At 42.6% G+C, this 109,267-nt stretch overlaps 2 protein-coding genes, 2 non-coding genes and 1 pseudogene across 7 annotated transcripts; 3 read left to right on the forward strand and 2 right to left on the reverse strand.

Annotated features, from left to right (window-relative positions):
• The first annotated feature begins 21,759 nt into the window (after positions 1-21,759).
• LOC106583360 (nucleolar protein 56-like) lies at positions 21,760-31,171 on the forward strand (annotated as a pseudogene).
• On the forward strand, positions 30,086-30,152 carry LOC123729741 (small nucleolar RNA SNORD57). The gene has a single exon (XR_006761448.1). It is a non-coding gene; the product is annotated as a small nucleolar RNA SNORD57 (small nucleolar RNA).
• Positions 30,369-30,500, forward strand: LOC123729742 (small nucleolar RNA SNORA42/SNORA80 family). Its single transcript, XR_006761449.1, has one exon. It is a non-coding gene; the product is annotated as a small nucleolar RNA SNORA42/SNORA80 family (small nucleolar RNA).
• Positions 31,172-37,135: 5,964 nt separating the features above from the next.
• LOC106583427 (ubiquitin-associated protein 2) lies at positions 37,136-76,736 on the reverse strand. 3 transcript variants are annotated; one of them, XM_014167578.2, is made up of 27 exons: positions 76,637-76,736; positions 74,956-75,093; positions 74,699-74,776; positions 74,092-74,202; positions 63,873-64,038; positions 61,496-61,579; positions 61,285-61,351; positions 61,073-61,170; positions 60,722-60,774; positions 60,366-60,436; positions 59,751-59,901; positions 59,283-59,574; positions 58,613-58,878; positions 53,450-53,637; positions 52,861-53,134; positions 52,510-52,546; positions 52,243-52,411; positions 50,538-50,586; positions 50,045-50,438; positions 49,828-49,919; positions 41,346-41,396; positions 41,153-41,243; positions 40,602-40,970; positions 40,389-40,493; positions 38,688-38,758; positions 38,255-38,437; positions 37,136-37,891 (listed from the first exon to the last, which is right to left on the reverse strand). In XM_014167578.2, the coding sequence occupies exons 2-27, from the start codon at positions 75,049-75,051 to the stop codon at positions 37,796-37,798; spliced, it is 3,702 nt and encodes a 1,233-aa protein (XP_014023053.1). In that variant the 5' UTR covers positions 75,052-75,093; positions 76,637-76,736; the 3' UTR covers positions 37,136-37,795. The 3 variants fall into 3 exon arrangements, with proteins under 3 accessions (XP_014023053.1, XP_014023050.1, XP_014023051.1); XM_014167575.2 differs by having other exon boundaries at positions 61,445-61,579; XM_014167576.2 differs by lacking the exon at positions 76,637-76,736 and adding an exon at positions 76,042-76,065 and having other exon boundaries at positions 61,445-61,579.
• Positions 76,737-76,984: 248 nt separating this feature from the next.
• Positions 76,985-95,283, reverse strand: LOC106583426 (DDB1- and CUL4-associated factor 12). 2 transcript variants are annotated; one of them, XM_014167573.2, is made up of 10 exons: positions 94,829-95,283; positions 87,875-88,165; positions 87,410-87,685; positions 87,231-87,291; positions 86,902-87,095; positions 86,708-86,773; positions 82,980-83,142; positions 82,808-82,819; positions 81,937-82,115; positions 76,985-79,408 (listed from the first exon to the last, which is right to left on the reverse strand). In XM_014167573.2, the coding sequence occupies exons 1-10, from the start codon at positions 94,892-94,894 to the stop codon at positions 79,250-79,252; spliced, it is 1,467 nt and encodes a 488-aa protein (XP_014023048.1). In that variant the 5' UTR covers positions 94,895-95,283; the 3' UTR covers positions 76,985-79,249. The 2 variants fall into 2 exon arrangements, with proteins under 2 accessions (XP_014023048.1, XP_014023049.1); XM_014167574.2 differs by lacking the exon at positions 82,808-82,819.
• Positions 95,284-109,267: the final 13,984 nt, after the last annotated feature.

Below are 109,267 nucleotides of genomic sequence, written 5' to 3' on the forward strand. Positions count from 1 at the left end.
ATCTGTAGGTAATCCAGGATCATTGAGGGTATCGAGATAAATTTAAGTAGCTATGGAATAAGACAGCAGACGGAGAAGTCCTCCCCTACACTGCTGAGACCTTGATGGGTTGGAAGTAGCAGGAGGAGAGCATAAGCAAGGAAGAGAAGATAAAAGGGACACAGAAGAATTAGATAACAGTTAGTGAGTGGAGACCAGCATAGTTAAATTATAAACAGGTGAGGACAGAAATAATACTGGGACAGACAGAAAAGACATAATAAGAATAGAAGATAGGAAGAGAATTTAGTTTGGTTTGCTTAGCTTTAGGATATTAATTCATGGAGAGATTATCGGCTCCATAGGCATGTATTTTAGTTTTGATTTTAAGTTATGTTTGGTCAAATTCGCTAGGAAAAGATATTATAATTTTGTTGAAAGTAGTTGTTAAATCTTAAAGAAGATAAGACACTTGACAGAGAATTGTTACAGGGTAGCTAAGGATTAATGCCCAAGGGAGAATTGGACATGTGGAAAATAGGGGGCAATCCTACAAGAGAAGGGCTGACATAAGGATAATTTACTAACCTTACCAAAGACACTGTTTAGATATGCAGCAAAATTGATACATGGCTTGAGCCATGTATAAATAGGGGGAGTATGGTAGAGAGTATGGTAGAGCAGCTGATAGAACAGGTTAGGATAATTACTTAAACAAGGATAATTACTTAAACAAAAACATTTTTGTAGAATATCCATTCCAACATTTGGAAATGGACTTAGTGAACTATTCCGATTTGAGGGGAAGAAGGGGTGTTTAACAATAATAGATAAGTATAGCAAATGGGTAGAAGCGTTCCCAACTTACATGGTGGACATGATTATGGTAACAGAAAAAATTGAGGTCAAGATATTATCCCTAGAGTTGGTTTACTGGGATCTATCTCTTTAAATGATGGATGACATTTTAGCTAATCAGGTAGAGCCTATATATGCCAGAGTTAGGGAGAATAGAGATACCAGAACAGATAGACATAGAAGTTGAAGTAATACTAACAGAACACATGAGAAGACTGTTTGTTAACCAAACCTGTATGTCCAAGAATTTGTGTCCAACAGGTGAATTACAGGAGAAGGTGATTCACTCAATTCAACCAGGAGACTGGGTGTGGATCCAGTCCCTGAGGAGAAAAAGCTGGAAGCAGCCCCGTGGGGAGGGCCCATACCAGGTTCTGTTAAACCATTGCCTTTGCCATTAGAAAAGCTGAGAGAGTCACTTGGGTCCACGTTATCCACTGCAAGAAGGTATGTACACATATGAGCACTGCTGATCACACACAGAGTTAGGAGAAGAACCGAGTACCAACAGGGTCCGGGGGTTACCTCCTTAACCTCTCACATCTAGACGTTCCGCTAGCGGAACACCTGCTCCAATATCCAATGATAGGCGTGGCGCGAATTACAAATTCCTCAAAAATACAAAAACTTCAATTTTTCAAACATATGACTATTTCACAGCATTTTAAAGACAAGACTCTCCTTTATCTAACCACACTGTCCGATTTCAAAAAGGCTTTACAGCGAAAGCAAAACATTAGATTATGTCAGCAGAGTACCAAGCCAGAAATAATCAGACACCCATTTTTCAAGGTAGCATATAATGTCACAAAAAACAAAACCACAGCTAAATGCAGCACTAACCTTTGATGATCTTCATCAGATGACAACCCTAAGACATTATGTTATACAATGCATGCATGTTTTGTTCAATCAAGTTCATATTTATATCAAAAACCAGCTTTTTACATTAGCATGTGACGTTCAGAACTAGCATACCCCCGCAAACATCCGGTGAATTTACTAAATTACTCACGATAAACGTTCACAAAAAACATAACAATTATTTTAAGAATTATAGATACATTACTCCTCTATGCACTCGATATGTCCGATTTTAAAATAGCTTTTCGGATGAAGCACATTTTGCAATATTCTAAGTACATAGCCCGGCATCACAGGGCTAGTTATTTAGACACCCATGCAGTTTCAGCCTTCACCAAAATCACATTTCCTATAAGAAAAATGTTCTTACCTTTCTTGTTCTTCGTCAGAATGCAGTCCCAGGACTTCTTCTTCAATAACAAATGTAGGTTTGGTCCCAAATAATCCATCATTATATCCAAACAGGGACGTTTTGTTCGTGAGTTCTAGACACTATCAGAATGGTAATCCACAGTCACGAGCATAGCGCATGGCGCATGGCGTGACAAAAAATGTCTAAATATTCCATTACCGTACTTCGAAGCATGTCAACCGCTGTTTAAAACCAATTTTTATGCCATTTATCTCGTAGAAAAGCGATAATATTCCGACCGGGAATCTGCAATAAACTAAACAGCCGAATTAAAATACTCCACGGGGGCTAATCGCGCACGCGCCTCACTCCATTGTCACCTAATGGGACACTTGAATAAGATGATAATCTGTTTCAGCCTGAGGCTGCCTCGTCAACCTTCATGATTTTCCCACGTCCTGAGAGCCTATTGGAGCCCTGGGAATTGTCACGTTACAGCTAAGATCCTTACTTTTCAATAAACAGATGCAAGACGCACGACTCCTTGTCAGACAGGCCACTTCCTGCATGAAACCTTGTCAGGTTTTTGCCTGCCATAGGAGTTCTGTTATACTCACAGACACCATTCAAACAGTTTTAGAAACTTTAGGGTGTTTTCTATCCAAACCTGAACAATAATATGCATATTCTAGCTTCTGAGTTGGTGTAGGAGGCAGTTAAAAATGGGCACATATATTTTCCAAAATTCTCAATACTGCCCCTAGCCCAAAAAGGTTAACACTACATTATTTTGGTGGTTGACAATAAATAAAAATGTGGAAGAGATTATTGACATCTTTTATAATCAACAGAGATTCATGAATGAAACCGGGGATGCAGTAAAGAGGTTCTCTGACCAATTATCTGCCACCTCCCTCATGACCTGGTAAAATAGACTGAATCTCGATATGTTACTGGCAAAAGAGGATGGTGTAGGTAGAATGATTAGGTTCATCACTGCACGTACATTCCTGATGACACATCTCATGTTTGGGAAAATGGAAAAGTGTTGTAAGAACTGTATTATGGGCTGCTTTCACCTGTATGAGTGTGTTTGCATTGTGTGGTTGTTGTTTGGTCCCTTGTGCGAGAGGTCTCATTTCCAGAACTCTAGAGAGATCGATAACGGAGCAGATGGTGAGATACGGACCGAGTCAAAGTTCAGACCAGTGGGACGACAAATACCTACCGCCGAGCCTGGTGGAGGATTCATTCAATTACGAGGAGCCCATGTTAGATGAGACCATCTTTAGAGTTTCCTGAATTAGTTTGATTTTGTGTGAAATTTCTGAATCCAATAAAAATAGATGTGTTATAATGTATGTGAAATATTTAGCCAATCGGGTGGATGTAATGAAAGGTTTGACTAAAAGATTTCACTCAGAAACCTTATAACCTGTTGAAATGTATTCGAAATACAGCTATAATAATGGGTTAAAAACTATATTCCAATACTGTGTGAGTAAGACACTGTTACCAGAATGAGCAGGGCAGAGTTGATAAGAAGACCTTGGGAAAGGAACAGGAGAAGAAGACTCCCTAAGTTAGGGAGAGTAGCAACGACCTGGGAATGGCTTAGTGGGCAGAAGATTAGAAGACAGGTGGCAAGGTTGATAAGGAATGTATGTGTACTGTGGGAAAAATACAGCCACCTAAAGATGGGTTGAGTTCTTTACTGATGTGTGTGTGTGTGTGTTAATATAGAAGGATATATTATAACCAACAGAGATTTGTTAACTATACTTGCACTGCACTGACAAGTATGGCTGAGCAGCTAGAGGCTACCACTAGAACCGCTAGACGAAATAGATTGGAGTTGGATATGATATTGGCTAATAATGGGGGGTGTGTAAAATGTTTGGTGAACAATGCTGTACTTTTATCCCTAATAACACTAGCCCTGATGGTAAGCATTACCAAAGCCCTAATGGGACTGGACAAGCTATCTGCTGAAATGAAGGGTGTAGCAGGGGTATACGAGGAGAATTGGCTGAATACCTTTTTTGATAAGTACACATCTATGGTGGTTACTGGATTTCTGACCCTAGTGCTTGTGTTCTTATTATTGTTGTGTTGTGTTGCCTGTATAATCCCTTGCTTGAGAAAATATCTTACAGAAGTTGTCAGAGCAACCGGAATGATGTCTTTGATGGAAGTGACCCCAGTGGATACTGAATCAACCTCTGGGCAAAGACGGGTCTGTCTGAGGACGATTCTTGGTTTACTGTTGAGGAAGTAGTCGAATAAAGCTTATCTAAAATGTACTCATATGTAATGTAGTGGCAGGTGGATGTGAAGGTTTTAAGTACTGGGACAAAAAGTCTGTCCCATCCATGTTAGGTGTAGCCACTGCCGCAGGAAGGTCTTCTTTTTATACGTTTTTTAATTAATATGTCCTGTGTACTATTTGTCTTTCCTTATGTGAAGGTTTGAAGTTCCTGGGTGGCTGGTAGTCAACCTAGTACAAGTGAGGTGTAGCCGGAAGGACTTGAGGGTTTTTTAAACTAATCATTTAATCATTAAAATGGGAATTTAAAATTGTGTTGAGTGCCACCCTAGGGGGTGTCAAAAGGGGGAATCTCAAAATTTCCCTGAAATTTTAAGAACTTATGTATTCACACCTATCAGGTGTGAAAGGGGGATTGTTAGGGTTTGACCAACTATTTGTTTGCATAACCTATATAATATAACAAAGAAGCTATACTATAATATTAAGTTAATACTCTATATGATAAGAGCATACTGCTGTGTGAGAGGAAGGGGCTCATGGGATGGTGAGTCATATGGAAAGAATGCAGATGCTGTGAATCAGGGATGTGGAAGAGCTTGTTAAAAGATAAGGGCAGGATATGGGTGAAATGTATACGCAGAGGGGTGTCGGGGTTTTAGAGAACTGTGCAGTCACAAGATAAATCGACTGCCAAAGATAATAACTATGCTTGGCAACAAAGATGCGTCTAGAGGCTGGGACCAGCCTGCACGCCAACGATAGGCTGGAGTAAGTCTAAACCACACCCAAGCCTCTACTATGACAGGCCCTCAGGGAGAGGGAACTACGTCTGTCAAGAAGTATTTAAGGAAGAACTTATGATGTCATTTTCAGTTCTCTGTCTGCCCTGCGAGGTGTTACAGGGAGCCCGTATATACGAACCATCTATTTACCATTCAAGTGTTTGCATTAATTAAAGTACAAAGAAATCAGAAGTTACTATGTGCTGACTATTTTGTTCTGATACCAGATTCGAATTGACGCGATCTGACAATACAGTAAGTGCAAATGAAGTAAGATTAGGGAGGTAAGGCAATAAATAGGCCATAGTGGCGAAATTACAATTTAGCAATTAAACACTGGAGTGATAGATGTGCAGAAGATGAATGTGCAAGTAGAGATACTGGGGTGCAAAGTATAAAAAAACAATATGAAGATGAGGTAGTTGGGAAGGCTATTTATAGATGGGCTATGTACAGGTGCAATGATCTGTAAGCTGCTCTGACAGCTGATGCTTAAAATTAGTGAGGGAGATATGAGTCTCCAGCTTCAGTGATTTTTGCAATTCGTTCCAGTCATTGGCAGCAGAGAACTGGAAGGAAAGGCGACCAAAGGAGGAGTTGGCTTTGGGGGTGACCAGTGAAATATACCTGCTGAAGCACGTGCTACGGGTGGGTGCTGCTATGGTGACCAGTGAGCTGAGATAAGGCGGGGCTTTCCCTAGCAAAGACTTATAGATGACCTGGAGCCAGTGGGTTTGCCGACGAATTTGAAGCGAGGGCCAGCCAATGAGAGCATACAGGTCGCAGTGGTGGGTAGTATATGGAGCTTTGGTGACAAAATGGATGGCACTGTGATAGACTGCATCCAATTTACTGAGTAGAGTGTTGGAGGCTATTTTGTAAATGACATCGCCTAAGTCAAGGATTGGTAGGATAGTCAGTTTTACGAGGGTATGTTTGGCAGCATGAGTGAAGGATGCTTTGTTGCAAAATAGGAAGTCAGTTGAAAAGTTACAGTAATATTTTTTTGGAATAGTAGCCAACCAATTATGGGAAACAGCAGTAGAGGTACACATAGTTGTTACGTTTTAAAAAGGTACTGAACCAGAAAAATGACTTTTCTGGTTGACCAAATATCTACAAAGAGGTTATCATTTCATGGAGTCTGTGAAGGAAGAAACCACATGGAAAAAGTGGTAAGCAAGTAAGTTCCCCAAAAAATATTTTCACCAAGTTAAATTAATGTATTGTGTTAGAGGTTTAATTTTGCTTGTATCTAAACCAAAGTATATACTTTTAAGATTGTTCTATACATCAGTTGGGGTCTCTATAAGCTTCAATATGAGGTCCTAAACCTAGAATGAAAGTGCATCCTTGTAGCTGTGTGGGATAATATAGTCAACCTTTTTGCCTTTGGGTAAGTTGAGCAAATGGCCATGGGGTATGTAGTGTCCTAGCTCTTATTACTTATTTATATAATTAGAAAGACTCCGAATACAAGGAAATTAGCTGGAGCTTCACATTTACTAAAACGAGTTAATACCAGAATAACATAGAACAAGACTGCGCGTGACCAAGGGTGCTCCATTCTTAAAGGGGATATCAGTAATTAACAGAAGATAACAGGGCAAATTGAGCCAATGGCAAGGAAATGTAAGTGTTTTCTTCCCAAGGCATTATCGCTGGGATATGAGGTAACAAAAGGGCCTAGGTTTAAGGTGCAATATACAGAAATCGCTCCGCAATTTCATGGATGCTAAAATTCTAATAGTTCGCCTAATTTCAGTGAAATGTACGTTTATGTGAATCATTGTACCATCTAAATCACTGTGAAATATCTTTTCAATAAGCAAAATATAGCATTTTCAGTTGTTTGAAGCTGGTGTACAAAACCGAAAGTAAAAGACGCTAAAATGGAACTTAAGAACGGGAAGCATTGAATAACGCACATAAAACAGATCTACCCCTTCTTAGTCTTGCTTTCAATGAGAATGACAGATCTATAAATCCCATTTCTATGTGAATTTGGTGGGGTCACCCAAAAAGTTACATATTGCAGCGTTAAATGTGTACAAAACAAGTACAAACTGTTTGTTAGGTGTTAAGCCTGTGTTAAAATATCCTTAAAATGATTAAAATACAATAAAGTGATTGTGTAGAATTGTGTTTGGGAAATAAAGACAGACATGGTTTTTAAAAGGTAGTGGTAATATTTAATTCAGTACAGAGATTTCTAGGCGACTTAACTTACCTTGTCCTGCGGATCAACATGCCCGGGGTAAATTGTGCCAAGAGACCAATTTTTTTAGACAGTCTATGTTTTAAAAACTGTCATGTTTTCAATAAATTCAGATTATTTCCAGGGATACACAACATCTTGAAATATATTTAAATATCTTTGTTAGAAAAAATACTATATTTCCCTTGACTGAGGGATTGCTCAATTTACCCCACTCTCCTCTACAATTGTATTTACCCTGTTACTGCCCCCCTATATTCCCTCCCAAACAACCACTGTTCAGACAAGCTTGTGGCATGAATGGATCTTTAAGTCTGCTACATTGAGGCACTGAGGGTAGAAGAGCATGTCGTCAACTTCTGGTCTCAGATCAGTTCAACTGCTCTAATCCTAATCTTAACCAACATGGGATGAAAAGCAAAAAACCTTATATCCATGAGGGTTGAAAGATTCTGGCAACTTTCTCAAGTTTTTAAGAAATCCTGGTTGGAGAATTGCGGAATTCCTGCTTATTCCCTCCTGATCCTGGGAATCTTCCACCCTGGAAAACTTGGAAACCTGGAGGTCTGGAAAACCCATTCTCACACATAAACCCATTCTCACTAAAACAACTGGTCCAGCTAGACTTGGGAGGAGCATGACCATTAGACGAACAGAGGGTGAGCAGAGGAGACCAGCGATGACATCCATAGAAATATACACTTGGTGAGTTATTGTTTTCTTACTTAAAAATTAAACATGTTGTTTTGATATAAATTGACTCACTAGGCTATCCTTTGTCTTTGGAAATAAGTTGTGCGCATATACTAAAATGGGTTATTGGCCAAATACTATGAAGCACTGATCACTGATGTTGACATAATGTAGTAATACCTCAATTATGTAAAGTAGTAGTGCTCCAAAACTCATAAAGTAGGAATTGTAAAGCTGTTATCTGTGATTTGAAAGACCAATTTGACCAACCTACTGACCGGTAGAATAGCAGCACTAGTTAACAAACTCTCTGTCAGGAAGGGATTTGAGCCATAGAAAACCTCAAAGTCACCAGGGTGGCAGTCGAAACTAGAACAGGAATAGGGAAACGTTGCATGACAACCTGCAGCCCACATGACAGAACCAGAAATATTTCATATTTCATGTACCTCAGAGTTGGGGTCAATTCCATTTCAATTCAATAAGTACAAGTACAATTCAATTTTAAATAATCTTCAATGCTTTTCAATAAGGAACATTTGGAATTAGGATTTGGTTTACTGTATGAATTTACTGGAATTTAAATGGAATTGGCCCCAACCCTGATGTACCCAAATCCTGTGACGTTCTTAGCATATAGGTTGTAGGGTGCACCCTGAGCATACAGTGCATTCGGAAAGTATTCAGAATCCATGACTTTTTCAACATTTTGTTACATTACAGCCTTATTCTAAAATGGAATAAATCGTTTTTTCTTCATTAATCTACACACAATGCGACATAATGACAAAGCAAAAACAGTTTTTTAGACAAAGAAAACCCTGGAAATATCAAATTTACATGAGTATTCAGACCCTTTACTCTGTACTTTGTTGAAGCACCTTAAGCAGCGATGACAGACTCGGGTTTTCTTGGGTAAGACTCCACAAGCTTGGCACACCTATATTTGGGGAGTTTCTCCCAATCTTCTCTGCAGATCCTCTCAAGCTCTGTCATGTTGGTTGGGGAGCATCGCTGCACAACTATTTTCAGGTTTCTCCAGAGATGTTCGATCGGGTTCAAGTCCGGGCTCTGGCTGGGCCACTCAAGGACATTCAGAGACTTGTCCCGAAGCCACTCCTGAATTGTCTTGTCTGTGTGCTTGTCCTGTTGGAAGGTGAACCTTTGCCCCAGTCTGAGGTCCTGAGCGCTCTGGAGCAGATTTCCATCAAGGATCTCTCTGTACTTTGCTCTGTAAATCTTTCTCTCGATCCTGACTAGTCTCCCAGTCCCTGCCGCTGAAAAACATCACCACAGCATGATGCTGCCACCACCATGCTTCACCGTAGGGATGGTGCCAGGTTTCCTCCAGATGTGACGCTTGGCATTAAGGCCAAAGAGTTGAATCTTGGTTTCATCAGACCAGAGAATTTTGTTTCTCATGGTCTGAGAGTCCTTTAGGTGCCTTTTGGCAAACTCCAAGCTGGCTGGAGTGGTTTCCATCTGGCGACTCTACCATAAAGGCCTGATTGGTGGTGCTTCCCTTCTGGAAGGTTCTCCCATTTCCACAGAGGAATTCTGGAGCTCTGTTCTTGGTCTACTCCCTGACCAAAGCCTTTCTCCCCTGATTGCTCAGTTTGGCCGGGCAGCCAGCTCTAGGAAGAGTTGTGGTAGTTTCAAACTTCTTCCATTTAAGAATGATGGAGGCCACCGTGTTCTTGGGGACCTTCAATGCTGCAGAAATTTTTTGGTACCCTTCCCCAGATCTGTGCCTTGACACAATCCTGTCTCGGAGCTCTACGGACAATTTCTTCGACCTCATGGCTTGGTTGTTGCGCTGACATGCACTGTCAACTGTGGGACCTTATATAAACAGTTGTGTGCCTTTCCAAATCATATCCAATCAATTGAATTTACCACCGGTAGACTCCAATCAAATTGTAGAAACATCTCAAGGATGATCAATGGAAACAGGATGCACCTGACCTCCATTTCAAGTCTCATAGCAAATGGTCTGAATATGTAAATAAGGTTTAAAACATTTGTAATAATTATACATTTGCAAAAAAATCTAAAAGCCTGTTTTTACTTTGTCATTATGGGGTATTGTGGGAAGATAGATGAGGAAATACATGAATTTAATAATTTTTAGAATTAGGCTGTAACGTAGCAAATTGTTGAAAAAGGGAAGGGGTCTTCATACTTTCCAAATGCACTTTTTATATGCCAGGTGAAGAGTTACAGTAATATTTTACCTGACCTACAGTATGTTACATATGATTTTCAAAGAAAACTACAGCCCTGGAGCCTATGTAACTCTCAACATTACAAAATATCAAAGGTCCGATTTTGCTCTGAAGTCAAATGTACGTCACAAGCAATGCAAAGCAATGAAAATGACAGCCTCCATGATCACTATTCATCACTAAGGAAGCCTCAAAACACCAATACCAGGCAGGCGCTTGAGTGAAACCCACAAGACAAAAGAAAGGTTGGCTGCCCAAAGAAGACATTGAGAAGGACGAATGAGGAAGAGATAAAGAAGGCAGGAACCACCTGGAATGAGGTCAAGAAAACCGCAAAGAACAGAGTTTGCTGAATATGCACCGTTCAGGATCTTTGGAGCTGAAAGGAATAAATAGAGTAAGTAAAGTCCATGAAAGTCTAAATGCCAGTTGTGTAATATACTAAATTAAATTGACTGCCATGACAATACTGCAGTTTGTGTGTTTCAGCTTGTGACCATGGCATTCTCCCTTGATCTCTTGGATGACCTGGAGCAGAATCAGAAGAGCTGCCGCAATGATTGGGTGCTGGAGCAAGACAGGGGGATAAAAAGGTGAGTTTTTGTACTGCATTTATACAAACATTGTAATCTCTCTTTAACTACCTCTGACTAACACGAAAGCTCACACTCTTGTGTTCAGTTTTCATGTCAGCCTGTAACCTTAAAAACAGGACCTTTCTTAATTATGTGTTAGGACTCTTCTTAATTATGTCAAACTGAATGTGCAATTGTGGTTAAATCCCTCCCTCTCTCTAGTGAGTTGAGGGCTGGTCTCGTCTGTCCAGTGTGCGAACAGGGGCTGAGAAACTCAGTGTCTTTCATCTGCCGGCACATAGTGTGCAGACAGTGCATTGGCAGCTACTGGGACCAGCCTGGTCCGTTATGAGACCCTGCCTGTCCTCAGTGTGGAAAGAGATCCAGAACACATCCTGAATTGAACCTACATCCAACAAGCAATCTGTTGTTAGACAACAAGAGAGTAAGACAGATTCTTTATGAGAACAAAAAGTTAATTTAAAAGTCGGCTAAGTTGCAAATCTTGGTGCGGATTCAATCCGATGCCGCATTGTAGCACGCTTGACATTTAAAGGTAATTTACGATTGAGCCAACATCTTCAGCTTTTCCTGTGAATGCCATCTCCGTGAACGCATAACATTGCCTGTGAATGGCGCTTTGTTGACGGTGCTCTACGGATTGAATCCAGGCCTATCTTATGTGAGGTTCTGTTGGCAAGTAGAGTCTCGTTTTTTGTGTGTGTGTGTGTCAAAACAGGGTACCTGTATGTTGAGGAGCACAGACCAGCCCCTCTCCCAACCTTCATTGCAGCTCAAACTGGAGGCGTTAAAGAAAGAGAGACGGAGAGAGAGAGAAAGAGAGAGACGTTGGATTATATTAGGTTCAGAGTGGTGTTGTACTTTCTAAGGTTACGTTGGGTTATATTAGGTTCAGAGTGGTGTTGTACGGTACACCGTCTTAGGGCTAGGGGGCAGTATCCTGAATTTCCGCCTGTTTGACGTGGCCAAAGTAAACTGCCTGTTACTCAGGCCCAGAAGCTAGAATATGCGTAGAATTGGATAAAAAACACTCTGGAGTTTCTAAAACTGTTTAAATAATGTCTGTGAGTATAACAGAACTGATATGGCAGTCAAAAACCCGAGGAAAATCCATCCCGGAAAATGTCTTTTTGGGGGGTCACAAGCCTTTTCAATTGTTCCCTGTTGAATATACTTAAAAATAGCTCCCATGGTGCAGTACCTATGGCTTCCACTAGATGTCAACAGTCTTTAGACAGGGTTTCAGGCTTGTTTTTTGAAAAACGAACAAGTAGTTGTAGTTTAACCAAGGTGTTGTCATCAGGACAGTGAGTCTTTTGGCGCACGTGAACGAGGGCGCGCTCTTCATTATTGTCCTTTTCTATTGAACACCATTCTTTCTGTCTGAAATATTATTGTTTATTTACATATTAGGGTACCTGAGGATTGATTAGAAACATTGTTTGACTTGTTTGGACGAAGTTTACCGATAGCTTTTTGGACTCATTTGTCTGCATGTTGAACGAGTGGATTACTGAAGTCAATGGCACCAACTAAACATACTTTTTTGGATATAAAGAAGGACTTTATCAAACAAAACGACCATTCATTGTGTAGCTGGGACCCTGGGATTGCAAACAGAGGAAGATCTTCAAAAGTAAGGGATTTATTTTATCGCTATTTGTGATTTTGTGACGCCTGTGCTGGTTTGGAAAACATGTTGGATAATTGAATGCTATGCTTTCGCTGTAAAGCCTTTTTGAAATCGGACAACACAGTTCGATTACCAAGATTCTAAGCTTTTGAATGGTGTAAGACACTTGTATTTTCATGAATGTTTAATATTATGATTTTTTATTTTGAATTTGGCGCTCTGCAATTTCACCGGAAGTTGTCGCAGGTGGACCGCTAGATCCCTAACAGGATTTATTTTAACATTGTCCCACATAAAGAAAACTCCAATGTAGAAGGCTCCATAAACATCAATGTCACTCTGCAAGCTCAGATGAAAGGTCAGTTGTTCGTTGCTCTTATGTACCCTTGTGGTCATACGGATGACGCCATTCAATCAAGTTACCCTGAGAACGGTACAGTCTTAACCTCCATTCTGTTTTTCCATTATATTTCCAGAGCACACATCCCAGGCCCCGCAAAGCATTGTCAAACAACAAGGGTGAGGTGCTGAACTTTTTATATCATGAAAATAATTAATCGTGGTTACTATTGAGGAGTATAAAATGTAACTGAATCATCTCAAGTATTTGCATGTGTCTGTGTGTGTTTGCTCGAGCGCACAATTGTGGTTAAATCTCTCTTTCTCTGCAGTGAGTTGAGGGTCATCCATTATGCCACCCCTCAGTGTACTGCGATCCAGAACACATTCCGCAAAACCACACAAACTTAGAGGACACATTGTGTTTCTCCCACATCATTATGCATTTAAATCAGCATTTGTATTTAAAAACAATATACTGTACCTTACATGTAATATGAACCAAATTGTAAAAACAAAAACCATTGAAGAGAAACTACTGAAAGAGGGATGACATTTCATTGAAAACCAATTGCGTTTTACCTTGTAGACTAGCTAATGAGTAAGAAGTCTGTACTACTATAACTTTTTTTATTTTAGTAGTAGGGTACGTGTATATTAGATTGAGGGCGACATTAACTATAATGCTTTTGCAGTACAAAATGTTACCATGAAATGTTTATCTTCACTTATTGTGGATTTTATATAATTTATCCTTGCAGTGGACAATGTGATGCATAGAGTTAAAGAGGAGCATAAAGCCAGTCTGAAGGAGAAGTTTCAGTTTGTGTTTGACAGCAACACAGACAATGAAACTCATCTCGAAAGTATCTACACAAAGCTGTACATCACAGGGGGAGAAAGTCAAGGGGTGAATGATGAACATGAAATGTGGCAGATTGAGAAAAGATCCAGGAGAAAAAAGTCACCAGAATCTCCAATCAACTGCAATGACATCTTCAACCCCTTACCGGAACAAGAGAGCCATCAGAACAGTAATGACGAAAGGCATCGCTGGAATCGGAAAAACGGTCTCTGTGCATAAGTTCATCCTAGACTGGGCAGAAGGAAAAGCCAATCATGATGTGAATTTCATCTTTGTTCTTCCTTTCCGAGAGCTGAATTTGATCAAAGATGACCAGTACAGTCTTTCTGAACTTCTGAATGACTTCCACCCTGAACTTGTAGAGATAAAAGACAAAGTAATTTGCTGCTTGTAAAGTTCTGTTCATATTTGATGGTCTGGATGAAAGCCAACTTGAACTGGATTTCCATAAAAACAAGAGGGTGACTGATGTTACAAAGACATCCTCAGTGGATGTGTTGCTTACAAACATTATCAAGGGTAATTTTGTATTTTTTTTGCATTTTGTAAGTCGCTCTGGATAAGAGCGTCTGCTAAATGACTTAAATGTAAATGTAAATGTAATCTGCTTCCCAAAGAATCAGTGATGATAATCTTGCCAGCAGAATCATCTCGTACCTTACAACATCAAGGAGTTGCTACATCATGTGCCACATACCAGTCTACTGTTGCATTTCTGCCCAAGTCCTTGAAGAATTACTGATGACAAATGAGTTTGGAGAGATCCCAACAACTCTGACTGAGATGTACTCTCACGTCCTACTCATTCAGACAAACCTGGCAAATGAAAAGTATCTGGGGCAAAATGAGAGAGATGCACAGAAGATCTTGGAATCAAGGAAAGATTTCATTCTGAAATTGGGGAGGCTAGCATTTGAGCACCTGAAGAAAGTCAATCTCATGTTCTATGAGAAGGACCTGAATGAGTATGGCATTGATGTCAGTGAAGCTGCAGTATACTGTGGGTTGTGCACAGAAATCTTTAAAGAAGAGTCTGTGTTGTACAAAAAGAAGGTCTACTGCTTTGTGCATCTGAGTATCCATGAGTTTTTTGCTGCGCTGTACGTGTTCCACTGCTGTGTGACCAAGAACGTCAAGGAGCTGGAGCCTTTCCTGGAAAATGTGCCAAAAGAATGCCCCTAGGATGAGCTTCCCTTGCACAGGCTTCTGCAGATGATGGTTGTTAAAACTTTTTAGTGACAGGGGGCAGTATTCGGAAATTCGGATGAATGACGTGCCCAAATTAAACTGCCTACTACTCGGGCCCAGAAAGCATAGAAAACACTCTGAAGTTTCTAAAACTGTTTGAATGATGTCTGTGAGTATAACAGAACTCATATGGCAGGCAAAAACCTGAGAAAAAATCCAACCAGGAAGTGACTTGTAGTTCTTCTATCTAATCCCTATTCAAACTACAGTGTCTGTGGGGTCCAGCTTCCATTGGCTGTCAACAGCCTTTAGAAACTTGTTTCATCCGTCTACTGTTACTGGGCAGAGAATAGGAGCTCAGTCAATCAGTAGACTGCCTGGGACCAGTGAGTTGTTTACTACGCAGGCACGTTGGCGCGCCTCTCCTTCTTTTTCCTCTGTAATGAATACGCTATTGTCCGGTTGGAATATTATTGACGTTTTATGTTAAAAAGACCCTAAGGATTGATTGTAAACAGAACTGTCACCTGTCATTGCTCAGCACTGGCCTACATGCTTGAAATGTCAGACGAGGTGCTGGATGAGTTTGACGTGAACGGATACAACACGGGTATTGCGGGTGATGTGAGACTGCTTCTAGTTTTGAGGAACTGCAGAAAGGCAATGCAAGTATTAATGCAGAATTCACACATATGTCACACAATCAGATTTGACCATGAATTGACATTTTTACTATAGTGAGAGCCTTTCTGATATACCTAGTAGCACTGGGTTTTCATTTGTCAATTGCTTACAGTTACCTGGTAAATCAAAATAATACTCAAAGGTAAACTCAGCGATATGACGTAGATGCAGAAAGTAAAAAGCATTGTGGGTCAATTTCTGCAACAACTAAGAGCATTGAAGCCTGATGCTCAACTTCTCTGCTGTTTTGGTCACATGGTTACCACGCTGTGAACAGTGTGAAGCGAACCTGAGCAAGTGCTCAGATACTGTGTGTGCTGCTCGTGGAAACGTTATTTGGCTGAGTCTACCTTCAAAACATCAGTTAAGCGACCCTGACATACACTACATCACAAGTTAAATTAGTTGTATTTTCTTTATTTCTACAGATTATCTGGCATTGTACTCTCAAATTAGTGCTTCGAATTACTGGCCTCCATTCTGCAATTTGCAGACTCACCTCTGAGAGACCTGGACCTGAGTAACAATGCCTTTGATGATTGCAAAGAGATGTTATTCTTTGCTGGATTAAAACCTCCACATTGTAAACTGGAAACACTGAGGTCAGTTCTTTTGGAGGGGTCCAAGTATGATATCCTGATAACAACCCACAGATTGACTCTAACAAACTGTTCCATAAGGTTTAGAGCGTGTTTTGGGCATTAATGCTGCAATATGTAACTTTGTGGGTGACCCGACCAAATTCACATAGAAATGTGAGTTATAGGCTGCTGAGAAGTGGACAGGTCATAATAATAATGGCTGGAATGGAGTCAATGGAATGGTATCAAACACATCAAAGATGTGGTTTCCATGTGATTGATACCATTCCATGGACTCCATTAAGGCCATTTCTATGATTCTCTATACTATACATTGCCTGTTTTGTCACATAAACTGAAATTAGCCTAACTATTAGAATTTTAGCAACCAGGAAATAGCGGAGCGATTTCTGCATATTGCACCTTTTAAGTAATGAGCACACACATATAAATGAAATTATTTTTTTATGATGCTTTATGTTCAGCTTCATTTCACACATATGCTTTCTATGCTGAGTTTCTTAAAACAAACAATAAATAAATGGAATAAGACAACTGTTTTAACCAATTGATGTCTCTGCCTTTGTAAACTCTCTGGCTGTAAACTCACAGAACCATCTTGTGCAACTTTGATTACTGCTCTAATGCCAGTGATCCCAGATGCAATCAGTGAGTTTAATTTTACCGCTCAGGAAGGAGACGCGTTCTGACTCCAAGAGATGAACGTACTTTGGTGCGAAAAGTGCAAATCAGTCCCAGAACAACAGCAAAGGACCTTGTGAAGATGCTAGAGGAAACAGGTACAAAAGTATCTATATCCACAGTAAAACGAGTCCTATATCGACATAACCTGAAAGGCCGCCACTGCTCCAAAACTGCCATAAAAAAGCCAGACTACGGTTTGCAACTGCACATGGGGACAAAGATCGTACTTTTTGGAGAAATGTCTAGTCTGATGAAACAAAAATAGAACTGTTTGGCGGTAATGACCATCGTTATGTTTGGAGGAAAAAGGGGGAGGCTTACAAGCCAAAGAACACCATCCCAACCGTGAAGCATGGGGGTGGCAGCATCATGTTGTGGGGGTGCTTTGCTGCAGGAGGGACTTGTGCACTTCACAAAATAGATGGCATCATGAGGAAGGAACATTATGTGAATATATTGAAGCAACATCTCAAGACATCAGTCAGGAAGTTAAAGCTTGGTGACAAATGGGTCTTCCAAATGGACAATGACCCCAAGCATACTTCCAAAGTTGTGGAAAAACGGCTTAAGGACAACAAAGTCAAGATATTGAAGAGGCCATCACAAAGCCCTGACCTCAATCTTATAGAAAATATGTGGGCAGAACTGAAAAAGCATGTGCGAGCAAGGAGGCCTACAAACCTGACTCAGTTACACCAGCTCTGTCAGGAGGAATGGGCCAAAATTCACCCAACTTATTGTGGGAAGCTTGTGGAAGGCTACCCGAAACATTTGACCCAAGTTAAACAATTTAAAGGCAACGCTACCAAATACTAATTGAGTGTATGTAAACTTCTGACCCACTGGGAATGTGATGAAAGAAATAAAAGCTGAAATAAATAATTCTCTCTACTATTATTCTGACATTCACATTCTTAAAATAAAGTGATGATCCTAACTGACCTAAGACGGAATTTTTACTAGGATTAAACGTCAGGAATTGTGAAAAACAGAGTTTAAATGTATTTGGCTAAGGTGTATGTAAACTTCCGACTTCAACTGTATATTTAAAGTGACAATATGTAACTTTTTGGGTGACCCTGTGTCACACCAGTTGTCATGGAGAGAAGACCAAGGCGCAGCAGGTATGTGAATACTCATATTTAATTTCAAAAAAGGAGTAAAGCATCCACTTGACAAAACAATAAAGGTGACAACAGCAACAGTTCTGCAGGCTATTAAACGCAGTGCAAAAACAACCACCCACAACCCCAAAGAAAAACACACACACCTATATAGGACTTCCAATCAAAGGCAACTCAACATACCTGCCTTCAATTGGAAGTCCCAATCAACAACACAAACATTCACCTACACAAAACTGCCACGTCCTGACCCCAAAACTAATACAATAGCTCCATCAGCTGGTCAAGACGTGACACCCTGGCCAAATTCACATAGAATGTGAGTTATAGATATATCATTCTACTTGAAAGCAAGTCTAAGAAGCGGTATATATGTTCTATGTGTGCTTTTTCTATGCTTCCCGTTCTTAAGTTTTGTTTTTGTGTCTTATACACCAGCTTCAAAAAGCTGAAAATACAATATTTTTGTTTATGGAAAATATATGTAGTATATATTATAAATATATAATATATACTACATGATTCCATATGTTATTTCATAGTTTTAATGTCTTCATTATTGTTCTTCAATGTAGAAAATAGTCAAAATAAAGAAAACCCTTGAATGAGTAGTTGCGTCCAAACTTTTGACTGGTACTGTATGTGTTATACGTTTCAATTGAATTGTAAATGTCAGGCTTTGAATGCCCTGACGGTATGCTACTGGACTAGCTGTGCTTACATAACTGTACAGCAGTCCTGTTGTAAAATAATGATGACATCTCTCTGTAGGCTGTCATTCTGTGGTATCACAGAGGAAAGCTGTGCTTCTCTGGCTTCTGTTCTGACCTCTAACCCCTCCCACCTGAGAGAGGTGTACCTGAGCTTCAATCACCCAGGAGACTCAGGAGTGAAGCTACTCTCTACTAGACTGGAGGATCCACACTGTAGATTGGATAAACTAAAGTGTGTATGATATTTGTGTAAAATGTGTCTTAAGTCCCCACTCTCCCCAATCACTGCCCAAGTCTAGTACCTAAGCAAGGGTCGTTACATTACAAACAATGTGTCTGTCACTAACTTAATGTCTATTCCTTTGCCTCTCCCACAGTTTGACCCAAAATTAAGAGTTTTGGTTAAAACCGGAGCTGCCTAAAAAGTGTGACTTTGCTAATGATATTGAAATTTAATCTAACTGCTTCTGATACAATTTTCTGACTTCTCTTGGTTGTGCAGATGTTACTGAGGTCACACTAGACCCAAACACAGCAAACATAAATATCTCACTGACTGAGGAGAACAGAAAGGGGACATGGGTGGAAGAGGAACAGCCATATCATGATGGCCCAGAGAGATTTGAGGATATGTCACAGGTGCTGTGTAGAGAGCCTCTTACCAAATGCCATTACTGGGAGGCAGATTTGATTGGGGAGTGTGATATAGGAATGTCATATAAAATTATCAGCAGGTGAAGAGATGAAAAGGATTGTAAACTGGGAAGCAATGACAAGTCTTGGTCTCTATACTTTGAAGAAGAAAACTGTTACCTTGCCTTCCACAATAATACGGAGATTAATATTCTTGACCCAACCCCCAGACCCGAACCCCAGAGAGTAGGAGTGTTTCTGGACTGGCCAGATGGCACTCTGTCCTTCTACAGTGTCTCCTCTGATGCCATGACCCACCTGTGCACATTCCAGGCCACATTCACTGAGCCCCTCTACCCAGCTTTTGGTGTTTTGCATAACTCTTCAGTGTCCCTTGTGGTTACCAGCAGTCCAGTGCCAGCTGTGAATCCCATTTAGTCTGGAATTAAATTGAATTCCCTATTCTGGATGACAGTGCTTAAGTTGAGCTGGATCCTGCTGGAACAGGATCAGGCATCTTTCCATTTTGGACTGTTTTGTTCTGGAAACCATTTGCCAGGGTCCGTTACCTCTCATGGCACAAACACTGTGTGCAATGTAAAAATTCCAATAAAATCAGACTTTCACTTTCACTTGAGTCATTTTCTATTAAGGTATCTTTACTTTTACTGAAGTATGACAATTGGGTACTTTTTCCACAACTGGCCATTGCTGTGATGAGCCTCTCTCTATCTCTCACGGAACTTGAATGAGATGAACTTTTTATGATCTCTCTCCCACTCTGCTCTGATAAACATGGCATGAGCCAACTGTCATCTCTCCAGAGTTGCACTTAATAATGTATTTCCTTATAGAATCATAGCCGCGGGAAGGGTGTTGGAGGTGCCACAGCACCCCTAAAAATTGAAATACATTTGCCAAAGTTATAGAATGATTTTACAATTCAGAAGACTACACCAGGAGTAGGCCTATAATTTAACCACAGAGGATCAATAGCTTAGAAAAAATATATACCCTAGCTGTGGATTGTGTGTAGCACAATCCCAAGGCATGCCTAATGTAGGGAATGCGCTGCAAATGTCAGTGAGCAGCATGCAGCAAAAACAGTCCTTGTGCAACATCGATTTGGAAAGCAAATGGATTCTGCTGAAAGGAGAAGACTAAACTGTGTAGGCAACCAAATATGTTATCAACTTCCAAATAGGCCTATTGAGAGAGCAGCATTGTTTGACAAAGTAAAATAAGAGAGAGAAATATGCTTTTGGCATGATCGCATCGCCATCGCTGGTGAGTGAGCTGAGCACCATTGGGTGAATCTGAAATAAAAAAAATTATACCTTTATTTAACTAGGCAAGTCAGTTAAAAACAAATTCTTATTTTCAATGACAGCCTAGAAATAGTGTGTTAACTGCCTTGTTCAGAAGAACAGATTTTTACATTGTCAGCTCGGGGATTTGATCTTGCAACCTTTTAGTTACTAGTCCAATGCTCCAACCACTAGGCTACCTGCTGCCCCAAATTCCCTCCTCATATTGTACAGTGTCTCCACACACCTAGGCCAAAAGGCTATTGATGGATTCAAGACAAGGTTGTTTTTATTGATCTCAGATTCTCAGTTTGTCAGTGTCAAAGTAGCCTGTCATTTCGATTATTTGTGAGGTATTAAAACAAGATTCTGCTAAAATCTCCAGTCATCTAAAATGATGTAGTATCACATGAAATGTGTTTATAAAAGGCCTAAAAGGCTTAAAAAAATTCCTCATCTGTGCAACTTCTCCAAGCGCCTCTACTCTATTGCTCTATGCCAGCACACAAAAGCGATGCTAATACATGCACAGCTTTATTATAAAGTTTAGTTTTTTTCATGCATTCTGATACCTCAGAACCCCCCATGTCACCCCCCTCTTGGTTCACTTTTTATTCTGGCACCTCCAATTTCCAAATTAAGCACCGTTGGAGGATATTGCTTTTGCTATTACATTTTCATGACAAAGTTGAAGGGGGCATTGTTTTTTCTATCACTGACAGTTAGCTTGTAAATGTTTTAAAGAAGATAGAAAGTGAATGAATTTCAAGTACTGACAATGTGTGAGCAGTGTTGAATTGCAGAAGATAACTCCATTGACATTATTAATTTCAAATTGATTTCAAATAATAATATATAACATCATTTGAATGACTGACTAATGAATGACATTCAAATCAGATTAAGCTAAATACTTATTAAAGATTGTATTCATTTGCAGATCTATAGGTATTTATATAGGCTGATATTATGGCTGTGATACTCCATAGAAATCCCCATTGCAATAATTTGCCTAAAGCCCATCATAAGCCTCGCTCACAGCATCCTTTCCATCTTCTCTGTCCCTCCCAACTGAGCTCATCATTCACCAATCAACAGGTAGTGCACGACATGACGCAGAGTTCATGAATCTCGCGATACAAAGTCGACCCCACGGTAATACGGTCATGTAGCCGCGTGTTGAAAACTAAAAGAGTCTTTCTACATTCGTGAAGCAGAGGAAAGGACACGCATAGCATCAGAGATTGTGCAATCATGGTAAGATATTTTTTTTGTTATACGTTTCAGCATTTGAAATACCAAAAATTAACGTTAGTTTACCCAACTAGCTAACTTATATGGCATAGATTCCATTTCAGGTTCGAAAGGTGAAGAGTTGGCAAGTTAATAGTTACAAAAACGTGTTTGATTTATCATATCAGAATAAAACATTTACTGCATGCAATTAGCGTTATATTCCAAATTGACGGTCATTACCCAACGTTAGCGTTCTCAGCAAAGATTGGAAATGTGTTGGCGGCCTCTCAACTAGGCCTCAGCCTCGTTAAAAAGCCAGATTTGCGAAAGGAAAGCATACATGTGATTTAATGAACACATTTAACATAGTTATTGATAACAGCCTAATTTGGTAAACATTTGCTATAACTGTTAAGTAGGTAATGGACTAGTTTAAAATCTTTTGCATCTAGGCGTCTAGCCAATATCCAATGCAACAGCGTGGCGCGAAATACAAAACCCTCAAAAATCCTATAATTTCAATTTCTCAAACATACGACTATTTTACACCATTTTATAGATGCACTTGTCCTTGATGTAACCACATTGTCCGATTTTAAAAAAAAGGCTTTACAAAAAGGCTTTACAGCGAAAGCAAAACATTAGATTGTTAGGAGAGTACATAGACCAAAATAATCACACAGCCATTTTCCAAGCAAGCATATATGTCACAAAAACCCAAAACACAGCTAAATGAAGCACTAACCTTTGATCTTCATCAGATGACACTCCTAGGACATTATGTTATACAATACATGTATGTTTTGTTCATATTTATATCCAAAAACAGCTTTTTACATAGGCATGTGATGTTCAGAACATGTATTCCCACCAAAAACTTCCGGTGAATTACGTTGACAAAATACATAACAATTATAGATACAGAACTCCTTTATGCAATCGCTATGTCAGGTTTTAAAATAGCTTTTCGGCGAAAGCACATTTTTCAATATTCTGAGTACATAGCTCAGCCATCACGGCTAGCTATTTTGACACCCGCCAAGTTCGGGGCAAACTGAACTCAGAATTAGTATTAGAAATATTGTATTACCTTTGCTAATCTTTGTCAGAATGCACTCCCAGGACTGCTACTTCCACAAGAAATGTTTTTGTTCCAAATAATCCATAGTTATGTCCAAATACCTCCATTTTGTTTGTGCGTTCAGGTCACTATCCAAAGGGTAACGCGCAAGCGCATTTCGAGACAAAAAAGTTGAAATGTTCCATTACCGTACTTAGAAGCATGTCAAACGCTGTTTAAAATCTATTTTTATGGTATTTTTCTCGTAAAATAGCGATAATATTCCAACCAGACAATAGTGTATTCATTCAAGGAGGAAAAGATAAGTGTGCTCGCGTGAATGCGCATATCCAATCTCTTTGTCCCCAGGCAGACCACTGAGAAACTGAGCTACTATACTCTGCCCAGAGACAGGAGAAGGCTCAATCTGCTTTCTGAAGGCTTTAGACAGCCAATGGAAGCCTTAGAAAGTGCAACGTAACCCCACAGATACTGTAGTTTCGATAGAGAATCAAAAGAACTACAATTCTGACAGTCCACTTCCTGCTTGGAATTTTCTCAGGTTTTTGCCTGCCATATGAGTTCTGTTATACTCAGACACCATTCAAACAGTTTTAGAAACGTCAGTGTTTTCTATCAAAATCTACTAATAATATGCATATTCTCGTTTCTGGGCAAGAGTAGTAACCAGTTTAAATCGGGTACGTTTTTTCATCCGGCCGTGAAAATACTGCCCCCTATCCTAAACAGGTTTAAATATCTTTACAATATGTATGCTATGGGTTCTGCGTATTGATCCCCACAACACATGATGACAGTAGTCTTGGTTTAATGACGCGCAAGTTCAAATAGGGGCACGTTACAGTATTTTGGAGAAATACTATCTAGTCCCTACACTGAAAAAAATCTAAACGCAACATGTAAAGTGTTGGTTTCATGAGCTGAAATAGAAAATCACCGAAATTAACCGTAGACACTAAGTTTCTCTCAAATTGAATAGAAATGTGTTTACATCCCAGTTAGTGAGCATTTTTCCTTTGCCAAAATAATCCAGCCACCAGACAGGTGTAGCATATCAAGAAGCTGTTTTTAACAGCATGGTCATTACAATGTGCAGTTTTGTCACACAACACCATGCCACAAATGTCTCAAGTTTTGAGGGAGTGTGCAATTGTCATGCTGCCTGCAGGAATGTCCACCAGAGCTGTTACCAGAGAATTAAATGTTCATGTGTCTGCCATAAACTACCTCGTTTGAGAGAATTTTGCAGTGCAGACAAACCATGCCAGCCCAGGACCTCCTCATTGGGGTCTCTGTCTGTAATAAACCCGGGGATTAATTCTGATTGGCTGGGCCTGGCTCCCTAGTGGGTGGGCCTATACCCTCCAAGACCCACCCATGATGCACCCCTGCCCAGTCATGTGAAATCCATAGATTAGGGCATGGGTTCTTAAACTTTTTCAGCCTATTTTCCCCCATTAAAAACACTCTTGCATATCTGTCTAGGTTGTTACTGTTGCTATTAAAATACGATGAATACTTTTCATTCTGAACTGGAATAAATGGATTGATCACACAGATGAATAACAGAACACACACACAGGCTTTTTGATAGTGCAACCCTAAGTAACAGTACAGATGAAAAATGTTCAGGCCTACTGTACATTTTACTGTAGAAATAATTGTGGAAAGAAAGTCTAGGTTGGAACTGTTGCTGTTAAAATACAACATGTGTTTTATTCTGACCTGGAATAAAGTGATTGATCACCTCTGTAGACCAGAAAACAGACCCAGTCCTAATGAGAGCATGTCTATTCTGGGCTCTGTTTTTGTCAGTACAACACTGAGGTCATGCTAAGCCTTGAAACTGTTTCTGTACTTGTTTTCTAAGTATGTCAGAGTTGTGAACCCTGACTCACATAGGTATGTGGTGCCAAACTGGACCAGAACATCTACTGCTTCCTGCTGTAGATGAACAACCCACAACTGGGTGTTTGCCTCAAAAAGCATCTTGCCTCAATCAGTTTATTCCAGTTAAGAATAAAAATTATTGTATTTTAACAGCAACAGTTCCAACCTAGACTAGTTTTAAATCATTTCTACAGTAGCTGTACAGTAGGCCTGATCATTTTTCATCATCTGTACTGTTACTAGGGTTGCACTATCAGTAGCTAGCTTGCTTTGGTAAATGTTAGCTATTAGCTGTGTACAAGGCCAGGGAATTGTTTGAAAGAGAAACTCAGATCTACTATGAGTCAGTCAGTACTCCCTTATTACTGCTTATCACCTGTTATAAAATGACAATGCCTTGCTAGCTGACTTTTCCACTGTCGAAGCACTTTCCTGACGCTTTCTGCCCTGTTCTGAAAGAACTCCCTGGGTTTACCATCAGGTTGCTGTGGATGTTTGATCAGGACGTGTCGTTTTATACATTTTTTTTCGTTATGCGAGTCTCATTACTAAGCACTTCCACACACAAAAGACATTGTGGGCGCTCCTCGTTATCAGTTTGTATGAAAGAGAAACTCATCGCTGTATAGCCGTTTCATGACAATTGAGGTCAGTCAGAACTTGTGGCTAGCATGAGTCCATTTGATGACCGGCGAGTGGGAACGACAAGTCAATGGCTGACAGCGCATCTGCTGCCTGGACGACAGCGCTGCATCGTGTGTCACGGAGTGGTCTTCAAGAAAATGCAGAAAAAAGATCCGGGGAACTGCGAAGCACACGGGCATATCCCACTCGCACAGCTGCCAAACTGAGCAGAGTGCAGATGCACTTGGCCAAATCAGTTCCAGTAAATAATGAAACTATTATAAATGTACACTGACACGTCGCGACCCATACTTTAAGAAAGACGGGATTAGGGCATAATGAATTTCTTTAAATGTACTGATTTGTTATATGAACTGTAACTTGTTGCATTTATTTTTGTTGGGTAGACATTATCACGTCACACGACCCGTAGGCTGCGCTGACCATAGTCCACTTCTGGCATGTGACTTTATTCTCGCTAAACATCCTTTCTCTTGTCCACTTGGCATTATCTGCGCCGCGTGGCTATTTCCATCCTGGCAGTATACCGGCTTGGTGATAGTTGAGGGCATATCCTGGCGGAGATGGGTTTTGATAAATGGTCGCGCAATTTGCTAGCAGCAACATTGTCTTCGGTTGATTCCGAAAAGCTTACCTGTACGGTTTGTCAGCATGTGCTAATTCAATCGGTCTGCCCATTCAAGAATCCTTGGGATATCCATACCCTTACTCTAACCATTTATTTCATCTTCAATGGGTGGTATGGTTTGGGCGGCTGGTAGCCTAGTGGTTAGAGCATTGGGCCAGTAATCAAAATGATGCTAGATCGAATCCCCGAGCTGACAAGGTAAAAATCTGTTCTGCCCATGAACAAGGCAGTTTACCAACTGTTCCTAGGTCATCATTGTAAATACGATTTTGTTCTTAACTGACTTGCCTAGTTAAAATAAAAATGGTTGTCACAAGGATTCCAGATAGCATGGACCCAACTGACTCTCAGTTTAAGTAGGTGCACACGAGGGGGAGAAGTCTATTCGCTATTACAAAATAATAATAAAAGTATGAATTTCAACACCACGGAAGGACTGAAGTTGTACAGTTAAATGTTTTCAGAATTTAAATTTTTATTCAAATCGACTGATGGTAACTCACCTGGTAGCGGGATGTGTGAGCAACGACTCTGCCTGTGTGTGTGAACTGAGTTGCATGTTCCTCAGCTAAATGCAAGCGGTGCGTTATTGCCCAAGCCCCATAATGTTTCACTACTTACGTTGTGATTCCATCGTTTTGTTTGTCACTGTTAGCCACATTCTATACTGTACAAACATTTTAACCTGCTGTGTCTTCTGCAGGTGCTGTTGCACGTGCTCTTTGAGCATGCAGCAGGATATGCACTCTTTGTCGTCAAGGAGGTGGAAGAAGTTGCCATGCTTTTGCCTCCGGTACGAATAACCACTTCCAAATATGTACATTTTTATTAGGATTTACCCATAATTGATGACCGTTGGGCCAAGTTACTAATCACCCATATTCCACAGGTTGTAGACTGCATTCTAAACATTGCGAAATTCCATGGTATGGTGAGCCTAGCCGCTTTCTTCCCATTCAAGTCTGCTCAGGCTGCACTAGAAAACATAATGCCATATCGGAAGGTGAGTTGCTTGCTTTAATTTACTCCATTCTAGTCCTTGCTCAGATGTAATGATGTATCAAAAATCTGTCAATCCACTGAATCACTGTGCTGACACATCATCAAACCTGAACATCTGGGCCTGGCTATCTTTATGATACCAGATGGCATTAGTCAGTATGTATGTTTCAACACACCCACAACTGATTATCTTATCTTAGTCGATTATAAATAATTAAAAAGTTTCCTCATAACACCCTGACTTGTTTCAGGTGTGGTCCACACTGACCTGAAGCTGTTCCTGGACACTAACCTGCCCATAGGGGGTAAGAAGAAGGCGATGCTGGGGGTGGGTGATGCCAAGATAGGAGGAGCTCTGCAGGAGGAGCTGGGCCTGTCTATCCAGACTGGTGGAGTGGTGTCAGAGATACTGAGAGGTGAGGACTCACATGAACTACAGTAAAAGTAAAAAACTTTTTTTTTGGGGGGGGGGGTCATCTCGTCTTTTATGTTGTGACTAGTAACTTGTTTGTAGCTGGCGAAACCTGGCCTGTGGTGATGTCAATATAATCAACCCCTGACCCTCGTGATGGTTTATAGTGAAAATCTGAAAGGCCGCCAGGGCGAATGACCTAGGGCCGTGAAAGTGCCTCCACCGTGCATACTCAACGTCACTACCCGTCTCTCCCCTGAAGGTGCGTCTCCACTTCCACTCCTTGGTAAAGGGGCTGACTGCCCAGGCTGCCTCCAAGGCTCAACTAGGTCTGGGCCACAGCTACTCCAGAGCCAAGGTCAAGTTCAACGTCAACAGGTCCGACATGATCATCCAGTCCATCGCCCTCCTGGACCAGCTGGACAAGGACATCAACACGTTCTCCATGCGTGTGCGTACAGCTGCTGTGAATGTCAAGTCTCCCTCATAGGGTACGTAGTAGTAGACCCAACAACCATCCACTCGGCAGTCTTGCTAACGGGACCAAATGATGATTATACCAAATCTGTCAATCCCCTGAACTCTTTATGTTGAGTGTTCCATCAGTGCTGACAGTCCCGCAGTATAAATGTCAGGTATGCCTTCAACCTGGTTGAGACTATCCTAACATTTCCAAACTTCTGCTCGCCACTCCCCTTCTGCTTTATAGTGAGTGGTATGGCTACCACTTCCCAGAGCTGATCAAGATAGTGACTGACAACTCTACGTACTGCAAGATGGCCCAGCTGATCGGCAACAGAAAGGAGCTGAGCGAGGAGAGTCTAGAGAGCCTGGAGGAGGTAGTGATGGATAGTGCTAAGGCCCAGGCTGTCCTGGAGGCATCCCGCAGCTCCATGGGTCAGTCAAGCCACACAGTATATTATACACACTTATAAAACCAACCCCTTTTTGGGCCATCTGGGACTTTAAGTGTCCTATATGACCAACACAGGGGAAGAGTGTGATAGTTTTCTCATAAACCTGTAGTGTAGGCTCAAATCCTCCCTGCGGATCCTGTCAGGAGATACAAAACGTATATTTCAGTCATCTTCCCTTGTCTTCACAGTGGAGATGTTTGTACATTGAATTCCTGTGTCTGGGTATCGAGACTGCCGCTGAAACTGGTTTCCCATGGCTTTCTGTAGGCATGGACATCTCTCCCATCGACCTGATCAACATTGAGAGGTTGTCCAACCGTGTGGTCTCGCTAGCTGCCTACAGGCTGGAACTACAGGAGTACCTGCGCTCTAAGATGAGCCAGGTGGCCCCCAACCTGGCTGCCCTTATAGGAGATGTGGTGCGTACTAATTAGATTCAGCAAATGTCCAATCTACATACTCTTCCTAAGGGGACCGAATGATGTTTATACCAAATCTGTCAATCCTCTGAATTCTTTGTGTTGAGTCTTCCATCGGTGCTGACAGTCCCTGACACCTCAGCTCATGGTGACATGTTCATTGGCCAACCTCTGACGTGGTGTTTCTTCCTCCTTTAGGTGGGAGCACGTCTGATCTCCCATGCCAGCAACCTGGCCAAGTACCCAGCCTCCACCGTGCAGATCCTGGGTGCTGAGAAGGCCCTGTTCAGGTACTGGGGCACCCACTCCCTGCTGGGGAAACGGGCAGGGCTGGGGCTAAGCAGAGAAGGGTGACTGGGGGTGTGACCCCCCTCAGAGTCATCCCTTTCCCTTACTCACCCCCACAGTCTGAGCGGCTGCCTAGTGTGCAGAGGTAGTTACTGTAACACCTACATGCCATACTCAACCAATAAATTCTTGTGTAGAAGAATCAACAATCAACGGTTGGAACATCTGTTTTTCCAAAGTGTCACGGGTCTTCAGAGCCCTGTGTGTGGGGAATGGATGTAGGGTTTCCAGTGAAAGACACTTTGGAAAAACAGATGTTCCAACCGTTGATTGTTATGACCCTTCTGGATTATTTGCAATGATGTTCTTATTTTTCGTCAACAGTAATCCACCTCTGGGTAGATGATGGTGACTAGCTAAATACTGAGCAAAGCTTTGGTCTCTTGACTACTGCTGCCCCGTGCTCCTACGGTGGTATTGACGTTTCCTCTCCCTCCGACAGAGGTGCCCACCTGTGTGTTTGGCGACAAGCTACGTGACCAGGTGGAGGAGCGCCTGTCATTCTACGAGACGGCCGAGGCGCCTCGTAAGAACCTGGATGTCATGAGAGGCTGTGATACAGGTGGGCTATGTCACTGACATGGGATTAATTTTCTTGGGTTTGTGAGCATGATTTTACAGCGTTTGTACGGTCATAAAAATCAGAGCAAAGTAATGGAATTTGAAAATTGTGATTTCTAGGCGTGGAAGAGTTAGAAAATCGTCAAATCTGAAATGTAATGGACATTTCTGTTAATGTAATTTTAAGCATGGGATCAGAGACCAGTGTCAATACATTACGTGTACTTTTGTATGCGTTGGTCATGAAAAATTTGGTTACAAGTAATGAAATTCCATCTGTCAATGTGTATGAACCCTGCTTTTAGGACTCTTTCCTTGTAGATGTTTAGCTAATCTGCTGTGAGTGATGACGACACTTTCCCCGACTCAAACGTGGGGGTTTAACTGATTTAATGAGCCTGACACAGCTCCAAACACATCAGTGCCACTAGCACCTAGTCTTCTAGAAGTATTTGCTGTTTAACCATGCTGTTTGGCTTACCACTCCTAGGCAGGAGAGGTGGCAGCTGAGATAAAGATCAAATTGGAGAAGAAATGTAGGATGCGGGAGAAGAAGCTGGCAGCCCTTTCCACAGGCGATGAAGAGGTATGTATTGCTTTAGCTCTGTCCGGAAACTGAAAGCATGTTTAGATTTGGGATTTGACCCTTCTACGTGGTTCTCTCTCAGTGTACGACATGCTAAACTAACTTGACTCCGAACCATTGGCTGGTCTTCTCCTGTAGACCAAATCACTGAAGTGAGTCGGACATTACAGCTCTTGTCATACTGCAATTAAAACTTATGCCATGGAGAAATTATGAAACATCCTAATGTGTTTTCTATTATGGGTTTATGCTAATAGGGAGAAGGTGACGTCGCTGTGGTAAAGAAGCATGCAGCAGAGGAAGCTGTCCAAATGAAGGAAGAGGCTCCAGCAACAGGATGGAGACCCCATAGACAAAAAGAAACGAAAGAGTGAGGCAATAGAGGGGGTGGCCCCAGAGACCCCCCAGACTGAAGAAAAATGTTGAATAGGGGATTTGGATGAGACTGAACATTTCTTAGTTTTGTGCATATTTAAAAAAAATGTATTGCTTATTTTTTACTTTAACCACCCAATGAGGTTGGAAGCAGATTGACTTGTGTAATCAGTGTTTGTCTCAATTTTATACCTTCCCCTCCCTATCCTCAACGCACTTCACACTGAAAGTGAATGAATATTCAGCTCAGTGCCTTGACCTTAATGTAATTATACATCCCCCTTGTGTAAATACTTTAATGTCCATTTTTCTCTATCAAATCTGTTCACCGTAAACTTGCTTTTAACCATTTTTCAACTAAATATTATATACGCTACCTACCTGATGTGTCTGAAATATACTGAACAAAAATATAAATGCAACATGTTTCATCAGCTGAAATAAAAGATTAGAAATGCTGGAACATTTATGCAATCTGTGTGACAGGTGTGGCATATCCAGAAGCTGATTAAATGGCATGTTTATTCCAGAGATGCGCCATGTGTGTTTAAAGGCCACTAAAATGTGCAGTTTTGAGTGAGTGTGCAATTGGCATGCTGACTGCAGGGATGTTCATTTCTCCACCATAAGCTGCTTCAGGTGTCATTTTGGAAGTACGTCCAATCAGCCTCAACTGCAGACCACGTGTATCTGTGCCAGCCCAGAACACATCTGGCTTCTTCACCAACGGGGTTGTGAGAGCGGCCACTCGGACAGCTGATGAATCTGGGTTTGCGCAACCAAAGAATTTCTACGCACACTTTCTCAGTGAAGCTCATCTGCAATTCTTGTCTTGACCTGACTTCAGTGGGAAAATGCTCACCTTCGATGGCCACTGACACACTGGAGAAGTGGGCTCTTCACAGATGAATTCTGGTTTAAAGTGTACTGGGCAGACTGTATGGCGTTGTGGGTGAGCGGTTTGCTGATGTCAACAGTGCCCCATCATGGGGTCATGGTATGGGCAGACAAGCACAATTGCATTTTATCCTGAGTCCCCATTATTGTGCCATTCATCCGCAGCCTCGTCATAAGGATCTATACATAATTCACGGGAGCTGAAAATGTCCCAGTTCCTCCATGGTCCGCATACTCGTTAGCCATTGAGCATGTTTGGGATGCTCTGGATTATTTTTGTTTCACCGTTATTTAACCAGGTAGGCTAGTTGAGAACAAGTTCTCATTTACAGCTGCGACCTGGCCAAGATAAAGCAAAGCAGTGTGACAGACAACAGAGTTACACATGGAATAAACAATAAGCCAATAACACAATAAACAAGTCAATGACACAGTAGGAAAAAAGTCTATATACAGTGTGTGCAAAAGGCCATAGTAGCAAAGAGTTACAATTTAGCAGATTAACACTGGAGTGATAAATGAGCAGATGATGATGCGCAGAAAAGTAAAAAAACAAACACTATGGGGATGGGGTAGGTAGATTGGGTGGGCTATTTACAGATGGACTATGTACAGCTGCAGCGATCGGTTAGCTGCTCAGATAGCTGATGTTTAAAGTTAGTGAGGGAAATATAAGTCTCCAGCGATTTTTGGAATTCGTTCCAGTCACTGGCAGCAGAGAACTGGAAGGAAAGGCGGCCAAATTAGGTGTTGGCTTTGGGGATGATCAGTGAGATATACCTGCTAGAACGTGTGCTACGGGTGGGTGTTGTTATCGTGACCAGTGAGCTGAGATAAGGCAGAGCTTTACCTAGCATAGACTTATAGGTGACCTGGAGCCAGTGGGTCTGGCGACTAGAGCATACAGGTCGCAGTGGTGGGTGGTATAAGGTGATTTGGTAACAAAACGGATGGCACTGTGATAGACTGCATCCAGTTTGCTGAGCAGAGTATTGGAAGCTATTTTGTAGATGACATCGTCGAAGTCGAGGATCGGTAGGATCCTCAGTTTTACTAGTGTAAGTTTGGCGGCGTGAGTGAAGGAGTCTTTGTTGTGAAATGGAAAGCCGATTCTAGATTTGATTTTGGATTGGAGATGTTTAATATGAGTCTGGAAGGAGAGTTTACAGTCTAGCCAGACACCTAAGTATTTATAGTTGTCCACATATTCTAGGTCAGAGCCGTCCAGAGTGGTGATGCTGGTCGGGCGGGCGGGTGCGGGCAGCAAACGGTTGAAAAGCATGCATTTGGTTTTACTAGCGTTTAAGAGCAGTTGGAGGCCACGGAAGGAGAGTTGTATGGCATTGAAGCTCGTTTGGATGTTAGTTAGCACAGTGTCCAAGGAAGGGCCAGATGTATACAGAATGGTGTCGTCTGCTTAGAGGTGGATCAGGGAATCACCTGCAGTAAGAGTGACATCATTGATATATACAGAGAAAAGAGTCGGCCCGAGAATTGAACCCTGTGGTACCCCCATAGAGACTGCCAGAGGTCCGGACAACAGGCCCTCCGATTTTACACACTGAACTCAGAAGTAGTTGGTGAACCAGGCGAGGCAGTCATTAGAGAAACCAAGGCTATTGAGTCTGTCAATAAGAATACCGTGATTGACAGAGACGAAAGCCTTGGCCAGGTCGATGAAGACAGCTGCACAGTACTGTCTTTTATCGATGGCGGTTATGATATCGTTTAGTACCTTGAGCATGGCTGAGGTGCACCCGTGACCAGCGGAGCTGTTGGCCGGGGTAGGAGTTGAAATTTGAAATGGAGTTGAAATTGAAATTTTTGATTATCATGGATTTATCGGTGATGACCGTGTTACCTAGCCTCAGTGCAGCAGGCAACTGGGAGGAGGTGCTCTTGTTCTCAATGGACTTTACAGTGTCCCAAAACCTTTTGGAGTTAGAGCTACAGGATGCACATTTCTGCTTGAAAAAGCTAGCCTTTACTTTCCTGCCTGACTGTGTATTGGTTCCTGACTTCCCTGAACAGTTGCATATCGCGGGGACTATTCGATGCTATTGCAGTTCGCCACAGGATGTTTTTGTGCTGGTCAAGGGCAGTCAGGTCTGGAGTGAACCAAGGGCTATCTGTTCTTAGTTCTACATTTTTTGAAAGGGGCATGCTTATCTAAGATGGTGAGGAAATTACTTTTAAAGAACGACCAGGCATCCTCGACTGACGGGATGAGGTCAATATCCTTCCAGGATACCCGAGCCAGGTCGATTAGAAAGGCCTGCTCGCAGAAGTGTTTAAGGGAGCGTTTGACCGCGGACCCATAGCGGATACAGGCAATGAGGCAGTGATCGCTGAGATCTTGACTGAAAACAGCAGATTTATTTTGAGGGCAAGTTGGTCAGGATAATGTCTATGAGGGTGCCCATGTTTACAGATTTAGGGTCTTACCTGGTGGGTTCCTTGATGATTTGTGTGAGATTGAGGGCATCTAGCTTAGATTGTAGGACTGCCGGGGTGTTAAGCATATCCCAGTTTAGGTCACCTAACAGAACGAACTCTGAAGCTAGATGGGCACGATCAATTCACATATGGTGTCCAGGGCACAGCTGTGAGCGGAAAGGGGTCGATAACAGGCGGCAACAGTGAGAGAGACATTTCTGGAGAGATTAATTTTTAAAATTAGAAGTTCGAACTGTTTGGGTATAGACCTGGAAAGTATGACAGAAGTCAACAAATGAGGGTGCCTGGGGACATGCAGGGCCTGGGTTAGCCTCCACATCACCCGAGGAACAGAGGAGGAGTAGGATGAGGGTACGGCTAAAGGCTATCAAAACTGGTCGTCTAGAGCGTTGGGGACAAAGAATAAAAGATTTCTGGGCGTGGTAGAATAGATTCAGGGCATAATGTGCAGACGGGTATACGTGTACGACAGCATGTTCTAGGTCCCACGAATATCCAGCAACTTCGCACAGCCATTGAAGAGGTCACCAGATACTGTTTTTATGATCTACACCCCTATCTTAAATTAGGCCCTAATCTATGGAATACAGATACCTTATTTCAATTGACTAACTCAGTCAAATCTGTCACAAATTGCATTTATTTTGGTTCAGTGTATTTCCATGTGGCTAGAACTGCAGCTAATGCTTTGTAAAAGGGGATAGTTACCTTTGAAGTTCCATGAGCCAGGAATGACTGCAGCTAGTTGCGCGCTCATTGCATCATGTCAACTCGAATCCCTAGCAATCTGTATTGTTGCTTTTCTGTAATTGGGTTGTGTACAAATCAAATGTATTTGTCACATACACATGGTTAGCAGGTGTTAATGCAAGTGTAGCAAAATGCTTGTGCTTCTAGTTCTGACCATGCAGTAATATCTAACAAGTAATCTACCAATTCCACAACAACTACCTTGTACACACAAGTGTAAAGGAATGAATACGAATATGTACATAAAAATATATAAATGAGTGATGGCCGAACGGCGTAGGCAAGATGTAACAGATGGTATGGAGTACAGTGTATACATATGAGATGAGTATTGTAGGGTATGAAAACATATAAAGCGGCATTGTTTAAGGTGGCTAGTGATACATTACATCAGGATGGCATAGAGTACAGTATATACATATGAGATGAGTAATGTAAATTATGAAAACATATAAAGTGGCATTGTTTAAAGTGGCTAGTGATACATCAAGATGGCAAGATCCAGTAGATGGTATGGCGTACAGTATATACATATGAGATGAATAATGTAGGTTATGTAAACATTATCTAATATAAAGTGGCAAGTGATAAATTGATTACATCAATTATCCCATTATTAAAGTGGCTAGAGATGAGTCAGTATGTTGGCAGCAGCCACTCAATGTTAGTGATGGCTGTTTAACATTCTGATGGCCTTGAGATTGAAAAACAGCTTCTGTCTCTCGTTTCCAGCTTTGATGCACCTGTACTGACCTCACCTTCTGGATGATAGCAGGGTGAACAGGCAGTGGCTCGGGTGGTTGCTGTCCTTGATCTTTTTGGCCTTCCTGTGACATCGGGTGCTGTAGGTGTCCTGGAGGGCAGGTAGTTTGCACCCGGTGATGCGTTGTGCAGACCTCACTACCCTCTGGAGAGCCTTCCGGTTATGGGCGGAGCAGCTGCCGTACCAGGCCGTGATACAGCCCGACAGGATGCTCTCAATTGTGCATCTGTAAAAGATTGTGAGTGTTTTTGGTGACAGGCTGAATTTCTTCAGCCTCCTGAGGCTGAAGAAATTCGCTGTCTGTGTGGGTGGACCATTTCAGTTTGTCCGTGATGTGTACGCCGAGGAACTTAAAACTCTCCACCCTCTCCACTACTGTCCCGTCAATGTAGATAGGGGGGTGCTACCTCTGCTGTTTCCTGAAGTCCACGATCATCTCTTTTGTTTTGTTGACATTGAGTGAGAGGTTATTTTCCTGACACCACACTCCGAGGGCCCTCACCTCCTCCCTGTAGGCCGTCTCGTCGTTGTTGGTAATCAAGCCTACCACTGTAGTGTCGTCTGCAAACTTGATGATTGACTTGGATGCGTGCATGGCCACGCAGTCGTGGGTGAACAGGGAGTACAGAAGAGGGGACTGAGAACGCACCCTTGTGGGGACCCAGTGTTGAGGATCAGAGGGGTGGAGATGTTGTTACCTACCCTCACCACCTGGGGGCGGCCCGTCTGGAAGTCCAGGACCCAGTTGCACAGGGCGGGGTCGAGACCCAGGGTCTCGAGCTTAATGCCGAGTTTGGAGGGTACTATGGTGTTAAATGCTGAGCTGTAATCAACGAACAGCATTCTTACATAGGGATTCCCCTTGTCCAGATGGGTTAGGGAAGTGTGCAGTGTGATGGCGATTGCGTCGTCTGTGGACCTATTGGGTCGGTAAGCAAATTGGAGTGGGTCTAGGGTATCAGGTAGGGTGGAGGTGATATGGTCCTTGACTAGTCTCTCAAAGCACTTCATGATGACAGAATGAGTGCTACAGGGCAGTAGTCATTTAGCTCAGTTACCTTAGCTTTCTTGGGAACAGGAACAATGGTGGCCCTCTTGAAGCATGTGGGGACAACAGACTGGGATAAGAATTGTTTACAACTGGAAATATACATTTTACGAGCCTGCCTTCTGCATAATGGTATTCATGAAACTCAACGATTGCAAATTTAAGGGGGGAAAAAATGTATGAATCAAATCATGGACAGTCCCTGCTTGCTTATCCTTGAGATTGTTGCCAGGTAAATGGGGTGTCATGCGGAGTAGACAATTCCCGAACACAGCTAATGGAACTTTGAATAGCAAAACAAAGTACAAGGCATGTTGTGACTACATGTAAGCAAGCTTCCAAAGATCAAACCTTTGTATCTTAGTTTCAAAGTGGGAAAGGAGTTTATTTCACCCTGTGAGTTGAGTGACTAAACCAATGGTTGAGTACATGCTATGAGTGGTTTACAGTACGGTATCATGTGGACCTGCAATGTTTTGTATAATAATCCAATAAAATACGTTTATAATTCATAACTGTTCAGAACTTTTATTTGTTGGACAATGAAGATTAAACCAATGTTATTGACATCCAATGCCTGGCTGTCACACGTCAGCCAACTAAAAGTGGGAATCAAATGGTGGGATAAAGGGCCAAAAATAAAAAAACTCAAGCTATCAACTTAAGTCACCCTCAATAGAAAAGAGCTCAGATGGGAGAGACCGAAGTTACAAAAAAATAAAATAAAAAGCTTTTAAAAAAAGGCTTCACCATGAAAAATGATGCTTAGCAGTAATGTACATCAGGGTCATGTATGCATACAAAAATCGTCCACGCCACATGATGCTTGTTCTGGTTCAAGTATATTCACCATCAACTTCATAATTACTTCTCATGATCTTTGATGCTCATCTTCCTGACATTTTGAAATAAAACAAAACATCCTTCAAAAAAATAAAACAAATGCAGAAAACCACATTTCATGTCCTACCAATACATATATACTGTATAAATACATACATAAATATATTTTACATACAACAGCCATAAATTTGAAAAGGGGAATATTGAGTAGGGGGGATGGGTGGTAGTGTGTTTTAGCTCGGTGCTGTAAAATGGTTTGTCCTTCGATGGTCTGATCAGTCAAGATAGGTGGGCACGCTGCAGTATATACACTCAGACACACAGCCCTGTCAGTTGCCCCAGTATGGGGAGCTGCCGTAGCTGGACTTGTTGACCTGGCTCTTCTGCTGGATGCTGCTAGACTGGCCTCGCTGGCTAGGACCTCCCTGCAAACGGAGGAGACGAGGACACCGTCACAAACTGGACATGACCATCCCAAGTAAGGTACCACACTGATACACAACAAAGACGTAATGGGAATATAAACCAGAGGTGGGCTATGTGATGGCTTGTGTGAGTGCAGGCTTTTGTTCAAGCAGCAATATATCTGATTGACCTAAATCAGTCTTGAAGACTTGACGGGTAGAATCAGGTGATACTGCTTGGCTGGAACAAAAGCCTGCAACCGCACCAGCACATGTAGGATTGTCCACCATCTAACCAGTGCCGTTGTGTGGCATGTTAAAGCAAGTTTATACAGTACCCTGTACACTACAGGCGGCTGAGTGTTTGAGAGGAGTGTGTGTTACCTGTCCGTCCTGAGCCAGGTGATGGTGCAGCATCTGGGAGTGGGGTTGCTGGTGGGCAGGCTGCAGGATGTGGAGGAAGGGGGCAGGAGCATAGCCCCCCGGGGCCCCTCCAGGACCCCCCAGAGCTGAGGGCAGGTTGAAGGGAGGGGGAGTCCCAGTATGGAAACCCTGCTTATCAAAGGACTGGAGAAAGACGGAAGGAGAGCAAAGTAGAGGTCAGCGATTAGGTTTCTCTGGTGGAAAACAAACGTGGAGAAACAAATACCATCACTGTTAAGCTCTGGCAAGGACTTGAATTTCAATCCTAATTGACAAGAGATTATTATGTGTTGGTGTATCTTATCCTAGGAAAATAAGCCCTGGTGGACTAATGGGTATTGTAATGAACTAAACAAAATTAGAAATACAAACATGACTACGTCAAAGATCTCACCTGGGTCTTGTTGTAAACACTGCCACTGATTTCTGGGATCCCGGTGTTGCCTGACGTCACAGAAATGCCACCTAGCGTATGACAAAATATAAAATACTGTAGTTGAAAACAAACATTCAAATCACAGAATTACTTAAGCAATGAGGCCTGAGGGGGTGTGGTACAGTGCCTTCGGAAAGTATTAAGACACCTTGACCTTTTTCACATTTTGTTAAGTTACAGCCTTTTTCTAAAATTGATGAAATTGTTTCCCCCCTCAATCTACACACAATAACCCATAATGACAAAGCAAAAACAGGGGTTAGAAATGTTTGCTGATTTATAAAATGTAAAAAAATAAAATAATTACCTGAAATACCACATTTACATAAGTATTCAGACCCTTTACTCAGTACTTCGTTGAAGCAGCGATTACAGCCTCGAGTCTTCTTGGGTATGATGCTATAAGCTTGGCACACCTGTATTTGGGGAGTTTCTCCCATTCTTCTCTGCAGGTCCTCTCAAGCTCTGTCAGGTTGGATGGGAAGCATTGCTGCACAGCTATTTTTAGGTCTCTTCAAAGATATTCGATCAGGTTCAAGTCCGGGCTCTGGCTGGGCCACTCAAGGACATTCAGACTTGTCGCGAAGCCACTCTTGTGTTGTCTTGTCTGTGTGCTTAGGGTCGTTGTCCTGTTGGAAGGTGAAACTTTGTCCCAGTCTGAGGTCCTGAGCACTCTGGAGCAGGTCCAACAAGAATCTCTCTGTACTTTGCTCAATCTTGGTTTCATCAGACCAGATAATCTTGTTTCTTATGGTCTGAAAGTATTTAGATGTCTTTTGGCAAACCCCAAGTGGGTGGTCATGTGCCTTTTACTGAGGAGTGGTTTTCGTATGGCCACTCTACCATAAAAGGCCTGATTGGTGGAGTACTGCAAAGATCGTTGTCATTCTGAAAGGTTCTCCCTTCTCCACAGAGGAAAAATAGGGTTCTTGGTCATCTCCCTGACCAAGGCCCTTCTCCCCTGATTGCTCAGTTTGGCAGCTCTAGGAAGAGTCTTGATGGTTCCAAACTTCTTCCATTTAAGAATGATGGAGGCCATTGTGTTCTTGGGGAACTTCAATGCTGCAGACATTTTTCGGTACCCTTCACCAGATCTGTACCTCGAGGCAATCGTGTTTCGAGGTACAGACAATTCCTTCGACTTCATGGCTTGATTTACCACAACTACAATCAAGTTGTAGAAACATCTCAAGGATGATCAATGGAAACAGGATGCACCTGAGCTCAATTTCAAGTCTCATAGCAAAGGGTCTGAATACCCCCGCTTATTGCTATTATAAACTGGTTACCAACTTAATTAGAATAGTAAAAAGTAATTTTTGTCATACCTATGGTATAGTCTGATATACCAAAGCTTTCAGCCAATCAGGGCTCGAATTACCTAGTTTATAATGCCTCATAAATCACACCATGACAGCTTATGACACTATACTTTCAAAATAATGTATCAGATGTTATTGAAATGACAAGTTACTGACAATATTATGTATTTATTTAACCTTCATTTAACCAGGCAAGTTAGCTGAGAACCAGTTATAATTTTCAAAAATTAAAAAGACAAATATGGACAACTCAAGAGACAAAATAGTTCAAGCATGGTAACAATAGGGGGACGGACAGATGGTAGGTAAGATGACAGTGAAGTGATGGGTGATGTACCTTTACCAGCACCTGTAGCAGCAGATTTGGCCTGGCTCTGGGATGAGTTGCTGTAGCCTTTGCTGTAGTCCACTCCTGCTTGGCCCTGGGTCAGGTCCTCATACCCTGAGGACACCACAACAACATACTGACATCAACTCTGTCCTTTCCTCAGAGGTCGACTAGATTGTTGGTGTTTGTGTGCGTCTCGCTCGCCATCTCACTGTAACCGACCTGAGCTGAAAGTGTGCTGGCCGTAGCCGCTGGGCTGCTGCTGGAAGGGGCTTGCTGAGGGGTTACCCAGACCCACACCGTGCTGTTTGGCTGGCCCTTGTCCCTGGGGCATGAACATGGTGTGGCCATACTGGAAGGCAGCGCCGGGCATCCCGGGATAGTAGGGCAGGCCCGTGTAGCTGTAGCCCGGCGGGAGGAAGGCCTGCTGCTGCTGGCTGCTGTGGTGGCCCTGAGGCTGGGGCTGGCCTTGAGGCTGGGGAGGTTGAGGCTGGGCCTGGGTCTGGCCTTGTTGTGGCTGCTGTTGGGCTGACAAGCTGCTGGGGGGTGCAGGGGAGGTGGAGTCACCCCTGCCAAACTTCGTGACTTCACCTGCAGAAGGGGTGGGAGGGTGGGAGACATGGAGGTGTCTGCTAAGTGTCTGATTGCGCCAGATGCTATTTTCAAACGGATAAAAAAACATTACAGGACCTTGTTTCTCTGGAACATTTCAATAGGCTGATTCCAATAAGTTGACAGACGAGTTTGAGAGTAGCGCTGACAGAGTTGCTTACCTGAGTAAGGGTTATTGGCGAGGCTCCCATCTCTGCCAGAGAGTGCTGTGGGGCCAGGGAATGTGATTCCGTAATAATCCTGCAAAGAGGGCTTTACACAGAGAGACAGGATCAGAAAGGACATCCTAATGCTTGTCCTGTCTTTTCACAAACACTCCCATTGATTAGTGAAGGGTAAAGGGTTGAGACTCACCATAGGCAGTCTGGACTGTAGCATGTGGAGGTCCTCATAGCCATAAATCTGCTGTGGAATACACAGGGCAAGTACAGTCAATTGAAGGAATCGTAAATCCAGATAACAAAAGACAGATGCTTTCAAAGTAGTTTATGGGACAGGTGAGAGAGTTGCACGCATGCACAGTAGTGTTATTATCACAGGTTTATTATCACAATATTCAAATCAAATGTTATTCGTCACATGCTTCATAAACAACAGGTGTTGACTTAGTCAGTGGTGGAAAAATTGTGAAACTTGAGTAAAAGTATAGATACCCTAATAGAAAGTTACTCATGTAAAAGTTAGTCACCCAGTAAAATACTACTTGAGTAAAAGTATTTGGTTCTAAATATACTTAAGTATCAAAAGTAAAACTAATTGCTAAAATACACTTAAGTATACCATTTATTTTTTATATTTTTTTAAAATATACTTGATTTTACATTTTAGGGATAGCCAGGGGCACACTCCAACATTTACAAAATGATGCATTTGTGTTTAGTAAGTCGGCCAGATCAGAGGCGTGTTCTCTTGATACGTGTGGGAATTGGACCCTTTTCCAGTCCTGCTAAACATTCAAATGTAACGAGCACTTTTGGGTGTCAGGGGCACCTATAATAAATATATAGCCAAGTATGGAGTCAAAAGTACATTATTTTATTTTGGAATGTAGTGAAATAAAAGTTATCAAAAATATAAATAGTAAAGTTCAGATACCCCAAAAAATTACTTAAGTAGTACTTTAAATTATTTTTACTTAAGTACATTACGCCACTGGACTTAGTGAAAAGCTTACGGACCCTTCCTAACAATGCAGAGAAAGAAAATGGAGAAATAATAGAAAAGTAATAACATGTAGTAATATATACACAATGAGTAACGAACGATAACTTGGCTATATATTTGTTATAAGTGTCCGGATTAGTGTCCCACTCCTTTAAAGTGGCAGCTATAGCCTTTAGCTCAGTGCGGATGTTGCCTGTAATCCATGGCTTCTGGTTGGGATATGTACGTAGTCACTGTGGGGTGTGACTGATGTGGTAAACTCCTCAATACCACCGGATGAATCCTAGAACATATTCTAGTCTGTACTAACACAACAGTCCTGTATCTTAGCATCCACTTCATCGGACCACTTCTGTATTGGGCGTGTCATTAGAGTTTTTGCTTGCATAAATCAGGAGGATACAGTTGTGGTCAGATTTGCCAAATGAAGAGCTGTGCATGCCCTCTCCTATTCTCGCTATACACCAAGTCACTTGGCTCTGTCATATCCTCACATGGTCTCTCCTATCATTGCTATGCAGACGACACACAATTAATCTTCTCCTTTCCCCCTTCTGATAACCAGGTGGCGAATCGCATCTCTGCATGTCTGTCAGACATATCAGTGTGGATGACGGATCACCACCTCAAGCTGAACCTCGGCAAGACGGAGCTGCTCTTCCTCCCGGGGAAGGACTGCCCGTTCCATGATCTCGCCATCACGGTTGACAACTCCATTGTGTCCTCCTCCCAGAGTGCTAAGAACCTTGGCGTGACCCTGGACAACACCCTGTCGTTCTCCGCTAACATCAAGACGGTGACCCGATCCTGTAGGTTCATGCTCTACAACATTCGCAGAGTACGACCCTGCCTCACACAGGAAGCGGCGCAGGTCCTAATCCAGGCACTTGTCATCTCCCGTCTGGATTATTGCAACTCGCTGTTGGCTGGGCTTCCTGCCTGTGCCATTAAACCCCTACAACTCATCCAGAACGCCGCAGCCCGTCTGGTGTTCAACCTTCCCAAGTTCTCTCACGTCACCCCGCTCCTCCGCTCTCTCCACTGGCTTCCAGTTGAAGCTCGCTTCCGCTACAAGACCATGGTGCTTGCCTACGGAGCTGTGAGGGGAACGGCACCTCCGTACCTTCAGGCTCTGATCAGGCCCTACACCCAAACAAGGGCACTGCGTTCATCCACCTCTGGCCTGCTCGCCTCTCTACCTCTGAGGAAGCACAGTTCCCGCTCAGCCCAGTCAAAACTGTTCGCTGCTCTGGCACCCCAATGGTGGAACAAGCTCCCTCACGACGCCAGGACAGCGGAGTCAATCACCACCTTCCGGAGACACCTGAAACCCCACCTCTTTAAGGAATACCTAGGATAGGATAAAGTAATCCTTCTAACCCCCCCCCCCCCCCTAAAAGATTTAGATGCACTATTGTAAAGTGGTTGTTCCACTGGATATCATAAGGTGAATGCGGCAATTTGTAAGTCGCTCTGGATAAGAGCGTTCGCTAAATGACTTAAATGTAATGTAAATGTATATCTGTGTGTGGAGTAAAGGTAATCTAGATTTGTCCTTTAGTTGACAGGTGACATGCTAGTAGAAATTAGGTAAAACATATTTAGTTTCCCTGTATTAAAATCACCGGCCACTAGGAGCAATGACTCCTAAGCTACGGACAACAAACACAATTGAATTTTTCGATGGCAATTTGAATTCACAGAGATAAATGTGTGGAGATCCCGAGGCCCAATGTCATGCCATTCATCCACCGCCATCACCTCAGGTTTCAGCATGAAAATGCACAGCCCCATGCCGCAAGGATCTGTACACAATTCCAGGAAGCTGAAAATGTCCCAGTTCTTCCATGGCCTGCATACTAACCAGACATGTCACCCATTGAGCATGTTTGGGATGCTTTGGATCTACATGTATCACAGTGTTCGAGTTCCCGCCAATATCCAGAAACTTCGCACAGCCATTGAAGAGGAGTGGGACAACATTCCACAACCAACTATGCTAAGGAGATGTGTCGCGCTGCATGAGGCAAATTGTGGTCACACCAGATACTGACTGGTTTTCTGATCCACCCCCCTACCTTTTTTATTTATTTAAAAAGGTATTGTATCTGTAACCAAAATATGCATATCTGTATTCCCAGTCATGTGAAATCCATAGATTAGGGCATAATGAATTTATTTCAAATTGACAGATTCCCTAATATGAACTGCAACTCAGTAAAATCTTTGAAATTGTTGCATATTGCATTTATATTTCTGTTCAGTGTATATTACATTTCTTTCAGTAAAACACCTTTTTAAACAACAATATACTGCTCAAAAAAATAAAGGGAACACTTAAACAACACATCCTAGATCTGAATGAAAGAAATAATCTTATTAAATACTTTTTTCTTTACATAGTTGACAAAAATCACAAAAATAATCAATGGAAATCCAATTTATCAACCCATGGAGGTCTGGATTTGGAGTCACACTCAAAATTAAAGTGGAAAACCACACTACAGGCTGATCCAACTTTGATGTAATGTCCTTAAAAAAGGTCAAAATGAGGCTCAGTAGTGTGTGTGGCCTCCACGTGCCTGTATGACCTCCCTACAATGCCTGGGCATGCTCCTGATGAGGTGGCGGATGGTCTCCTGAGGGATCTCCTCCCAGACCTGGACTAAAGCATCCGCCAACTCCTGGACAGTCTGTGGTGCAACGTGGCGTTGGTGGATGGAGCGAGACATGATGTCCCAGATGTGCTCAATTGGATTCACCAATGCCTTCCTCTTGCAGGAACTGCTGACACACTCCAGCCACATGAGGTCTAGCATTGTCTTGCATTAGGAGGAACCCAGGGCCAACCGCACCAGCATATGGTCTCACAAGGGGTCTGAGGATCTCATCTCGGTACCTAATGGCAGTCAGGCTACCTCTGGCGAGCACATGGAGGGCTGTGCGGCCCCCCAAAGAAATGCCACCCCACACCATGACTGACCCACCGCCAAACCGGTCATGCTGGAGGATGTTGCAGGCAGCAGAACGTTCTCCACGGCGTCTCCAGACTCTGTCACGTGCTCAGTGTGAACCTGCTTTCATCTGTGAAGAGCACAGGGCGCCAGTGGCGAATTTGCCAATCTTGGTGTTCTCTGGCAAATGCCAAACGTCCTGCACGGTGTTGGGCTGTAAGCACAACCCCCACCTGTGGACGTCGGGCCCTCATACCACCCTCATGGAGTCTGTTTCTGACCGTTTGAGCAGACACATGCACATTTGTGGCCTGCTGGAGGTCATTTTGCAGGGCTCTGGCAGTGCTTCTCCTGCTCCTCCTTGCACAAAGGCGGAGGTAGCGGTCCTGCTGCTGGGTTGTTGCCCTCCTACGGCCTCCTCCACGTCTCCTGATGTACTGGCCTGTCTCCTGGTAGCGCCTCCATGCTCTGGACACTACGCTGACAGACACAGCAAACCTTCTTGCCACAGCTCGCATTGTCGTGCCATGCTGGATGAGCTGCACTACCTGAGCCACTTATGTGGGTTGTAGACTCCGTCTCATGCTACCACTAGAGTGAAAGCACCGCCAGCATTCAAAAGTGACCAAAACATCAGCCAGGAAGCATAGGAACTGAGAAGTGGTCTGTGGTCCCCACCTGCAGAACCACTCCTTTACTGGGGGTGTCTTGCTAATTGCCTATAATTTCCACCTGTTGTCTATTCCATTTGCACAACAGCATGTGAAATTTATTGTCAATCAGTGTTGCTTCCTAAGTGGACAGTTTGATTTCACAGAAGTGTGATTGACTTGGAGTTACATTGTGTTGTTTAAGTGTTCCCTTTATTTTTTTGAGCAGTGTATTTAAAATGTTCCTTCGGCAAAACCATATGAGACAATTTTTATCATCTAAACTATTTTAAAAATGTAATTTGATACATATTAGGGCTGACCGCAATTATTCAACTTGTCGATTGTTTGTTCGATAGGCTGTTGGTCGACCAATATTTTTTTAGTCGAGCAGTAGCAAATATACAGTGCATTCGGAAAGTATTCAGATGCCTTGACTTTTTCTACATTGATGAGGGAAAAATGCAGGTTTAGAAATGTTTGCAAATGTATTACAAATAAAAAAAACACTGAAATATCACATTTACATAAGCATTCAGACCCTTTACTCAGTACTTTGTTGAAGCACCTTTGGCGATTACAGGGTATGACACTACAAGCTTGGCACATCTGTATTTGGGGAGTTTCTCCCATTCTTCTCTAAAACGCCTCGCAAACTCTGTCAGGTTGGATGGGGAGCGTTGCTGCACAGTTATTTTCAGGTCTCTCCAGAAATGTTTGCCCAGGTTCGAGTCCGGGCTCTGGCTGGGCAACTCAAGGACATTCAGAGACCAATCCTACATTGTCTTGGCTGTGTGCTTAGGGTCGTTGTCCTGTTGGAAGGTGAAACTTCGTCCCAGTCTGAGGTACTGAACACTTTAGAGCAGGTTTTCATCAAGGATCTCTCTGTACTTTGCGCTGTTCATTTTTCCCCTCGATCCTGACGAGTCACCCAGTCCCTGCCGCTGAAAAACATCCCCACAGCATGTTGCTGCCACCACCATGCTTCACCGTAGAGATGGTGCCAGGTTTCCTCCAAATGCGACGCTTGGCATTCAGGCCAAAGAGATCATTTTTGGTTTCATCAGACCAGAGAATCGTGTTTCTGAAACTCCAAGCGGGCTGTCATGTGTATTTTACTGAGGAGTGGCTTCAGTCTGGCCACTACCATAAAGGTCTGATTGGTGAGTGCTGCAGAGATGGTTGTCATTCTGGAAGGTTCTCCCATCTCCACAGAGGAACTCTGGAGCTCTGTCAGAGTGACCATCGGGTTCTTGGTCACCTCCCTGACCAAGGCCCTTCTCCCCCGATTGCTTAGTTTGGCCAGGCAGCCAGATCTAGAAAAAGTCTTGGTGTTTCCAAACTTCTTCCAGTTAAGAATGGAGGCCACTGTGTTCTTGGGGACCTTCAAATGGCACCTTCCCCAGTGCCTTGACACAATCCTGTCTCGAAGCTCTACGGACAATTCCTTCAACCTCATGGCTTGGTTTTTGCTCAGACACGCACTATCAACTGTGGGACCTTATATAGACAGGTGTGTGCCTTTCCAAATCATGTCCAATCAATTTCACTTACTTATGTAATACTTCATGGAATGCATTGTATATATATATATTTTTTTTTTTATGGCACACGAGACACCTGTCTTATTCGCACCCATCTCAGTGAACTAATGCGAACGCAGAGGCCGAGATTAATCCATTGCAGAGGCTGCGGGGATGGCACAGTCTAAGGGGAGTGTGGCTGCACAAAGCACATCTCTCTCCAAAATGCACTCTCTCCAGCCAATTTGTGCACATTCCTGGTTTCATAACTTCATTGTGTGAATTGTTTGATTGTTAGTGTCTATCAATTCCCCATTACATATATCACCAGTAGTACATTTACCATTAATTCCTATCATTTCTAATCTACAATGTTTGTTTGGTTACGGTAATGGCTGTTAATGCATTTAATATATTATTATTTACTGTTCTCATTGTCAGAGTGGACACATTGTTTGCATAGCGAACAACCTATGCTTCACTTGTGAGAAACGGGTTTTGTCAATTTAATCATTGTCTTTTGTTTGGGGCACTCCTGTCAATGTTGAGTAAGGATGCGCACCTGATTACACAGAAGTAGGCCTATAGGCTACCTGGCCTGAGCGCATATGTACCATATAAATCTTTGGGGATCTGATAGTATTTTTGATTGGTTTAATGCACCACCACTAATGAGCTGTGGAGCTTTTCAAAGTAATGTTTTCTTCACCACAAACAGCAAGCAAACAAAGTCCGTTTTTACATCCATTGAGAATGAATAATTATTGTCAATGTATATGAAAAATCTTTCCAGCTCTATCCCTTTCGTTAACCACAGAAAAGTCATGCTCTGATCCAGTGGAAACACAAATAGCCTACAGCTGTGTCTCTCCCAAGTTCACTGTGGGCCCAGAATATTTTATACAATGTTGCAAGGAGCTTCAGGCCGGACCCAAGTTAATAGTTGATACCATGTTTCAAGTTTGTTGCAGACAGGCCATGCGTAGCCAATATAATTCATAGGATATTTATTTTTATCTGGATATTCTCAACCTGCAGGCTGCAATGTTTGAATTTTTTGTCTTCATACGCTATTTTTATATAGTTGGCAATGGCAGTAGAAGTTACTTCTTGGTCTGTATCATTTTCATTTAGATAGAATTTTGATCAACCACATTAATGACTGAGATACAAAGATATAATTATAAATTAAACTGTTCCATGAAAATGTGCATATGAAAACCATAACTGGCACTCATATCGGTAGAAATGGTAAGATAAATTGGCATTCCACATGAGAAAGTTCACCGACTCCTCGTATAGCTTATTACCGGCAACTTCAGGAGAGTACTGGCAGAATTTGGGAAAGCCAGTAGGAGCTGGAGGAGGATGGTCGGGACAGGTTAAGGTTTTTTTCTTCTGGTTATCGTGAGTCATTTTGTCTCATTTCAAACAGTGAGCTTAAAGCATCAGACAAGCTCAATGCATATATAGTTGGTTTTATTAAAACACAGGGTGTGTCTATATATAGAAAAATAGGCTACACGGTTAAACATTTTGACCAATCGATAGTTCGAAAGAACAGATGACTTTCGGTCGACCAAGAATTCTCTGTCGGGGTCAGCCCTAATACATATCAGGGTTAAGTTGCTCATCTATGAACATAATATTGGATCAAATTACATTCATTAGACCTATGATTCATTATAGCTAAATAATTGAATGTATTAAATGAATAGTTTAGTTCCAAAATGACATAAACACACTTTGAAGCTAATTTCTATAGCTTCTATATTGCAATAGTCTACACACCATTGGAATACAATGGATTTTACACAGCATACTACAACTCCCAGAGTGCATTTCAACTCCCAGGGGCAATGGTCCGCCCAGGGCTGCTGGCTGGCTAGTGGCTACCGCTAGCAAGCCCAGGCAAAGCTAAGTAGCCTAAATATATTGCCGTCATAGCTAAGTTATGAGTGCATTTTACATTACTTTTGGGTTGTAATCATATTATAATGCTCACATGAACGTCATGCTGAATATTTGTTCATGTTGTCACTCAAAAATAATTTGAGTTGAGTTGCTAGTAGAATAGCGTTACAATGCAAATGTCATGTGTAAAATAGTTTGTTGTTTTACAAATAAACCAGACTTGCACTGCACTGCACTGCTTTGCAACACCTTTTGAATACTTTCTTTGGTGGGCTGGCCATCATATGCTCTGTAAGCATTTCCATTTCATTCTGGAGCCAGTTCTGTCAAGTTGTGGGACGTGGAGGTATGATGTTTTCATTAGAAGGCATGCCGTCGCTTGCTTTTCAAAAGTGGCACATTCTCAAGAAGCCTGGCTAGCTTACTTCTGCCCCCTTAAGAAGATTCAGACAAATTACTAGACATACACGATCCTCTCAATCCGTATATGACATGAGACACATTTGACAGAAGTACCGAAAGTAAAAATAATCTAGTTCCAAACTGTTTTTTTTTATGTTGTAGTATTGAAAAAGTACCGAAGTTGCGGTATGCCGTGCAACACTAATGCACACACACACTCACTCATTACCGGGTAGGCTGGCAGCAGGCCTCCTGGGCCCATGATGTACTGGTTGGGCAGTAGTGGGGGCCCTCCCTGGGACAGGTTAGGATGAGCTTTACCTGGATAATACAAGGACACACACTGCTTCTAGACAACTACAGTTCCACTTGTATGCTTCATGTTTCTGGCTAACTCTGTGTGTGTGTGTGTGTGTGTGTGTGTGTACGAATATATTTGTGAGTACCAGTTGAAGAGGAGAGCAGCGGTGCGGTCCTGGGGGCCGAGGAGAGGTTTGATTGGGCTGTGGTTCCGTTGGCGCTGAGCCCCAGTGCTTGGCTGGCGTGTAGCCCGCTGGTGCCACCCATGCTACTGACCATACTGTTCATGTGGCTCATGGTGCCCATGATGTGAGCCATGCTGCTGTTGACCTGGTGCAGTGACTGGACCGGGGCCTGGTGCAGCGACTGAGCCTGGTGCAGCGACTGAGCCTGGGCCTGGTGCAGCGACTGGGCTTGGTGCAGCGACTGGGCCTGGTGCAGCGACTGGGCCTGGTGCAGTGACTGGGCCGGGGCCTGGCCAGTTGAGTAGGAGCCAGACGAGGGCGCCGGAGAGCTCACACTACTGTCCACACTGGTGTACTACAAAGAGAGGGATAGAGAGAGAGTTAAGCAGGTTGTACTCTGCATAGACCTCTCTAAAATAAATGTGCGCGTGAGTGTGTGTTAAGCCATACTCACAGTGAGAGAGCTGGAGCCAAGCACTGAGGAATGACTACTGCTGCCATGACTACAATGTAGAGAAGAAGGAGACCACTTAACTTTTTCCACATTTTGTTACGTTACAGCCTTATTCTAAAATAGATTAAATAATTTTTCCCCTCACAATCAAAACACAATAATCCAGGTTTTTAGAAATTCTTGCAAATTTATTAAAAATAAAAAACATAATTCATGATTTGGAAAGGCATACGCCTGTCTATATAAAAAGTCCCACAGTTGACAGTGCATGTCAGAGCAAAAACCAAGCCATGAGGTCAAAGGAATTGTCTGTAGAACGCCGAGACAAGATTGTGTGGAGGCACAAATCGGGGGAAGGGTACCAAAAAATTTCTGCAGCATTGAAGGTCCCCAAGAACACAGTTGCCTTCATCATTCTTAAATGGAAGAAGTTAGGAACCACCAAGAATCTTCTTAGAGCTGGCCGCACGGCCAAACTGAGTAATCGAGGGAGAAGAGCCTTGGTCAGGGAAAATTCTGACAGAGCTCCAGAGTTCTTCTGTGTAGATGGGAGAACTTTCCAGAAGGACAACCATCTCAGCAGCACTCCACCAATCAGGCCTTTATGGTAGAGTGGCCAGATGGAAGCCACTCCTCAGTAAAAAGAACATGACTGCCCACTTGGAGTTTGCCAAATGGCACCTGAAGGACTCAGGCCATGAGAAACAAAATCCTCTGGTCTGATGAAACAAAGATTGAACTCTGGCCTGAATGCCAAGCGTCACATCCGGAGGAAACCTGGCACCATCCATATGGTGAAGCATGGTGGTGGCAGCATCATGCTATGGGGATGATTTTCAGCAGCAGGGACTGGAAGACTAGTCAGGATCAAGGCAAAGATGAACGGAGCAAAGTACAGAGAGATCCTTGATGAAAACCTGCTCCTGATTGCTCAGGACCTCAGACTGGGGTGAAGGTTCACCTTCCAACAGGACAACGACCCTAAGCACACAGCCAAAACAACGCAGGAGTGGCTTCGGAACAAGTCTCTGAATGTTCTTGAGTGGCCCAGCCAGAGCCCGGACTTGAACCCGATCAAACAGAGAGACCTGAAAATAGCTGTGCAGCCACACTCCCCATCCAACCCGACAGAGCTTGAGAGGATCTGCAGAGAAGATTGGGAGAAACTCCCCTAATACAGGTGTGCCAAGCTTCTAGCGTCATATCCAAGAAGACTTGAGGCTGTAATCGCTGCCAAAGGTGCTTCAACAAAGTACTCTGTAAAGGGTCTGAATACTTATGTAAATGTGATATCAGTTTTACATTTTTTATACATTTGCAAAAATGTCTAAAAGCCTGTTTTTGCTTTGTCATTATGGGGTATTGTGTGTAGATTGATAAGAAGAAAAAAAAACGATTTAATCAATTTTGGAATAAGGCTGTAATGTAACAAAATGTGGAAAAAGGGAAGGGGTTGGAATACTTTCCGAATGCACTGTATAAAGGACATTCATTCATTTATATATCCACCACTTGCCTTCTGCTCTTGATTTAGATATATTCACAATCAAGTATATTCATCTCAATAGATACTAGAAGGTAACTGCATTTGTAGCCTATAGTGGCACACTTGAATTCTGTATGCATAAATTGCCTCTCACTCACGTCAATACAAGCACACATCCAAAGACGTCAAGGGAAAAGTGAGTAGGTGTGTGTGTGTTACCTGCTCAGTGTTGCCAAGCTGGCAGAGGGCATGTCGTGTGGCAGACTGGGAATTGCTGAGCTGTGGGGGGGTATGGAGGAGGGCATGAGGGCAGAGGGGGCAGGAGCACTGCTGGTACTGATGCTTGGAGAGGGAGACTCTGGCTTTGGCGTGGAGGAGGCTGATGAAGCTGGGAAGAAAGAGAGAGAGGGAGAAACAATCACATAATTTAACTACAAAAGTAGCAGCACTGAATTAATGAATGATTTAATGAAATGTGTTACTTACTGTCCATCGCAGATGTCCTCACACCATTCAGACCGTTCTGTTGAGACGAGCAAAGTTTGTATTCTTCACTCAAGTCAACTTATCTTTATTATCCGACAGTGGGAAATGATTTTATCATACAACAACAACAACTGGTGCGTCTCACAATTACACAAGCCATGACACTGTGTGGGAGGGTCTTATTCATTACTGCACACGTCATTACAAAACGTTTTGCAATGGAAAATAAAAACAAACGCTTCTTATTGGACAAGTTCAGGTCGTTCCTCCATGTTTCAGTCCGTTTGGTGCCGAACGAATACGACTCCGGTGGCCTTCAATGTTAGATAGATAACCTAAACATTGACTCACCATGATTGGTCCGGGGGCCTCTTTGCTCTGGGAGAAGGCCAGGCGTGAGTGAGGGGCCACAGGCCCACAGTCATAACCGCTTCCCAGTGAGACGAAGGGAGAAGTGGAGGAGGAAGAGGGCACTGAGGAGGAAATGGAGGAGGAGGGAGTGGAGGAGCTGACCATACCCATAGCGGAGGGGGCGAGGCTGGGCATGGCCACCGACGGGGAGTGGTAGATGGGCTCAGAGGAGGACAGAGGGAGGGGAATGGAGAGAGGGGTGCCCATAGATTCACTGGTGACAAACAGAGAAGAAGGTTTTAGTTATAAACATGCCATAAGCACAAGTACATAGTATAAAGTATTCAAATAGACTTCTAGTCCAAGGGGTGTGGTTGCATGGTCTTCAGTCTGTTGGCCACCCCTGTGATCTGTTCAGGAGTGCAACATAACAGAATACATATAGCTAGACATAGAACAACATAGAAATGTTGTGCAGAACAGATAGACAATCCTATCAGGCACAAAGGGGAATCATGTAAACTCGTTACTTTTCTATCTGCAACATTTAATCTAACTGAATACACCTGTGGTGGAAATTGTGACCCACCTGAGGGGTTTGGAGTAGAGGTTGGTCTGGCTCTGTGGGGCGGGGGCCCTGGAGGCCACGCTGACACATGTCTCCACGGGGCCAAAGTCCGGCAGAGCCGCCTCCGAGCCAAAGTCCAGCGCTCCGAACTGAACGTTGAGACCAGGGATGTCGGCAGAGCCGGGCATTTCCACCGCCGACGATGGGATCTGGACAGGAGGGGAGGGAAAGCTCTCACTCAGAGTGGGCATACTGTCGGTAACATTATCATTTACAATCCTTGCATCTGAGAAGATCAGCCTGTGTAAGGATCTACAAAGATTTGCCTATCTTGATCCCCAATACCCTCAAACGCCCTTAGCTTCTTGGTTTAGAGCAGTGCTCTACAATGCTGGGCATTGATCAATTAAGCATCAAGACATTGATTAGATCAATCAGGTGTGTTAGATGGTGCCGGAGAAGAAGGCTGACGTTTTACGTGTTCCTATCCAATTGAGTTTTTTTGTTCATTTCTTGGCATTGTTTGTAACAGTTTTTGTACATAATGTTGCTGCTACCGTCTCTTATGACCGAAAATAACTTCTAGACATCAGGACTGAGATTACTCACCACGGACTGGCAGAATCCCTTTTTTCCTTTAACTTCTTTGGGAAAGGGGGGCAGTATTGAGTAGCTTGGATGAAAAGCGTGCCCAAAGTAAACTGCCTGCTACTCAGGCCCAAAAGCTAGAATATGCATATAATTAGTAGATTTGGATAGAAAACACTTTAAAGTTTCTAAAACTGTTTGAATGATGTCTGTGAGTATAACAGAACTCATATGGCAGGCAAAAACCTGAGAAAAAAATCCAACCAGGAAGTGTGAAATCTGAGGTTTGTAGTTTTTCAAGTGATTGCCTATCCAATATACAGTGTCTGTGGGGTCATATTGCACTTCCTACGGCTTCCACTAGATGTCAACAGTCTTTAGAACGTTGTTTCAGGCTTCTACTGTGAATGGGGAGAGAATAAGAGCTGATTGTAGCTGTCTGGAAAATTGGCATGAGCTCAGTCATGCGCACAGCCGTGAGAGCGAGCTGCCCTTCCTTTCAATTCTAAAGACAAAAGAATTGTCCGGTTGGAATATTATTGAATATTTATGATAAAAACATCCTAAAGATTGATTCTATACATCGTTTGACATGTTTCTACAAACTATTTTGAATTTTCGTCTAGACTAAACTCACGCGCTTAGTGAATTTGGAATGCTGGACTAAACGTGCGAACAAAATGGAGGTATTTGGACATAAATATGGACTTTATCGAACAAAACTAACATTTATTGTGGAACTGGAATTCCTGGGAGTGCATTCCGATGAAGATCGAAGGTAAGTGAATATTTATAATGCTATTTCTGACTTTGGTTGACTCCACAACATGGCGGGTATCTGTATGGCTTGTTTTGATGGCTGAGGGCTGTACTCAGATTATTGCAAGGTGTGCTTTCTCCGTAAAGCTTTTTTGAAATCTGACACAGCAGTTGCATTAAGGAGAAGTTCATCTATAATTCTGTGCATAACACTTGTATCTTTTATCAAAGTTTATGATGAGTATTTCTGTAAATTGATGTGCTCATTCACCGGTGGTTTTGGAGGCAAAACATTTCTGAACATTACACGCCAATGTATACTTGGGTTTTTGTATACAAATATAAACTTGTTCGAGCAAAACATACATGTATTGTGTAACATGAAGTCCTATGAGTGCCATCTGATGAAGATCAAAGGTTAATGATTAATTTTAGCTGTATTTCTGGTTTTTGTGACGCCTCTCCTTGCTTGGAAAATGGCTGTGTGGTTTATCTTGTCTAGGTGCTGTCCCAACATAATCTAATGGTATGCTTTCACCGTAAAGCCTTTTTGAAAATCGGACACTGTGGTTGGATTAACGAGAAGTGCATCTTTAAAACGGTGTATAATACTTGTATGTGTGAGAAATTTGAATTATGACATTTTTGTTGTTTTGAATATGGCGCTCTGCTATTTCACTGGCTGTTGGCGGGCTAGTGTCCCACATTTCCCAGAGAGGTTAACGAGTGACGAGCCCGATGCGAATGATATACTGCTTTCCCAGGAACAGGCCCAGATCCCCGTCATTTGCGTGAAGAGAAGGCGGAGAAAAAGGGGCCGGAGGGCGGGTTGCCTTCTGAGAATTCGTATGCAATTGAATAAACCCCCACCTCCTTCCATTCTGCTAGCAAACGTGCAATCTTTGGAAAATAAAATCAATGACCTACACGGAAGATTAAACTACCAGCGGGACATTCAAAACTCATATCTTACGCTTCACAGAGTCGTGGCTGAACGACGACGTTATCAACATACAGCTGGCTGGTAATACACTGCACCGGCAGGATAGAAAAGCGGTGTCTGGTAAGACAGGGGGCGGCAGACTGTCTTTTTGTAAATAACAGCTGGTGCACAATATCTAAGGAAGTCTTGCTCACATGAGCTAGGTAATCTCATGATAAGCTGTAGACCACACCATCTACCTAGAGAGTTTTCATAGCGGTCTACATTCCACCACAGACTGATGCTGGCACTAAGACCGCACTAGATGAGCTGTATTCCGCCATAAGCAAACAGGAAGACGATCACCAAGAGCTGGCGCTCCTAGTGGCCGGGTACTTTAATGCAGGGAAACTATCAGCATGTTAAATGCTGGGGAAAAAAACAAAACAACTCTGGACCACCTATACTCCACACACAATGCTCTCCCTCCACCTCCATTTGGCAAATCTGACCACAATTCTATCCTCCTGCTTACAAGCAAAAATTAAAGCAGGAAGCACCAGTGACTAAATCAATAAAAAGTGGTCAGACGAAGCAGATGCTAAGCTACAGGACTGTTTTGCTAGCACAGAGTGGAATATGTTCCGAGATTCCTCCGATGGCATTGAGTACACCACATCAGTCATTGGCTTCATCAATAAGTGCATCGATGACGCCGTCCCCACAGTGACCATACGTACATACCCCAACCAGAAGCCATGGATTACAGGAAACATCCGCACTGAGCTAAAGGTTACAGCTGCCGCTTTCAAGGAGCGGGACTCTAACCCGGAAGCTTATAAGAAATCCCGCTATCCCCTCCGACGAACCATCAAACAGCCAAAGCGTCAATACAAGACTAATATCGAATCGTACTACACCGGCTCTGACGCTCGTCGGATGTGGCAGGGCTTGCAAACTATTACAGACTACAAAGGGAAGCACAGCCGAGAGCTGCCCAGTGACACGAGCCTACCAGATGAGCTAAACTACTTCTATGCTCGCTTCAAGGCAAATAACACTGAAACATGCATGAGAGCACCAGCTGTACCGGAAGACTGTGTGATCACGCTCTCCGCAGCCGATGTGAGTAAGACCTTTAGACAGGTCAACATTCACAAGGACGCAGGGCTAGAAGGATTACCAGGACATGTACTGCGTTCATGCGCTGATCAACTAGCAAGTGTCTTCACTGACATGTTCAACCTCTCCCTGTCTGAGTCTGTAATACCAACATTTTTTAAGTAGAACACCATACTCCCTATGCCCAAGAACACTAAGGTAACCTGCCTAAATGACTACCAGCCCGTAGAACTATCGTCTGTAGCCATGAAGTGTTTTGAAAGGCTGGTCATGACTCGGATCAACACCATTATCCCAGAAGCCCTAGACCCACTTCAATTTGCATACCGCCCTAACAGATCCACAGATGATGCAATATCTATTGCACTCCACACTGCCCTTTCCCACCTGGACAAAAGGAACACCTATGTGAGAATGCTATTCATTGACTACAGCTCAGCATTCAACACCATAGTGCCCTCAAAGCTCATCAATAAGCTAAGGACCCTGGGACTAAACACCTCCCTCTGCAACTGGATAATGGACTTCCTGACGGGCCACCACTAGGCGGTAAGGGTAGGTAACAACATCCGCCACGCTGATCCTCAACACAGGGGCCCCTCAGGGGTGCACGGCCAGGCACGACTTCAACACCATCATTAAGTTTGCCGATGACAACAGTGGTAGGCCTGATCGACAACCACGACGAGACAGCCTATAGGGAGGTGGTCAGAGACCTGGCCGTGTGGTGCCAGGACAACAACCTCTCCCTCAACGTGATCAAGACAAAGGAGATGGTTGTGGACAACAGGGAAAAGAGGACCGAGAACGCCCCCATTCTCATTGACGGGGCTGTAGTGGAGGAGGTTGAGAGCTTCAAGTTCCTTGGTGTCCACATCACCAACAAACTAACATGGTCCAAGCACACCAAGACAGTCGTGAAGCGGACACGACAAAACCTATTCCCCCTCAGGAGATTGAAAAGATTTGGCATGGGTCCTCAGATCTTCAAAAGGTTCTACAGCTGCACCATCGAGAGCATCCTGACTGGTTGCATCACTGCCCGGTATGGCAACTGCTCGGCCTCCAACCGCAAGGCACGACAGAGGGTATTGCGTACGGCCCAGTGGGGCCAAGCTTCCTGCCATCCAGGACCTCTATAACAGGCGATGTCAGAGGAAGGCCCTAAAAATCCTCAAAGACTCCAGCCACCCTAGTCATATACTGTTCTCTCTGCTACCGCACGGCAAGTGGTACCGGAGCGCCAAGTCTAGGTCCAAGAGGCTTCTAAACAGCTTCTACCCCTAAGCAATAAGACTCCTGAACTAATCAAAATGGCTACCCAGACTAATTGCATTCCCCCCCTTTTACTCCGCTGCTACTCTCTGTTATCATCATCTATGCATAGTCACTTTAATAACAGGCGTGTTATACCTACATGTACATATTACATCAATTACCTCGACTAACCGGTGTCCCCGCACATTGACTCTGTACCGGTAACCCCCCGTATATAGTCTCGCTATAGCTATTTTACTGCTGCTCTTTAATTACCTGCTACTTTTATTTCTTATTCTTATTTGTATTTTTTTTAAACTGCATTGTTGGTTAGGGGCTCGTAAATAAGCATTTCACTGTAAGGTCTACTACACCTGGTGTATACATCCCATGTGACTAATAAAATTTAGGCTAAGAGCCTTAATAGCAAAGGTTGACCATTACTGACCTGCACACTGGGTGAATCTCAAAAGTCTTTCTTTGATTCCTTGACTTCACACAGGGAATCGAGGAAAGACTTGACTTTGGTTCCTTACCTTGGAGGTGGGAGGTATCCTTCGTTTCTGAGCCTTTAGCTGCGGAACGCGGTGCTGCTGCTGCAGCGAGCTGCTGCCCTGAGGGTCCGGCCCTGCGCTGGGGGCAGGCTTGGCACCGATGGCGGCCAGGGGGGGTCCCTGGCTGGGGGAGGGGGATTGGGCTGGCGGGGGGCTGGACTGGCGCGCCAGGGGCAGAGAGGGGGTGCCGTGTCTCTGGATTAGATGGCTCAGCACCAGGGACGGCTCAGGCTGCAGCCTAAACTCCCCTGGAGGGCAAAAATACACAAACACAGATCAGCCAGGCATATGGACACAAACACCACATTAAGACATATGGTCATTTATTTTTTGAAGCCATATGCCAGGTATTTGAAATGATAGATGAATTTGATAAATCTCTAATTAAATCTGATAAAAAGTGTTTGAGTGTGTGGTGGGTGTTGTTCCATCTTCCTGGGGGATGTGAAATCCCCAAAAGTCCACACACTCAATTCTTCCCACTAGGACAAAGGCTATTTTAAACTTAAGGGTTAGGTTTATGGTTAGGGCTACAATTAGGGTTAGCTTTACGGTTAGGTGTTAAGGTTAGAGAAAATAGGATTTTGAATTGAAATAAAGTTTAGGTCCCCACGAGAATAGAAAAACAAGTGTGTGTGTGTGTGTGTCTCACGGCTGAAGTGGGAGGTGAGTGAGGTGGTGGTGGTGCTAGGCTCTGGGGTCTTGATGTCCCAGCTGGAAGTGGAAGGCGGAGGGAGGACCGGGGGTGCTACTCCTAACCCTGGGAGTCTACTCCCCAGAGAGGTGCTGCTGGTCCCCTGTGTGCTGGGGGGGGGGGCTGCCTGGGAGGAGGGGAGAGGACCCAGGCCTGGGCCCTTCAGCTGCTCCAAGATCTGGGCCCCTGGACTGGACTGACTCCTCTTAGACTGACCCAGGTCCCCAAAACCTGCCCCCAGCACTGACGACTGGCAGGGAGCGAGCGAGACAGAGAGTTAGATTGGGGTGCTCGTAAATTGTTTAAGACATATTTTCAGAATTAATGGGGCGCTATGATAATACAAGAAAAATATGGCGATCATGTACAGAAAACATATATCTGAAAACTGTAAAGGAAACGAGTGTGTGGGAGGGTATGGCTCACCAGGGCGGCATGTGCGTAGCTGGTACTGCCTGTGCCGATGGCCGACCCATTGCGGGCGGGGTGATGGTGGGAGTTTGTGAAGACCAGGCTCTGAGAGGAGGGGGCCTCTTCTCCTCCCACTGGCTTCTGCAGCATAGACGCATGGTCCAGGCTACAGGAGATTCACATACAATTATTACAACATAATACTATATCTATTATACACATACACAGTCAGAATGGGGACCTGCTTTAGAGATACACATCACAGCCACTATGAGAACCCTGTCTACAGGTGAAGGATCCATACATCCAGGATATTGTGCATGTATAGAGCTGGGCCAAACATATCACTCCATGGAATAAACCTGGCAAAGAGGTAAAACTGTTGTTTTGTGCACCGCTGGGCACTAGTATTGTCCTATATTTTGCGCGCCGCCCTATGGGACTCCCAATCACAGCCGGTTGTGATTCAGCCTGGGATCAAACCAGGGTGTGTAGTGACGCCTCTAGCACTGAGATGCAGTGCCTTAGACCACTGCTCCACTCGGGAGCCCATATATATACAAACACAATACCAAAATCAGTGTTGAAATGTGCCCTAGTTGGTTGTGCGGATGTTGAGCAGGGAGTTACTTTTGCCCAGGTGTGATGTGGTTCTGAGGTACCGGTGCACTTGAGGCAGTGAACACTTTGGTCTCAGAGAGCTGAGGGAAGACAGAGAGAGGGTTACCGAGTTGGTGACAAAAGTTGTGAGATGCAAGCAAATCTATAGTTTTGTTAAATTACAATCCAAAATGGCCGATCTAACACGGTCCACTTCAAGAAAAGCTCCATATCAACTAGCATAAACCTTTTTAACAAACAACTAACACTGTATGATAACTAGTATATTGTATTTGTTCCATCTGAAGATAAATCTCCAAAACGTGAACATAAGACTCACAGCTCCCTCCACCCCCTGACCACTACTCCCCAGTACTCAGACTCACATCCTCGCTCCAGTCCTCAGCAGCCCAGTCCTCCAGAGTACTCCTCCAGGCCACTGCATGGGGAACACCAGTGAGGTGTTAGAGGTTATTGAATACAGGTCAGAGATGAAGGGGGAAAAACACAAGAGGCTTTATGGAGAGGCGTTAGAAAATGAACTGAAGTCCAGGGACATTTCCATAGCACCAATCTACAAGCAACATTAAAAACAATGAACACATCCTGACCAATGAATACATCCTGACCAACGTTCAAAACGATGTGATATTTTTTCAACTCCGCACCTGAGGAAATTGGTGGATGTGTGCACACAATTTTTTGAAAAGCCCAGTGTTTTATGGTCCTGGACTCACCTGTCCCGTCTGTGCTGTTGATGGCTCCTGACTCCCAGGAGTCATCTTGTGTGGTCCCTGTCCTCTGTTCTGCAGTGTAGTCTGCTGGGTTAAAGGTCCTGAGGAGAGGAGGGGTCTAGGTGTAAGAAAAAGCAGTGTACGAGGAACCAGACAGGTGTGTGTGTGTGTGTAAGAGTTGGTGTGTGTGTAGGTGTGTGCATTCCATAACTCACCCCATTCCCTGGGCTGAGAACCTGCTTCCCGCTGGCACCCTGCCCCTTCCTCTGCCTCCAGATCCGACTGTAGCACACACAGACACACACACACACTAGGTCAACACACAGAAAGCATGGAACCAAACAAATTGTGCGTAGTTAAGATGCCACAAGTTACCTGGGAGTGTTGACTGGAACATATGAGAAAGTGCCACTAAATGACACTCACCTCTACCCCCTCTCCCCCCCCTGCGGCCTCGCTCTGACCCTCTGTCCACAGGGACCGCTTCCACACCATTCTCCTCTGGCCGCACTGCTCAGAGAGACAGAAAGAGAAAGGGAGAGAGGGGAAGGGACAGGACTTAGTAACTGGGTAAAACGATGTGTTGCCTTTTAACCAATTCTGCTAAATAGTGCATCAATGACTAATAATGGCTTAGTGACAAATAGGCTGCCAATAATTCTTAGTAAATGCTCCATAAGGTATGGCCAATGAAATAAACACAGACTAATACCCTTTACAGACAGATTATATGCTAATGTTGGCTATAAAAAAATGCTGTCAATGTTTTATAGAGCCCAAACCATACAGTCCCATTTTTACCACATTCTTGCTGGGATAAGCCTTTTATATCGCCCATGCACATGCCGGCAAGTTCAGGAATGGGAGTAGGCATGAGCGATGTGGGTGGACGTCTATTTTAATACATCCATTAAATATACGCCATTACAAAGAAACCCATTATTAATGTGTTTTAGGCAGGTCCTAAGAAACATAAGACTAATAAAATGTATTTTCAAAAGAATAGAAAGGCATATTTTGAGTTTAATTATGTTACTGGTCTATGCATCCTACGCCATGCTCATGAAATCAATAGTTATTTTAACAGTACTCACTTAGGCTACCCTGATCACAGTCAACACATAAGAATATAATGTAACAGAATAAAATACAAATAATATTTTCCCACACAACTTCCGCTTTTTTGATACACGTTTTATCTCTTTCCTACCCTCACTCCACTTTGTCGGGAGCAGGCATAGGGTCTTACATTGAGAGTATCTTCATCATCAATCTATACTTTCAAAAGCATGCAAGTCATTTCACAACCTTCGCTGGCTTTTGGAGTTAACTATATGCGATCGAGCAAAAATAATAGGCCTAAACTTTATTTAGGCTACATTATTGAATGCTAAATGTTTCTGATCAGTTATAGATGAGGTAAACCACCTCCACTTACTGGCTCAGCCAGAGACTTAACCAAATATACAGATGGAGAGTCAGTTAAACAAAATCCCATTGGTTGATTAAGACAAGTCACAGGCTTTTGGTTGGGAGTAGACCTAGGCTACGACTGCAAGTCAAGAGCAAAATTATCCACTTGTTAAGCTACATAACATGCTGGCAAAATGTTCTGATCAGCGCTAATGAATGAGCCAACTAGACAAGATGATCATGAGCAGAACGCACCTCAACTTAGCTAACATTTCCACAGCCTAATTGTAGCCTAACCAATAGCCAAACAGCGAATCAGTGAAAAGAAAAATCTGAAATGTATTGATTTATCAAGACCCCATGCTTGTCTCAGAGCGGCAGGAAACAGTGCTCAAATAGTTGACCACACGTCAGACTATTGCTTCAAATGTATTATAATAATTGGAAGACTGAGTTTCAGTAAGCAACAATTCGATGCCTTCAATGACATTAGCCTACTTTATCCCCATATTTTTTGTAATTCTGTCATATTCATTCCCAGTTATTCTCTATGGAGCCATCCAGTTGTAGCTAAGAAAACAGCGCATGTGGTGGGCTATGCAAAGAAATAGGTGAAGTGACATGCCTCGCAAAGTTTAGAGGATAGTAGTAACGGCCACTGCCTAGCAACCATCAAGACCTTAAGAGCATAGTGCGTGCCAATCCCATCTCAACATTACGGCTACATTTCATACTAAGCCGAAGGCAGGCCTTTACCGCAATCATGACTAGGTTGGTTCGCGGAAATAAAAGTTTAGGCCTTGATACCGGCAACACCATTCAGATATAAAGAAAAGGCCTTGATACCGGCAACACCATTCAGATATAAAGAAAAGGCCTTGATACCGGCAACACCATTCAGATATAAAGAAAAGGCCTTGATACCGGCAACACCATTCAGATATAAAGAAAAGGCCTTGATACCGGCAACACCATTCAGATATAAAGAAAAGGCCTTGATACCGGCAACACCATTCAGATATAAAGAAAAGGCCTTGATACCGGCAACACCATTCAGATATAAAGAAAAGGCCTTGATACCGGCAACACCATTCAGATATAAAGAAAAGGCCTTGATACCGGCAACACCATTCAGATATAAAGAAAAGGCCTTGATACCGGCAACACCATTCAGATATAAAGAAAAGGCGGAAAAAGTTGGGATGCTAAAGTTGGCGGGAAAACATATTGGTTTGAAAGATGTAGAACTGTAATAAACAACTGAAATCCTAGAGAGCTGCAGAGTTTGACTTAACATTCACCCTGGCTCTTAGGTGATCAATTAGGCAGTGTTATAATGCCTTGTTTATTAACATATGGATAGGATTTGAGAGACTCCGTGGCCCCCTACCTCTCTCCCCCTGGCGGCTGCGATTGCTGGCCCCTCTGCCTCTCCGGTTGCTTCCCCCGCGGCCCCTGCTGACCTCCCTCTCTCCTCTCTTCTCCCGGTTCTCCTTGCCCTCCGCAGGGCCGTCCTTCGCTAGGGGTTTCTTTTTCCCCACTGTCTCCCATGAGGTCTGAGAGAGAGAGAGAGAGAGAGAGAGAGAGAGAGAGAGAGAGAGAGAGAGAGAGAGAGAGAGAGGTTTTAAAAAGTTGGATCTCTCCTTATTGACACATCCTCACTTGCTTTGAAAGGGGGGGGGTGTATAGGGAAATGGGAGCAAGAGGTGGAGGGATGGAATTAGAGGGAGTGATAAAAGTAGAGGAAGGGAAAGAGAACGACAGATTAAAAGGCTACAAGTCAGATCCTACAACTGCTTGAACTTCTTCCTTTCCCATGAACTTCAAAGTACAAAATAGTCAATGTGAGAATGTATTTATGGAATCGACATACCAGTACATGTGGTTGTGACTAGAGGTCGACCGATTAATCGGAATGGCCGATTTCAAGTTTTCATAACAATCGGTAATACGTATTTTTGGACACCGATTTGCAGATTTTTATTTAACTAGGCAAGTCAGTTAAGAACACATTCTTATTTTCAATGACGGCCTAGGAACAGTGGGTTAACTGCCTTGTTCAGGGGCAGAACGACAGATTTTTATTTTGTCAGCTCGGGGATTCGTTTTTGCAAACTTCCGGTTACTAGTCCAACGCTCTAACCACCTGCCTTACATTGCACTCCACGAGGAGCCTGCGTGGCAGGCTGACTACCTGTTACGCGAGGGCAGCAACAAGCCAAGGTAAGTTGCTAGCTAGCATTAAACTTATCTTAACATAATCACTAGTTAAACTAGTAATATCATCAACCATGTGTAGTTATCTAGCGTGTCCTGCGTTGCATATAATCGATGCGGTGCCTGTTAATCTCATTGAATCACAGCCTACTTCGACAAACGGGTGATGACTTAACAAGCGCATTTGCGAAAAAAGCACTGTCGTTGCACCTATGTACCTAACCATAAACATCAATGCCCTTCTTTAAAATCAATACACAAGTATATATTTTTAAACCTGCATATTTAGTTAATATTGCCTGCTAACATGAATTTCTTATAACTAGGGAAATTGTGTCACTTCTCTTGCGTTCCGTGCAAGCTGTCAGGGTATATGCAGCAGTTTGGGCCGCCTGGCTCATTGCGAACTGTGTGAAGTCCATTTATTTCTAACAAAGGCCGTAATTAATTTGCCAGAATTGTACAGAATTATGACATAACATTGAAGGTTGTACAATGTAACAGCAATATTTAGACTTAGGGGTGCCATTCGTTAGATAAAATACGGAACGGTTCCGTATTTCACTGAAAGAATAAACGTTTTGTTTTCGAAATGATAGCTTCCGGATTCAACCATTTTAATGACCAAAGGCTCGTACTTCTGTGTGTTATTATGTTATAATTAACTCTATGATTTGATAGAGCAGTCTGACTGAGCGATGGTAGGCACCAGCATGCTCGTAAGCATTAATTCAAACAGCACTTTTGTGCGTTTGCCAGCAGCTCTTCGCAATGCTTTAAGCATTGCGCTGTTTATGACTTCAAGCCTATCAACTCCTGAGATTAGGCTGGTGTAACCGATGTGAAATCGCTAACTAGTTAGCGGGGTGCGCGCTAATAGTGTTTCAAACGTCACTCGCTCTGAGACTTGGAGTAGTTGTTCCCCTTGCTCTGCATGGGTAACGCTGCTTCGAGGGTGGCTGTTGTCAATGTGTTCCTGGTTTGAGCCCAGGTAGGAGCGAGGAGAGGGACGGAAGCTATACTCTTACACTGGCAATACTAAAGTTTCCTAAGGACTAGAAGCGAAGCTGCCATCTCTATCGGCGCCATCTTGCATTCATTTTCTGGTTTATTCAGGGAAGCAAACATCACTTTTCTGCGATATTTGCCATTTTTATCTCCAAATAAGTTATCCACGTGAATCGTGTAGATCTGTAAAAATAAATATATATGTTTGGGGTAGGGAGTGGTGGGGGGAATTGGGTCTGACGAAAAGTGTGCAGACTCAGTGTGTCACTCATTGAGCTATGAAAGTGAGATGCGAACAGATTTTCTCCCTGTGTGATCACTAAATAATGGTATGTTATTCACATCTGATCAGAGGCCTTCTGCGCTCTTTTAAGGGCCTTACTACTGAACGTGTCTGTTCCAGGTGCGTAGAAGTCAGATTAACAATACCAGAAGAAATAGACCTGCACACTATCAAAAAAAGGAATAGATCCAAAACTGAGGCCTGAAGGCAAAATAAAGATATTTATTGAAACAACATGGTGCCCAAAGAATATAGCATAGTGCCAACAAGTGCAGAAATAACATGTGAAAACAAAACCCATGTTACTCATATCGAAATGAATGACACAATGCATCTCTACGTGTCCTACAAATAGAATATGGGAGTTCAGAGCGTGATGTCATATCAGAATGAGTTCTACATCCAATATCCAAAAAGTGTGAAGTTAAATGTAATGTGTTGTATTGAGGCGAGGTGTGAATATCAGGGACAGGTTTTTGTGTAGCACGCGCAGAAAATAGTGTTTATGAGAGCAACTGCAAAGTTCAAGGAGTTGGTCTGATGGTACCCTCTATCATCGGCCTCCCCCCATGCTTGCAGGAACAATAGAGTAGCTAAATTTGCTGTAGGCAATGAATCGCTCAACAACCCTTGCCACAGCCCTTCCAATCAAGCCCAATCTACTACTGCTGCTCCCGCAACCCTGTGGTCATGAATCCTTCATGATGTCTGTCTTTGTCAGTGATGTTGTGACACTGCAGTAGGAGGGGTATACAGGGTCATAACTAGAGGTCGACCGATTATGATGTTTCAATGCCGAAACAGATTATTGGAGGACCAAAAAAAGCAGATCGATTAATCAGCCGATTTTATTTTTTATTTTTATAATCTTTTATTTTTAAATTTATTTATTTGTAATAATGACAATTACAACAATACTGAATGACCACTTATTTTAACTTAATATAATACATCAATAAAATCAATTTAGCCTCAAATAAATAATGAAACATGTTCAATTTGGTTTAAATAATGCAAAAACAAAGTGTTGGATAAGAAAGTAAAAGTGCAATATGTGCCATGTAAAAAAGCTAACGTTTAAGTTCCTTGCTCAGAACATGTGAACATATGAAAGCTGGTGGTTCCTTTTAACATGAGTCTTCAATATTCCCAGGTAAGAAGTTTTAGGTTGTAGTTATTATAGGACTATTTCTCTCTATACGATTTGTATTTCATATACCTTTGACTATTGGATGTTCTTATAGGCACTTTAGTATTGCCAGTGTAACAGTATAGCTTCCGTCCCTCTCCTCGCTCCTACCTGGGCTCAAACCAGGAACACATCGACAACAGCCACCCTCGAAGCAGCGTTACCCATGCAGAGCAAGGGGAACAACTACTCCAAGTCTTAGAGCGAGTGACGTTTGAAACGCTATTAGCACGCACCCCGCTAACTAGCTAGCCATTTCACATCGGTTACACAAGCCTAATCTTGGGAGTTGATAGGCTTGAAGTCATAAACAGCGCAATGCTTGAAGAATTGCGAAGGGCTACTGGCAAAACGCACGAAAGTGCTGTTTGAATGAATGCTTACGAGCCTGCTGGTGCCTACCACTGCTCAGTCAGACTGCTCTATCAAATCATAGACTTAATTATAATATAATAAACACACAGAAATACGAGCCTTAGGTCATTAATATGGTCGAATCCGGAAACTATCATCTCGAAAACAAAACGTTTATTTTTTCAGTGAAATACGGAACCGTTCCGTATTTTATCTAACGGGTGGCATCCCTAAGTCTAAATATTCCTGTTACATAGCACAACCTTCAATGTCATAATTACGTAAAATTCTGGCAAATTAGTTCGCAACGAGCCAGGCGGCCCAAACTGTTGCATATACCCTGACTCTGCGTGCAATGAACGCAAGAGAACTGACACAATTTCACCTGGTTAATATTGCCTGCTAACCTGGATTTCTTTTAGCTAAATATGCAGGTTTAAAAATATATACTTCTGTGTATTGATTTTAAGAAAGGCATTGATGTTTATGGTTAGGTACAGTCGTGCAACGATTGTGCTTTTTTCACAAATGCGCTTTTGTTAACCTCTCTAGGGTATGTGGGACGAAATCGTCCCACCTAGTCAACAGCCAGTGGAATCGAGTGGCGCGATATTCAAATACCTTAGAAATGCTATTACTTCAATGTCTCAAACATATGACTATTTTACACCATTTTAAAGACAAGACTCTCATTAATCTAACCACATTGTCCGATTTCAAAAAGACTTTACAACGAAAGCAAAACATTAGATTATGTCAGCAGAGTACCCAGCCAGAAATAATCAGACACCCATTTTTCAAGCTAGCATATAATGTCACAAAAACCAAAACCACAGCTAAATGCCGCACTAACCTTTGACGATCTTCATCAGATGACACTCCTTGGACATTATGTTATACAATACATGCATGTTTTGTTCAATCAAGTTCATATTTATATAAAAAAAACAGCTTTTTACATTAGCATGTGACGTTCAGAACTAGCAAACATACCGAAAACTTCCGGTGAATTTACTAAATTACTCACGATAAACGTTCACAAAAAACATTACAATTATTTTAAGAATTATACATACAGAACTCCTTTATGCAATCGCGGTGTCAGATTTTAAAATAGCTTTTCGGCAAAAGCACATTTTGCAATATTCTGAGTAGATAGCTCGCCATCACGGGCTAGCTAATTTGACACCCACCAAGTTTGGCGTTCACTAAACTCAGAATTACTATAAGAAAAATTGGATTACCTTTGCTGTTCTTCGTCAGAATGCACTCCCAGGACTTCTACTTCATCCACAAATGTTGTTTTCGTTCAAAATAATCCATAGTTATGTTCAAATATCCTCTGTTTTGTTCTTGCGTTCAAGACACTATACGAACGGTGACGCGCGGACGCATGTCGTGACAAAACATTTCAAAATATTCCATTACCGTACTTCGAAGCATGTCAAACGCTGTTTAAAATCAATTTTTATGCGATTTTTCTCGTAAAATAGCGATAATATTCCGACCGGGAGACGTCTTTTTCGTTCAAAGACTGAAAATCTAAAATGGACTCTTCACATGCACGCAGAAAGGGCACTTCCTGTACAGAATCTTCTCAGGTTTTGGCCTGCCATATGAGTTCGTTATACTCACAGACACCATTCAAACAGTTTTAGAAACTTTAGGGTGTTTTCTATCCAAATCAAACAATTATATGCATATTCTAGTTGCTGGGCAGTAGTAATAACCAGATTAAATCGGGTACGTTTTTTATCCGGATGTGAAAATACTGCCCCCTACCCTAGAGAGGTTAAATCATCCCCCGTTTGGCGAAGTCGGCTGTCTTTGTTAGGAAGAAATAGTATTCACACAGTTCGCAACGAGCCAGGTGGCCCAAACTGCTGCATATACCCCGACTCTGTTGCAGAGGTGACACATTTTCCCTAGTTAAAATAAATTCATGTTAGCAAGCAGTATTAACTAAATATGCAGGTTTAAAAATATATACTTGTGTATTGATTTTAAGAAAGACATTGATGTTTATGATTAGGTACACGTTGGAGCAATGACAGTCCTTTTTCGCGAATGCGCACAGCATCGATTATATGCAACGCAGGACAGGCTAGATAAACTAGTAATATCATCAACCATATGTAGTTAACTAGTGATTATGATTGATTGATTCATTGTTTTTTAGAAGATAAGTTTAATGCTAGCTAGCAACTTACCTTGGCTTCTTACTGCATTCGCGTAACAGGCAGGACCAGGAGTGCAATGTAAAGCAGGTGGTTAGAGCATTGGACTAGTTAACCGTAAGGTTGCAAGATTGAATCCCCAAGCTGACAAGGTAAAAATCTGTCGTTCTGTCCCTGAACAAGGCAGTTAAACCACCGTTCCTAGGCCGTCATTGAAAATAAGAATGTGTTCTTAACTGACTTGCCTAGTTAAAAAATATATATATTTTTTTAAATAAATAAAATGTATATATAAAAACATTTTTGCCAAATCGGTGGCCAAAAATACCGATTGTTATGAAAACTTGAAATCGGCCCCTAATTAAATCGGCCATTCCGATTAATCGGTCGACCTCTAATTGCTACTCTGCCTTCTGCAATGCATACAAAGCCCTCCCCACGCCCTCATTTTGGCAAATCCGACCGTGACTCCATCTTGTTGCTCTCCTCCTATAGGCAGAAACTAAAACAGCAAGCGCCCATGTTTAGGTCTATCCAACGCTGGTCTAACCAATCGGATTCCACGCGTCAAGATTGCTTCGATCACGTGGACTGGGATATGTTCCGGGTAGCTTCAGACAATAACATTGACGTATACGCTGACTCAGTGAGCGAGTTTATAAGGAAATGTATAGGAGATGTTGTACCCACTGTGACTATTAAAACCATCCCAAACCAGAAACCGTGGATTGATGTCAGCATTCGCGCAAAACTGAAAGCATGTACCACCGCATTTAATCATGGCAAGATGACTGGAAACATGGCCGAATACAATCAGTGTAGTTATTCCCTCCATAAGGCAATCAAACAAGCAAAGCATCAGTACAGAGACAAAGTGAAGTCGCAATTCAATGGCTCAAACACGAGATGTATGTGGCAACAGACAATCACGGATTACAAAAAGAAAACCAGCCCTGTCGCGGTCATCGACGTCTTGCTTCCAACCAAATTAACCTGTTAGGGCTAGGGGGCTGTATTGACACGGCTGGATAAAAAAACATACCCGATTTAATCTGGTTACCACTCCTACCCAGTAACTAGAATATGCATATACTTATTACATATGGATAGAAAACACCCTAAATTTTCTAAAACTGTTTGAATGGTGTCTGTGAGTATAACAGAACTCATTTGGCAGGCAAAACCCTGAGACATTTTCTGACAGGAAGTGGATACCTGATGTGTTGTATTACCTTTAAACCTATCCCATTGAAAAACACAGGGGCTGAGGAATATTTTGGCACTTCCTATTGCTTCCACTAGATGTCACCAGCCTTTACAAAGTGTTCTGAGTCTTCTGGAGGGAGATCTGACCGAACAAGAGCCATGGAACGATGATGGCCCATTAGACACCTGGCGCGCGAGTTCATGTTGGGTACCCTCGTTCCAATACGTTATAAAGAGTATGCATTCGTCCACCTTGAATATTATTCATGTTCTGGTTAAAAAAGGCCCTAATGATTTATGCTATACAACGTTTGACATGTTTGAACGAACGTAAATATATTTTTTCCCCCTCGTTCATGACGAGAAGTCCGGCTGGCTTAGATCATGTGCTAACAAGACGGAGATTTTTGGACATAAATGAGCTTTTTTGAACAAAACTACATTCGTTATGGACCTGTGATACCTGGAAGTGACATCTGATGAAGAGAATCAAAGGTAATGGATTATTTACATAGTATTTTCGATTTTAGATCTCCCCAACATGACGTCTAGTCTGTATCGCAACGCGTATTTTTCTGGGCGCAGTGCTCAGATTATTGCAAAGTGTGATTTCCCAGTAAGGTTATTTTTAAATCTGGCAAGTTGATTGCGTTCAAGAGATGTAAATCTATAATTCTTTAAATGACAATATAATATTTTACCAATGTTTTCTAATTTTAATTATTTAATTTGTGACGCTGACTTGACTGCCGGTTATTGGAGGGAAACGATTTCCTCAACATCAATGCCATAGTAAAACGCTGTTTTTGGATATAAATATGAACTTGATAGAACTAAAAATGCATGCATTGTCTAACATAATGTCCTAGGAGTGTCATCTGATGGAGATTGTAAAAGGTTAGTGCATCATTTTAGCTGGTTTTATGGTTTTGGTGACCCTGTCTTTGAATTGACAAAACATTACACACAACTCTTGTAAATGTACTGTCCTAACATACTCTAAATTTATGCTTTCGCCGTAAAACCTTTTTGAAATCGTAAAACGTGGTTAGATTAAGGAGATGTTTATCTTTCAAAGGGTGTAAAATAGTTGTATGTTTGAAAAATTTGAATTTTGACATTTATTTGGATTCAAATTTGCCGCTCTTGAAATGCACCTGCTGTTGATGGAGTGCACCACGGGTGGCACACTAGCGTCCCACCTAGCCCATAGAGGTTAAACAACTTCTTTGCGCACTTTGAGGACAATACAGTGCCACCGACGTGGCCCGCTACCAAAGACTGTGGGCTCTCCTTCTCCGTGGCCGACGTGAGTAAAACATTTAAATATGTCAACCCTCGCAAGGCTGCCGGCCCAGACGGCATCCCAAGCCGCATCCTCAGAGCATGCGCAGCCCAGCTGGCTGGTGTGTTTACGGACACGCTCAATCCCTATCCCAGTCTGCTGTCCCCACATGCTTCAAGATGGCCACCATTGTTCCTGTTCCCAAGAAAGTAAGGTAACTGAACTAAATGACTATCACCCCGTAGCACTCACTTCTGTCATCATGAAGTGCTTTGAGAGACTAGTCAAGGATCATATCACCTCCACCCTACCGGTCACCCTAGACCCACTCCAATTTGCTTACCGTCCCAATAGGTCCACAGACGATGCAATCGCCATCATACTGCACACTGCCCTATCCCATCTGGACAAGAGGAATACCTATGTAAGAATGCTGTTCATTGACTACAGCTCAGCATTCAACACCATAGTACCCTCCAAACTCATCATTAAGCTTGAGACCCTGGGTCTCGACCTCGCCCTGTGCAACTGGGTCCTGGACTTCCTGATGGGCCGCCCCCAGGTGGTGAAGGTAGGAAACAACATCTCCACTTCGCTGATCCTCAACACTGCGTCCACACAAGGGTGCGTTCTCAGTCCCCTCCTGTAATCCCTGTTCACCCACAACTGAGTGGCCATGCACACCTCCAACTCAATCCTCAAGTTTGCAGATGACACTACAGTGGTAGCCTTGATTACCAACAACGACGAGACAGCCTACAGGGAGAAGGTGAAGGCCCTCGGAGTGTAATTTCAGGAAATTAAAACAGCAAAGGGAGCACCCCCCTATCCACATCGACAGGACAGCAGTGGAGAAGGTGGAAAGTTTTAAGTTCCTGTGTGTACATATCACCAACAAACTGAAATGGTCCACGCACACAGACCTCAGGAGGCTGAAGAAATGTGGCTTGTCACCGATCACTAACTTTTACAAGTGCACAATTGAGAGCATCCTGTCGGGCTGTATCACCGCCTAGTACGGCAACTGCACCGTACTCAACCACAGGGCTCTCCAGAGGGTGGTGCGGTCTGCACAACGCATCACCGGGGGCAAACTACCTGCCCTCCAGGACACCTACAACAACCGATGTCACAGGAAGGCAAAAAAGATCATCAAGGACAATAACCACCCGAGCCACTGCCTGTTCCCCCCGCTTCCATCCAGAAGGTGAGGTCAGTACAGGTGCATCAAAGCTGGGACAGAGAGATAGAAGCTGTTTTTCAATCTCAAGGCCATCAGATTGTTAAACAGCCACTACTATCAGAGAGGTGGCAGCCTACCTACAGACTTGATATCACTGGCCACTTTAATAAATGTCTAGTCACTTTAATAAAATGCCACTTCAAGAATGTTTACATGTCGCATTACTCATGTCATATGTGTATACTGTATTCTTTACCATCTTTTACATCTTAGCCGCTCTGTCACTGCTCATCCATATATTTTATACTTATATATTCTTATCCCATTCTTTTACTAGATTGTGTATTAGGTTTTGTTGTGGAATTGTTAGATATTACCTGTTAGATACTGCTGCACTGTCAGATCTAGAAGAATAAGCATTTCGCTACACTCACAATAACATCAGCTAACCATGTGTATGTGACCAATAAAATTTGATTTCAGCTGTTATGTTTCGGGGGAGACATCTACTTCAGGGTCATATTCATTAGAGCACAAAACGCATGAAAATGTAGCACATTGTTTTGTGCCAGAAAACAAAAATGAGCCTTTGAGGCGACTGTGCAAAACTAAGCTAGCTACGACTAGCTGCCCATCACCCAGAGAGGGAAGGAAAGTGTTTGAAGGAAATTGAAAGGTAGCATTAGCTTCAGTCCCCTGTCCCCTACCGTGTCAGAGGTGCTCTCAAGGAGGAAGTTGATGGCTCTGTTGACATCCTCGTTGCAGTCGTGGAGCGCTACCATGCACTCGTCCTGGTTCTTTCCGGTCACCTCCATCAGCTATGGACGTACACACACAGGCACACACACAAATATACACAAGTGCTTCATTTGAATCCACAACAAAACATGACAGAATATACAAGGACCCTATGTATACTGATGTATGTTGATAGTATGTACAGCTTGTATGTGTCTATCACAGAAGGAAATATTTGTCACTTCTAGTTGCATAGACAGTATTAGAAAGGGAAAAGGTCTGCACTCTTAGAATTGAGGTGTGTGGGGGGGGATATTTTATTCTAAAATTGCATAATATATTTGTTTTTATTATATTAGTTCGGACCCTCTTTTTCTAGTACATGCAGTCACAAACATACACTCACAGGCTTAGAATAGTTTCCAAAGTTAACAGGAGAGCACAGCACAAGTGTGTTCATTCCTGCTGATTCAAGTAGAATTAAGGTAGGCCTCTTAATGGGCAACAAACACCCCAACAGAAACACGCCAGCATTCAGCACTGACACAATGGCCTCGGCAATGCCCGCCCATTCACCTGGTTCACTTTGTCCTCAAAATCAGAATCATTCTTGTCATAGATCATCTGGGCGAGCCGGATCTGCTCTGCGGTCGCCTGCAGGCGAGAAGGGGTAGAGCGAGGAAGGATGAATGAGGAGGAAAAGAGGAAGGTGGTGGAGGAGGAAAAGAAGAAGGTGGGGGAGGAGGAGTAATGTTTTAAAGAAATTCATTAACACCTGAAGGAAGACCTGCTAAGTATGATCAAGTGAATTGTACTGTGTGTGTGTCCCTCACCTGGAGCTGTTTCTGTGGTTGAGTTGTGTGGGTGGCAGCAGGCAGCACTTTATCCCGAGTGCCCCGGGCTTTGTCGCCACCCAACGAGGTCATCATATACAGTATATACAAAACAATGTATGTACAAAATAGAAAAATCTGGAAGACAAAACAGAGAGAAAGAGGGATTGGGTGGGGGGGAACAAAGGTCAAATGTGGATATAAAGTCACACCAATAACGCAAGTATTTTCCCTACTCACTGTACAGTTAAATAAAGGTTAAATAAAAATTAATACAAATAAATTACAGGTGTAAGACAAACACTTTAAATTTAGGCCTAGGTTGTTAGGATAGACCTGATTTTATTTTATTGCAGTTTCTTTTGAGCTGAAATGCATTCCCTGGTCTGTGGACACGAGTAACCTGTATCAGACATCCACACATCAACAAAGTCGGATGGGATTGCGCAACACCAAGTCTAAAAACACACACAGTGATCTGACTGTATTGGCATAAATCTACGGTGAACAGTAACCCTAGACATACTTTATAAACTAGACTGTATAAACTGAGCGTTGAATACGGAGATTGAATAGTGAGATCTTCACACATTACACCGCTTGGTTCATATCGGACAATGCAGCTGCAGGTCAGTGGCTACCATTGGCAACTCACAATAATTCATCCAAAAACATGATTATTTAGAGCAGCCACATCAGTTTGCCTTTGCGAAAGCAGTGGACTCGGATACCTAGCAAATAGTCTGCCAGGGCCTATATTTGTATTTACAAAGCCCATACGAGTTCAATATCATGAAAGCTAATGAGATATTGGATCATAACACTCGCCAAGAGATTTCACTGCTGGTGTGCAACAACAAAACAAGTTACCGCAGCTATCGAATTTGGCCTCAACACCTCTAATAGTAGCTGGCTACTCATAAATCATTAATCTAGCTACACAATATATGACATAAACACACTCGAACGGTAAAAATATAGAACTGTTAGCCAATATAATCACGGCCATCAAATGGGTGCAACGCAAACAATACTTGTTATTGATAGCTTGCCATAATTAAGTTAGAATTAAAAAATAATGCATACCTATATAAATGACATTTATAATAAATTCCGTTTGTCTTCACACGTTCGATACGTTAACTCAAATGTAAGCGCGAGCGCTTCAAATACACGAATATGGATTCTAGTCCTAGCTGCCAAATAATACACAACAGTGACAGACAGTGGGACCCCTTTGTCCTAGTTCGCTAAGTAGCTAACTAGCTAGCTGGCAATGCAATTTAGGCTATTTATTGTAAAGAAATATACCAAAACACGACGAACGGATATTCCTGTTCATACATTATTGAATGTTGACCAACGGGGATTCTCCCCAAGTGACAATAATAAACAACCGTTCTTCAGGTATCAAATCATGCTAGTTTGCTAGCTAACCACAAAGCTTTATCAATTCAATTCTGACGAAAATGGCCACAGCGTATGATCCAAGCTCCGACATTACTTGCCAGGGAACAAGCCAATAGAAAATAACGAAATAAACAGTGAAAAGCTGGTTTAAAGAGACGAATGATTCGGTGATATTACACTTAAAGAGGGACAAGACTACACAAGGGTTTAAATTAGCTCAAGTATAAAGATAAATATTGAGTGCCTGAACGAGATTTGTTTTTTGTATTACCTGCTAACCGCTAACACGCTCTACTCAGTCAGCAGCAGACAAGGTCACGTGATATACGGCGTAGCTGTCGTCGTTGCTTTCCTCGGTGGAAGACAAGTGCGCAGACGCGCGTCGTCCTCTTGGAGTAATCGATATTCACAGCAAGCCATAAAGTGTCGTTGATATAAGTAAACGTTTTAGAGTATAGCCAGAGTCACCTATGATGTCTATCAGTAATTTGTCAGTAACCCTGTCCGTACAATGAATTTAACTTCGTAAGTACTGTAGGCCTACAGCATCCCTCAATGAGCAATTTGAGTGATTTAACTACGGCACAAATATGAAATAAACCACACACAAACAGCAATATGAAATAAGAGAAATATTACATATTTTTAATTTATCATTATTTTCATTTTAAAGATTTATAGGTTGGTTTCGGCTGTTGTTGACATCATACAATATCCCCAGGTTCAATCATTTCTAAAAACATTCATGAGGTGTGTAAAGGTATAAAATAGGTCACCACCAAAGTAAAGACAAGGGTCAGTTCACACACTTCCTGGAACATATACATAAAAATGTATGCATTTGTCCCTATGCATTTCACACATACACATTTATAAAATACACTTTAAAAGTGGTTATTTGTTCAACTTATGGTCTTAATTGGGTCTCTTTTTGTTCTCGCATTATCATGAAAACTCTCAAAGTTCCAAAAAGCAAAACTATGTCAGCCTACAAGTCTTTCACAGAAAGACTATAGAAAAGGCAACAAAGTCACTCAAATATACCCTGCCTTTGCACACAAGGAAAAGAGCAGCTACACTCATCCCTTGATAGAAAAAAGAAAAAAAAGAGGAAAAAAAAGTGTATTAGAACCAACAGTGACAAAAACTATGGTACCTCCAGATGTATTCAACTCCAACCCCTTGCCTTACATCCTATGCGCTTGTCCAGGGATGTATTCATTCAGACCATGACCTTAGCAAACCGTTTTGCAATGGAAACCATTTACTCCAAACAAAAAAACCTTTACAATGAAAACAAGAGTTTCTATTGGACCAATTCAGGTAAGTCTCTCCCTGCTTCATTCTGCTTGCTTCTGTTGGCTTCTAGTGAATACACCTGAGATCTGTTAGTATTGGGAAAGTCTTGGCAAAATGGCAACAATGCCATCTGGCCTATCAGAGGGCATTGATGGAGCTGTCACCATATTGCTTACACCTATTAAATTCTCTCAGATCTACACAAGTGCCTAGGAGGAAAGGGCAAGGGTCTGATTTGGGATTCAGGCGCTTAAGGTCAGCAATGTCTGCAGGTTTTCATCCTTGTTTTTAAATCAGCAGCTGGTTTAGAACATGTTAACCACGGTGTTATGTCACAAAGCAGGATCAAAGAGTTATTAGCAAGATAATGTTTCAAAAATTTCCTCAAACAACTCCATATTTCCTAGTTCAAAAAGCAAGAAGGTGTTGAACTTGAAATGGTCTAAGTAAGGGATAATCCACAACATCAACAGCCATGTATGAATGTTTATCCAAGTTAGCTAGCTGACTTAATGATCGTGCTTTGTGATATACACAACCACTGACATGAATGGACCAGTAACTGGGAAGAAAGAGAACCAACAGACATTGCGTTCCGCACGGCCCTGACGTTGAATGCCCCGGCCGTAAACCATAACTAAGGGTAATAGTGGGAAAATAAATTATAATAAAGATAGTAGTAATATCAACAAGTGTACGTTTATGTCAAATCACACAGTCAGAATCAAAATAAAATAAGCATTCTTCAGGATTATTATTCATTGCAGAATACCTATGGCATTTAGCATCTACAGTCATCACTCCTTTACATCATCAGTCAGGGAAAAACAAAAAAACAAGTGGCTGCCGCTGTCTGATTGGTTGTACTCATCCTCTGCTTCTTCTCACCTTGCGTCTGTTTGGGTAGTTTTTCCATCGCTACGGCTCTTATTGGTTGCTATGGCACAGGGTGGTACGCTACCAACCAATGACCATGTCCTTTTTCAGTTTCTTAGAAAAGTCTAACTATACTCCTGTTCCTTCCTTCAGAACTTTGTCTCTTATGTTCCCCCATCCTCAATATTTTATATTGCCATCAGTTTCGGAGAGAGAGAGAAGAGAGAGAGAGAAGGGGAACAGTAAGGAGAGTGTCGCCAATGTCCGCACAAGGGAACGGTCTATGCCAGTATGACATACTCCCAAAAACAGACAAAAAAATTGTAATAAAACGTTAAACTTTCATTTGAGTTTTTCAAAAGCGGACCTCTCAGCTCATTACATCATCACTGGTTAATCATCTATATAAAAAAACAGGGAGCAGAGATGAAAGAACTGAATATAAACAGGGCAAAGTGCAAGGGAGGATGGAGGGATGCAACAAGGAGGTGTTGACGAGATACACAGTGGCAATATGGAAGAGGTGTTGACGAGATACACAGTGGCAATATGGAAGCCGTGTTAAGAAAAGGGGGGGGCCAAGATCATGCTCCTGAGTCCACTAAGGAGGGACAACAGTGAGTGAAACGCTAAAAGCAGGAAGGGGGGGGGGGGCTGGGTAGTGGGGTAAGGAGAGAATAGCGAGACAGAGGAGGAGGAGAAGGGAAGGCTAGCTCCAGAGGGCTGCGTAGTTGCCGTGAAGGCCTGAGCACAGCGGTCCGCCGGCCACAAACAGCTTGGTGCCGGAGTCGTCATAGCAGTGTGTGTACACGGCGTTGGGAAACGAGTTGATGTCCGAGAAGTAGCTCCTCCACGTCTCGTCGTGATTCTGAGGGAGAACGAGAGAAACAGGTGTGAGGGGAGGGGGTGACATCAGTGTTTCCCCTATATGCATTTCAATTGTGGCCTCCACTGGGGGGGGGGAATATATTTTCAGGACGGTAAAAAGTTTTCCAGTGTAAACTTTAACGACTAAAACCAGATATAAAGCATGTAGAAAAATTATAATGGAGCAATATATATATATTTTTTTAAATATCCTTTTTGAGACCCAACACCGCTGCTGAAAACAAGGGTGAAAGAACAGAGGGGGAAATGGTACTTGTTGTCTTGTGCTAGCATCTTGTCAAGGCAGGTCCAAGATAGACTACCAACACATGAGGTCAGGCGTCACTGAATCACAGTTTCTTTTAGTGTACTCTAAAGTCAGCTGTTCATAAATATGTTCTGTGTCATGATAGTGTTGTCAATAGTCACAATCTAGAAATGCTGGAGTAACCAGTATTTCATGTCATTCTTACAACAGCATTAAGGAGATACACTTTATATACAAAAGTGTGTGGACATCCCTTCAAATGAGTGGATTCAACTATTTCAGCCACACCCGATGCTGACAGGTGTATAAAATCGAGCACACAGCCATGCAATCTCCATAGACAAACATTGGCAGTAGAATGGTCTTACAGAAGAGCTCAGTGACTTTCAACGTGGCACCGTTACAGGACGCCACCGTTCCAAAAAGTCAGTCCGTCAAATTTCTGCCTTGCTAGAGGTGCCCCGGTCAACTGTAAGGGCTGTTATTGTGAAGTGGAAACTTCTAGGAGTAACTTCTAGGAGAAATGGTTAGTGGAGATAAGTGTGAAAGAACTTGACTGGCCTGCACAGAGCCCTGACCTCAACCTCATTGAACACCTTTGGGATGAATTGGAACGCCGACTGCGTGCCAGGCCTAATCGCCCAACATCAGTTCCCGACCTCACTAATGCGTTTGTGGCTGAATGGATGCAAGTCCCCGCAGCAATGTTCCAACATCTAGTGGAAAGCCTTCCCAGTATTGTGGAGGCTGTTATAGCAGCAAAGAGGGGATCAACTCCATATTAATTCCCATGATTTTGGAATGAGATGTTTGAAGAGCAGGCCTCCACATACTTTTGGTCATGTGTACTACAAACAGACCAGCACAGGCTGCTCCTCCCAATCCATGCAGAGGCAGGTATTCACACAGGGTTAATGAACTGGGGACACAGGAGACACCTGAACCAGCAGATCTACTAAACTGTAAAAATGTGGATATAACATCAGAAAGGGGAAAGATATTCACAGATCTCTCAACCATCAATAGCAGTGAGAACATTAAACAAAAAAATGTACACTGGGGCTACAACACGTTGACCCAAGCGCTCCTGTTGACCACTCAAAGACAGTGAATCTAGTGGCTTATAGAGGACAGGTGATTAAGACTTTTACTGCCACTCTGGACTTCATAGGTGGAAAATTACAATTCCATGTGGTGTATCGTGAAGTCAAACCACTCATTGCCCTCTCTGACAGTATCAGACTGGGCTTAGTTTATCTCCAACCTGAAGTGCATGCAGTCCAGAATGAAGCCCCTGAGCAGACTGAATACAGAGACCTGTTTGACTGCAGCACAGTGGGTAAGCTACCAGCCGTTTACCACATGCGGCTGGATGACTGTTTACCCCACAGCGTGGGCTCCCAGAAGTGTGCCACTCGTCATGAAGATACTACTGCACTGTTGGAGCTAGGAACACAAGCATTTTGCTACACACGCAATAACATCTGCTAAAAATATGTATGTGACCAATAAAATTTGACTTGAAGGAAAAAGTGATCAAGGAGATGGACCGAATGGAAGGACAAGATCTCATCACGAGAGAAGAGGCCATGGAATTGGTCTCAGCCATCCATGGTGGCTGTAAAGAAAAAGGATAGAAGAGTGAGAATATGCATTGATCCAGTCCATCTCAACAAAGCACTCCTCAGGCCACATCATCCCATGAAAACAGTGGAGCAGGGGAGCTCAGACGTGCCTGATGTTCATGTTGAATGCCAAGTTTTGGTTCTGGCAGAGCACACTTGATGAAGCGTCAAAGCTCACCACCTTCATGACCCCAGGGGGCAGATATCACTTCCTACTCACGCCCTGTGGAATCTCTACAGGAAGTGAAGTGTTTCAGGAGGTGCATGGAGCAGCTCTTCGCAGAACAACCCTGTCAAAATCATTATGGTCGACATCCTGGTCAGGAACACGACGAGCCCCTCCGCCAGATCATGGACAGGATAAAAGCTCTTAATCTCAAACTAAATCCAGACAAATGTCGCTTCAGGGTCTCAGAGGTCCAGTATGTATACTCAGTATGTTCCCAGAAGAGTGGAGGCTGTATTAGCAGCAAAGGGGGGACCAACTTCATATGAACGCCCATGCTTTTGGAATGAGAAGAGCAGGTGTCCACATACTTTTGGTCATGTAGTGTATATAGTAATAGCAGGACACTTCAAGTTAAAAGTTCCTGAGAGGGGTGTACAAAAGGGGAATAATCAATAAAAGAATCGTACCAGCCAGCCCTTCCCTGTGGCGAGTTTGAGGATGCCCTCTCCTGGGCGCTGCCGGAACCCGCCGGCCGGGCTGGAAGGGTCCTCCAGGAACCTCTGGGCTCTGATGTCATAGAACAGCAGGGAGCCCTGGCCTGTGCCCACAGTCACTATGTGTTCATAGAAACTCACCGAGCGGATGCCTGTGAACGAGCACACACAAACAAGTTAATAACTTGCCTTTAATAGCTTTAAAACGTCTTTAAAAAAAGCTGTAATAAATGTTCCTTTTAAAAGTACTGCCTCTGCACTTCATTGTAATGCTGCGTTCAAATGCTACTCGGAAACTCGCATTTCCCAGTTGGTGAAGTCGTAAATACGACAGTGTGTCCAAGTGCTTTTGGATTCGGAACAACCCTTCAACCAATGATATTTTAGCCAGTTAGCTAACGTTGCTAATAATAATTTAGCAAGCTGACTAACGTTGCTAATAATAATAATTTAGCTAGCTGGCTAATGTTGCTAATAATAAATCTAGCTAGCTAACGTCCCTAATAATATTTTAGCTAGCTGGCTAACGTTGACAAAATAGCCAAACTAGCTTCATTATTCACATTAAAATAATGTACAAATAATGTAAATGGATTGTTTAATCATCTTTTGGTTGAAAAGGACAGTGATGAAACGGCACAACTCGTAAATTAGGATTTCATTATTTTCTCCCGCTTTTCCAACTCGTAATCCCGACATGGAGGGCCATTCAAGTGAAATTTCAGAGTCGGTAACTCCTATTTCCGATAATTCCGACACCACTTGAAGGCAGCATAAGTGCAGAGCAGGTCTTGGCGAATGTTTGGGTTTTGTTTTGCTTCTTGATGGAATGTGTTTGTAGTACCTCGTGTTGCCTCTGGAAAAATGGAATGAAATGAAAGTTACAGAAAGTTTACAGAATATATGCTATAGTGTTCTAATATATATATATATTATATATATAATATAATATATATACACACCAATACACCCTGTGTGTGTGTGAGAAACATTGTAGTGTGGTGTCAATTCCTTACCACTTCCCCTCTCCCGGGAGCTGACTGATTTGATGTTGTGAGTGGGCTGCCGGGGGTCTAGGAAGGACACATGGGCCTGAGAGCCCACCGCATACACCGACCAGTCCTGACCGTATGCCAGACATACATTCTCCTTGCAGTGAGGCAGCTTTGTGGACAGCAGCTATGTACAACAGATACACAGGCTTGTTAGATGGGGATAGACATGTACAGTACCAGTCAAAAGTTTGCACACACCGGGACCTCCCGAGTGGTGCAGCGGTCTAAGGCACTGAATCGCAGTGCTAGCTGTGTCACACAGATCCTGGTTCAATCCCAGGCTGTGTTGCAGCCGACCGCGACCGGGAAACCAATGAGGCGACAATTGGCCCAGGGGGTTAGGGGAGGGTTTAGCTGGCGGGCCGGGTTGTCCTTGTCCCATCGCGCTCTTGCGACTCCTATGGCAGGCCGAGCGCAATGCAGGCTCACACGGTAGTCAGGTGTACAGTGTTTCTTCCAACACATTGGTGCAGTTGGCTTCTGGGTTAAGCAAGCATTGTGTCAAGAAGCAGCACGGCTTGGCGGGGTCGTGTTTCGGAGGACGCATGGCTCTCAACCTTCGCCTCTCCCGAGTCCGTACGGGAGTTCACTGTCAAACGCTCCCTAAAACACTTCTGCGAGCAGGCCTTTCTAATCGACCTGGCCGGGGTATCCTGAAATGACATTGGCCTCATCCCATCAGTAGATGATGCCTGGCTATTCTTTAAAAGTGCCTTCCTCACCATCTTAAATAAGCATGCCCTACTCAAAAAATGTAGAACTAGGAATAGATATAGTCCTTGGTTCACTCCAGAACTGTCTGCCCTTGATCAGCACAAAAACATCCTGTGGCGTTCTGCATTAGCATTGAATAGCCCCCGTGATATGCAACTTTTCAGGGAAGTTAGGAACAAATATACACAGGCAGTTAGAAAAGCTAAGGCTAGCTTTTTCAAACAGAAATTTGCATCCTGTTGTACTAACTCAAAAAAGTTCTGGGACACTAAAGTCCATGGAGAATAAGAGCACCTCCTCCCAGCTGCCCACTGCTCTGAGGCTAGGAAACGCTGTTACCACCGATAAATCCACTATAATTGAGAATTTCAATAAGCATTTCTCTACGGCTGGCCATGCATTCCACCTGGCTAACTTTACCCCGGTCAACTGCCCGGCACCCTCCACAGCAACCCGCCAATGCCCCCACCATTTCTCCTTCACCCAAATCCAGATGGCTGATGTTCTGAAAGAGCTGGAAATCTGGACCCATACAAATCAGCCGGGCTAGACAATCTGGACCCTCTCTTTCTAAAATTATCTGCTGAAATTGTTGCAACCCTTATTACTAGCCTGTTCAACCTCTTTCGTATCGTCTGATGAGGCTGACAAAATGATGAGGGTGACAAAATGACTACCATAATCAGAATGATGGGAAGTTTGAGAGCGCTCGATTTAATCTAAACAGTAAACAAAAAAGTTGTTTGACCTTAACCCGTTAGGCAATTTCATTGGTCTAATGAAAGCTTCATGCCGCCCAAAAACTGAGCACGTCACAGAATGTGTTTTTTTGGAGAAAAAAAATGTGAAAGCGGGAAAAATCCATATATTAGCCGCGTCATTGTTTAAGCCGCGAGGTTCAAAGCGTGGGAAAAAAGTTGCGGCTTATAGTCCGGAAATTACGGTATTAGAAATGTAGCCTATTTAAATAGGCCTACTCTACATGTCGCTGCTTTCATAAGCTTTGCTCAGCTGTAAGTTCTTTTGACTTCTCATAAAAATGTTCCATCTTGATATTTTTTGCTAAATTTCACTTATTGTTCACCCTAATATTTTCCATTCAAAATAGAGCTGTGATGCAAAGCCAGTCTATAGGCAATTTTCTAATTGTTCCCATTTGAAAGCTGCAATGTTTGGACATGACACTATTAGCCAATTTGGGAAATACTCTAAATAACTAACTTGTCTTAATGGTTTTGATAGGCTATCAGTAGGATTTGGCTTTTGGCTGTTTGGTTCGCAACTGGAAGGAGGGATGCATGCATCCTTTATTTTATAATAGACTAAGCCTTGCCCAACTAAGGTTTGTTCAAACTACTAGTTTGATTTTTCTATCTTGCTATTGTTTGTTCTACCTCTCATTATTCCCTTAGGCCTATCATATTTTTAGGTTATTCAAAAACAACTTCAAACTTTGAGATAGCCTAGAATTCGGTTAGATAAATTCATTGATTAATAATGAAATAGCACGGCGGGAGAAAGACAGCATGCATAAACATTTAAGTCATATTCATATCAAATGGAGAGAAAATACCAAATGTGGATTTTAAAATAAGACACCAGTGTCCTCTATAAAAACTAAAATAGGCTTCAGATCAACCAACATTGAGAGAAAAATTTTATCTGACTGGACATTCTGCGCTGCTTTGGTGAAAATCTTAGCTCTGTCTACATTGTTAATAAGTTGCATTCTGTAAATTGTTATAACATATTTAAATACAGTGCATTCGGAAAGTATTCAGACCCCTGGACTTTTTCCACATTTTGTTACGTTACAGACTTTGTTACATTAAAGAAAATTGTTTTTTCCACCCCACCACCGTAGGGATGGTGCCAGGTTTCCTCCAGACATGATGCTTGGCATTCAGGCCAAAGAGTTCAATCTTGGTTTCATCAGACCACACATGGTCTGAGGCCTTTAGATGCCTTTTGGCAAACTCCAAGCAGGCTGTCATGTGCCTTTTTTACTGAGGAGTGGCTTCCATCTGGCCACTACCATAAAGGTCTGATTGGTGGAGTGCTGCAGAGATGGCTGTCCTTCTGGAAGGTTCTCCCATCTACATAGAAGAACTCCGGAGCTCTGTCAGAGTAACCATCGGGTTCTTGGTCACCTCCCTGACCAAGGCCCTTCTCCCCCGATTGCTCAGTTTGGCCTTTCAGACAACTCTAGGAAGAGTCTTGGTCAGGGAAGTGGTTCCGAACTTCTTCCATTTAAGAATGGAGGCCACTGTGTTCTGGTATCCTTCCCCATACCTCATGGCTTGGTTTTTGCTTTGACATGCACTGTCAACTGTGGGCGCATATATATATATATATATATATATATATATATATATATTCCAATCAAGTTGTACAAACATTTCAAGGATGATCAATGGAAATAGGATGTACCTGAGCTCAAATTCGAGTCGCATAACAAAAGGTACTGAACAACTATGTGCGTTAGGGTTTGGCGATGTTACAATGGTATCGGATATCGAAGATGATTGACAGCCATCGATGCATCGCCAATTTCAAATTGTCTGTACCACGCAGTAAAGAGCTGACCGGGCAGCCCACAGCAGGCCCTGACAAATGGCCTATTCCTTTGCTATGGCATGCATAACCTACATTTTGTTACATGTACATGCCTTATTCTAAAATGGATTAAATAAATAAAAATCCTCATCAATCTGCACACAATACCCCATAATGACAAAGCGAAAACATGTTTTTAGAAATTCAAATAAAAAAACAGAAATATATTATTTACACAATCATCTTGACCAGAAAGGTTTGGTATGCGAGGACATTCAACAAAAATACAGTACTGTTTAATATTGACTCATGACGACACCAGCCAAGTCTTCATAATCTTCAATGTCCCCAAGAAAGTACAGTCACAGAACCAAACAAACATTGCTATGCAGAGCAGAAACAGATATACTCAAACAGACCTTGCTCAAGTTTTGCTCTGCCTTCCAAAGGTGGAAATAGCCATCCAGGGACACTGCACCAAGCTCCTGAGAGAAGGCAAAACAAGATAGTGTGTAGGTCCCCGTAAGTACAGGGCTGTAGTACAACACAGATTTTTACTAGAGAACACAGGCTGTGGTTTGTCTCAGAGGTGTAGGAGGGAGGTATGTCTGACCTTGTGGTTGTTGTTGAAGGCCAGGGCGCGCACTTTGCAGTTGTACGGGTTGGTGTATTCCTTGGGGATGTCCTCCAGGGCACGGTGGGAGATGTGGGAGTAGCAGGGGACCCCCTCTTCATCCTGCTGTCTCATGGAGTGGCTCAGAACCACCTCAGACACCTCCCACAGCCCCATTGAACCGTCCCGGGACCCTGTAGAATAGCAGCAGATTGATTGGTTGGTTGATTTTATACAGAGACAATATTACACACATAAAAAAACTATTGCAGATGAACAATAGTGTGAAGGTCTTCCTATGGCTTAGCAGTGTGTCACTTAACACCCACCTGACACAGCCATTCTGTCGCTGATCCACGCAATGGAGAAGATCCAGTCTTTATGACCATCCTGAAAAACAGAGAACAACTTGTTTCAATGTATGATCAGGCTTGCTTAGGCTGTCTCAGCCACCAGTGCTGTCCCACTTTGTGTAGCTCAGTACCAAGAAGAGAGGGGAACCACTCACGTCCCCCACGCAGACGGGATCCAGGGTAGGCAGCCGGTAGACGGCCAGGCTGTTGGGGTTGTCTCCGCCGGTGGCCAACAGAGTGCCGGAGGGGTTAAGCTCGATGGCATGGATCCCACAGCCTTGCTGGTCCAGCCCAGACACTGAGCCACTACCAGGGAGGAAGGGGGCCCCTATTGTCCCCGCAACCCCCCCGGGGGCCCCTCCACCACCGTGTCGGTCCTTAAGCATTGGGATGCGGGTGATCTGCCCTGTCAGAACATCTGCCACAAATAGCTGGGTAGAGGAAGAAAGAAATCTGGTAAGAGAAAAAGTTAAATGGTCTGGAATCATTGGGGGGGCGCATTTTTTGCTTCATAATAGGTCAGTTCAAGGTTTTCCGGTTAACAGCAAATGTTAATACACTTTTTCCGTTTTTTGAAAGAAGAAAGCAAAGTAGAGTAAAACAAGAGGCCAATGTCTCACAGTATTGCACTTGGTTCCACACACCACCTGACGGTGGTTGAGCCACTGGGAGGCAAACACCTTGTTGAGGCGGCCAAGGGAGAACTCCCGCTCCTTGAGGATGCCCGGGAGGCGGCCGGCAGCAAAGCCCCGCAGGCTACGCTGGAGCCGCCACTCATGCTGCTGCTGCGGCCGAAACTCTCGGCCCCGGAGCGCACACACCACCGAGCACTGACTACGCCACCACTGCTGAGCGTGCCGGGACGAGGAGGACACACGCGTCCGCTTGCTCGCCGACTGGCACCAGGCCACCTGACGGAGGAGAGAGAAAAAGCGAGAAGGAGAAAGGTTAGTACAAGGTTTAAATGAAATGAACAGCACGAAGTAAATCAAGAACACTGACTATTTAGAACAGGGTCATTCCAAGTGAATATGGAACAAAATGTTCATTAAATTTCCTATGCTCCTGCAATTCAATAAACAAAATTGTATTTTAGGCTAGAGAACGTATCTTTGACAGATTTACTTTATGTGCATGTGTCTGTGTTGCTTCACAGTCCCTGCTGTTCCACAAGGTGTATTTTTATCTGGTTTTTAAATCTGATTCTACTGCTTGCATCAGTTACCTGATGTGGGAATAGAGTTCCACATAACCATGACTATGTAGTACTGTGCGACTCCCATAGTCTGTTCTTGACTAGGGGATTGTGAAGAGCCCTTCAGTGGCATTTCTTGTGTGATATGCATGTGTGTCCGAGCTACGTGCTAGTAGTTTAAACAGACACCTCGGTGCATTCAGCATGTCAACACTTACAAAAACAAGTAGTGAGGAAGTCAATCTCTACTCCACTTTGAGCCATGAGAGGTTTATATGCACATCATTGTTAGCTCTGCGTGTACATTTAAGGGCCAGCCGTGGTGCCCTGTTCTGACCCAATTGTAATTCCATCTGTGGCACCTGACCACACAACTGAACAGGAGTCGGGGGTGCGACAAATATATGGCATGTAGGACCTGCCTTGCTGATGTTGTTAAAAGGGCAAAGAAATGATTTATTATGGAGAGACTTCTCCCCATTTTAGTTACTGTTGTATCAACATGCTTTGAGCATGACAGTTAACAATCCAGGATTACCACATTTATTAAAGTAGTTAGTTGAGGTTTAGGGTTTAGTGAATGATTTGTCCCAAATACAATGCTTTTATTTTTAGAAATAGTTAGAACTAACTTATTCTTTCCACCCATTCTGAAACTAACTGCAGCTTTTTGTTAAGTGTTGCAGAGATTTCACTCGCTGTAGTAGCTGACGTGTATAGTGTTGAGTCAGCCACATTCATAGACACACTTTACTCAAAGCCAGTGGCATGTCGTTAGTAAAGATTGAAAAAAGTAAGGGGCCTAGACAGCTGCCCTGGGGTATTCCTGATTCTACCTGGATTATGTTGGAGGCTTCCATTAAAGAACACCCTCTGTGTACTGTTAGACAGTTAACCATTTATCCACAATATAGCAGGGGGTGTAAAGCCATAACACATACGTTTTTCCATCAGCAGACTATGATCGATAATGTCAAAAGCCGCATTAAGTCATGCCTAAGTTTGCTAATCTTGCCACGGGAAAGAAATGTAAGTAATTGGCAATATCAGTGGGTTTTGTGATGAATGAGCCATCTGATTCAATGAATGACAGATGAGTTTGCCCTTTTGCCCAACATTTCATTTAAGGTGCTCCAAAGCTTTTACTATCATTCATCTTTGTTTCATAGAATAGTTTATTATTTTTATTCAGCTTAGTCTCATAATTTCTCAATTTGCAGTATGTTTGCCAATCGATTGTGCTGCCAGACTTATTTGCCATTCATTTTGCCTCATCCCTCTCAACCATACAATTTTTTAATTGCTCATCAATAGTAATTTCTTAAATGGGTGCATGCGTATTAGTGACTGGAATAAGAAATGTCATATGTCAAGTGCAGTGTCTGCTTGCTCCTCATTACACACCACAGACCAACAAATATTAATTACATCAACAACAAAGGAATCACTACAAAACTTCTTCTATGACCTCATACACTATATACTGGAACTTTTATACCTTTCTGTTGATATCACGTGTGGTCCTCCCACAACGACTCGCCAGGAAAGCATGCAGTTTATTAGGCTACAGATGAAATAAGTTATCACAGGGTGGTGAAAGTGCATGGTGATGAGCTTGATGCTCCTTTCCTATAAAGATCGAGGGACTTATTCTGGTGAAATCATCGATGCTTGGCTGCCTTTTGGCAAATAAACAATCTTGCTCTTTTTAATCTCATCATGTAGGCTATACATGCGCTCTAGTCAAATACCTGCGCGCTTTCAACTAGAGCACACGTGCCAATACCAGAGGGGACACATGCTATATAAAGCATTTTTTTTTTACGTGAGACAAACATCAGTAGAGTTGAAAAGTTGTATTTTTTATTCAGTAGATGGGAATTGAACCGCAAAAGGTATTTTTATGTGCACTATGTCATCACGCACTGCCATTTACCTGCAACAACTCTATTTAATGGAAACATCTCTGGTGGGAAATTGCGCATGTTGATTTGATGCAGATTTTAGAATATTCACATGAAAATCTGTCACCAAATGGATGGAAACCTAGCTATTGAGAAGATAACCTTTCTAACGATACCCTTCTTATATCTCAACTCAAATTGCGAGCAGAGCAGACTACTAAAATGGGAGTATCAATAAACATTGATTCTGGGAAATAATTCCTCAGTTTGTCGCACTCTGCATTGCGGTACCAGTAGAAGCATTTTAGCCAAAGACTGCTATACTTGCTGTTTAGTCTGCATGTTTTAAATGTGCAATAACCATGAAGCACAATTATATACAGAATTGTCAACTTGTTCTCATTCTGAGAAATAAGGTAGGCTACTTGATTTCAACATGGACAGGCTACCATGCTGTTCAAACAGTTGGAAACGGACAGAAGGGTGTGTTCATAACAATTCAACTGTTCTGCCTTGTAAGTTAGAAAATAGATCCTAGTAGGCTAAACTTGAAATATAATGATTATCTGGCTACTCACTAGCATGTGGGCTTGTGCTTGAGATATTGTTTATGAGACCTGTGTTAATTAAGCAATAAGGCCCGAGGGGTGTGGTATATGGCCAATACACCACGGCTAAGGGCTGTTCTTAAGCACGATGCAATGCGGAGTGCCTGGAAACAGCGCTTAGCCATGGTATATTGGCCATATACCACAAAAACCCGAGGTGACTTATTGCTATTATGAACTGGTTACCAACGTAATTAGAGCAGTAAAAATTAGGGATGCACGATATATCGGTAAGCATTAGAGGTCGACCGAATATGCTTTTTCAACGCCGATACCGATTATTGGGGGGGGGGGGATAAAAGAAAGCCGATACCGATTGATCTGCTACTTTTATTTTATTTTTTGTAAAATTGCCAATTACAACAATAATGAATGAACACTTATTTTAACTTAATATAATACATCAATAAAATCAATTCAGCCTCAAATAAATAATGAAACATGTTCAATTTGGTTTAAATAATGCAAAAACAAAGTGTTGGAGAAGGAAGTAAAAGTGCAATATGTGCCATGTAAAAAAGCTAACGTTTAAGTTCCTTGTTCAGAATATGAGAACATATGAAAGCTGGTGGTTCCTTTTAACATGAATCTTCAATATTCCCAGGTAAGAAGTTTTAGGTTGTAGTTATTATAGGAATTATAGGACTATTTCTCTCTATACGATTTGTATTTCATATACCTTTGACTATTGGATGTTCTTATAGGCACTTTAGTATTGCCAGTGTAACAGTATAGCTTCCGTCCCTCTCCTCGCTCCTACCTGGGCTCAAACCAGGAACACATCGACAACAGCCACCCTCGAAGCAGCGTTACCCATGTAGAGCAAGGGGAACAACTACTCCAAGTCTCAGAGCGAGTGACATTTGAAACGCTATTAGCGCGCACCCGGCTAACTAGCTAGCCATTTCACATCGGTTACACCAGACTAATCTTGGGAGTTGACAGGATTGAAGTAATAAACAGCGCAATGCATTGCGAAGGGCTGCTGGCAAACGCACGAAAGTGCTGTTTGAATGAACGCTTACGAGCCTGCTGGTGCCTACCATCGCTCAGTCAGACTGCTCTATCAAATCATAGACTTAATTATAACACACAGAAATACGAGCCTTAGGTCATTAATATGGTCGAATCCAGAAACTATCATCTCGAAAACAAAACGTTTTCCTGTCAGTGAAATACCAAACCGTTCCATATTTTATCTAACGGGTGGCATCCCTAAGTCTAAATATTCCTGTTACATTGCACAACCTTCAATGTTATGTCATAATTACGTAAAATTCTGGCAAATTAGTTCGCAACGAGCCAGGCGGCCCAAACTGTTGCATATACCCTGACTCTGCGTGCAATGAACGCAAGAGAAGTGACACAATTTCACCTGGTTAATATTGCCTGCTAACCTGGATTTCTTTTAGCTAAATATGCAGGTTTAATAATATATACTTCTGTGTATTGATTTTAAGAAAGGCATTGATGTTTATGGTTAGGTACAGTCGTGCAACGATTGTGCTTTTTTCGCAAATGAGCTTTTGTTAAATCATCCCCCGTTTGGCGAAGTCGGCTGTCTTTATTAGGAAGAAATAGTCTTCACAGTTCGCAACGAGCCAGGTGGCCCAAACTGCTGCATATACCCTGACTCTGTTTGCAAGAGAAGTGACACATTTTCCCTAGTTAAAAGAAATTCATGTTAGCAGGCAATATTAACTAAATATGCAGGTGTAAAAATATATACCTGTGTATTGATTTTAAGAAAGGCATTGATGTTTATGGTTGGAGCAACGTGTACCCAAGCAATTATATGCAATGCAGGACAGGCTAGATAAACTAGTAATATCATCAACCATGTGTAGTTAACTAGTGATTATGATTGATTGATTGTTTGTTTTTTATAAGATAAGTTTAATGCTAGCTAGCAACTTACCTTGGCTTCTTACTGCATTCGCATAACAGGCAGGCTCCTCGTGGAGTGCAATGTAAAGCAGGTGGTTAGAGCGTTGGACTAGTTAACCGTAAGGTTGCAAGATTGAATCCCCGAGCTGACAAGTGTGTCGTTCTGCCCCTGAACAAGGCAGTTAACCCACCGTTCCTATGCCATCAATGAAAATAAGAATGTGTTCTTAACTGACTTGCCTAGTTCAATAAAGGTTACTTAAATGTATTTAAGTTTTAAATACGTAAATACCAACAAAATAACCTTTTAGTCAGTGTGTGTGTCAACTATTTAACTGTCCTAGAATGCTTAAACGGCCAGTAAAATTTTAAATATCGTTATAATTTTTGGGGCAAGGAAAATATATATCGGCCAAAACTTTCATATCGGTGCATCCCTAGTAAAAATACATGTTGTTATACCCATGGTATACGGTCTAATATACCACAGCTTTCAGCATTCAGGGCTTGAACCACACAGTTTATAATTGTCTTTATACCATGGCATTGTTGAATACTTGTTCCTGATTGTCTTGAGTATTTTAGAGGATGGATTATTTCCCTATAAACACACAAGGTAGAATTCAATAGCTATAGTTCATTCTTACATGTTCTATGTTTGAGCTGCTTTTGAAAGCAAAAGTAAAATTGAAAACATTACTGACATTATGAAAATCGATGGTTTGGTTAGCTAAACTAGCAAGTATGTTTGGTTACCATGACAACTACTGTAGCTATCTATTAAACTTGCTAGCTCCTTCTGGCTCCCGAGTGACGCAGTCTAAGTGCAAGAGTAGTCACTGCAGTCCTTGGTTCGAATCCAGGCTGCATCACATCCGGCCGTGAGTGGGAGTCCCATAGGGCGGCACACAATTGGCCCAGCGTCGTCCGGGGTTGGCCGTCATTGTAAATAAGAATTTGTTCTTAACTGACCTGCCTAGTTAAATAAAAGTTCAAATTAAATAAAAACAGGAGTCATTTGTGCAGGCCAATTATATATTTGCTGAATTCAATTAACATATCACCTTTGGATTTCTGGGTCGTCAATTCATACTTGCATTGTTGTAACATAGGAACTACCGGTGTTATTACTTGGACATTTCTGCAGTAGGGGCTTTGTATATGGCCGTGGTACATCAACATTGGAACACGATGCCGGATGTGGCACTGAATTTGGGGGCAATACTTTAACAATTCTCTTTTTACATACATTTTAATTAACAAAAAATGTTTTGCCTAACCAACCAAATGGATATAGTCTAAAATAAGAATTGAAATTGAGTTGAACCCAACTGCAGTCGGTATACAACACATGACTTAACCACCCGTAACCAGTCGAATAGGACATAAACTAGCTAAAATTCCTATTAATTTTACAGTTACTGAAATTGTATTCCATTCTCAGAATGACTATTCTATATATTTTTCCATCCATCCCCTACGATCCAATAGTACATCCGGTGCTTAGGAAAAAACATTAGTAGTTGTAGGCCTAGGTCCTAACCAGAAACACTCACACAAGTCTAATTTAACCAGCTAACTAAATTAGCTAGCTAACCAGTTAGAGAAACGGTCCATGTAATAAAAAAAAAGGACAGTCAAACGACATAAAACATTTAAAATAGAAACATGAACTAACATAGGCTAAGCACACTAGCCAGTGAGCTAGCTAACGTTAACCATGGCATTCTAGCTAGTAACACGGATCGAGTTCCGTAGGAAGCTAACGTTACTAATAGTTATCTAGTTAGTGTAAAAACGACCGTGCTTTTTATCTGCGTGGCGTTACCTATCGAGTTAAATTCGCTACGAATATGTTAGTAGTTAGCTAGCTCAACCAGTCAACGCAAAATGGTAACGTTAGCTAGCCAACTAGGCTAACCAAGATTTGCTCGAATGGCTAACGGCAATTCACTGAAACACCAGTCTGTTTCCTCATACCTGTTGTTGTTGTTGGTCCTTGGACTCCCCTGCCTTCCTTTTCCTGCTAACTGTTTTTCTCGCCATAATCTGACACACACAAATCCCTCACCCACATGGAGGCCAAATAATGACGCTAAGTACTGGGTCATATAATGGCGATAAGCTATTTTGTTTTCTTGCTCTGAGTGTAGCAGCGCCCGGCGACGTGGAAGGACGATCACATAAGGGTGAGGTTGACTAGCTGGCTTCCCCTCCACTCCGGCCTCCGAAACTCAAACTCTAGCTTCGCGCGTAGATTAGTTTGTAACCTACTAAAATGTGTTTCGGTCGAGGAGCCAAAATATGCGACTCCTCTACAGTACAAATCGATTTTTATATTTTATCCAATTGTTCTTTCTTTACAAATCGCGTCACCAACGGCAACAACATTCTGCCGCGCGCAGCCGCAGTCAAGTTAAACATCAACAAAAACAAGGTCGAACGTGTATGTTTACGCTAAAGCGTGCGCGTTCGCGAACCATTTGTCATTGGCGTCATATTTATGCTTCCGAACTCTTTCCTCCAATGATTTCTTGAAAAAGCACAATATTTTTTCAATTCAAGAGTTCAGATTTCATGCAAACATCAAATGTATGAGACTAACAAATTACATTGATCGTGCATCACATAGAAGATATTGTAATATTTCCTGGACAGGGAATCCCCCAAAAAAACGATAGAGAAGTAACATGCAGACTACACCCCTTGCAACATAAATTTAGAAATATATATTACTCAATTATTGCGCCAACGAGCGTCTGCGTTGCCAAGGGCTAACACTGAACCCAAGCCATCGTGCAAAAATGTAATTTGTCCCCCCACACCAAACGCAATCACGATACACAGGTTAAAATATCAAAACAAACTCTGAACCAATTATATTCATTTGGGGACAGGTCAAAAAGCATTAAACATTTATGGCAAATTAGCTAGCTAGCTAATTTGTCCTTTTTAGCTAGCTTGCTCTTGCTAGCTAATTTGTCCTGGGATATAAACATTGAGTTGTTATTTTACCTGAAATGCACAAGGTCCTCTACTCCGCCAATTAATCCACACATAAAACGGTCAACCGAATCGTTTCTAGTCATCTCTCCTCCTTCCAGACTTTTTCTTCTCGACTTTATATTGCGATTGGTAACTTTCATAAATTCGGTGCATTACCGCCACTGACTTTGTTTGTCTTTCAGTCGCCCACGTGGGTATAACCAATGAGGAGATGGCACGTGGGTACCTGCTTCTTTAAACCAATGAGGAGATGCGAGAGGCAGGACTTGCAGCGCGATCTGCGTCAGAAATAGAACGGACTTCTATTTTAGCCCTTGGTAACGCAGACGCTCGTTGGTGCAATAATTGAATAACATAGATATCTACATTTATTTTGCAACGCGAGCGGTGTAGTCAGCCTGTAAAATAGAAGTCAGTTCTATTTCTAACGCAGATTGCGCTGCCAGTCCTGCCTCTCCCATCTCCTCATTGTTTTAACAGAAGCAGCTGCCCACGTGCCATCTCCTCATTGGTTACACCCACGTGGGTGACTGAAAGACGAACGAGGTCAGTGCCGGTAATGCACCTGATTTATGAAAGTTGCCAATCACAATATAAAGTCAAGAGTGTTGGTCCCATGTTTCATAAGCTGAAATTAAAGATCCCAGAAATGTTCCATATGTACAAAAAGCTTATTTCTCTCAAATTTTGTGCACAAATTTATTTACGTCCATGTTAATGAGCATTTCTCATTTACATTTACATTACATTTAAGTCATTTAGCAGACGCTCTTATCCAGAGCGACTTACAAATTGGTGCATTCACCTTATGATATCCAGTGGAACAACCACTTTACAATAGTGCATCTAAATCTTTTAAGGGGGGGGGTTAGAAGGATTACTTTATCCTATCCTAGGTATTCCTTAAAGAGGTGGGGTTTCAGGTGTCTCCGGAAGGTGGTGATTGACTCCGCTGTCCTGGCGTCGTGAGGGAGCTTGTTCCACCATTGGGGTGCCAGAGTAGCTAACAGTTTTGACTGGGCTGAGCGGGAACTGTGCTTCCTCAGAGGTAGGGGGGCCAGCAGGCCAGAGGTGGATGAACGCAGTGCCCTTGTTTGGGTGTAGGGCCTGATCAGAGCCTGAAGGTATGGAGGTGCCGTTCCCTTCACAGCTCCGTAGGCAATCACCATGGTCTTGTAGCGGATGCGAGCTTCAACTGGAAGCCAGTGGAGAGAGCGGAGGTGCGGGGTGACGTGAGAGAACTTGGGAAGGTTGAACACCAGACGGGCTGCAGCGTTCTAGATGAGTTGTAGGGGTTTAATGGCACAGGCAGGGAGCCCAGCCAACAGCGAGTTGCAGTAATCCAGACGGGAGATGACAAGTGCCTGGATTAGGACCTGCGCCGCTTCCTGTGTGAGGCAGGGTCGTACTCTACGAATGTTGTAGAGCATGAACCTACAGGATCGGGTCACCGCCTTGATGTTAGTGGAGAACGACAGGGTGTTGTCCAGGATCACGCCAAGGTTCTTAGCACTCTGGGAGGAGGACACAAGGGAGTTGTCAACCGTGATGGCGAGATCATGGAACGGGCAGTCCTTCCCCAGAAGGAAGAGCAGCTCCGTCTTGCCGAGGTTCAGCTTGAGCTGGTGATCCGTCATCCATACTGATATGTCTGACAGACATGCAGAGATGCGATTCGCCGCCTGGTTATCAGAAGGGGGAAAGGAGAAGATTAATTGTGTGTCGTCTGCATAGCAATGATAGGAGAGACCATGTGAGGATATGACAGAGCCAAGTGACTTGGTGTATAGCGAGAATAGGAGAGGGCCTAGAACAGAGCCCTGGGGGACACCAGTGGTGAGAGCGCATGGTGCAGAGACAGATTCTCGCCACGCCACCTGGTAGGAGCGACCTGTCAGGTAGGACGCAATCCAAGCGTGGGCCGTGCCGGAGATGCCCAACTCGGAGAGGGTGGAGAGGAGGATCTGATGGTTCACAGTATCAAAGGCAGCAGATAGGTCTCTCAGTAATGCTGCGAGACAATTTACCAAGACAATCCATCCATCTGACAGATGTGGCATAACAAGAAGCTGATTTAACAGCATGGCCATTACAAAGGTGCACCTGGTGCTGGGGATAACAAAAGGCCACTCTTAAAATGTGACATTTTGTCATACAACACAATGCCACAGATGTCTCACGTTTTGAGGGTGCGTGCAGTTGTCATGCTGACTGCAGGAATGTCCACCAGAGCTGTTGCCATAGATTTGAATGTTAATTTGTCGACCATAAGCCGCTTCCAACGTCATTTTAGAAAATTTGGCAGTACGTCCCACAGCCCTCACAACCTCAGACCACGTGTAACCATGTCTGTCCAGGACCTCCACATTCGGCTTCTTCACCTGCAGGATCGTCGTGTTTCTGTCTGTAATAAAGCCCTTTTGTGGGTAAATCCTCATTATGATTGGCTGGGCCTGGTTCCAAAGTGTGTGGGCCTATTCCCTTTGAGAATGGATAAGTTATTAATTACACTTTCGGATGGTGTATCAATACACCCAGTCACTACAAAGATACAGGCGTCCTTCCTAACTCAGTTGCCGGAAAGTAACGAAACCGCTCAGGGGTTTCACCATGAGGCCAACGGTGACTTTAAAACAGTTACAGAGTTTAATGGCTGTGATAGGAGAAAACTGAGGATGGATGAAAACATTATAGTTACTCCACAATACTAACCTGATTGACAGAGTGAAAAGACGTGAGCCTGTACAGAATACAAAATATTCCAAAACATGCATCCTGTTTGCAATAAGGCACTAACGTTAACCTTCAAAGAATGTGGGATAGAAATTGACTTCATGTCCTGAATACAATGTGTTATATTCTGGGCAAATCCAACACAACAGATCACTGAGTCCCACTCTCCATATTTTCAAGCATGGTGGTGGCTGCATCATGTTATGGTTATGCTTGTCATCGACAAGGACTAGGGAATTTTTTAGGATAAAATAAAGTGAATAGCACTAAGCACAGGCTAAATCTTAAAGGAAAACCTGGTTCTGTCTGCTTTCCAACAGATACGGAGACAAATTCACCTTTTCAGCAGGACAATAACCTAAAACACAAGGCTAAATACACACGAGTTGCTAACCAAGACAACATTGAATGTTCCTGAGTGGCCTTGTTACAGTTGACTCAAAAATCGGCTTGAAAATGTATGGCAAGACTTGGAAATGGCTGACAAGCAGTGATCAACAACCAACTTGACAGAGCTTGAAGAATTATTTTTAAAATTATTTGCAGACTTACCCAGAAAGACAAAAGGTGTTGATTCTAACATGTATTGATTGACTGAGAGGGTTCAATACTTATCCAATGAAGATACACAGTGTACAAAACATTAAGAACACCTTCCAAATATTGTGTTGAACCCCCCCCTTTTGCCCTCAGAACAGCCTCAAATCATGGGGGCATGGACTCTACAAGGTGTCAAAAGCATTCCACAGGGATGCTGGCCCATGTTGTGTCCTTGGGTGGTGGACCATTCTTGATATACACAGGAAACCGTTGAGTGTAAAAAACCAAGCAGCGTTGCAGTTCTTGACACAAACTGGTGCATCTGGCACCTACCGTACTACCATACCCTGTTTATAGGCATTTACATTTTTTGTCTTGCCCATTCCTCCTCTGAATGGCACACATACACAATCCATGTCTCAATTGTCTCAAGGCTTAAAAATACATCTTTAGCCTGTCTCCTCCTCTTCATGTACACTGATTGAAGTTGATTTAAAAAGTGACATCAATAAGGGATCATAGCTTTCACCTGGATTCACTTGGTCAGTATGTCATGGAAAGAGCAGGTGTTCATGTTTTGTACACTTATTTCTTTATTAATTTCTTACAAAATGTTAGACTTTTTTCCCACTTTGACAGAGCATTGTGTAGATCGTTGACAAAAAAAATAAAAAAATAAATACAATTAAATCTATTTTAATCCCACCTTGTAACACAACATGTGAAAAAAAGCCAAGGGGTGTGAATACTTTCTGAAGGCACTGTTTGTGTGCAGCAATTGTGTGTTTGATGTTAACAGACAGGTCTAATTTCTGGGTGACCTGAACATTGAATGATTAGCTACCATCTGTGTAAATGCCTGTAATATGATCCAGGTTATTGCACAACCAAATAGAGTGCATACCAATAGTGTTAGATGTGACATCCATTTGTATTGATCATATTTTCACTAATGCTGCATAGCTTTGCTCCAAAGAAATATCAGTTCCCACTGGCTGTAGTGACCATAACATTGTGGCAATACCAAGGAAAGCCAAAGTGCCCAAGGTTGGGCCAAAAGTAATATATACAGTGAGGGAAAAAAGTATTTGATCCCCTGCTGATATTGTACATTTTCCCACTGACAAAGAAATGATCCGTCTATAATTGTAATGGTAGGTTTATTTGAACAGTGAGAGACAGAATAACAACAACAAAAAAATCCAGAAAAACACATGTCAAAAATGTTATAAAATCATTTGCATTTTAATGAGGGAAATAAGTATCTGACCCCTCTGCAAAACATGACTTAGTGCTTGGTGGCAATCACAGAGGTCAGACTTGTTTCTTGTAGGCCACCAGGTTTGCACACATCTCAGGAGGGATTTTGTCCCACTCCTCTTTGCAGATCTTCTCCAAGTCATTAAGGTTTTGAGGCTGACGTTTGGCAACTCGAACCTTCGGCTCCCTCCACAGATTTTCTATGGGATTAAGGTCTGGAGACTGGCTACGCCACTCCAGGACCTTAATGTGCTTCTTCTTGAGCCTCTCCTTTGTTGCCTTGGCCGTGTGTTTTGGGTCATTGTCATGCTGGAATAGCCATCCACGACCCATTTTCAATGCCCTGGCTGAGGGAAGGAGGTTCTCACCCAAGATTTGACGGTACATGGTCCCGTCCATCGTCCCTTTGATGCAGTGAAGTTGTCCTATCCCCTTAGCAGAAAAACACCCCCAAAGCATGATGATTCCACCTCCATGTATGACGGTGGGGATGGTGTTCTTGGGGTCATAGGCAGCATTCCTCCTCCTCCAAACACGGCGAGTTGAGTTGATGCCAAAGAGCTCCATTTTGGTCTCATCTCACCACAACACTTTCACCCAGTTGTCCTCTGAATCATTCAGATGTTCATTAGCAAACTTCAGACGGGCATGTACAGTGCCTTGCGAAAGTATTCGGCCCCCTTGAACTTTGACCTTTTGCCACATTTGAGGCTTCAAACATAAAGATATAAAACTGTAATTTTTTTGTGAAGAATCAACAACAAGTGGGACACAATCATGAAGTGGAACGAAATTTATTGGATATTTCAAACTTTAACAAATAAAAAACTGAAAAATTGGGCGAGCAAAATTATTCAGCCCCTTTACTTTCAGTGCAGCTGAAATGAGGTGAGATCTTGCATGGAGCCCCAGGCCAAGGGAGATTGACAGTTGTTTTTTTTCTTTTTCATTTGCGAATAATTGCACCAACTGTTGTCACCTTCTCACCAAGCTGCTTGGCGATGGTCTTGTAGCCCATTCCAGCCTTGTGTAGGTCTACAATCTTGTCCCTGACATCCTTGGAGAGCTCTTTGGTCTTGGCCATGGTGGAGAGTTTAGAATCTGATTGCTTCTGTGGACAGGTGTCTTTTATACAGGTAACAAACTGAGATTAGCAGCACTCCCTTTAAGAGTGTGCTCCTAATCTCAGCTCGTTACCTGCATAAAAGACACCTGGGAGCCAGAAATCTTTCTGATTGAGAAGGGTTCAAATACTTATTTCCCTCATTAAAATGCAAATCAATTTATAACATTTTTGACATGCATTTTTCTGGATTTTTTGTTGTTATTCTGTCTCTCACTGTTCAAATAAACCTACCATTAAAATTATAGACTGATCATTTCTTTGTCAGTGGGCAAACGTACAAAATCAGCAGGGGATCAAATACTTTTTTCCCCCTCACTGTAAGAGATCATACATGTTTTACATCATCAAAACTTTTTGTATGTTGGTCTGATGTGTACGAGGAAGTGATTCCAGATGCAACACTTGAAGTATTTATAAAATTATTCATGCCAATTGTTGACAAAGCATGCACACCTGTTAAGAAATTAACTGTGGGGCCTCCCGAGTGGCCCAGCGGTCTAAGGCACTGCATTGCAGTGCTTGAGGACATCACAGTTGCCATAAGAGTTTATCGTTCAGTCCCCAAATTAATATAGTTGGTTCAGAGTTCGTTTTGATATTTCAACCTGCTTGTCCTGATCACATCTGGTGTGGGTCTGGTCAACATGTTAGGCAGAATATGAGTCATTCTGTCAATGAAAGGGACATTGTTTATTCTATTGACCAAATCATGGCATCAAAAGCCTGCAGTTTCATATTACCACAGGTATCCACTGATGAAGTGCTCAAAGCATTAATGTCCTTACCTGAGGACAAGTCACCTGGGCTCCATCTCATTGACAAAAAATGACTGACTAGCAGCACCCTATATTGCAGCTCTAATAAAGCTTATTTTTAACCTCACATTACTCAAGGGAACATTTCCTAAATGAATGGTAGCATGCAAAATTGTGTCCATATCCAAAAGACAAGAAAAATGTCCTTTTAGTGTATCAAAGAGTAGACCAATTAGCCTACTGTTATCATTTAGTAAGATTTTGGAAGCAATTGTCAGTAACCATGTATGGGAGTATATAGAACAAATGAAAATTATCACAGCCTACCAGCATGCATACCGTACGGATCACTCGACTGCAACAGCCCTGGTTGATTTAACAGATCAATAGCTTAGGGCCCGGTTGCATAAAACATCTTCAGTGTATCCCTTAAAGGATTTACCTCAAGGAATAATTTCCCCTTACCGAGGGGAATTGTTTAAGGCGGTTGCATAGAGCCGCGCAAACGTTTTCCTTAGGTAATGGCATACTTAAAGGGGTTTTACAGTACCGGTAGTTTGAAGGCATATATGGCAGAAATTCTCTGGTTACCACAGAGATGACCTGATTCACTGTATGAAGATCTCTTGTGAAATAAAATCACATTTATTTTGGGAGATCACAAAATAGAACTTCTACATTCAAGACAGGATAAACAAATTGATTCAGAAGATAATAAAACACGTTTCTTGTTGTTACTTTTTTCTCAACTAGTTTCTATTACTTTCTAGCACGTCAGGTGAGCTTACATAGTAGGTCGCTAGCGAGCTAGCCAGGTAGCTTTGTAGCCATGGATTGTGCACATTCCATTGTTTAGCTAAGTAGCTAGCTATACACCTAGCTTGCTGGTAGATATTTTCCATTTGCAACCAGGGCAGAGGAAAGCAACATTCAACTCCAAAAATGATATTTAAATTGACACCCATACTGAATGAAGCACTTAAGGGACCTCATGGGCACCCTTAACATTTTCCACTTAAATTAAGAGGGAAATTAGCCGTAAAATGTTGTACTTGCTGTATACAAACGTTTTCCCTCTGGTGCTATCCAAATATACAACCATGTTTTCTGACGATACCACTGTCTATGTAACAGGCAATTCTGTAGGGCAGCTGAAAGAGGCTCTTGAAGCTGACAAGTATTTCAAATTGGATAACCCAAATGAGTGCTAAATATAAAGGAAACCAAGGCAATGCTAATATGTACAAAAAGGAAGACGCTACCCTCCTTACAGCTGACAGTTGGCGGGACACCCATAGAAGAGGCTTTAGAGACGCGGCTGTTTGTTGTTTAGCAGCACACTGTCTCTCTTGCTCATCACACATTTCACAGCTCTGCAACAAAATCAGAACCTCGTGTATGCACAGAAGGATTGCGAAATATATGCCAGAGCAAATTTTAAAACAAACCTCACAAGCTCTCATCCATAGTCAAATTAACTACTGTACTGCTCTGTCGTCTGGAGTAATGTAAGTGTTGGTGACCTAAAGAGACTGCAGATAGCACAAAATAAAGCCGCCAGAATGGTTCTACCATGTGGTTACAAGAGGTCTTCCAAAGAGTTACATAATGCACTGAAATGGCCGACTGTCAAGGAACTGACAGAAAATACACAAATCCTTTTTCATAAAATTAACCACTGAAAGACCAACCGGTATATATGATAAACTGAATATGGTGAAAGACAAACACTCTCGTAACACAGTGCAGAACCCAGGCCTCCTTTAGACCACCAAACCCCAAACTAGAGCTGGGCAAAATAGCTTTTAGTTTCAGGGCAGTAAAGACCTGGAACTTCTTGCCAGAATGTTCCAAAACTTGCCAAATAGTTGTTTTAAGAGATTAATTCACAAAATGTCTTGAACGTCTAAAGTTGGTCTTAGAGGATATTGTAATATGTTATGTTCAAATTCATATATGCACATGAGGTTCGTGGTGGTGGTGGGGGGGGGGGGGGGGTCGTATTATGTGTAGGTAATAGGAATGTGAGATCCTAATAAAATCAACAACAAAAAATGTTATAGCCCTCTGGATTGATGATGAATTGAAAACTGCATGGTTCAAAGAAATTATGCCTAAGAGGTGGCAAAGAAGTCAGGCTGCTCAGCTGATTGGTTGACATAAATTGAGAAATGTTGACTAAACTTTACAAAACCAAGATAAATGACATAAAACACAATGGAAAAAGACTTGAGTACCTGATATCATGGGCAGAAAACCAAATTAATCTCCTTCGTTCATTGAAGTTGATGGGTCATTTATAACAAAATCTTTCAATATTACCAATCACCCGAGTGGTGCAGTGCTCTAAGTCACTGCATCTCAGTGCAAGAGGCATCAGTGCAGTCCCTGGTTCGAATCCAGGCTGCATCACATCTGGCGCTAATTTTGAATCCCATAGGGCGGTGCACAATTGTCCCAGCGTTGGCCAGGGTAGGCTGTCATTGTAAATAAGAATGTGTTCTTAACTGACTTGCCTAGTTAAATAAAAAACATATTTCAATTACTATTTCACTAGGAAAGTGAAATGACATTTTATTTTTGTATAAAATATCTAATAATGAAAGAATTTGGTCAAGTTAATGCGGGAGGTGGAAAAACAATTGTTATCCATAAGCCGCCAGGTATAGACAACATTGATGGGATACTATTAAAAACGGTAGCAGACTGAATTTCCACCCATATTTGCTATATCTTTGGCTAAAGCTTAAATGAGTGTGTGTCCACAGGCGTGGAAGGAAGCTAAAGTAATTCCACTGCCTAAAAATAGTAAAGCACAAATTGCTGGCTCTAACAGCTGCCCAAATCAGTTTGCTGCCTGCTCTTCGTAAACTGATGGAGAGAATTGTGTTTGCTATTTTCAGAGAACAAATTAACTGACTTTCAGCATGCAAATAGAGAAGGGCACTCAACTTGTACTGTACTGACTCAGATGACAGATGATTGGTTAAAATACATGGATAATAAGATGATAGTTGGAGCTGTATTGTTAGATTTAAGTGCAGCTTTTGATGTTAATGATCATAAATTGTTATTGAAGAAACTCACTTGATATGGCTTTACATCACCTACCATCAAATGGTTGGACAATTATTTATGAAATAGAACCCAGTGTTCTTCAATGGAAGATCCCCTAACAGCAGATATGTAGTGCGATGTCCCTTAGGACAGTTGCCTTGGGCTGTTAGTCTTATCTATTTTTACAATTGATTTGCCACTGGTCTTACACAAAACTAGAATGACTATGTGTGTGGATGATTCCACTACATTTCATCACCCAAAGTCAGTGAGCTCACTGACATTCTAAATAAGGAATTACAGTCAGTCAAAGAATGGGTGATAATAATAAACGGGTCTCAAATACAACTAAAAGCATTGTATTTGGTTTAAAACATTCTAAAGACCTAAACCTCAACCATTGAGCAAGTTGAGGAAGCTAAACTCCTAGGTATAACATTGGAAGCTCAATTATCATGGTCAAGTCATATTGACAAAGTGGTTCTGAAGCTGTTAAAATAAATAAATAAAATATAAATATAAATATATATATATATATATATTCTGTTTTTTGGCACAACAATCAATTGTACGAGCTGTTCAGGCTCTGGTCTTGACCCATCTTAATTACTGTCCGTTAATATGGTAAAGTGCAGCAAAAGAAAGACCTAGAAAAACTACTGCTGACTCAGAACAGAGCAGCACACCTTGCCCTTAACTTCACATACAGAACTAACAACAACATGCATGCCAGTCTTTCCTGGTTGAGGGTTAATGAGAGATTAAGTGCTTCTCTACTAGTTATGAGATGTAGTAATGTAATGAAAATTCCAGATTGTCTGCATAATGAAATAAAATTCAACTCAGACACCCATACATTCTCCACAAGATATTTACATTCAAGTCATTTAGCAGACACTCTTGTCCAGAAGGATTTACAGCATTCATCTTAAAACAGCTGGGTGAGACAACCACATATCACAGTCATAGTAAGTACACAATGAAGTAGCTATCAGCAAAGTCAGATATACTAAGGGGGAAAGATTCAAGTGAGTGTTAGTTCAAAAAAGGCTTTTGGAAATATAACACTCACCAAAAATATAAAAACGCAACAACTTCAAAGATTTTACTAAGTTACAGTTCATATAAGGAAATCAGTCAATTCAAAAAAATTCATTAGGCCCGAATCAATGGATGGGAATACAGATATGAATATGTTGGTCACAGATACCTTAATAAAAAAAAAGGGGCTTCACAATGGGCCTCAGGATAACATCACGGTATTTCTGTGCATTCAAATTGCCATTGATAAAATGCAATTGTGTTCGTTGTCCGTAGCTTATGCCTTCCGATACCATAACTCCGCTACCTTAGGGAACTCTGTGCACAACGTTGACATCAGCAAGCTGCTTGCCCACATGACACCATCTGCCTTGTACAGTTGAAACCGGGATACATCCGTGAAGAGCACACTTCTCCAGCGTGCCAGTGGCCATCGAAGGTGAGCATTTGACCATTGAAGTCGGTTACGTCACCGAACTGCAGTCAGGTCAAGACCCTGTTGAGGACGACGAGCATGCAAATGAGCTTTCCTGAGACGGTTTCTGACAGCTTGTGCAGAAATTCTGGTTGCTGGTCAGGTGAAGAAGCCGGATGTGGAAGTCTGGGGCTGGCGTGGTTACACGTGGTCTGCAGTGATGCCGGTTGGACATACTGCCAAATTCTCTAAAACTGCATTGGAGGCAGTTTATGGTCTAGAAATGAACATTAAATTCTCTGGCAACAGCTCTGGTGGACATTCCTGCAGTCAGCATGTCAATTGCACACTCCCTCAAAATATTTGTGGCATTGTGTTGTGTGACAAAACTGCACATTTTAGAGTGGCCTTTTATTGTCCCCAGCACAAGGTGCACCTGTCTAATGATCATGCAGTTTAATCAGCTTCTTGATATGCCACACCTGTCAGGTGGATGGATTATCTTGGCAAAGGAGAAATGTTCACTGACAGGGAGAAATAAGCTTTTAGTGCATATGGAACATTTCTGGGATCTTACATTTCAGCTCATGAAACATGGGACCGACCTGTTGCGTTGATATATTTGTTCAGTATACATGTTCTGTGGGATTATTTAAAGATACTCTTTGAAGAGGTAGGGTTTCTGACATTTTTTGGAAGATACAGGGACTCTTCTGTCCTAGCTTCAGGGGGAAAACTGGTTCCACCATTGGGGAAAGAGGACAAAGAGGAGCTTGTACTGGGTTGAGTGGGAGCTGCCCTCCCGAAGGGGTGAGAGGGCCAAGAGACCAGAGGTGGCAGAACAGAGTACTCGGGTTGGGGTGTAGGTTTTGAAGGTAGGGAGGGGCAGGTCCTCTTGCTGCTCCATAAGTAAGTGCCATGGCCTTTTAGTGTATGCAAATTTTGACTGGAATCCAGCGGAATGTGCAGAGGAGCGGGGTGACATTGGAGAATTTGGGTAAGTTGAACACCAGGTAGGCTGCAGCATTCTGGATAAATTGCAGGGGTTTGATGGCACAAGCGAGGTGCCCAGCCAACAGCGAGTTGCAGTAGCCCAGATGGGAGATGTTAAGTGTCTGGATTAGGACCTGCGCCGCTTCCTGTGTGAGGTAGGGTCGTACTCTACGGACGTTGTAAAGCATGAACGAGTCACTGCTTTGATGTTGGTAGAGAACGGCAGGGTGTTGTCCAGGGTCACGCCAAGATTCTTTGCACTCTGGGATGGGGACACTGGAGATGTCACCACGAGACTCTTTACAGTCCCCAAGTCCAAAACAAATTCACGGCAATGCACAGTATTATACAGAGCCATGATGATCGCATGGAACTCCATTCCATCTCCAATTACAAACAGCAAAATTACTTTAACTGCAGGGACTGTGATGGGACATAATGTTTTGTTGTATTGTTTGTATTATATTTTTCTGATGTATTGTTTAAACATCATTGTATTTTACATTTGTGTGAATGTCCTTGTCTACAAGTGTACCAATGTTTTGTTACTTGTCATGTTTTGGGTTTTTTGTGCACCCCAAGAAGGGTAGCTCCTGCAAAAGCAAATGGGGATTCAAAATTAACTACTGGTGCTTGCCTGTTCATGTCATTGCATCGTTACACAAGCCCTTGATCATGACTCTCAGATCCATGACATTGCACGAAGGCGTATTCTGTATGGGGGAGTTGTGTTAAGAGCCCCGACACTGTCTCAATGTTAACACGCGTTGCTTGCGGTACGGTTTTGGAAGCATAAAGACATTATCTTTCATATTAGCGAGAAATCATTTTCAAAAAAATAAAAAACTACACACTTTTATAAGGTTATGGCTAGTGTTCCCACACAGCCATATTTCCATGTTCCAGTGCTTGTTTACAGAAAACAGACTGAAGACAGAGTGCACTACCTGTGCTAATTAGCTATCTCCGGACAGCTGTGTGTAAGTATGTCACAAAAGTGTTGTCACTGAAAAAATACTGTCAGCTGCAACTGTGTTGAACGCAGTTAAAAACAGTCTGCAGTAGGTGTGCATTTTGCAAAAATATTTTGATGCGATATGAAAGAGGGATTTATGTTAATAGAACAGTACCGTAATTGAGAATCAATTCATGTTTAGATGGAGTATTTGGATGTTTTGGCTTCCAGAGCCATTTCACCTTTAAACAGAACATGTAAGGTCCTTGGACTATAAGGCGAAATGTTAGGCTCCTTTAGTCAAATATTAGGCTACGTTACACAGGAGAATAGTGACTAGACCATACAGGGGTCAGGGTTGGGAAAGGTGATCAGTCTGAGGCAACCTCTGCTGCCTTGGAACAGTTGAGCAACTGGTCACGGCCTGCCAATAAAATACATAATCTAGTCTGATCACCAAAGTCTATATTCCCAACAGTGTCAAGATCAGGAATAGTAAAATAAACATGGTATATTTAGGAAGCACACAGGAAATACA

Source organism: Salmo salar, chromosome ssa22 (genome assembly GCF_905237065.1).
Source record: "Salmo salar chromosome ssa22, Ssal_v3.1, whole genome shotgun sequence".
NCBI lineage: Eukaryota > Metazoa > Chordata > Actinopteri > Salmoniformes > Salmonidae > Salmo > Salmo salar.

Bases quoted from the DNA above. Each gene is read 5' to 3' on its own strand.
- LOC106583427 (XM_014167575.2), bottom strand. From the start codon at position 75,051: ATGATGACCTCGTTGGGTGGCGACAAAGCCCGGGGCACTCGGGATAAA. The intron at 52,412-52,509 runs GTAAGTAACACA...CTTTCTTCCCAG, and splicing joins GAGGACATCTGCGATGGACA to CTTCATCAGCCTCCTCCACG. The intron at 41,244-41,345 runs GTGAGTCTCAAC...CTCTGTGTAAAG, and splicing joins TACAGTCCAGACTGCCTATG to CCCTCTTTGCAGGATTATTA.
- LOC106583426 (XM_014167573.2), bottom strand. From the start codon at position 94,894: ATGGCGAGAAAAACAGTTAGCAGGAAAAGGAAGGCAGGGGAGTCCAAG. The intron at 87,686-87,874 runs GTGAGACATTGG...TCCTCTACCCAG, and splicing joins GTGGAACCAAGTGCAATACT to CTATTTGTGGCAGATGTTCT. The intron at 86,774-86,901 runs GTCAGACATACC...GCCTTCTCTCAG, and splicing joins CCTTCAACAACAACCACAAG to GAGCTTGGTGCAGTGTCCCT.